Source organism: Uloborus diversus, chromosome 4, assembly GCF_026930045.1.
Source record: "Uloborus diversus isolate 005 chromosome 4, Udiv.v.3.1, whole genome shotgun sequence".
Lineage (NCBI taxonomy): Eukaryota > Metazoa > Arthropoda > Arachnida > Araneae > Uloboridae > Uloborus > Uloborus diversus.
This window is the reverse complement of record NC_072734.1, coordinates 38,390,818-38,534,996: the sequence shown is the minus strand read 5'-3', so window position 1 is coordinate 38,534,996 and position 144,179 is coordinate 38,390,818. Positions and strand designations below refer to the sequence as shown.

Sequence of the window (144,179 nt, the reverse complement as noted above, 5' to 3'; positions counted from 1 at the left end):
AAGCAAAACTTAATGAAAAATGCTGATTGCTTTGCTCTCTACGGATATAACTACTAAATGATTTGCAGGCTACAGTCTGAACTATCACAGATATCTTCTGTGGAAATTGCAAACGTGAGCCGTTTAATTCTCTGCATCTACATTACAGACTTCTCTTTAAATTCTCTATAAGCACTGTTCGCACAGAATCCAATATTTTCGGTTTAAAATTTGCCCAAGGAAAAAAAATACAAGGAGATCACGAGTTCGAATGTCGCCGGCGACTCCAAAAGATATTTCTTCCGTTCTACTTCTTTCAAATTTTGAAATAAATGTAGGGGAAAGTGGGGCAAAGTGAAATAGCGAGCCAAAGTGAAATTGCAAAATATTTACTCTGCTTTCGGTGCCACCTATCTGGTAATATTTTAACTATATAGCAGCACGTGCAATCTATTCCAGTTAGTAAAAAAATATCACTGATGATTAAAGCAAATGATAATACAGGCAATTTTCAAAAATTGATACTCATTTTGTAATATTTTATTGCAAGTCAAAAATTATTTTTGTTATTATAAAATTATAAAGTTCTGGTTATTAACATTTTAAATATTAATTGAGAACTTCTAATAAGCAATGAAATATTTATTTGATAAGATATTAAGCTTGTTTGTGTTTTTAATATTTTCTGCAATCAATCAAGTACATGCGGGGTAAAGTGGAATACATGAAATACACCGCCAGCTCAGTCAATTCCACCCGAGGACTGCAGTTTCGTGCTTATTAGCACTCATCATCCCGGCATAGGAGTGACTGAGCTGGAGGTGGAAAACCTCTAAAGGAAGCCTAGAGTGCCAAACAAACTGGTAGCTAATTCAGAATTAGCAATGTCCAGACGAGTGACCGAAACAATGGTTCGGTTCAACTCGAATATTGCAGGCAAGGCAAGGTATATTCAGTAAGTTACCGCCCTATAGCCAGCGCTAAGGCAGAAATACATGAAATACACCGCCAGCTCAGTCAATTCCAGCCGAGGACTGCAGTTTCGTGCTTATTAGTACTCACCAGCGCGGCATAGGAGTGACTGAGTTGGAGGTGAAAAACTTCTTAATGCATCCTAGAGTTCCTTCTACCTTAGCCCTGGCTATAGGGCGGTAACTTACTGAATATACCTTGCCTTGCCTGCAATATTCGAGTTGAACCGAACCATTGTTTCGGTCACTCGTTTGGACATTGCTAATTCTGAATTAGCTACCAGTTTGTTTGACACTCTAGGCTTCCTTAAGAGGTTTTCCACCTCCAGCTCAGTCACTCCTATGCCGGGCTGATGAGTGCTAATAAGCACGAAACTGCAGTCCTCGCCTGGAATTGACTGAGCTGGAGGTGTATTTCATGTATTTCTGCCTTAGCCCTGGCTATAGGGCGGTAACTTACTGAATAAAGTGGAATAGTTTATTCTGTTGGATCGTCTATTCATTTACTAAATCACTAACACATTTATTTATTAATTCGTTCATTTACATTCCTCCATTTAGTAATTCATTCATTTATTCATTTTCATTTACTTATTTTCTTATTCATTCACTCTTTCACTTGTTCATTTATTTTTCTTCATATATTAGCTAACTAATTTAATTTTCAGTTTATTGTTTCAGTATCTTTTCTTTTATTCATTAAACCTTATATTTACTGATTCATTAGATCGGAAATATTTTCTATAATTGAATAGAAAATGTTTCATTTTTTCATTTTGCCCCATAGAAAAAAGTGAAAACAATTCACTTTTTATTTTTTATTATTTATTTTTTTATATTTTTTTATTTTATTTTTTATATATTTTTTTATTTTATTTTTTATATATTTTTTTATTTTATTTTATTTTATTTATTTATTTATTTTTTTTTTTTTTTTTTTTTGAAGGAACAAATTTACTGCCAAAAATAAAAAATACTGTTTCAATGTAAGTTTTACTATGAAATATAATGTTCTTCCTTTATGAACTGTAATTTACAAAATAGATTTCCAATTTGTTCATTTTGAAAACGCTCAGTCATTTTAACCATTTCACTTTACCCCACAGTCCCCTACTTCAGCTCTCCAGTAAATAAAATCAGACTCCCCCCGTTTTATATTGTATGTTTAAAAAAAAAATTAATTACATATTTGCGTAAAATACCGAATAATATTCTTAGCCAGAAAAAAACCCTTCACATCCCATCAAAACATTTCAACTTTTCTAATTTCTTTTATCGTTGCCGTTTCAATGAAACAATAAATAGCGCAGACGATGATTAAATTAAATAATGAAAATAAATAGAAAACGTAGCAGACGATTATAAACTGATAAATAATAAATGTAAAGCGCAGCAGACGATAAATTTAAATAGTAACGCTGGTATTCTTACAGATGGAGAGAGAGGGGCATGATAAAATCAAGCTTCTAAAACGTAACAAATATTAATTCCTGCCGAGTAAACTCAACAATGGCAACTGTGAGTTTTATCTTTTTTAATGAAAACATGATTTTTCAATGTTTGGAAAATGTTCAACTTTTTTTATGTCTTATGGCATGGCACACAGTTAAAATCCATCAAAACTTTCAGCACATCAGCGAAAATTAGAATTCACCTTAAACCTCCCTTTAAAAAATGCAATGGAGAAAAAATTTTAATAGACAAAATTACTGGAGTACGATGTTAAAGTTGCAAAAATCTGATTTTGGTTTCACTTGTGTCAGCCCTATTTTTAGGTGTTAATTATTTTATCTTTGCATGTTCTTAATGAAATATAGTATATAACTAAATTATACACGACATAAAATTTACTCAGAATAAGTTACAGTTTATTCTTCCCTAACTTACTATTCAAATTCAACACATTCCATGTTTTTGGCAGTTTGAAGACTGATAATTTTTATCACTAAAAGTATCAGAAACTGTTTCCATTTAAAACTTTTAAATGTTATTTCATTAGCGCTCCCAGAATCTAGTTTCTGTTTCTGTCTTTAAAGATTTTTAGCTTTAGCACTAAATCTAAATAAAATCAGAAATTTTGTAAATTTGAGCTTTGAGGTTTGAAGGTACAGGTGACGTCATTTCAAGTCACGCTTCTTTTTCAGATCGCTCAATATTTAAAGCATGTTTTAGAAATATTCTTCAATTTTTCTTGCAAACTTTTGCTGGAATTTTGATTTTTAGTTGCATAACAAATATTCCCAATTATGAAGCTTCCAAAATTTAATTGACGGAAACTTCAAAAAGATTATTGATAGTTGTTGCACTGAGCTGTGTTGGTGATTTCTGGTGATGTAGTTCTGGACTCGGAATAGTGAAATAAGAGTCGGCCTATCTTTGAGGTAAAAGAGTCGGATGCCTTAAAATTCTAGGAGTCGTAGTCGGTCATTTTCCCAACGACTCCACCAGTGGTGTCTCTGTCAGTGAAATTATTTCCTTCAAAGTTTTTATTAAACCATCGTTGTTTTCGTACTGTTGCTCATCGATGTATATAGAAAGGGGAGGGGGGGGGACTCTCCAAGGGGGAAAAAAGATTTGATTCTCATGACCTCATGTAATGTAATTGCTGAAAATTACTATGCTTTGACAGTACTTTTAACATTTCAGCTGAATAGTTCATCCTCATCCATCATGCGCAAGTTTTGACTTACGCGCTTTAAAATAAGATAAGGATTTTTTAAAATATATCAATTTTAAGAAGGATTCAGATTTGAAAAGTAAAATTAGTCTATTGTTAAGAAAATTGGAATTTTTAAATAAAATAAAAGTGAGTATTAACTTGAAATAATATTTCGAACGGCATTCCGCCTTGCGGAAGAACATCGAAACCGAACGTCGTACTGCAGCGTTCCTGCCCCATTAACCTGTGGGTGCTCTCCAATGGTTTCCTACTTAGAATTGGATCCAAACTCCGTAAATTTTGCGTGGTAACTTTGTTTCTCTGTGTCCTGTAGGAAAGTTGGAAGAACTAAAAAAAATATAAATACCAGGGCGAGGTGATATTTTTAGAAAAACATTAAAACAACTGTTGAATATTTGAACTTGGAAAAAACCATACGTGTTCTAGACATCACTTGAATGCTGTGACATTTTACGTACTTTTTTCCAGGTATGCACAACATTTTCATAACTTCGTGTCGAAAATGCATTTTTTTTTTGGCTTGATAATCAAAATATACTTAAGAGGCATGTTTGAAATGTCTGCTTCGGACCTCATGTTAGCATTATTTGCTCTAAATGGTTGATAATAAAGCAATTTTAAATGCAAAAATAGAAAGAAAAGAAGATTGGAATAATTTGCCTCCTTAAAAAAAAGAAGAGATTGTGAGGGAGAAAGTGCAAATTTAACTTTTTCTGGGAATGCACTAATTCTTCACAGAAATTTTCATGTTCCGCCACACATCCGGTAGAGAACAAGGACGACCGATTTCATTCTACCGCAAAAAGTTACGACTTGAACGATTTATCTCCTCCCCAAATATATAAATGGACACCGCGAACCTCACGGACCATTACCGAACATGGTCAAAAATACCTCCTCACCCCGGCTTCTGCCCCGTCACAACACTAATCCCTAAATTTAGGGTCTCTCCTCCGCCCGAGTTGCAGTTACAAAACCCCGCACGAAACGCATGAAAAGCGAAGAAAAATGGCCGATTCGGCTGATGAAAGATGCGGAGCCACGCGCTCGGACCAGATGTAGAAACCCACTAGCGAGAGTTATTTTTGCGCTCGCGAGCATTCCATTGGATGATCTCCGGTTGCTTTTCCCCGCCCCCATACCCGCTCGCACGTGGACGTACGTTGGCTGGAGGCCTAAAGAAAGCTCCCGATCCTCTCGGTGGATATTTGCATCCTTCATCGTTTCTCGGGATGATCGTTCCCTTCCACCACCCTCGCTTGCTGACATCACACTTCTTCCTGTTGTGGTGGCACTTTCACCTCTTTCGTGGTCCCCCCCCCCCTTTTTTTTTCTTTCTAAACTCCTGTAAGTTTCTAAACATCCTGGCTTTGGCAAAATGACAGGACACTTGAAATTGTATTTCATATTTCTTCTTGCAGCTGTCATAATCGGAGGAGGAAAATTTTAGCTAAATGTGCTACCACTTCTTTTAAGGTTTAAAAAAAACAATTCTAACCCCAACTTATGAAGTCTTGGTCTTTGCCATCATGATCATATCCTCCGTGGCAGAAATAGTTTACATTCCGGCGTTATCTTTTCAAAAAGAGTAGAAGGAGGGACGTTTTGATGACAGAATGGGGTCGTTTCCAAAATTTTAAAAGTATTTTTTCTGAAAGAGAATGTTTAAAAACATAGGATCTGACCATTTTTTAAATCATTTGTTTATGTTTAATATTTTTAAAAAATTACTTAAATCGGCGCGCTTTCACTGTTTACGTTTCGGTCGTGTGACATCACAAATGATGAAATGCCATTCAGTGTTGCCATTCACGGAGAACGTTTGTGACGTCATCAAGACCACGCCTTGTTTCAAAAATCGGACATTTTAAAAAATTAATTAAAAAATAATTGTTGGGAAAATAAAAGTATTTTCTGGGTCCATGTTTTTTTTTTTTTTTTTTTTTTTTTGCTTATTCTATCAATTTCAGTGACAAAAAATACTACTTTTGACTGAAGGAAACAACCCCATTGAGATTAGAGTTCAACTAGACTGGGGAATCTCTGCGGAAAAATTTCACCAATCCTTCAAAATTTTAATTTTTTCGTGCAAAGAAAAAAAAATCGACATTAAAAAAATAATAACAAACGCATGTTATACGATATTTTATAAGTGAATATGTATTGTAATTACTTTACTTTATTTATGTGTTTTTCTCAAAGATTATTTCTTACGTAGAATCAGCACAATAATTCTACATAAAATCTCTACATTTGAATATTATTGTTGGTGATACAAAAATTATACCAACTATATTTTAATATATAATAAAATCTAGCAATTAACTAATGTAACAGTTTTTTAACTCCACAAACAGGGTTTTGATTATTTATTTTGTAAAAAAGAAAAAGAAAGAAACCTCTCCGATCCGTGGATTTTTTTCAAATTTTTACCTGTTCAAGGATCAAAAAAGAAGGAAAAAGTTGAGAAACTCTGAACTAGGTGACTAAAGTTCAAAACTAGTGGATGTACGCCTAAGAATTTTTAATGTTTGACAAAGGAACATTCTTACCTTCATGTATTACATCTTTCTTTTGATGAAAATAGGAAATTCTTCGTTGCAAATCGGAGAAGCTGGGAAAAGAAAACGAAACAAATTTATACAATAGGGGAGAATGTTGTACCTTGGGACACTTTTCATATTTTAATTTTTAACGGCAATTATTTGAAGCAAATTTAAAACGTAAAAGTCACATTAAAATACTCCAACCTATTTCTATGCCATACATATTTTTTTAATTCAGACATTTTGAAAATAAAATAGTGCGAGCCATTTAAAGTAAAAGTTCCAAGTTGTCCCAAGGTACAACATCCTATTGTACCTTGGGTCACATCCTGCGATACTAAGGGAAAGTCTGTATGATTCAGGAAACAGCCATATAATTAAACCAATTTTGCACTACAAAAGAAAACATTTTTTATGGCAATAAATAAAATCATAAATAATGAATTATGAATAATGAATTATGAATTATATCTAACATTAAATGTGTTTAGAAAACAGCATAAAACTAGAACATGTCGTAAATGTTCATAAACATGTCGAAATAATTAAGAACCATGCATATGTTGTACCTTGGAATGTGCCCTAAGGTACAATATGTTAGGCTGTCCCAAGGTACAATCACCAAATAGTTTAAGAAAAACCAATAATGCATTATCATTATTTTCTCATAACCAAAATATTTAAAGTACTTCTCTTTTATAACAAAATAAAATTCAGTTGATTGGTTTTACAAATACGAAGACAGAAAATGAAATAAAAACCAAGAAAATACTTACTTTGGGGTCATGACATTTTCTTTCTCTCACAAAATCGTCAATTTTACTCATTTGATGCTGATTTTTACTATGGCACCATTTATTGGTGAATGTTACTATTAGAGATTACAAAAACATGGCTGCTAAAAATAGATTTATAGAAATTAGCAGTGTCCCAAGGTACAAACGTTCCAAGATGCAACACTCTCGTCCCCTCATACAGTGAAACAAACCTATGTAAGTTGACCACTTGCGGTGCACTGCTTTAGTGGTCAACTTAGACAAGTGGTCAACTTACAAAGAGTTTGTTATATGATTCACAGCCAAATTTGGTGCATATTGGTGGTCAAGATGGACAGGTGATCAACTTACAAGGGTGGTCAACTTTACAGGTTTTACTGTATAGATGAGGCAGTGAGAAGCAAAGAGATGTAAGCGGACATTTTCAATTTTTGAGTAAAACGCGTTTAAAGATAAGGTCTAGGTAGGCTCTCATTGAACATTTTTTCTAAATCATGCTGTCACAACTACCAGAGCTACTAGTACCATCTCTTGCCCTAAGACTGAGGAGAAGTTCGCCTATCATTTGTACTGGTTATCTCCAAATTTTTATTGGCACTTGCATCCCTTTGCTTTTCATTGCCTCATATGTCATATTATAGTATAATTTGGAACAGTTCAATAAAACATTGGTGCCTGCAGTAAAAGTCGTATTTACTTTGGACAAATTTGATTCGAAAGAGTTTTCGACGTAGAATGCGTTCATTAAAGAATATTTTGATTGTACATTATAAATGGTATTTTATTAAAAAGTGCGAAAAATTTTAAGAATAACACTTACAGGAGAAATTCAAGCTGATTAGCTGATTTGAAAGCTGATTTTTGAAAATAACGTTTAAGCTGTCTTTGGTAATGTAAAGGTAAGAAAAGGGGGGAGGGGGCTTTCTAGAAAAAAAAATTAAACTGGAGTTTTAAATTTGCAATTTTAGACCGTCATTAGTAAATTATAAGGGTAAGAGGTTCCATGAATAATCCCCTCCGAAAACGACTCAGAGGTGAAGAATTAAGAACATCTTTAGGGTACTTAAAGGGATATCCAACTTCAATGTTTTAAATTTTAATTTTAAAAGTACAGTTTTGAGCTGTATTTGAAGAATCTCGCCGTAAATTTCAACAAAAAAAAATGATATCTTAAAAACATTTTAGCTATATTTGATGATAAAAGGGAAGGGAAAATGGGCGGGGGGGGGGGATCGGGTTTCATTCAAGAAAAATATTATTCAAGTGACCAAGAGAATTTAGTGTAAATAAAGGTGACATATATTATTTGTGTTCAACTAATGAAGTTTATAAATGTATAAAATAGCTTTTATAAATTAAATTTTTAAGGAATTTTGCAATAGAATCGACTTGCATGTAAAAACGAGGATTCTGCAATACAATTGTCCAGCAATGTGATGTAAATTTTAAAATCTATATATGTGTCGAATAAATTAATTTAAAAAATATTGAGTTTAATGACTGTTTAGTAGTAAAGCTGTAAACGATTTCTGCAGATGCGTTTCAAGATTTCCTTTTATTGGAAAGAAATAAACATGCTTCTGTTCAAGTTCGAGTTATCTAAGACTGTTTTTCCTGATGACGTTTGTATTTAAATTTCCAGACATTTGAAACCGAAATTCATTTTTTTCGTATTTTGAAAAGGCTTTAAACAATGAACTCTTCACACTAAATTAAATTAGACGTTCGACCGAAACAAAATAAGTCTAAGTTGACCAACAGTCAATTCATTAAACTTTTGCCCAAAGATGATGAAGATTCCACAGTGCTACTTCCTGAAATGTGATGTAAATTTTAAAATGTGTATTTATGTCAAACAGGTTAATTTAAAAAATATTTTACTTTACGACAAGATGTGTTTAATAAACTGCAAAATAGGAGTTCAGAGGTTCTAAGTGCGACAGTTTAAAATGTAAATTAAATACGTGTTTTAATTTTTAGCTGCATTAGGGAACTTATTTCTTCTTTGAGACAATTTAACTTTTTAAAAAGCCCTCTGTATTTCAAAGTATAATTAAATCAGTTTGACCAGGAATTTCTGTGAACTCGTGTTTTTATTTTTAAAAAATCGCATTATTAAAAAAATTCAAGTACAACTGAAAATTTTTAAATTGAAGTGGCACATTCAACTCAAACAGAATTCGATTGAATCGAATACGATTGTATCTACCAACCCAAACAGAATTCGATCGAATCGAATACAATTGTATCTACCAATAGCTCAGCCAAAAATTTGCATTGTCTCATGCAGTTGAAATTTCTCACTACGCTACTGGTAGATAGAATTCCATCGAATTGAACACAATCGAGTTGAATATGCCACTAAAAGAAAGCAAGTTACGTTGAATAGCTTTTAATAGACCTCATAATCAGATTTTCACAAAATTTTATTCCAGAAGTAATTTTTCCGAAAAGTCATATTGAAATAATAAATTAGAAAGAGTTCCTAGTGAAATATTTGTCGCTCAATTTGTCATTAGATGGTCGTCCATTCATAGCATCATTTCAAGGGCATATTCAACTCTAACATAAGTGATAATTCGATTCGGACGAATTCTATCAACCAAAAGTGCAACCAGAAATTTCCTTTACTCCACCCAGAAGAAAATTTCTCGCTACGTGACTGATAGATAGAATTCTATTGAATCGAACATTATTGAGAAAAATATGCTTTTTTGTCGTCATTGAAAAGTACACCGATTTGGCTCAAAAAAAAGAAAAAGAAAAAGTGTAAACACTTCTTTTGAAATCGCTATTCACAACCAAAAAGGGAGGTGCACAGCCAGACTCCACTCAGTCTACATGCAAAATTTTAACTTATTACGGCGTACAGTTTTTCAGTTATGCGAGATACATTAAAACCAGGGGTGAATTGGTGCTTAAATTTACCGAAACGCCGTTACTTTTCAAGAAAATTAAATTCCGCTTTCATACAAAACTGGCTAGGAATCATCATTTAATTATTTCTCATTGGGGCAATTCCACGTGAATCACGTAACCGTTTAACGAAGTTTTACAAAAGTAAATGCTATATATATTAAAGGGATACCATACCTGACTTAAATAAAGTTATTTACGGTCACCTGGGATACAGTAAAAAGCTAGGGATATCATTATTTTAAATTTCAATACAAACGGATGGTATTTAAACCTGAAATTAGTACCGTGACTCACGTTACAAAAAAAAAAGGAATTAAAGTTTTGCGGATTACTAAAACTTTAAAATTTCTGCTCTTCCAAAATAATAATATCTGAAAAAACTAATTCATGGAATAAAATACATTTCTAAGTTATGATGTACTTAAAAATTTCATTCATTCTACAGTTGTTGATTATGTTAATCAATATTTTGCGCGTGACTCACGGTACGCTGTTTTGTGACTTACGTTACATTTCCAACTTTAGTCTTCGACGTAAAAATATTACTGATTTCAAAACATCTTTTTTTTTTTTTTTTTTGCATTTTCACTTGATTTTGGTGTAACTAATGGTTAATTGCCTATTTTAATGAGTTAATAACTTTAAAAATATTGAATTTGAATTAAAAATTTATAAATATTAAAGTATAGGTTAAAGCTAATAAAAATAACTTTTGAAAAATTAAAATTTACAGTTATGCTGTAGAAAGAACAGTGGTACAAGTGTTTAATATCATCTTGAATTAATAAAAGTTGATTCAATGAGTTTTTAGTGTATTAATCAACTTAGAGGATAAAATATTCTTTCCTTGTTTTCATGCCCCTTCCAGGATATTCGTCGTATTTGCGTCGTAGTGATTTCAAATTCTATCTTGATCTTGATACAACCGAGAACTTTTACAGGATACAATACACTATCATATTCCAGCTAATGCCAATTAAATTTAATACTGCGTAATGGTTGTAATAATAGTTGGCTGTTAAAAGTAGTCTCATCAAAGAAATTACTTTTATCTACAACGACTGATGAATAGTGGATTTTAAACAGTTCAAATAAGAATAAACGAGATGTTGAGCTTGCTTTTCAAAGTTTTCCACATAGTAACTAAATCTTATCTACCTCAAGCTAATATGGTTGATCTATTCCTTTCATAAAACTCTTACATTTAGCTTCGATTTTCTTGGGATAAAGAATTTTGGATGAGTTTTCTGGACACTGAAATTTTCTTCTCAAATCTATATTGCATTAACTGATGGATAACTTTCTCGCGATTACAGCTTTGAAGCGATGAGAGTTGAACAAATTTTTACTTGTTTTGGACTGTGCCTCTCCTTGTGTACTTGTTAAGGCAATTTTAAAGAAGTCTAAATTTAGCCACTTTTTCACTTGAAGTTTTCTTTCTTTATATTTGAGTTTATCTTGAATTGCTTGAGGGCAACTTCTTTCGTTTGCAACTTTCGTCTTTCTGTACTCCTTCCTCTCGAGACAATGTTTCTGTTTATATGCATTACAGTTTTTCGGCACTATTGCTGGCATTCTGCTGCTCATGCCTTTGTTTAAAAACTTCTCTTTTATTGGTAGGAAAAGACTTTTAGAAGTACAGAAGACAAAATCTTCATGTAGAACACATAATGTAAAGAGATTAGCAATTCGAGGGCCAAAATATTGACCCTTGCAATAATTAAAACATTATGAAACAATAAACCGAATAAAATTATGCTATTTAAGTAATGTTAGTAGTATTATTAATCATATATATAGGCGTGTACGTAAAGGCTAACCTCCCATTAACCCCTAAAATAATATTTTAGGGCACATAATATACCATTAGGAAGTTAATGTTATCTTGCATTGGCTGTGACGCACATTACGCGTGACTCACGTTACAAGATAAATATGCTTATTTCCAAAATATAATATTAAAAAAATTAAAATTGGTCTACAATTTCTTTTTAGTTACATAAATGAGTAGAAGCAACAGCAAGATTGTTTTAATTTACAAGCTATAAAATGTAGAAATATTCGAAAATTCAATATTTCGTGACTCACGTTACACATAATTCAATAATTTTACAATCAACTCCTTCCAAATATTTTTAGGAGAATCTTTATAACCAACTACAATAACTGGCTCCTTATGGAATGAATCTCTCCGGAAAAGGTAAATAGTTGGCAGAAACAGAATAAAACAATAAAAACATGCCCGTTTAAAATTGCTTGTAGCGGAGAGAGAATTCACTTAAATGTAAGCTCATAAAACAAGCCCTTTTACGGAACAAAAATAGTTCATCTGGAGTTACCCGATTCTAACTTGTAAACTTCAGTTAATACAGAAAACATACAAAAAAATTTGGGGAATTTTTTTCAAGTTTTTTTTTTATTTTTTAAACACCAAGTTCCCATGTTTTGTGGAATTGCCCATTGGCGTTTCTGGTACTGAAACATTTACGAATTTACCTCTGATACATACGTACATACTGACGTCACGAGAAAACCTGTGATAATGAATTCAGTAATTATCAACAGCGATAAAATTAAAGTTTTAAGAAACCCCGACTGAGTCGCAACTGTAGAATCAAGAGGGAAAATTGAAAATCATTTTAAAAGCCTTAAATTATTAACAAGAAGTTCTGTCTAGAACTAAATGAGCCTACTTTCCCGTATACCCATACTACTTTCTAGTACCTGATCAATATTCTCAAAAATAGCTAAAATCGCAAATTTTTTCAAACATATTTTTTAAATATTTTATGCTGATTTCTAGGAATAAAATATTCCTTACTTTTCTATAAAAAAAAAACCGAACAAATAAAACAGCAGCACCTTTAAAACAAAGCAGCTAATATACTTTTTTCCATTAAAAAAAATCTTTAACAGCTTTCAAAACGAAAAAATAATAATTAAAATAAATACATCATATCAAAAAAAAAAAAATCGTTTCTTTTTCCCCTGTTGCCAAAAATAATGTTTTAAATGAATTAATGCACTTACCAAAATAAATAAAAACAATAAAATGTCAACTTAAAGAAATAATTTTCATTTTCAAAAAAAAAAAAAAAAAAACGTCTGCGCATATCTTTATGTAGAAACATACATGACTTCGAGTTTATTCGCTGAAAACTGAATACCTAAATTAAAACTTTAGCGTGAAAATAAAAACAAATCATATCAACAATAATTATTTCACAGTTAAAACCATAGCAGTGGAGTCGGAGTCAATCTCATTTTGAGATAAAAGAGTCGGAGTCGAATATCCAAGAATCGGAGTCAGTCGTTTGTCCTCCGTTTGCCAAAGCTACGAAGTCAGAGTCGAAGTCGGGGAGCCAGAGTCCGATTAATTGTCGGGCACAGGAGTCGGAGTCGGAGTCAGGTGCCCCTAAATTCTCGGAGTCGGAGTCTGGAGTTTGGCGTCAAGAGCTATTTCCAACAAAATTTGTTTGAAGTAAATCCGTCTTCAAGTACGGAATCTACATTGTCTTTCAGTTTCCCCGTAGGCGCTAATGTTAAGGGATTTGAACTGTTCAAAATTGAACGGAAAATTGTTCAAATCAAAAAAATAATTTATATACAAATTTTTCATCAAAAGCTTTTACCTAAAAAGTTTGTTTGAAGCAAATTCGCCTCATAGTTCGGAATTGCCTTGAATTTCCCCGTAGGCGCTAATGTTAAGTTTTTTTTAACTGTTCAAAATTGAACAAAAAATAGTTCAAATGAAAAAGTAAAATATGGGAATGAGGTATCCTCGCCGAGATCTTTCGAACAAAAAAAGTTTGTTCGAATCGGACTATTCATCAAAAGTTATTAGGGAAGGACAGACAGACAGACCGACAGACATTTTTTCCCATCTCAATGCCCTACTTTCCAATTTTTAATTTTTCGATATTTATTTAATTATTTTATTTATTTTTGACCCTTTTTTGTTTTTCGCGATATTTTTATGATGTATTAAGCCTTCTTTCATGCTTTTTTCTTCTTTTTCTGACTTTTACTCGGAAAGTAGGCTAAAAATCAATGTCAGGTATTTTATTTGCTATTAAATAGAAACTGGCAACAGATGAAATTTTTCAATCATAGCATTTTATTTCCTTGTCGGCCTACAATGAATTTGGTTATTGTTGTTGTCTTATCCCTCCTGATCTAGCCGCTAGGCTAGATCAGGTCCACGAGTCCAAAAACCTTCAAAAAGTCAAACACCAGAAGAGGACTAGAATATATGTCCTCCCTGCTAAAGCCCGCGCAGTTCAACAGATGTTCTGGAGAGGCCTGTTGTAAGTTGCATTTGGGACACATCAAATATAATTTTTGCCCCTTATCAAAAGAAAGGCTCTTAATATGACCAATTGCAAATCTATTAATAGCAGACTGGGTAGTTCTATCCACCTTGATGTTAAAAGCACCACCCGGAGCCTGACTAGTATACCATGAGTGAGTCGGAGGGGTCTTCCACAGGTGCCGATTTCAGTTTTTTGTTTTGGAGCAGATCTCTGTGAAGGTCAAAGTACTACTTGTCACTGGCACTTCAGACACCTTCTTCGACAAAGTATCTGCAATTTCATTCCCTATATATCAGTGTGAGATCGGATTCATTGAAAGAATATCTCCTGCCGTTGGGTAAGCTCTTTAAGAGAAGAAAGGATTGAGACAGAGGTCTTATCATCAACTCCTGACCAGGTACTTAAATGTTGGATGGCACTGGGGCTATCTGATAAGATCCATACGTCTGCAGAAGAAGCATACATGTTCAATCGGTGACATATCCGGGGAATATGCAGGCCAAGGAAGAAGCTGTATCTGCTGCGAATCAAGGCAGGATTTGACAGTCTTGGCGACATGTGGACGGGCCTTATCCTGCTGGAATACAGCCCCTGGCAATCCTTGCAGGAAAGGAACGGTTTGGGGCTGTAAAACTTCGTTTATATATCGGGTACTGTTCAAATTGCCCACAATTCGCAGCAATTGTGGTCGTTCATGATATGCTATGGCACCCCAGACCATAACTCCATGTGTTCGTCTACTGTGGCGTTCAATAATGCACTCCGGAATGTACCGTTCACCGGCATAGCGCCTGACACGAATTCGGCCATCGTGGTGCTACACATTGAAGCGAGATTCGTGGAAAAAAAACGACCTGCTGCCAATCAGCACGCCAGCTCCTTTGCACATTGGCCCACTGCAGCCGCAGGCGGCGATGGTTTTGCGTGAGAGGAATCCTGTATAAAGGAATCCTTACGCGCAGCCCACGCTGCAGCAGACGTCTCCGAATTGATGAAGCTGTTGACCACTGTACTGCCAATTGTCTAGAAGAAGCTGTGCGGTCCGTCAGCGCCATACGCACCAGGTGTCTGTCATCGCGAGCTGACATCACATTTCGGTGTCTACTCCCGGATTTCCGAGCTGTCTGACCCTCGTCCGTCCACTGCTTCCAAACACGCATGATTGTGCTGCTTTACGCTGCGCACGAGCGGCTACTGCACGATAATACAATCCAGCATCACGAAGGCCGGCGATTCTGCCCCCTTCAAACTCCGAAATTTGCTCAAATTTCGCTTTCTTTCGTCGAAGAGGCATAGTAAAGATTCAGTTAACGTTTACTCTAGCATATAACCACCGATAATCATACTCGCCTCGCTACAGCCGTCTATTTATATTCGGTTCAACTGGCCGTTCAGAGGGCGCTGCTCAGTATACGCATGCGCTACCGGTCTGCAATTCTAATCATTTGCATATCATGCCCTACTTTATATTTCTTGCAATTTTCAGCTCACTCGCGTAAGTCCTTCGTGGTGTTGCAATTTTCACAAGCTGGAGTGTATATTTGACTCTGAGGGGCGTCGTAATTTTCCACTTTCCCTCCACGCATTCACGATTGTGGAATACAGAGTTTGTTGTTTGAAATGCTTGCGAGGGTATCTAATCAGTATAACTTTTTTTATAAATAAAATGTGCTTTCATTGTTTAGGTCTATAAAAGCTTGAGAGTAAACATTAGTGGCCGCCCTCGGTGCTCCTTTTAGAAGGCACCCTTTCATGCTTCAGGAGGGAGGAGGGGGCATTTCCCTCATTTCCCCTCCCCTGTATCCATGCCTGATTACCGGTTCTGCCACAAATTTTGCAACCAAATGAAGCATGTGTGTTAAGAGTAGATATTAATGGACAACAAACTAACACAATGTTCCCTAACATTATATTTTCCTTAAACTATGCTATGCTGTCGAGAAATCGACACATACTTTGATAATTGAACATTTAAAATTCAGCATATTTATTCGACTTATTATAAGTTATCTTGTGCGAAATTCTTGAGGAATTTTGCTTGATTATAAGAACTATATAATGCGGCCTGCGGCTGCCCTTTGCTTTAGCCACCCATGTGCGGCGCACACGCTGCACACCTGCTAGGATCGACCCTGCGAATACTGTAGTGGCTCTGTTACTAGGGTGGTTATTTTGATCACGCATTATACTAGAAAATTTTTTTTCAACTCAAATGAAAAAGTTATGAAATGTCTTCAGGGTTGGCAGATTTTAGAACAGTAAATACGGGACAGGCTTCTAGATGTGAAAAAGGGGAGGGGGATATTTTTGAAACGTCGTTGTAAATTCAATCCAACAGAGCATTAAACTTCACAAAATGTCGTCTATCAAAGTATAAAAAATCGTTTTCATTGAGAATGACGACGCATGCGCAGAGATATATTTCCAATATTAGTCAATGAGCAAAGAAGTAGAACCATTCGACTCCTCTGGGGTGCCCCCCCCCCCGCCAAGAGCAAGGGCGCACCTCCTCAATATCGTGGAACCCCCCCCCCAAAAAAAAGAAAGAGCCTCTCCCCAAAAAGAGAAAAATACCCCTCAAAACACCCCCCCCCCCCCGTAAAAGTTTCAATGGCGCAGTCTGAGCTATGACCTCCCCCCCCCCCCCCCAGGTGGGCACCCTTTCGGTTCCTAATGGTCTATTGCAAAACAAAAACATACAAACCAATTCAAAACGGAAACAATTTTTGCGTTTGCTGCCACATGATTTTCTTATTGCTCATTATTTCACATTTTTTGTTTTACTTTATTTTTAATCCCCGACACACAAAGGAAGGGGGTTATAAGTTTGACATATATGTGCGTCTGTCTGTGGCACTCTAGCGCCTAAACGGATGAACCGATTTTGAAGAAAAAAAACATTTGTTTGAAAGGAGAGTTGATCGAGAGTGTTCTTTGCATCTTTGGATGGCATTAATTAACGAAGATATTAATTTAAAACCTCAAAAAGGTTTTTAGCGAATTTTGCAGTGAAAACATAGTTAAAAATTTTAAAATTTAACACCAAAATAAAGAGATTTTTTTTCCGTGTCTGACAGAATGTGTTTGGAACATCCATGTTTCATAGAATTTGAATTATAACGTTTTTTAAAGCAGATTTTAATAACGGTTAAGCCTTTATTCACGCGATTGATCACCGAATTCATTGTTGGCCCACATGGAAATAAAACGTAATGATTTAAAATTGTTTATTTGTTGCCAGTTTCTCTTTAATAGCAAATAAAATACTTGACATTGATTTTGGATAATATAAGGCTTTTAAAATTATTTTCAATTTTCCCTCTTGATTCTACATTTGCGACTCAATCGGGGGGGGGGTTAAAAATTTTAATTTTACCGTTGATTGTTTCCCTTAAAATAGTGTTTCGTTGTGTAAAATATTGTTATCAGCTAGAATATGGGACTTTAGCCGTCCCGTATGGAAATTCCCTGGGACGCGGGACAATTTTTCAAAATACGTGAATTGTCCCTTGAAATCCGGAACGTCTGGCAACCCTGGCTTGACATACAGTGGCTCCAAAAAGTGTTCGTACACTTTGAAATTTTTTAGTAAAACCAAAATAACGTGAAACTGAATTCAAATATGAAATCCAATTATTTTTCACATCATTGCTATGTCATTCTTAATAAAACCCTGTATTCTTTTTAAAATATTGACGTATCTTCTTTTTGAATGGGTCAAAAAACGAAGAGACAGAGAAATCATATGCCACAAAAGTCATCGTACACTCAAATATTTTCGAATAAATTCATGATTAAAAATATCATATATCGTTTTTTATTGTTTTTGCATTATGTTGACCCTTAAAAGTCATTTGATTTTAATTTTTTGTTTATTGATTCCTTAATACTGTGCTTATTACTTTAAAATGGCTGGTAATCGTAAAAAACCACAAACACCATTCGAAATTTGAATTTTTTCCTCACAGTACCGGTAAATTGGTTTGAAATGTCTCTAAACTAGTTAATTTATTTCATTCTATATTCAAGTGCTTGATAAAATGCTTTAAAGAAAAGAATCGGACCGAAAACAAGGTAAGAAAAGGTCAACCGGCAAAATTGACAAAGTATGATCGGAGATTTACAGTTAAAAAAATTACGAAAAAGACACATTTGAGTGCTGTAAAAGTTTCTGCAGAGTTAAATGAAAATTTTTACATTTAATTTTCACCTAAAATTGTTCGCCAAGTTCTCTGATTAGCTGGATTAAATGGGACCTCTTCCAGCAGAAATTTTCTTGGCCGTGCAAAAAACAGAAAGCTTACGCTTTTCGTCACAAAATCAGTGATAAATAAGCTCAAAACGCTTTGAAATTACGTCTTACTTACAGATAAAAATGAATTCAACATTTTCGGTTAAATTTTTACTTCCTTTTACAAAAAAGGAAGTATTGTATTCGCGAAAAAATTTTCACTCAAAAATCGCCCTTAATTTCCATTTTGCTCACCCCCAAATGAATGTTGAGTTTTTTTTTCGATTCGACCACATGCGGAAAAGTGCCTAAGAATGTATAGACACGCGAAATATCCATTTTGACCATCACCGAGGTAATTACAACGACTTTTCTCGTGACGTCTGTATGTATGTGCGTATGTGTGTATGTGCGTATGTGCGTATGTATCTCGCATAACTCAAAAATGGTATGTCCTAGAAAGTTGAAATTTGGTACATAGACTCGTAGTGGGGTCTAGTTGTGCACCTCCCCTTTTGGTTGCTTTCGGATGTTCCTAAGGGGGTCTTTTGCACCTTTTTGGGGGGAAATCATTGTTAATATCAATGCAAACTTAAGTGGTGTTACAATTTGGCGGACACTTGGCGATATATCGCCAGTCTTTTGGTCGCCAAGTTTTGTCGCCAACTTGGTGGAAAATTTGGCGATTTTTTTTATCTGGTTTTAATTTGGCCATCGTTTTTAATATTTAGAGATTAAACTATTGAATCACATTAAAATTGCCAATAATGGGAAAATGACATTAAAATGGAGTAAAAGGAAGTCATGTGAGGCACACATCAGCTCGTTATATGATTGTGAATAGAAGGACAAAATTAAGAACTTAATCTTAAGAACTTAGTTGAACCAGTTAATCAGGACTGTGAAGGCGTTCTTGTGTAAGGATGCATATCAGCACCAGGACTTGGTAGTTTGGATTTTTTTGCTGAAATAATGAATCATGCTGTTCATTTAAATATTTTAAAAACCAATTTTAAACTATTAGCCAAAAGTTTGGTTATCGGAAACAACTTTGTTTTTTTTTTAAGACAACGATAAGAAGCACACGGTTTTCAACGTTTGCGTCTAGTGCCTCAAAAATTGTCCTAAAGTTTAGAAAATACCCCTTCAATCTCCAGATTTGTACTTAATGTGGCATATTTAGAGATATCTGGAGGCTAGATTACGAAAATACGGCTTTGAAACGAAAATAGAGCTAGTAACAATAAGACTCGAAGTGTGGTTGAACACTTACTCAGAAATTACGCAAAAAAAGAAAGAAAAAAGAATGAGATATATTCCCAGACGTTTAAAAGATGTTATTGATACTGCATGATATTCTACTAAATAATAACTTAATAAAAAGTTAGATTGTTCAATAATATATAGACATTTTTTAAAGTGTGCGAAGACTTTTGTAAGATAAAATTTCAGGCACTTTTCGGTTTTTGATTTTTAAAAAATTAAGTTTTAATATTTTTTTTTTAAATTTATGTCGTTTTGTTGAAAATTGATCATAGATCTTATAATTAAATACCTATTCCGAAATATTAATCCTAACTAATGGATAGGGTCCTATTTCATTGAAAGTCGTAGGTGTACGAACACTTTTGGGAGCCACTGTATGTCTTTCGATTTTTGCAAAAACTACTTTCATTGCTTAAACGTTGTGTAAACTATATTTTACATTATTATCGTTATTCCGAAGAATATACACTAGGGCGTATAAGTCCAATGACACATCACTTGTCCGCGCAAAATTGAAACGTCTTACCTCTTCGGCTAATTTCTGAAATCGCAGCAACATGGCGTATTCCAGCCCTAGAACTGAAAATTGGGTAAAAAGTTATCGTAATAAGTGAAAAAAAAAATTCCTACCCAACCCATGTCAAGGGGGGAGGGAGAAAAGCTCCAAGAGCCTAAACCACCGAATATTTATTGCTTCATAATTCATGATTTCATTCATGTAATTACTGATTCGAGAGAATTTGTCTTTTTTTCTTTCAAAATTTATTTAATCGACTGTTGCCACTGGAGCATTTTTCGTTCACAGAAAAAGAAAAACTTTTTGTCGTTAACTGATTTCTCAAATTGCCGAAGATCTTTTTTTTTTTTTTTTTTTTAGAAATTATTTGAAGTTTTTACTTTATGCTGAAAATGGCAACACAATGATTTATTTGTGGAATGAGAGATACTGAGAATTTAGAAAGTAGTTGATCGTCTTTTGCAGTAAATATTGTCCAGTAAATATTCCATGAAGAACTGCAAAGAATTTGGAAATTCTCCTGTTTTTTCTAAAGATGTTTGCTGAAATATTTGAATTGCCGCACAGTGCCCAGCACTACTCCATTAAAGACTCTCATGAAGTAATGAAGAAATAATTTTACGCAGTAAAAGATTTGATGAAAAATATTTAGTTTATGCGTGCTTACACAGATGAAAAATTAACTACTAACGCCTTGAAAAGTGAGTATTTTGCAGTAAAATTAACTTGTTACTATTTGCATCAACTGTTGCAGCTGCTTCTGACCATCAAAGCGTTATCAAAGTTTGGATGCGATGCAACGAGCGAGCTATCAAAAACAGATGGAAGATAAGACGGCAAAAAAAAAATCACCACTTGTTGAGACATGCGACACCAAAATAAAAAATAAAAACTAAGACCACAACAACTGCGTGGAGCATAGGTTGCCTCTGTAATAAAAGATCTCCGAGTAAAAATTAATGTTCGAAAAGAAAGAAAAAAAAAAAAAAAGAATATGGACGAGTAAGACAGGAAGAACCAAGGAAGAAAAGGGGAGTCCCATCTTCTTTTAACCGGAAGCAGACCCCCCTCAAACTTTACCCACGTGGCGCAACAACCCCGTGAATACCCCCCACCCCTCCTACGCTTGCCCATCCTCCTGCTCTTGGCATCTTCAGTGAGTTTTAAAAGTACAGTCACTGTCTCTCCATCAGCCAAGTGGCACAGAAGGAAACACCGAAGACTTAAGCCGGCACCGTTTGAATGCATGCTGTGAGAACAGTTGCAGTGTTGGACTTCAGCACTTTTTTTTTATTGATGTGAAAGAAGTTTTTTTGTGGACTAATTTTCTGTGATATGCGAAAATGCCTCGAGCATTCCTGATCACCAATAAGAGGTACAATTCTGCGGTGGATTATGAAGAAAATCGAATATCCAGAGGTAAGAAATAGAACATTTCGTTAACTTTGTAATTACTTCAAGAGCTTCTAATAGTTATTTGCGAGCTAGTTATTACATTAAACTTTATGTTACAATCACCAAAAGCATCACGAGGATTATGAACCAAAACATCCTATGATTTTTTTTTTCTTCTGCTTCAAAGTAATTGTCTACTGATACCGATTTCAGATTCATTTCAGTACAAGAATAAGGCAGAAAATTTCCTTAATAATCATTAAAAAATTATTTACATTGAAGTATGTAAAAATAATTGTACTTTATAAGAGTTATTTTAAGAAATTTCATTTCGACCAATTTTAAAATTTTAAATTTTTACCTTCTCTTTGTAAGCAAGATACCTGCTTCTATACTACTTGATGTTTCAAAAGATCTGGAAAAGTAATGGACAAAAATCAACACATTTTTTGAATTACGGTGTTTTCTGATCTTTTTTTCCACGTAAACAACCTACTTGCATGGGCGGAGACAAGAAAAAAATGAATCCAAAAATTCATAATTCCTTTTAAATTATCTTTGAAAAGATTTCTCCCGCGGAACATCAGTCACAGGTTTATTCAGACTCCTCTTTGCAGTAATAAATACCACATCATAGGGTTTTCTTTCTTTCATTCATTCATTATTTATTTATTTATTTATTTATTTATTAAGAAATTAAATACTAATGTGTAAAATACTGTTTACAAAGAGTAGAGCATCTCATTCGTTTTTATGAAGCATATCGAGAAAGGGGAAATTTTAGAACTCAAATCTTAAACAACCTTAAACAAGTTAAAGATCCCACCATCAGAACAATACAGCTTTACATTTTGTCCAAAAATTGTCCAATTGTAAGTCCAATATTTTGTTAAGTCTTAGGTGATTAAATGTCCTCAAAAATTTACATTCAATCGATTTTCAATAATTAAAATATAATCAAAACTTTACTTAGAAATTCAGATCTTCCTAATACGATTAATGAATTTATTGCTAAACCTCTTTTTATTTAATCTTATATATTTTTCAATTACTGAAAAATGCTGCTCCTTCAAAAAGATGGTCAAATAATACCAATTTTTGTAAATTTCACAACTGAAATGAATGTTAATCATATTAATAAAAGTGCTAGCAGTTTTTACAGCAGTACTACTTACTCTTTATTTACGTATTATTTATTTATTTACTTATTATTTCATTTATTTATTTTTGTTTCTACTTCTTTTTTAATTTCAATTTCATTGATTACCTCAATCCGCGTGAAATAATTTCGCGGAAAAAAAAATTTTTTGAAAAATTGTTTCCTTTGGTTATGTCTCGAACCATTATTTTTCATTAAATATTTTGTGGCAGAACATTTTTTCCTGTACACAGACTGATTTTCGAAGTCGTTTCTAAGAGCTTTCTCCTTCTCCCCTCGTACTGAATGTATACATTTTGTGGCATTATATTAATTTTAAAATAAGTTTAATTTTGAACACTGGATTAATTCAGCTTGTTTTCTTAAAAAGTAAGAAGTTTTCATCAAGACCGACGCTCATTGACAACTTCTTTTAACGTAGGTATTGTTTTGTAGCAACATTTGTTTTTCTGGATAAATTATTTCCATCAACTTTACGCAGACAGGTTGTTTTGAGCAATCAAGAAGATTACTTATTGATCTCACTACGACATCAGCTTGGTGTAAGGAGTAAAGTATTGTTTGTGACAGATCAGACCAATCAAATGACCATTTCTGTTGAATATCACATTCAAAAAAAATCATACAACCTTGACAAAATTCATCAGAAATGCAGCCTTATTTTTTTTTTTTTTTGGACCAAAAATAATAATAAAAAAATTCTGTCAAGAACTTCAATGATTTTAAAGAATTAACTATCTTTCAAAATTTAACACATGAAACTATGCTATTTCTATTTCGCCATTTAAGCAAAAATTAAAACTCGGCTGTAATATCCGTTGAACTAAAAACCATCTAAGAATATATGATAACTCAAACAATTTGCAAAATTTCTACCTTTCAATACATTCAAGTTCCAAAAAAAAAATGTCTCAAAGTGTTCTGCGGCATTCTTTTTTAAAATGAAATCACACATTTGTAATTAAAATACCAATTTATTTATAACTGATTCATTGTCGTCTCTTATTTTTTCCAAAAATACAGTTCACGCGAGCAAAAGCCCATATTCACGTAATAAACTGCTGCGAAAAAAGTAAAAGGTTATTGAATCAGGAAATTATAACAGTGTTTAATCAGAAGATGGATAAAAAATTTGAAAAGATTAACAAAAACTTTTGCAAAAATTATGACATTAGGAGATGAAGGTTAATAACTTGGCTGTAATTCTCACTCGCGAAAAACTAATTTTCAGAAACAAATTCAAATTTCTTTTTTTTTTTTATGATTATTATTTTTGATGCGCTGCCTTATCACTATCTGAGGGAGAAAGATGCTACCCTAATGAGTAACGAAGACAATCTTGAGTGATAAATCAGGAAGGCACTTTTCGCAGACAGTGAAATGGGGAAAATAAATTAGAAATCCGAACGCGGACAGCTTGGAGTTTTGACGGGCGATAGACGTATGACTCTTTAAAAATCCACAAAATGTATTTCACCGATTAATTAGTTCACTTACAACTGTTAGTATAGGAAAGATGTTGCCCACTTTTCGGTTTTCTCAAATGCATCACAGGATTTCCAGCACATCAAAAAACTCAGTGGAATATTGCGACATCGATGCTCTTGTAAAAATATCGATATTATGCTTTTGGTGTTTTTTCAATGTCAATGTTTTATAATTGAACCAAAAACACTATGAAAAAAAAATTTTTTTATTTGTTCAATGCTGGGGTTGGGGTCGCCATTCCCTGAAGTAATTGACTTATTAGTGTGTAAATTTCATGTAAATTGTTTCGAACCTGCTTCTTAAAATAAAATAATAAATAAATAAGTGTCAGGTTTTCAAATTAAAGTTGGATAATAGTAATCTAAACTGACTTTTTTTTTTTTTTTGGCTTACCAAAAATTAGTCAATCATGACATTTGTCCCCTTAAAAGCCGAGTGCCCCAAAATATTTTTTTTCCAACTATACGGCCCTGTTTCCATTCATTAACAGTAAAAATACAATTGTGACGAAAGTTGAATCATTATGCAGTGCTCGTGACATCCATAACATTGGAAAGAGTGATTTTTTTTTAAATGTTAGTTATCGAAAGTAGATTTATATAGGAGGAAAGTTAACAATCCTTATTTTCAGCTCACTGTTAACTAGAACAGAGTGTCTCAACTTTTCCAAACTTATAAACCGGTAAAAATACGTTAAAAAAAATCACTAACCGGTGAAAGTTTCTTTTTATTTTTTGCAAAAAAAAAAGATTGGGGATAAAGAATTTGAACATAAGTTAACTGAAATGCTTTTATTCTGAACTAATTACGAAAATATTTAAATGTAGAGGTAGATTATTGTACTTGTAATACAAGAGTAAATCAACCTGTGAGAAAAATAAGAGAAAATTGTGAAAATTAAAAACAAAATTAACTTCGTATAAATGTAATTATTATTTCTTGAAGAAGGAACATTTTTCAACCAGAACAAGATAAAATCACGGTCAATTGTTTTGTCAATCACGGATCGACGACGGTCCGCGGGACCAACGGGAGAGAATCCCTGAACTAGAATATATTGAGCATCACTCAAGACAAGTTTTCCCCATATCTTTAAATGTATTTTGTGCAGTGGCGGCGATTCGGGGAGCAACCGTCTCCCCCCCCTCTTTTAACGGCTCATTTATTTATTTAATTTTCCAATTAAAGAGCCAAAAACTTGAAATTATTAAAAAAAAAGCAGAAATGTCGAAATTTTTAGAACATATTTATTCGTCTTACTTTGTATATGTGTTTACGAAACATTATTTAGCACAAGCAGTAATTTTTAGTTTATGTATTCATTGTTAAATAAATTTAAATTATTTTACTTAAACAAGCCATACCTTAATGAAAATATTACTAAGTGTTTGTAACAGCTCAAAATACTTCGGGGTAAATAATGGGGTCAGTCTAATTCATGTCTAAGTGTTTCTTCAGGGAAAGTTATTATATACATAATTCATCAAAATCTTAAGAAAAACGAAACTTAGAACGTTAAATTTGTGTCAATTACCACTCATATATGCTCTCAAAACCAACCTTAGCAAAATTTTGTACTATTTTTCTTTTTCTTTCTTTTAAATTCTTTCACTTTTTGCTGCTGCTATAAAAATCCTATGGTTTTTAGTTACCGTTTATTTATTTATTTTTTGACCCCCTCCCACCCCTTTTTCAGTCCCAATCGCCGCCTCTTATTTTGCGTTTTCAATAAAAATATTTGCACAAGTCTACTTTGTAGTACCGTTGGAAATAAGTGTACCAGAACAACAATTTATTTTTACAATTATTTTTTCGCTTTCATTGCAGTACCTAGTTATTTATATATAACAAATTTCTAAAATCATTAAATAACTCATTTTTAGTTTTCTATTACTCAGGTAGTAAATTTAAAGGCATTAAAAATTATTCCCATTACTTTGTGCTGAAATTTCTACGTTTTGCCTTTTAAATATATGCCTGAGTTATCCCTTTGTATTACTTTATATTTCAACGGTAAAAATTCATTTTTATCATCATCATCATCAACTTTATGAATATAAAAATTCTTAGGTTTCAATAAATATCTAAAGTTTAAGTGAGAATTCAATTCTCACTTAAAATCATTTTTTAAATTATGTTCTGGGGGGGGACATGTCGCAGGGGACTGTGCCATTGAATTTTTTTTGGGGGGGGATGTTTTTAGGGGTATGTTTTCTTTTGTGGGGAGGGGTTCTCGCTGGTAAGGGAGTCTTTAGGGTATTGGGGGGCACCTCTGACGTTTCAGAACAATGTTTTAAAGCATCGACATTTTTTGATCGATGTATTAATATCATCAGTGCTTTTTTTTTTTAACCGATGCCGCATTTCCACTCAGGGGGTCTTGAAATACGACAGAGCTGGTAGCTGTACTTTTTCTCTCTAAAATGAAATTTATAAAGTCGAAAGCTATATTCACCCAATCAGAGGCGTTTATATTGATGAGCAGACTAAATACATCTCTTAGTTTACTTTTCATTCACAGCCCTTTTAAAGGGTTGCGAATTTTAAAAGGCTATAATGAAGTACGTGTCAAAGTCGGTGGTTTGTTAGTACGTATTAAATTTGACGAGTATACAATGCATAAATCATTTTATATCCAACTGATACAACATTACACAGCAATTAAATTTACTAAACATTTAAAAAATGCTTTTTCCTCTGTTACCTACTTATGGGTACGCGTTGAATTGCTATTCTTTAAACTTATACGAACTCTTTTATTGCTGCAGAATTTTAATGAGGCCTCCGGTCGTAAAAATGTTCACCTCCGCTGGTCTATAACACAAATGCTCACATTGACTAAAGTTTTTGCAAAAATATTAAGCAATCAAGTACTATATGTAAAAATAATTGTAATTAAAAGATTAGAATTAAACGTTAAGGTAATAAAGGACCATTAATTAATTTACACAGCATTAAAGTTTTGCTTCACAAACATTTTTATGGCATTTGTCTTTACATAAAAAAGTAGAATTAAAGTACTTAAATTGCAAAATAAATAAAATATTTATTCAGTTCAATTAAAGACGAATCCGCAATTCTAATCGTTCAAATAACAGCAACCAATTTGTGTATGAATTACCAAATCTAAATGTAGCTGAGCGCATTTTTTTTTCTTTCTTTTTTTTTGCAATTTACTTAGTTGTGTTTCTAAGTTTAAATGGAAGAAACGATCAATATTTTTCAAGATTACACAAAGTTTCTAATAGTCGTGGATGAGGTACTTACGTCAAAGCAACAAGTCTGGACGTACGCCATCTTTCACAAGCTGGAAACTTCCTGAAGGTGCGTTGTTAAAAAACATTTACAGAACGCAATGGTTTCTTTCACGGTAAAGGTCTGAAGTCCAAATCTTCAATGAAATCAGGAGAGAGGGCGAGGCTTGATAGACACTGAACACTGCCATTCCAATAACTTAACCAATTTGCTAGATTACCTTTAAAAATGCCATTCCGATAGCCCCAATTTCAGACGTAATACTAATCGACACTTCCATTTCACGTTGAAATTTCACTCGCATCGCGTAACTTCAGCTTTCTTTGAAGTATATCTTTAAAAGTTAAGACTATTATCCCAATAAACAAAAGATTACTCCAATATACTATCTTTGTTCTGTTACCTTTAAACAAGCAATCTGAGTATAAGGTTTAAAAGTTATTCCCTTATATTCTGAAACATATTATTTCTGCATGAATATTACAATCAAAACTTTTTACTTCTTTTACTGTTAAAAATACTGATAATTAAGCATACAAGTGCTATTTTCTAGCTAATGTGGGGGGAAGGCAATTATTTTTGGTTTATGTATTGCTTCAGAAAAAAAAATGTATTTATTCTACTAAGATATGGATAATCAGCCAGTAATTAGTAAGTCAAGAGCAATAAACATTTGAAACCTAAAATTGTAATATACATCGCGCATCAAGTAATTTTAATCTCTTTGACAGAGGATTATTGAAACCTTAACTTGCTTATTAGATTTAGGATTTTATAACTTATAATACACTATGAATTTTGTTTTAATTCGTGTTTGAAATGATTAAAATCTCTACAGTTAATTAAACATGTTCGTCGAAATCATGAGAAACATCATTCTCTCGATAAGGGATGGAATACTCAGCATTTTAAGCTGCATTTAGTAAAGTAGGGGAATGTAAGGCACGGTAAGTGCTACAGTTAAAATAAATTATATTTTTCCAAATGAATCAATTATAAATTTACTTTGCAAATTATGTACATAACGAAAGAACAATATATCGCCCCTCGGCGAGGAAAGTGACACAACTCAAAAAAAAAAAAAAAAAAAAAAAAAAAAAAAAAAAAAAAACAGCATCCGCTAAAATCATGGTTTTACGCAGTTGTATTTTAAAGAGATTTATTAGCCTCAAATATTACAATATGCGCAAAAACATTTCGATGGGAAGTTAAAAATTGCTAGTTTCTGTTGTTTAAGTGTATTGCGTGTAGTTTAAGTTTGAAAAATTGTCTTTTTAATTGTGAAATTTTCATGATGTGACTGGAATCAACAACATGTTTAATAACGTAGTTAAAATACAGCTAGATAGGTGGCTCGTATCCAGAATAAAATATTTCACCATTTCACTTTGCCCCGCTTTTGCACTTTACCCCCCATTCCTCTGCTGTAAATATGTCCTACTGTTTTTTAACTGTCATTTTAGTGTGAGATATGATTTATATTTTGAACAGCAAAAACTGTTAGCTAAGAAAAATAGGCATCAAATTTTAATTTTAAAAACCGAAGGCAGTTAAGTAATAAGCATTAGAAAAAGTTCGAATGACATGGCATTTAAACATTGATGCGGCTTTTATAAAAGTAAAAGAACAAGCAGCGAATACTGAAAGGTTTTGAAAAAGACAATAAAATGCCCTTTTGTTTAAGTTTGCTGTTCTCCCATTTAAAAAAAACCTGATGACAAAAAAAAAAATCTTTGGCAATTTAACTTTGAAACTTTGTAGCGTTGATAAATTTTGTGTACTACTCGGTAACAATGAAAATGAAATGTATGTGAGAGAATGATGATATCACACACACCCAAGGATTCCCTTTCACAATTACTCATGAGTGAAAACTTGAATCTGACTTTCTTGTCACTGCATAATTATGTAAAGACTGGAAAGGTGTAACCCCTTGCTCACTATTGCTCATCAACTCCCTTATGGGGTCGTTTCCAAAATTTTAAAAGTATTTTTTTCTGAAAGAGCATGCCCAAAAACAAAGAATCTGACCATTTTTTAAATAATTTGTTTAAGTTTAATATTTTTTAAAAAATACTGAAATCTGTGCGCTTTCATTGCTTACGCTTCGGTCGTGTGACATCACAAATGATGAAATGCCATTAGTGTTGCCAATCACAGAGAAAAATATTTAATTCACATCTTTACTTACGTGTATTGGTAACGATATAGTTGATAGCAAGCGTAGAGCGCAATATTTAATTCGCTTCTTGATTATCATAACGTGGAAACGTGGTAGAAAGATGCGCCAAATTGCATCGTTTGTGACGTCATAAAGAAAACGCCTTGTTTCCAAAATCGGACATTTTAAAAAATTTATTTAAAAAATAACTGTTGAGAAAATGAAAGTATTTTCTGGGTCCATGTTATTTTTTTTTTTATTCATTCTATCAATTTCAGTGACTAAAAGTAGTACTTTTGACTGAAGGAAACCACCTCATTGCTACATAATTCTCTTTTTATAATTTATTGGCAGTTTACCTTTGGAGATTTGCAGAACAGATATTTTATAAAGAATTATGTTGATGATTTTGTGCACTCGGTAACAATGAAAATGAAATTTATGCGAGAAAATGATGATAACAAGGATTTCCTTTCACAATTACCCATGAGTGAAAACTTGAATCTGACTCTCTTGTCACTGTATAATTATGTAAAGACTGGAAGGGTTGAATCCCTTGCTCACCAACTCCCTTGAATTGCTACATAATTCTCTTTTTATAATTTATTGGCAGTTTACCTTTGGAGCTTTGTAGCACAGATATTTTATAAAGAATTATGTTGATATTTTTGTGCACTCGGTAACAATGAAAATTAAATTTATACGAGAGAATGATAATAACAAGGATTCCCTTTCACAATTACCCATGAGTGAAAACTTGAATCTGAATCTCTTGTCACTACATAATTATGTAAAAACTGGAAAGGTGGAACCCCTTGCTCACTATTGCTCACCAACTCCCTTGAATTGCTACATAATTCTTTTTATAATTTATTGGCAGTTTACCTTTGGAGCTTTGCAGTACAGATTTTTTATAAAGAATTATGTTGATGATTTTGTGTACTCGGTAACAATGAAAATGAAATTTATGCGAGAGAATGATGATAACAAGGATTCCCTTTCACAATTACCCATGAGTGAAAACTTGAATCTGACTCTCGTGTCACTGCATAATTATGTAAAGACTGGAAGGGTTGAAACCTTTGCTCACTATTGCTTACTAGTGATGTGCCGGATCCTTAAAAAAGTATATCCGGCAGAAAAGTAGATCCGGAAGAAAAAAGTGATACTGATCCGGATGATTAGTGTCAAAATCCGCAGATATGGATACAGACCTCTTTTTTTTTTACCCAATTCAACTATCCAAGTGTAAAATTTGTTACGGAAGGTATTCCGTCAATGTATTGGCACTGTTTCTTCAAAAAATGTCATCTACGGCGCAAATATAATAAAGTCTATGATTTACTCTTTAAAGAAATCTCCGTTAAAATTGAGGGAGAGTTGGAAGGAATGGGTCAGCGCTGCATTAATGCTTAAATAGAATATGAAAAATTATTTTTAGCTTGCTCGGTAGATCTAGGATACAAGAGCAAGATTGTAAAGCTGCTATTGGACCGGCAAAAAATCATTTTTCGCATTTTATTTCAGCATAAATGCAGCGCTGACCCATTCTACCCAGCTTACTCCAACCAAAGAAATAACAGAGACGGGAACATCTTTACAAACAGTTAATAGAGAATATAGTCTCCTTTTTCGAAGGATGTCGAGAAAAACCAAAATGAAGATTAACACAAACCTTAAATAAATAACAAAAACTAAAATTAGATTAAAAATTATGTAAAAAAAAATATGTCCCAGAGGGACATATTTTCGACCTCATATTAAGATGAATTTCGCGGGTCAAAACAAACATTGTTAACAAATATGAACTAACAGCAGATAGAAATTTTAAATCATTGAGCTTTTTCTCCTTATTTTCTGACTATGAAATCGCTACCAATCACGCGTATAAAGGCTTAGAATTGCATTAAAAATTTACTTAATATGATCATAGCTCCTACTGTATATAACTTGGAAGTGCCAAATAAATATCAAACGCAGAAAACTTCGTTCTTTCAATTACGACCAATATTTTTAATGTACGGGAAAGTATTAACTACCATAATTGTGAAAAACGTTAGGTCGGTTTTTAATTAATATCTCCGGTGATTAAAGTTCTACAAATCTATAAAAACGAGGCCAAGCTAAGAACACTTTCGATCAAGTCACCCTTTGAACGAAAAGAAAAATATCAAAATCGGTTCATCTGTTTAGAAGCCACGATGCCAGAAATAGACACACACATACACACTGTAAAAACTTATTACCCCTTCCTTTTTGCGACGGGGGGGGGGGGGGACATCCGAAATGATTCCTTATTATTTGAACAGGGAGTAAAATGTAATTTAAACGGAATTTAAGAGTCTTTTATTCAAATATTTAAATTTTTTTATAATAAAAAAGATCCGTTTAAGATCCGCCAAAAAAGGAACGGATACGGATACGGATACAGATCTTTATTTTCCCTCGGATATCCGCGGATACGGATACGGATACAGATCTTTACTTTCCCTCGGATATCCACGGATACGGATATCTGGAACATCACTATTGCTTACCAACTCCTGTGAATTGCTACGTAATTCTCTTTTTATACCTTATCTTTGTCACAATCACAGAGAGAATTGATATTCGGCCAAATAATAAGCACATCTTTATCTGTTTCCTTTGCTCACACACACACACTCAGAAAAAAAAACACTTTTGATTTGATTACTAGAATGACACCTGTTATTTGAAAAGTTTCATAAGTCAAAAATTCACAATTTTTGGCTTATTGACTACAGTAGCGTCATTACCGGGGGGAGGGCAAAGGGGGTGGTTCGCCTCGGGTGACATACTTCTGTAGGTGACACCAAAAAAGGATTTATGATTTTATACAAAATTTACAGAGTTAAATTGTGAAATTTATCCCTGAATAAAATCGTAGATTATATTTTAAGTCATTATATTTCTTCGAAAAGGGAGCACAATTTTGCGCGGAAGGGGTGGTTAGATATTCGTTTATTATAAACTTTACATGCAGTTTATTCTTCAAAGCTTTGAAGTTCTATGTTCCATAGCCACAACAGAACTTGTAACTCATGAAGAACTACAATAAGAACTCACTATTGAGGCAGAAGAAGCAAAGGGATGTCAAGCGCCAAAATTAAAAATTTGGAGATAACTAGTACAAATGAGACGAACCTCTCCACTGCCTAGGAACAAGAGATAGTACTAACTAGTAACCGTAGTAGGTGCTGTTGTACAATATGATTTGGAAAAACTTTTCAATAAAAGCCTACCTAGGACCGGAACTTTAAACGCGTTTTACGCAAAACTTGAAAATAACCACTTACATCCCCTTGCTTCTCACTGCCTCGATTGTTGATGGTGTCCATAAAAGCGATGTCCAATCTCTCCTTATAAAGGAGCTCTAACCCGGAGTTCGAAAGTGCATGGGATCATAACAGAGTACGGGAGAACATGATGAGATCCTGACCGAATAGTTGAATAGTATTGTGAGAAGTTTTTTCTTGACTGCTAGTACGAGAGAAACTGTCAAGGGTAATTTGACAGTGCTGTTTTGATCATGTTAAGTGCGTAGAATAAAAAATTTGTTTCCTTTTTGTAAGAGATATTTGAAATTGTCTGCTGTCCATAACCTTTGAAATATGAAAAGGAGTGAAATTCTTTACTTTAACTTCAGTGTAAAACTTAACTGAAAGTAGTAATACACGGAAGAAGGATAAAAACTACTTTCAATGTATAAAACGCGTGTACTTCAGTGTAGGTTTTTCTTTAAACATTGATTCTTGTATTTTGGAAACAGCTAGCAGTTTTCCTCACAAATTTTGGTTAGAAAATGAAGCTCCTGAAGTCTTAACAGAATCGTTACCAGTATGAATCAACTACACTCCCCTGCCTGTTGTTCCATCCGAATAAAATAAAAGATTCCACTCAAACGTCTTCAGAATATCTAACTATATCATAAGCATCTGCCGATAAGACTCTCAAGTACCATGCTTCCCAACAGATATGCGAACACCCAACAGCTTCTGCATTTCGCGTATCCCACCCACAAACAAAACACTTGCGAACCGACTGCTTGATCGTCTGCGACCATCATTGCGGTCGCATGTTTCCATTAGGCCTTTTAAGCACCATAGAAGATAGGCAAGTGGCATGGTCTCTATTTTATACGGCAGCTCTTGAGCTGGATGGCTCCATTTCCTCGGATATGGAAATTCTTGTCGCTTTTATCTCTCGCTATTGTAGACCACTGAGTGGCACCAAGGATTGCTGATTATCACGGCTCCGCCACGTCGAAGTGGTGCCGCCGCCGCCACTGTTTGAAGTAGCTCTCCTGAAGTTCAGCGTGAGAAAAGTCTTCGGATTCGGGTTTTTAAAAGAAATACTGACAAGAAGTCTGGAATAAGAATCAAACTCAGAAAATCTGGAATCGCAGATTTTTTTTTAAATTTATTTATTTATTTATTTATTTATTTATTTATTTATTTTTTTTTTGATGAATTTCGACAGACGTATCGTCTTTGTTTTTCAAAAGATACATCTTATTAGGGCTGAGGAGTCGGAGCGAAAATGCCCGACTCTGACTCCGACTCGAACAAGTTTACCCCAAAATCCGTCTGATTCCGTTTCTGCTAGTACTGGCAGAACGACGGACTTTGGAGAAATGACAGACTCCGACCCCTACTCTTGGATTTTTACGTCTTCGACTCCTTTACTCCTTAATCAATCCGTCTCCGACTCCACAGCCCTACTCCTAATTGGAAACACGCGACTGGAGTACAGCGTTCGATGTAGCTGTTTCACAGCGATTTTCTCAGACATTTAAAAATTGTCTTTTAAGCTTAGTTGATTTTACTAATACATCTTCCTCATGATGATTTTGTAGGAGTGAAATAATAACTCCTTTACGATAGATTGACTTATTAGCAAGTTACTATTTTAAAGAAACATTTCGAGGCTGCATCGACTTTTCGTCCATTGGTTGATCCATATCCCAGCTCATAACATGATCGGTTAGTTTGGAATGTGTTCCAAGCGTGCATTTCCAGCAAACGAGCATATTGTTGAAGAGTGTGCTAGTTGTGTCAGTGGCGAATTTACCATGTTGCAGTTGCGAGGGCCCACCACGACGTACGGGATCCAAAGGCTTCTCAAACTCTTTTTATTAAACATTAAAGTGATGGACTGAGGAGCCTTTAAAAAATACAATGATTCATCTGTCCTGCATTTTTTTTTTTTTAGTATTTCTTTGAAAATAGTCAATTTACACAAATATTTCAGTAAATTAAAAGTTAACGTGACATAATTTATAGTTTTAATGAAGTAGAAATCCGTCATTGTTGATACATGGGCATTAAACGGCTATGGAATGCTCTTAATAGCAGAACTTTACGCTGGAAGATGCCAAATTTTGTCATTAGTAAGACTGAAAGCTTAATAAACTTGAACATAAACAAAATCACCCTTTATTCGAAAACTGTTATTATAGAGCTGTTTTTCGAAGCGACTCTATGCAAAACAGTTACTTTATTTATTGCTAGGAATGGTTGCGAACCATCTTTATGATCTTTTTACGTGATATTCTTTCTTATTTTTGTTGTTACATGAGTTGGGTAATTAATGATATCAGGGCTATCCCTCTCGAATTTTAGTAACGTAAAAAAATAAGAAGTGGGACAAGGTTTGTTTCAGGACTTGGGAACAATTCCAGCTATTGCGTAAACGGGTTTTACGCTTGCCTTTATATCACACGTGGCGAAATACGAACTCGGCATCTAGAGGATTAACTGATCAACAAATACCATTAATTACCACGCCAGTCTGCAGAACTTGAAGAAGAATTCACTCTTGCTTTTCAAACAGATAACCAATGATGTTCCCTTCAATTTTTATAGGGGTATACTCGCAGTAATCCACTACGCACAATATGTGTATGCGATCATATACATAATCTATCGTGATATGAAATTTTTTGAAGTTTGAGAGTATACGCTATGTGACTAAAAATTGTTTGAGAGTATAAGGCGTATATGGAGTGTACCCTATGGGAATACCACTGCATATAACAAATCTTGTTTGAACGGTGTTGCATGTTGTTTTCATCAATTAATGTTGACCCAGTGGAAGTCATGAAAGACTAAAAGCGGTTGATAAAGTACAATAATTGAAACAATAAAATCCGTCGAACTTCGTTGACGTGAATACATTTTAATGCAAACTTTGGTTTGCAAGAAGTAATTAAAATACAAAAAGAAAAAAAAACTTTCCATTTCAGAAGGTTTTCCAATTTTTATCAGTATACTTTGAATCTTAAATTTTTATAGAAAAAGTAAAATATAATCGAACTTTGTTGATATGATTGAATATTTTCAACTGGATATTCTACTAACTTTAACATGGCTTTAACTGCACACATCAGCACATTCCAGGATAATTTTCCACTTGTTATTATAGAAAACTTCATAAAATGCAGTAAACCAATGATTACACTTGTGCAAGATTCAAGAGATTAAGAGTATAATTATGTGGAGGAAAAATTTGTAGAAGATTACGATTATGCTTAGTTTAAAATGAAGTCGGTTGAAATTAGAGTTCTATCGATTGCTCACTATGTTAAGAAATTCCATGCGAAACGCAAAATAATTTGACTGCACTTTCTTCAAGTCATCAAACATTTTTAAATCATTAACATTCACCGCTAATTGTCGAAAGCTCATTGACGAAGTTGCTGGGAGGAAAATACTTTCTTCTTTCTATCCATTATTACAAAAAATGGTATGACATTAATTTAGCTCACGGAATTAACTTAACTCCTTAACTCATTTTGGAGCATTTGTGTCCCCTAAGTTCAAACTTGTTTTTTAATAATAAAATACAAATAATGTATAGATTTTTTTTTCATGTTATCGAGACATCCGATTTCATTTTATTTATTGATTTATATTTCATTTATTTTATGAAACCGCCATAAAATTCAATCTTCTACCGCTAAGCTTATAATCTTTAGATGGTTAGTATTTCTTTTATTTTTAGAAAGCATTTGGAGATATGAATTCATTGAATAGATGGTTAATAATAATATCAGTCGTTCTGTGTTGAACAATTCCAATAGTAAACAGACGTTTGAAAGGAAAAACACGTTACTGTTTGATCCAAAATAACTTCCCCCTCATCAAAAACACGCAATTCAGTAAAATCTGTCAAAAACAAGAAAAACTTCTCAAAAAAAAAAACTAAAAAGAACATATTAACGGACATTTCCTTTTTAACAGATACTACAGACAATGATTGTGTGTTTCCCAGGAAGAAAAATATTCTCAGGAAAAGATTGTGGGAACGAAAAAAAAATGTAGTTTCATAGAATTTTTGGCAAGTGTCTGTTTCTCACTTTGCTTAGTTGTTCGATAAAGTAAAAGAAAAAAAAAAGGAAAAGAAAAAAAAACATAAAAACTCGGTTTTAGTGAAAAGCGAAAAAGTCGTAAAAAAACAACAACTTGTGTCTTCTCTTTCCCCGCGTCCTGCCTGACAGTCTGGTTGATGCATGGGCAGTATGTTTGACCCCTGGTATGCTGAACCCCAAACTGCCAGGGAAGACATGTGTGGCATGATCCCTTAAAAGTGAGAGTTTCTGGGTTGATAGATTGATTGTGGGTCGCCCGTTGCGATTTCCCTTTTATTATTTCTTACTCCGTTTGTATGAAGTTGTTACGATTCTTTTTTTACCCTCAACCACGAAAAGAGAGGCTTGAATGCTTGCGATAAGGGCGGGATAGTTCGCCGTTTGAAAGCTATAAAGTGTCTAGATTGCGAATTTCGTGCTTTGCTGATAATGGCCATCTCCGAATTCGCCTTCCCTACATTTGTCAGAAACTATAAGATTTTTGTGAGTTCTGACATAAAGAGATAAGTCGGCTTATATATTATATCACACGTTCGTTCAAGTTTTTATAAGCCATCTGCAAGAGATATCTGTATTTCGTCTTCCTAACTCATAAAGGGACTTCTTTTTAGATGAATGTCTGTTCTCTACAATATGTTCATAATTTTTGTTTTCGTTCCAAACTTAGAAAACTTGCAAGACCAGTGTTCCAATGATTCCCTTTTTGCTACGAATTTTTGACGTACTACTTCAAAACTGCGAAGAGTTTTATGTCTGATCCTGCTCTGTCTCTCATACACACGTATATACAGGGTGTCTCTAAATTTTTGCGCAAATCTTTGCAAATCTTTAAGGGATGTCAGAGGTAGGATAAGAAGCAAGAATCATGGGAACACAAGGTCGCAAACGCAATGCTGACTCGCTACATGCACACACAGCCAGAAATTGATGGTTGCAAAACAGGTCACAAATTTATTTAACAAAGACAATTTTACACAACATTTTAGTTTTAAAGAAAGGTTTAAACCGGTTGTTGAAATTTGCGACCTGCAGCTGTAATACATGCGTCACAATGACAAAGCGCTCACTGTCGCAATAAGGAGCCACTTTGACAAAGTTTAATCGATCGTTGCACCTATTATATATAGTTGGCAGTAAAATATTGCGTCCTTTTAGGAGCTCACATCTTTTCAACCATCACTGAACTCATTCATTTCTTATCCTTCTAAATATAGTCTGATATTATATTCCCTAAAATGTTTGTTCCAGCTGAGTGTTGTAACGTTGTAACAAGGCTTCATTCCCGTAGATGTGTTAAGTCCAACGTAGATTAAATAACGCTAACAAGGTAGACAATTAACCTGTTAGTCGACAACTGTGACTTACTTTCACTCAGTGTGCAGAAATGTATTCTGCTGTGGGAAGGTAAAGCCTAGTATCTGTGCAATTTTATTTTATTTATTTATTTTTTTATTTTATTTTATTTATTTATTTTTTTTTTTTTATTTTTGTCATCGATTGTACTTAAGCTTTATTGTTTAAGCTTTGTTTGGTTTCTGCTGAAAATAAAGCTCAAAAAAAAAAAACGTCAAATTAAAACATTTCCCTATCATTAGTATGGAATCCAAAACGCGATTTTTCCAATATCTCAGAAACACATTTCTAGATATTGCGCTTTTTTTTTTTTCTTTCTTTCTTTCTTTCTTTTTTTTTTTTTTTTTTTTTTTTTTTCGCCTTCGCAACAAGAAAAATCCTTCGTCCAGCAGAAGAATATTTTTAAAAACCACCCATTAAAATATATCTGAACCTCAGAGCCAGAAGGACATAAGCCACATTATGGAAATTTTACACTAGAGGAGAAAAACTTTTTCTCTGGCATAGGCAAAGAATACGACGCGTGCTCTTTTAACTCTGGTTGAAAAGGATTTCTTTTTAAATTAAGAATTACATTCACATTTCTCAAAGCGGCATAGGCTTCTACATACAATGCTCTAATAAACGGAAAATCGCAGTTTTTGAACTTCGTCAGTTTGACTCTGAGGTACAGATATAACTTTTGCAGCTCACAATAACATTTTAAGAATGCTTTGAAATTGTATCTTTGTAATTTGCATTTTTCGCAAATGCTGTAACATAGGCAAGTCTGAGCAGTAATTAAACACTTAAACGCAATTTCTTTTTCAGAATTTCACAATACCGTTAAAAACTGCGTGATTTAGATCTTGACACAAAAATATTTTTATTGATATGCGTTATTTTTAACTGAAAACTGGGAGAACTCCCAAAGCGAACTGGGATAGAACTTACTGGGAGAACTTTTACGACTCAGGTAATTTTGGGAGTGAAAAATGATGCAGCATCTCGAGTAAATGAACAAGTCTAACCAGTGGTCAAACGCAGAATTTTCTGCTCGTTTGCGTTTTGATATTGCATAGAAGTAAGGTTTCGTTGTCAATTCACAAAAGAAAAAAAAACTTCGTTATTTCCAGCTGTTTGTTCTCTGGAATGTTGTCATTCACTAAGACATATTACTCTATTTCGTGTAAATGAGTTCTTGTACCTCAATTAATTGCAAAACTTGCTCATAAGTAATTCATTTTTTCTTGTGTTGCAGAGGCGAGCCCGGAACGCGTTGTATCGACAGCGGAAGGAGGACCCTTGTTCCGGTCGACATCCTTCGATAGCGAGGGGGACTCGATAGGATTCGAGTCCCTCAAGCCAACCAGTCCCCATTCTCCAGCGCATGAGTCCCGGTCCCTCCAGCAGAGTCCTTCAGTGGAAGAACCCACAACACTAGGACTCACGGTAAGTCCTAACATAACTGAGCAGCCACACAAACTGATTCTTTCGCTACATTTCAAAATTCTACATAGGCTTTTCGTTAAGGAACTGCGCTATGCGTACGAATGAAGCCACGAATCAATCTGTTGAAATGATTAAATCAATTGAGTAGAAAACAATTAGAATTTTAATTATGTTGGTTATACTGTGAAACCTGTGTAAGTTGACCACTTGCAATGCAGTACTTTAAAAGACAACTTAGCCAGGTGATCAACTTATATTAGAGGTTAATATTGTGATATAGCACTAATTCTGAACCTCATAAAAATAAATGGTCAGCTTACAAGGGGGATCAACTTCACAAGTTTCACTGTATCAGGTTTTTCTCCTGCTGTGGAACTGCAATGAAAGGAGCTTTTTACCATGATGTTCCAGCCACTCTAGCATTCGTAAGACAGGTGATAAAGAACATTACAAAACAAAATTTAAAAATTCTTTCAAAACGTTGTGTTGAGTTAAATGGATCCTATTTTGAATAAATATTAGCTTTAAAACATATCACCACGCTCATTTTATTCTACCACTAAAAAGTTCGGGTATTTTAAGATCAAAAAGTGTACGTATGAACCAGATAGGCTTGAATTTTTCGGCACTAGCTTGTTCGTTTATTTTCGATGCTGCAGATATTTGAATGTTTTGATTTCAGTGACTGAATGTGTTCCAATTTTTACGCAGGTATTCCGTCCTTTGGACCATGACTCTCGATTGAACGCTACATACAGCAACATCAGTTTCAGTGCACCAGCGCAATGTGGCTTCTTCCGTCCATGTCAGTCCAACACCTCAGCTTTGGTCACCGTTATCCGGCAGCTCATGCAACAACCATCGTCCAGTCCGAACCGATCTTCGCCGGATATTAGTAATCGCAGTTCTCCGACCTCCGGACAGTCGGACACTCACGTGTGCGGCGAGTGCGGCAAGCGATACAGCACCTCCAGCAACCTCGCGCGGCACAGACAGACGCACCGATCAGTGACAGACAAGAAGGCGCGCAAGTGCCCCCACTGTGAAAAGGTGTACGTGTCTATGCCAGCGTACAGCATGCACGTACGCACGCACAGCCAGGGCTGTCAGTGCCCGTACTGCGGAAAGTGCTTTTCCAGGCCGTGGCTTTTGCAAGGCCACATCCGCACTCACACCGGTGAAAAGCCGTTCACCTGTCCCGTGTGCAGAAAGGCCTTCGCAGACAAGTCGAACCTGCGTGCTCACATCCAGACTCACTCCAGCAGCAAACCTTACGTGTGCGGCCGGTGCGGCAAAGCCTTTGCTCTCAAGAGTTACCTCTACAAGCACGAAGAGTCATCGTGCATGCGCGTACACAGGCAGCAACATGCGAAAGAAACAGCATTGGATCTCGCCCCCAAAGCCATTGACCAAAAAGAATACTCTTCGATGATCCTTGAGAGAAATACGGCAATCCTTGTTGGGTAGACCATGAACTTCATCAATGTCGGTTTTAAAAAGAAACAGTTAAACTAGACATCCTCACGAAAAACTGTCATTGATACTTTTCAGTCAAAACATAGGTACTGTCATTGAATTGTGTGTCTTGGTTGATTCTGGAGAAAGCTACAAGTAATCCCGTAGGGCGAACTTTGCCGTGGGAAAATCAAAATCACTACTAGTATCATCACGAATATTCTCTTGGTAATTTCTAGAGCAGTACAGTCAAGCTCATTGGACGAGCTACGTCTTAAAGGATTCAAAACAGCGATCAAGCCTGACATATTGCATCCTATATGCATCACCCATGCAACCAAACCAATTTCTTTCCCCGATGATTCTTCTCAGATCAATGTTGCCATTATCATCCAAAAGACTTCATCTCTTACTCTTGAACTTGTGAGTGATTAAAACAATTCCATTGATCATCTGTAATCGATTCGGAAAACTGAAACGTTTTTTTGTTTCTCTGAATCGTTTATAAAGTGAATATCTTTTTAACTCAATTTAAAAAGAAGTTTTTAAGCAATATTTCCATCATCTGAAAACTATTTACTCATTCACGCATATCATTCATTGACGCTTCAAACAAACGGAATATCACGGAGTGCCAACTTTTGTATTGACAGTTTTCTTTTTTTTTTATATATAACAGTCTGAAGTACATTTATTCATCTAGTCCTATTTTTATAATAATAAAATACGATACTTGTGGATCGAGTAATTCATCTTTTAAAAAAGGAATTTAGAACATACATTTTTTAATAATTATTTTACACAAGTCTAGGGTTCATTAAATGTTCCGAATATATTCAAAATTTACTGGTTCAATATTGCTTGCTAAAGCAGTAGCATCTATTAAAATGCGATTTTGTTGGAGTAGTTGTTAAAAATTATTAATTTGTTTCTTCACATAAGAAATGAAAAAAAAAGGATAAGCTTAGTGCTCATCAAGAATCAAATCTTCAAATTTTATATTGATGAATACAAACAAAACGACAAAAATATTTTTTACGTACAAGCTCTTATTGATGTGTAAACAAATGTTAAGTTTTGTAAGAAACGTAACATTTAAGAACTACCTACTGGCATGTAAAATACTGGCATGCAGTTGTTTCAAAAGCATAAAAAACTCCTTGTTCTCTATTAGTGAAAGAACTTTGGGAACTAACTCACTGTTCTTTATAACTAGTGAAAAAACTTCGGGAACTAGAAGTTCCTCACTTGCAGGGGTGTCCTGATTGGAGGTCACTGTGACCTCCAAAATTTTTCTTATTTGACTAATTTTGTCAGACAATTCAGCAAAATTATCATAATTCGGTAAATTTTTTCTCTGACGATTCGGCAAAATTATCATAATTTGGCAAATTTTGTCTGACGAATGGGCAAAATTATTATTATTCAATAAATTGAAAATTTCCTCCTCTTCCAAAACTTTAAGTTGGAGGCGCGCCTGCCTACTTGTTAAAAAACTTAAGGGAACTCTTCGTCCTCTAATAGGGAATGAAAATGCCTAGAGCAGGTTACTTCCCTACCTCCCCCTCTTTCGCTTAAAAGTACCTTGAAACAACTGCGTGTCATTAATTTACATAAATATGCCTTCAATTAGTTGCCTTCTTCGAAAGTTAAAATCGAAAGAAAATGAATGTTTCACCGTACAGAATTGTGAACATGAGTTCACCGTTTGACACCTGACGATTGATCAACCAAATGTTGATTGATAAATATTGTTTTTTCTTGAGAGCATTTAATTGTGATCAAACTAAGGGTCATTGCAATATTCTTTTTTTCTTCTTTTTTATCCAACCAACACAGTTTGCCAAAGAAAAACTATAAAATAAAGTGTTCCTTACTAATGTCTCGGGTTTATTGTAAGATCAAAACAATCAAAACATTCTTTGTTGAGTGCAATAATTGAACATTTGCAGAGAAAAAAAAGCTATTAATTAAATGCATTTACCAAAGAAGCTGATGCTTTAAAGAAGAACATTTGATAAAACTGGATTGTGTATCAACTTCATATCCAAAGACGAAACTCCCTTTATTAAATTGCATAGATTTATATATAATGTGTATAAAAAGTATGAAGTGAAAGTGCGGTATGTAAAATAAACACCCAATCTGGTCAACGGGAAAATATTTAGCTTGACAAAAACTTTGAGTTCAAATAACTTGTTGGTACTTTTTGTTTTTTGAACTAACTTTAACAAGAACAAATATCATCTGTCTGTGTTAGGATAAATACATCACAGTTAAAGCAAAATCAGTTGTACATAATATTCCTCTTCATTATCGTAAATTTTATAAAATACTTTATATGGCAAATGATGCATTACAGCGGCTAAAATTTTTAATTTGGTGAAGTTATTAACTTTGGCCACTGTACAATGTACATGTATAGTTATACATGCTTTAAATACTAATGTCTTTCTAAAGTTGTCTCTTGGTTTGTGACTGTATTTTTCTGTTTGGATGGGTATAACTGGGGTTTTACGAACAAAATTAGTTATGAGCATGTGTTTTTGCAATTTGTTGGAACCAAAAAAAAAAAATTTTCCCCTTTCGTTTATTTTATTTTTGTCTATCTTTAATAAGAGAGTGTCCAAAAAGGATATCACTTTTTTTTTTCAACATTTTTAACCCTCCCTCTCTTTTTATCATAAATTTACACTTCACCTTACCCACCCCCTCCCATTAAAACATGTCACGGTATTTCTATGCACAGAAATTGCTATAATAAAGGCATGATGTCACACTTCTTTAACCTTCTCCCTTGTTACAAACTGTCGCACTTTCTCGAAGCCCCCTCCCTCCTCCTCAAAGCGAGACATCTTTTGTGGACAACCCCAAAGAGAATTTTCCAGACTCCAGTTAAATAAAATAAATAAAGAAATAAGCGTAAATTTGGACTTCTTTTTTTTTTAACTTTACAGAGGATTTAACGCAATACACGTTATTTTTTACAATCAACAAAGGGCAAATTTAAAAACATATTTTTGACGGAATATAACCATTTTGAAAAGAACCAAATGCTATTAGTTGTGAACTGAAATATAATTTTTGACGTAGTGATTTGAAATATTTTTTTTAAATTTTTATATTAATTTATAAGATATATTGAAATGAATATTGTTGATTATGTTCGAATTAGTTATAATTTATTCATATTAGTGTATTATAATATTTTGTATTGTATACTGCTTATTTATTTATTTTTGCACTTCGTTTTATATAGTTAGTGCTTTCTTTTGCTTTATTTTGTTGAGTCTAGTCAATGAGATTTTATTTTAATATTATGCTAGTAAACCAAAAACACTTTTTTGAACCAAAGTTATGTTTTGTTTTAACCAAAAAACACCCTTTCATTCTATTATAAACACGAAACTCACACCCATTCACACAAATTTCTTTTCTTTTCTTTCGCTTTTAGTAATTTTTTGCATGCATATTTCAAAATTTTGGAGGAATTTAGACACTTAAGTCAGGCTATAAATGCATAAAAGTTTCATTAAAAAATGTTTGTTATTACCTTAAAAATGCATCCATTATTACATTTATGTAAAACAGAGAGTTTTGTTCAAGTCCTTGATTTTTTTTTTTTTTTTTTTGAAATAAGAGCTTGAAATTAATCTATTTCTAGCAGATGATGTATACATATTAATAGGGAAGTTGCAACCTATTAAATGTTCATATTTTGGCTATTGGATATTGTTAATTGACCCTCAAAACTAAAAAATTGACCATCGCCGAATTTTAAAACACCGTGGTTGATTTTTAATGAATTTTTAAAAATCCACGCGCAAAAGTGCGCGCTTCTGAAACGTCACGAGCCTACGTCACAGGGCGCGAATGGGCAGCCTTCCGCCGAAGATCCCTTGTTTTCGCTAGGAACATTTTGAGCACGCTGATATTTTTATTTTTTAGAAATTCAATAATCCTTTTGAACACACTATGGAGGCCGGATTCGGTAAAACACAATCTAAATAATCTTCCTCAAGTAACACCAATGAGATATTCGAATATTTTCGAGAGGATGAGAGGTTTAATGTTCCAAAAACGCGAGGAGTTAAATGCGAGGAGAAAGCCTTTTACGTTTCGTCTTCGAAGTCGAATGCGTGACCTTCGCTTCTCCCCTATTGGAAGAGGGGATGACGTCACTTCCTATGCCATTTGACGTCACAAGAGCTTGAACTTTAAAAATTAATTTAAAAAAAACTACTTATCGTATCGCAAAATTTTTTTCACCTATGATGTTCATACATGTTACTCTATCATATAAAAATAAAATTGAAAAATCGAAAACTTCCCTATTGTTTGTCTGATAACAATCCCTGCTTTCATTGTTAACAAGCTAGTTAAAGCTTTATTTTTAAAAGAAAACAATGAGGATGTAACAAATGAGAGAAAGAAAAGTATTTTCTTATGCAAGGCTCATTGCAAATTATTCTATGCAATCCATCCAACAAGGAACATAATATTTTCTTAAACCATTTATAAATGTTAAAAATGTCTTTAGAATACTGTAATTATATTTTCAATAATGTGTTTGTTGAACTATATGTATTTGGAAAGTGTGCAATTTTTACGAATTTTTGTACTCGAAAGATTTTGAAGTGATAAGCGACATTTGCTTGTTTTTATACTAATGTGTAATGTTTTACTGGCATTATTAAATTATTGATTTTAATTGATTTTGGACAGTTTCTTTCCGTTGCACTCTGAACAGCAATAAACTCACATTACGATAAACTGTAGGAGTAAAAAAACGGTGTTTACAGAACAAATTTCTCTGTCTAGACCTGTGAATACCAACGTTTTACCTGATCGGTAAAACGTTGGACTCGTAACTGTAGAGTCGCGGATTCAAAGACTCTCCCTGTAAACTAATGGTGACCACAGGTGCCCCAGCTTAAGGGGTTACAGTTCCTCAAAAATGATCATAAAGACAATCTATATATATAAAAATGGAGTTTGGTAAATTTGTTCCCTAAGATCTCAGAAACTACCCAGCAGATTTGGCTGAAACTTTCACCGCTTGTATATATATATATATATATATATATATATATATATATATATATATATATATATATATATATATATATATATATATATATATATATATATATATATATATATATATATATTGCTTATTTTAAAACTGAAAATTATTATAAACACTGGGGAAAAGTTTCATCGCTTTAGCTCAAACATGTGGTTTTAGGTCATGCTCGCTATATGATCTTATGCAAAAGAAAAACTGCTTTTTCTCAATGATCGTTTTGTGTGTGTGCTTTCATGTCATTAGAATCCCTAACGACTTTTTTTTCTATTAACTTTAAAGATACTGCTTTAAAGTAATACTTTTTGCAGTCAGGATAATGTATTTAACAAAACTGTTTACTGGATAAGCATTTCATAAATTCCTCAAACGTTTAGAGTATGTTATACCTTTAACAACAAAATTTTTAAAAAAAATAACAATGTTTAACATAATTAATCACAGAAAATTTTCTAATAAATATGTAAACAAATGAATGCACAGATTTTTAGAGATGATTATTGTGATCGCTTAGCAATTTTTTTTAATAAGTGCAAAAACAAAAAAGCTTTAGTTATTTTAAAAAATTGAAATTTTCCTAATTTTTTTAAATATTTAAATAAAGGCGAAAATATTTTAAAGGTTTGAAAATAAGATATTGATTGCGAAATATATATACGTATGCATGTGTATGGTTTCAAAGAAAAACAAAATTTACTTAAATTAAAAAAAAATGTTTTGAGGGTAATGTGACCCCTTAAATTTGAGTGAACTAAAATTCTCAATTTCACCGGATGGTGGTAATTTTGCCGAATGAAACTCCAAACTTCTCTTAATAGTGATGCTTTTGCCGAATAGAACTACAGTGCGACGCAAAAGTTTAGACAATGAGCAAATTCACACAGATTTCGAAATCTATTTATTCATTTTTCCTAAGACTACTTCAGTCTAAGGTGCTATGCATACTAAATAATATTTATAGCAATGAAAAGTTCACTTGTGCATTTTACAAGTTTTTACATTGTAACAAAAAATTAACATTGTCTCAAAAGTTTAGACACAAACGAAATAAAAATTAAATAAAACAGTTTTAAAACCTGCTTGTGCATCCATTCTTCTTTATTAGTTCATAAATACGAGTTTCCATCGAAGAAACTAAATCTTGCATGGTTTAGGGCTCAATTTCGTACCATACTTCCTCAATAGATCACTTAAGTTCCGATACAGAAGTGTATTGTCTACCATTGCTGTAAACTTTGCGACACATGATGCCCCCAAGATTCTCTATAGGGTTGAGGGATTGGGCTAAACGCTGGCCAATTGAGAACTTTTATATTATTTGAATTTAACCAAGATTTTGTGTTTCCTGCAGAGTGAATCGAAGCATTGTCTTGCTGAAATTCCTACTGAGGGCCCCCTATAAGCTCAGCAAATGGTAGGAGATTATCCTCTAGTGTCTTAGGGTAATGCTGTGATGTTTGGCGACCACTGGTAAAGGTCAAAGACGCTTGTCCATTGTAGTAAAACGCTGCCTAAACCATCACAGAGCCACCACCTTGTCGGCGACTAAAAAAACATCTGGGTTTCTTCCGTAAGTCATGCCAGTACGATGTCCAGTCATCTGGACTATCCAAATTCCACTTTTTTTCGTCGCTAAATATTACTGATATCCATTTCGATCCATATGACATATGATTTCGAGCAAACAACATTCGTTGTGATTTATGATGTGGCTTTAGAGCTGGTTTCTTTTTCATTTTGCAGTGAACCATTGTCCCTGTTTCCAAAATTCGTCTACGAATCGTATCCTTTGATACGGAAAGCCCCAAGGAGCTTTGAACTTCACGAACAGTCATTTGTTGGGTACTTGCTAGTCTTTGGATCTGACGATCATCCCGTTTATTCGTCACACGCGGCCTCCCATATTTGCGTTTTGCTTTATAATTGCAGTGACTTGATAAAACTCCATAAATAGATTTCTTTGATCAATTAATAATAGCCGAAATTTCAGGAACAAGCTTGCCTTCAGCTTTCAACTGCTAAATCTTAGTTACCTCATCCGCTTTAATCTGCTCAGCTCGCGGCATCTTGACTACCAAGTGTTATCGTCGGCTGACCTTAAGTACAAGAGGTCTGTGGTCTCTTTTAACTTCGCATATACGAAAAAAGAAATCACAGAAACTCGTAATAGTGTCTAAACTTTTGCAACAAGCAAATTTCTATTTTTATCCAAAACAATATTGTTAAAGCATATCAAACATTATTGTAGTTTGGTTATAGTATTTCAAAAGAGTTTTTGAATATGTTTGCAGATTTTTGTATTTCTACTATCGCAACTCTAAATTCTACAGCTGAAGAACGTCATTGTCTAAACTTTTGCATCGCAGTGTACAAATTTTGCCAATTCGTCGGACAACATTTGCCAAATAAGGATTTTTTTTGGGTGGTCACAGTGACCGCCCATCGAGGGTCCCCTGATGGTGATTGATGCCCGTTAAATGTGTGTCGTGATGACAAAGTCTTCTTTCCATCCCAAATCAATAGCTCCGGGTGATGCTGGATCAGGAGCTACTTGACTCCTGCTCTGGATCAAAAAAACAGAACTGTCTTCGGGGCATTTTCTGCAGTGCCGGATCTAGAAAGTTTCTGAGGTGGAGCAAGACTTCAAAATGCCGCCCCCCCCCCATGCACACATCCATCTTGCTTTAAGTTTTTCTATCAAGTTGTATTTTAGTTTTTTTAATAAACTGTAAAGTGCGAATGGATTTGATTAAAAATTTACTTTACAATAATCATGTCTGTATGATTTTTTTAACGGAGGTATACCATAAAAAAATTGCAATTCAAAACCCTCTCCCCCTTACCCCCTTTTTTTTCGAAAACGAGTTCAGTATTTAGATACGGGTGCTTATTTACTTTTAATCTTCTAGTTTTCGCCTCTTGGTTCCGGATCTGACAGCACACGTGTAGGGAGGGTATTTTTTTTTATTTTTAATGTTTATAATTAGTGTAATAGAAAGTATTTTGGACTTGGTTGGACATCCTCCACCTGGTACATTTTCCTGCTATGGCGTTATCAAAGATGGCGACCGGTAGATCTCATAAACGCTCAACACTTCTGTAGAAAGTTTGAGCAGGGAGAATGTTTTATCAAAAAAGTTTAGTAGGTGTCCTAGAAAGTATTTTGAGCTTTGGGTGGACATCTGCCATCTGGTACATTTTCTAGACCAGGGCTCTCCAACTGGCGGCCCGCATGCAGCCCGCCAACACTTATTGTGCTGCCCGCATTGATGTTGACATGAATCGATGTTGACATTCCTGCCCTCGTAAAGAAAGCGGATCGGCCTCAGTTTTCCCATTAAAATGTAAGCAAATTGTTCTATAATCCTTCTGTTCCATTGTTTTATAATTAATAATTCTTCAACTATTAATTGTTATTGTATAAGAGGTAAGAGGTTATTGTTCAACTCTTTCAAACTGCGGCCCGCCAGATGATCAGTGACCGGAATTCCGGTCCGTGGACTCTTTGCAGTTAGACAGCCCTGTTCTAGACGAATGTCATCAAAGATGGCGGCAGTTCGCTCCCATAAATGCTCGTTTTTAATACTTAACCGATTTGATCGAAAATTTAGCCAGTATGTTGCAATTAATGTTTTTAAGGTGAATTGCAATGCGTTTTAACCATTTCTATAAATCATTTATTATTTGTTTATTTTTTGTATAACACTAATTCCTTTACAAATACTAAAAAAAGCATGCAGATGTTAAACGCGCTGAAACATGTTCAAATTTAAGTTAAAAAGTATGGTAAGTAAAAATTTAATATCTAATATAATCTAAAAAGGATATTTTAAAAGTTTTGTTACAAGAGAGCAACAGGTTTTTTCATTTGCTCAACAAGTTAAGGAGGATTTGGCACATTTGAAGTAATTACATATTGCAGTAAAATCAGTTGTAAATGTCTGTAAGTTCTTTTCGGCCCAAATCACTTTTACTGTTGAAAAAACAAATTCACCTGGCAGTGACGCAACTAGAAAATAATTTTAGGGGCACATTTAAAATTTTCCTCATCTTGATAGGAGGGGTCCGGGGATACTTCCCCGGAGAAACTGTTGAAATTGTAGTCCTAAAAACACAAGTTTAGAGTGCAGTGTTTCAATAATACAGCTTTTTTAAAAAAAATACGGTAAAAAATCAGTTCCTTATGTAAGAAACGGAAATATATAGTTGAAAAATGGTCTAAAACAGTTTAAAAGGTGTTTAAAAATGTCTAAAATTATTGGATATGTTAATAAAAAAGTAATATTCACAACACTTTTCCACAACGCGAAATTTCGACTTACGCGAGGAGTCTTGGAACGCATCTCTCGCGTAAGTCGGGATCCGAATGTATAATACATGTATATATGTGTGTGTGCTTGGGCAATGTGCGAAATCGGGACCCTCCCGAAAAAAATTTCTGGATATGGGGCCTTGAGCCCGTTTCTAAGAAAAGGGTAAGTTAGAATATTTGTAAGGGAAAAACTATTGTTGTATGGGTTTTATCACAAGAAGAAAAAGTTGATTCATTCATTTAATCGTAAAATGTGCCGCCCCCTGAAATGAACCGCTATTAGTAATCGCACGGCGCCTACCCCAAGAGCCAGTAGTTTATCAACGAGGAAGCAATCAATATCCAATAAATTATTATTTAATTTACTATAGGAACGAAACTATTTAAGTGGCTAGTACACGTGTGCCACTTCAAATCCTACTAAGAGTGCTTACTTATCCCACTCTTTAACACCGAAAGTGCCTGTGTAAAGAGCCTCGTTTAATCGACTTCTTTTGAAAAATATGTCTCTATTTTTAGAAGTAAATGACTCTATTAATCATTTTCAAATGTCAGTCAAATACAGGAGAAAGCATAAAATCCCACCTATACGATTTTTATCCTATCTGTTAAGTTTTTTTAGCGAGTATACTTTTTTTAGTTTAATTAACTTATGCATTATCCTCTTTTTTTTTTCTAGTTCCATTTTTTAAGTGTTTAATATTTCGTATGTTTTCTGAGATGTTTAAGAATAAGCCTATTTTGGTCCCCCAAGAGGGCGTCAACCTGGAGTCCCAAAGCCCTTTGGAAATCTAGGTTTGTGCAAAAAGCCGAAGATGCACAGGTTCGAGGGCGTAAGAAAAAAAAGGCGGCAATCGCGCATGTTTGGGGGCCGAAAAAAAGAAAAACAAAAGCAAACAGGTGGAGTGGGAAAAAAACGAAGCCGCAAGGGCGCCGAGAAGGGGGGGGGGGGGCGCTCCGGCCTGCCCCTCCCCTCCAATAGATCCAGCTCTGACCTTCTAAGCCAGAGTTTGCCAAACTGTGGTCCGCGATGCCAGGGGGTCCTCGGTGCTTGTGTACATGGCAAAGTTCATATTGTTTCAAAACTGCCATGGTAGAACCATCTTAATATATAAAAATCTTCTGTGCGGACGTTTGTCACCATAAGGCTTTTAAACGGCTGGACCGATTTTGATCAAACTTTTTGAGTGTAATTTAGTTGTGACAAGCATGGTTTCGAAGCGCGATGGATCGAATTGGAAACGTTTTTGTTAATTAATTAATTAATTTAAACATTGGGTGGTTGTATCTCCCAAATGATTAATATTTATTTTAACTTATTGTTGAGCGAAAACTGAAATAAATATTTAACCCGTTGCCAAAGGATAATAAGAAACCCAGCTCTGCTTTTTGTAATGACATTTCCTACTCTGATATGTCAATTGAAAATAGATAAAACGTAGAGAGAGAGAGTAAAGCTTTCATTTCTTGCAGTGTTACCAGATGGTCAAATCCAGATTTCTCCAATTCCCTTCCAACTTTTCCCCAAAAAGCGATGTTTTCTATCAAAATTCCCCAAATTCCAAAATTATTTTTCCACTAATATTTTCATAAAATGAGTCGCTTCCTCTGATATTTTTGTCTCTTGAAAAAAAATTTTTTTTCCCCAAATAGCCAAATTTTCTCATAAAATTCCCCAACTTTTTTTTTCTACCAATTTTTGCTTTTTTTGTCTTCTTTATCTTTATCTTTTTTTATTTTTACTAATACTAAATCTGAAAGTCTCTCTGTCAGGATCTCTGTGACGCGCATAGCACCTAGACCGTTCGACCGATTTTCATGAAATTTGGCAAAGAATTAGTCTGTAACATGGGGGTGTGCACCTTTAAGCGATTTTTCGAAAATTCGATTTTGTTCTTTTACTATTCCAATTTTACGAACATTTTTCCGAGCAAAATTTTCATAACATGGACGACTAAATTACCAAATTATCATAATGCGGAACCGTGACGTGGGCAAACCAATTAGCGAGAAATTCATCATGCATTATTTGTAAATATACAGGGGAACCAAAATATCTTTTAATTTCCTACTACGAGCAAAGCCGTGCGGGTGCCACAAGTCATAAATACAAGCACCTGACCGAAAGATGAGAAATAACCAAATATTTTCTTTCTACTCGCATTTACTTACCCTGCTTCTATATGTACATTTAAACTATGATTTTTGTATATATTTATCTAAGAACATTTTTCATCACACTTATTTTTGCCTGTTTCACGTATCAACTAGTTACTCACGCAGAACTATTAATGCGAATTCCGTAGCATAATATTCCACATAATGCGAAATGCGAATTCCATCAAGTTGAGCAAAGCTAAGCCAACGCTATTTGATATAAACAATATAACTACCAGATGTCAAGACGCGAATTTAAATACGAAAAAAATATTTTTTCCCCAAGGAAAAAAATTTTCCCCAAAGAATTCCCCTTAAAACCCATTTCCCCAAAAAGCACCAGATTTCCCCAAAACGGGGAAATTTCCCCCAATCTGGCAACACTGATTTCTTGAAAGCAACGATTTTAGGTCCCGTGATATATTTTAAAGTATCTAAAGTACTGGAAGGTTCACGCAAAACGTGTGTGTTTATTGAATTTTTTTAACTTTTCAATTTACGAAGTTTGAACAGAACAACGTCTGTCGGGTCTGCTATTAGTTAATAATTAAAATCCTAATAAGCCATAAAAATGCTACTCATATGAAAAATTAACTCATTTAAACTAGGCTAACAATGTTTTGTTCTAACTTCAAAAGATCATTTTCATTCATAAACTTGTTGTAGAAATTTGGTGATAGCATTTTTATTCCTAATTGCACTTCAAATAGAATTTTACTTCCATAACTCAAAATAATAATGTAAAAAGTGAAAACCAGACAAGAACTCTGAAAAATATACAGAACAATAAATACGTAAAACTAAAAAGGCAAAAAAAGCGTAAAAATATATTAGAAAAATAGATTTAACTGCGTCAAATCATTTTTTTTTTCTTTTTGCACGCCGGGGAAGGGAGGGGGAGGCGGTTCGCAATTTTTTCGGATGGGGTTCGCGGAGGTTTGAAGTTTGGGAACCTCTGTTCTAAGCGGTTAACCATTTGTTGTGATAGGTACGGAGGGCCCCAAAGTGTAGAGCTTGTAAGTTTGCTGACTGATAAGAAAGGTTAAACGCGCCTTTAAAATTCAATTTATTGTGATCTGAAAAAAAAGATCGGTTGTTCGAAATTATGTCTTTTGTAACTCCGAAACGTGCATGGAATTATCTTTACAAATTGTAACCTTTTTATGTTGAAGTATGAAACTAGAATGCGTGAAATTCATCACTTACTTCAACTTCCATTTTAATCTAATCCAAATTTCAATATGACGTACGAATAAACTGATTTCAAAAAATAATGACTTTTCTTATTTAAATCCGTTTTTATCAAATTATGTATCGGTATTTATTAAAAAAGAAAACAGTTGATTTTTTCTGGATAACATAGGAAAACACGCAAAAGGAAAGAAAATTACAAACCAAGAATTGTTGTATGCAAGTAATTATTTCATGCTTCTTTTATTAATACGAAGTTTCATTCTTTTTTAGAAACCTTTTTTTAACTAGTTAGTTCCAAATTTACAACCAAATACCTAATGAAGAAAACTGGTTATTTTGGAAGATTCCAGAACATACATAAAACATTGAACATAACAAAGGAACACATTTATTAGCTTCCGTGGCCCCGTATGGCTTTCGGGCCGTAGATTAGGGACCACTGGTGCAAAGAGAAATCACCGAACTGTTATAATCCATGTTATATAAATCTAATCTGAACTATTTTTGTCGAATATGTTTCATCCTTTTTAGTCTACTTTCCCAGTAAAAAGTCAGAAAAAAAAGAAAAAAGCATGAAAGAAGACTCAATGCATCTTAAAAAATATCGCGAAAAACAAAAAAAAAGTCAAAAATAAATGAAATAATTAAATAAATATCGAAAAATTAAAAAGTAGGGTATTGAGATGGGGGAAAATGTCTGTCGGTCTCTCGTCCCCCCCCCAATAACTTTTGAATGAATAGTCCGATTCGAACAAACCTTCTTTTGTTCGAAAGATCTCGGCGAGGACACCTCATTCCCAGATTTCACTTTTTGATTTGAACTATTTTTTGATCAATTTTGAACAGTTCAAAAAAACTTAACATTAGCGCCTTTTTTTTTTTTTTTTGCGCCCTTTGGGAGTTAAGGTGTACGCCCTCTGGCGGGACACTGTCCGCCTCTGGTTAGAAATGTACAGATATGTACTACAATTTCCAACGTACCAGTATGGGAATATGCATTTCTTTACCTAATTCCCCGTTTCAATTTGATTGGCAAACTCGTTAGGTGAGGAGTACGCATTAGAGAGTTTCGGTTTGACGATGTTTTACTATCTGCAACTCTGCAAGTACAAAATAAAATTAATATGAGATTGTATTTATTGAATTCCTTTTCTAATTATAAAGAACATAATTTCATATACGAAAAAGTAAAAAGTACACTTAATACTCCAATGCAGAACATTTCTCTGTCAATTTGCAAAGACACCCTGAAGATCCACGCAACACCCCGGATCCTGAAAGATGATATTAATATGAAACAGGTGTTTTTCGGGATATCAGCGGATGTAGGGAAGATATTCATCACCCACTTGTATGGCGGAAGTGCACCCATTTCCGGTCCGGACAGTCCCCTTTCCAAAAAGGATTTGCGCTGTGACAATTTTGCTCCCCACTTTTAATTAATGAGGGTTGTTATCGCCCCTTTTTTCGATTGCGAAATGAGTTTGGAGCACAGACCCCGAAGTGGTTTTTTGGAGGGAAAAAGTAGGAAATAAGGAATCAAAAATTAAAAAAGTAGGAAAAAAATCACTTAAAAAAGTAGGAAAAAATAGGAAGAGATAGGACTACACACACGTCAAGAGGAAACAAACTTAGCGTAAATTTTATTTCTAATGTAAAATAAACTAATAGTATTCTTGATTTAAAACTGTCCCAAAAATAAACCAACAATACTTTTGAAGTATTAAAGAAATTAATACAAGACCGAGCCGCAAAAACAAAACCAAAGAAACAAGCTGACAATCACCAGTAGGAAAAATAAACTGGTGGAAACAAAGATATTAATTACAAAAATATGGAAAAAAAATCCAAACAAAGAAACACCTTTCAACGTTACAGTAATAAAATTTTTAATAGGTAAAGAATAAAATGCAATATAGCTACCGGAAAAATAATAATAAAATTTATATTTTGGTGCAATAAAACCATTTTTGTTAAAGATTTGTTTTTTCAAAAACGAAAACATTCCTTTGAGAACATCCATCTATCATTTGAAAATACTGACACTTTCAGCTCCTGTTGTCATAAACTATGATACAAAAAGCAAAGCAAATATTAAATTAGTTTTAGTTAAAAATAATCAGCAGCTGGCATGCATTTTTGCATAAGCAAGCGCAGATGTTTGAATTTGAAAAAAAAAAAAAAAAAAGGAAATAGACTGAAAGTGCAGAAGTAAAATAAATTTGTTCCTAAATATGGGCAGTGGCGTAGCTAAGGGGGGGTGGAGGGGGCGGTCCGCCCTGGGCGGCACTTTTCTAGGGGCGGCAAATTGACCCTTTTGATGTGGAAAAAAAATGTATTTTTCAAATAAGAAAATTATGGTTTCAATCCGTTTCTACAGGCAAAAAGAAAACCTCTTCTTGAAGCACTCAAAAGGGCAAAATAACTTTTCTGGAGCATTATGGACAAGTTAATTATTCCTGAAGTTTTCAACTATTCCAAGAAAGTGACACCACAAACGAAGAAAAGTGCGGCTCAAGTCATTTCAAAATAAAATTTCCTAGAAAAATAGGAGTGTTTCAACACTCAAATTTATGATTGAAAGCTTGATAATAATAAAAAATTCTCTACCTGACTTGAGCCGCACTTTTCTTTGTTTGTGGTGTCATTTTATTGGAAGAACTGAAAACTGAAGGAATACTGACCCAGAAAAGTTATTTTGTCCTTTTGAGTGCATTATGAAACATGTATAGTACTTTTTTAAAAATTTGTTATTTGGACTGTAGAGGTTACTTCAGAAAGACGAAAACAATGAACTTTTCCAATTTTTGTGATAAGAAAAATCTAATGAAGGGTTTTGTGGGAGTTTCTTGAAAACCTGCTCGTGAAACAAAAACTTTTCCCTTTTTTTACTTCAGAAAAATGGTGACAAGAGTAAGAAAAAGAGGAAGAGGTATAAAATGTTACACGAAACATTTTATTGCTCATCACACTTTATATGTGTCAGAGTTTGCTTTGATTTCCCACTCTTTACAAGAGTTCTCTTCTTCAAACGAAGTATAAGTGATAAAGATAATTCAGAAATACGTTTTTAGACCTCAATGTTGAAAAATTTCTGGGCAGAGCCCATAACCCTGCTGTTTCCTCTAAAGTAGCAAACACCAGCCAAAAAATAAAAAAACAATATCTTTAACTCTGAAAATTTTCCTGAAGAAAACTCTTGTAAAAACAGCATTTGAACGCTGACTGTCCTTGATTTTCTAACGTGATCAAATGTGACCTAAAATACGTTTTTAGGACTTCAATTTTTGGAATTTTTCTGACAGAGATATCTTAATCACCCTCCCTCTCTCACCTAACGTCTCCAAAGATTAAAACTGCGTTTGGAAAACTTCAATTTTGAAAAATTTCCGAGGGAAGAACTCTTCACCCCTCTTCCTAACGTCCGCAAAGATAAACCAAAATTTTCTTTCTTAAAAATTTGCGTGAGTAGGAGAGCTCACTAACCCTTCCTTCTGACAGATAGTCTAAAATAAACTTCAGCTTTAAGAATGATTTTTAGAGGGAAACATCCCTGTGTCCCCCTCTTCGTTCTAATATTATGAAACGAAACCAAACTCTGACTTCAACTACGGAATTTTTTCAGGAGAAAAACGCATGGCTTCACAACATTTTTTATGCCATTAGAGAACCTCTCAACGTCACCAAAGACAGCCTAGAATTGAGTTTTTGCGACTTCGGTGCCAAAAAATTTCCGAAGAAAAAATCGGAACCTTCCCCTTTCAACCAAACCACCAAAGATTCCCTTAAAATTAATTTCGATTTTAAAAACATTTCAGTAAGAAACCCCAGCGCCCCTCTCTCTCCTAACGCCTATACAACTGCGTTAAAATAAGTATGAAATTGCGTTGCCAAAGATAGCCTTAAATTGCTATTTCAGAGCTTAAAATTTTCGCATTAAGTATCCGACCATTCCCGATTTCCATGACTTCTCTTAAGTAGCCTAAGATACATTTTAAAATTTCGTAAAATTTTCTTTCGTTGCCCATCGATCCCCTAACGTCAACATAAAAACACTAAAAAAGACTAATTTTGGAAAAAAATTGGGGGCAAGCCCGACGAGCCCTTTCTAATAACCTTACTAAAATTGCGGTTTTTGACTTAAATTAAGCAATTTTCTTAAATTAAGCCCTTATCCCCCTCTTCCCCTTTCTTTTGAAAGTGTATAGAAAGTAATTAAGTGTTATTTTTCTTCAATTAAATTTCTAGTTTTAATTAAAAACCCTTGACAGTTTTATGTTTTTGCTATTTCACAAAGAAAGGGCGGCAAATTGAGGTACCGCCCCGGGCGGCAAACACAGTAGCTACGCCACTGAATATGGGACATATTTATAACAAAATAATAAAACTAGATAAATAACGGAATAAGTAAAAGGGTTTGTATTATGTTATGTATTTTTAGCATTCAACATAAATTTTTGTTTCAGACACGTCATTTATGGGGGTCAGTGGGGTCAATTTCTCCCCTCATTGCCTTTGGAAAATTAATGCTTAACCAGACACGAGTTTGTGCGGTTTTTGTTGTTTTCAGATAAAACTTGCATTCAGTATACATCCTTCGCTAGCAACCCACGGGAAAAAATCAAAATAATTGGCCATTTTTAATTTTAATCAAGCAATAAAAACAAATATTGTTTTATTGGTTTGAAGATTTTTACCCCCCTTCTTGTTCCAAAATTTTTGTCATGGAAAAAAAAGAAAAAAAAAACATGGTAAACATAACATTTTTATCAAAGATAAAGATCAGTAACTAATGTTTCTCTGTGCATAAAAGGGAAGGCATGTAGTTTCTCTCAATCCTCACCATACAACAAAAATATTCAATCGGAAATTAATTACGAAATTGAGAGTGAGGGGGAGCACCTGGCATCAAATGCCTGCATATGTCTCTTTCTCCCCCCCCCCTTTAATAAGGCGCCATGAGTACAATAACTTACAGCAGATACGCCGCATCGGAATAATAGCAACACTTCGATATTGATGATATATCAGAGTAGAAAATACCCATACAAAAAAAAAATCGGTAAATATTTGCTTGTGGCTCTTTCCCCCAACTTTTAAAAAAGTAAAAACGGAATCTCGCATTTAAATTGACTTCCAATTTTTCCGATTTTTCGCCAAAAATCGGGAACGTTTGGCCCATCTAGGTTTTGCAGTGGCTTTTTCTCTCTTTTTTTTTTGCAAATACTTTTTGCAAGGGAAAAAATTAAATTTGATAATCATGTTTGCGATTTAGAATGAAAAATAATCATGTTCTTGTATGAAAAAATTTCTCTCTGTCATTTTTGAAGAGGTCCGTTTTTGCAAATTTCTGTTATCTGTAGCTTTTATTTTGTACTAACCTCAATAAAATATGTACAGTGTACAGGTTTTTCATTTCTTGCTTCCTTACGTTCCTTTTAAGGTTTTACATTGCCTTTTTGTTTAAATACAGCTCCATTTCACTTGTAATCAACTATACAAAAAATTGGCGAATATGAAATTTTCGGCTTTTCTCGCACTTTTTGAAGTAGGCCGTTTACTTTAATTAAAGCTTCTAATTGACAGGTAAATAATATATATTTGCATCAGAATGTGCCAGTATCTATTTCTTTGTTTCGTTAAAACAGTAGGACTGAAGTCGGGGAGATAAAAAGAAAAGTCGATCATAAATGCTGCAACGGTAAAAAAAGTCATTTACGAAAACTTAACTTTAAACACGCAAACGCCGCAACACGGCGTTCCTTCCAGAAATCAGGGGTAGAAGTGGTCAACATTTAATACATAGGACATTTTCCACGAAAATTATAGGACAAGTTTTATGAATGATACTGATATGAAAAAATAAACAGTACATAGTATATATAACCTAGATATTCTTGCATAAATTATCATCAATGATTTCAATTAATCATTCTGCACACAGTTAAAAAAAACCAAATAAAAGTTATAACTTTTACTTAGAATGAGTCTGCAGATCTTAAAGAATAGCTTCAGAAGAAAAAAAGTTGATACATACATACATACGTATTTACGTTTAAGGTCATTTTCTATGCCTTGACTGCCTACATTCATCAGACTGTGCAAATTCAATTTTTTCTCTAAGTTTCAATATTTTTTTTTTTTTTTTTGAGAAGATACATGAAGCTTTTCTTTTGCCTCTGATTGTTATGCATCTCTACAAGAATTTCCCATTTCTTTATGAATTTTGTACTATAATAAATCATGATAAAACAGAACTCTTTCCTTGGTAATGCATGCATAATTTATTGTTTTTCCAACTGCAGTACCTTAACCTTAAAACTCTTATTATAGAGTCAATGCTTTAAGATGATCTTTCTTACGTCAGTATCGTTATGTTTGCGAGAAAAACCTCTTTTAACTGATGCTACATCTTATGAAAGGTGCTAAAGACTTTCACTACTAAAAACCTATACTAACTTGCATCTAGAAAGCTGATCAATTTTTATCATTACGAAGCATTTTTTCAAAATGAATTAATTTGCATCCAATCCCCATTCCTCAAAATTTTTAGCAAGATGGTGACATATCAATGGAAGGATCCTGTAAAAATTTTATTCCTTTTTTTAAATTTCTGAAGATTTTTTTTTACAATATCAAATTCTGCTAAAAATGTAGTGTTCAAATGTAAAATTCTGATTTTAGTAAGAAGTTAAAATTTTGAATCCAGGCAGGGTTAACTTATTTTTATTTTTTGCATAATTACCTGAATTTAAATATTTCAAATAGAACTTTTTTTTAACATTAATAATCTCCCCGCATTTTGTTGTTAGTGAAAATTCATTAGCAAAGTGCTTCATCAATAGTTTGGAGAGCTTGTCATAAAATATAGATCATTGAAGCTTTCTCTAAAAACAAATTGAAAATTTTGTCAAAAATACCCTACAAAATGTAGAGACGGGTGCTGGCCAAAGATTCCAAATAAAGATATTTTTTTTATAAACAAGCATCTTGTTTTTAAGCAGTCTTTAATTGTCACGCCGTGAAAGAAAGTGCGAATCAAGTGACAAGAAGGCTTTTCAATGATAATTTTCTACAATTTTTCCATAACCAACTATAAGAATATAGGAAATACAGGACAATTTCAAAAATATAGGCTTACACAGGATGTATCAAGGAGCTGAATCTGGCACCAACCTAATCGGAAAGGAGTTTTTTTTTTTTTTTGGTTTGGGGGGGGGGGGGGTTTCCAAACTAACAAGGGGCTTGCCTTGGCCCTGAATTGAATTAGAAAAGAAAGCACAGTCTTAATAAGTGTCTAAATGTATACTTTGAGGCTAATGGGAACTAGAATTGCTTTTTCTGTATTTCTTCAAGTTTTTTTTTTAATTTACTCCCACCAACGTCCTCTCGGACATAAGGCGCCTTACAGTCCAATACAACAGATGCAGTAGCAGAGCGGGGAAGCTCCCTGAAAACGACATCCTTCAGCACGTCGAGAAGAAAGTGGCAATCAAAAAGATGCTCCCTTGTCATTTGTTTAGTCCCTTCACATAGTGAGCACAGCGAGGGAACTGGCCAGTCCGAATTTAAAAAGATGGGCTTGTAAGTAGTCGTGACCAGTAAGGATACAAAAACCCCGTAACTCTAGGGAGAAGGGAAAGTTGCAGTCTTGTTTTGCCTTATTTTTTGTAGGAAAAGAAAAGAAAAAACCTGTTTAAGAGCACAATGTGCAGAAAAAAAAACACAAAAATCGCATCCTAACCAAACAACCGAAAGATGACTTGAAAAAATGGAGACACGGGTGTTTTGAGCATGCAACACCTCACAATCATGGAGTTGGACACAAAAGTAAAAAAAGACTGCTTAACTTGGAATAAAATAGATTTAATTTTTGAAGTACATATTTAACATGAATTAAAACATGTGTTGCAAAGTGTCTTGCACTGAAATATAAGAACGAAAATATACAAATTGTCATATAAACTGCATAGTAAATATTACAATCTTAAACTCATTTCTTAGAGGAATATTTAATAGTACTGAATTTACTCTTCACCAGAGGATAGACATGGCACAATGATAACCTAAGTAAAAAAAAAGGTTTTAAAATGCTCTATGTTTTACATAAATTGGTCACGTTTGTTTCAGACCAGTTAAGAGCTTTAAATGTCCATCAAAAGTTTAGATTTTTATTTCCAGGATTTATGCCAATAACACAATTTGCAAATTTAGAAGTATATTACATATATACAATGAAGCTCTACAGTTTTAAGCAGAGCTAAATTAAAAGCAAACAAGCAAGGTCAATTTGTAAATTCAGAATGAAGCAATAGTCGCAAATTTTTATTAATCTGATAGAAAAATACCGGAACATTAACATGAAGTTGCCCATTTTATCACAGATCTTAACTTGAAAACTACGGTTGAGTTTAACAGCACATATTCAATCATCAAATGAAATATGAGAGCGAAATGTATGAAACGAAATAGTGATGCCCTGATGAACAATTTCATTCACTGTACAAACTCTTGAAAATTTACAAATAAGTATAAATATGAACTGGCTGAAAAGATTACAAGTCATCGTCATCTTCGTCAGGCAATGATGTGTTTTGAGCTTCCTGGAATAAAAAAGAAAACCACATAAGGAAATGCACAGTTGAATTCAAAGCAATATTTTTCCATCTATGAGTAATATTTCTGCCCATTGTCCTAAATTCAATTTTAGGACAAAAAGCAACCTTGAAATTTTACTATGGAAAAATTTCAAATTTGGCACAATTTAATTAGTATGATGATATAGCTGAATATTCAATGAGCTGCTACTTTTATTTGTTGCAATTATCTCTTAAGCATCAAGGTTTCTCATGTGATGAGCAGAAATAAAAAATTTCTTTTTGATTGTAGTTTGAATAGGAATGACTGAAAGCAGGCTCTTAGTAAATTGAATTCACATGCAACATTCGGAAAATGCACTCATTTAATTTAAATATATTTCAAAAACTGATTCACTAGAGTAATATCAGAGGTTCTTTTAGTAATGATAACGAATGAACATTTCCCGTGAATCACTTGCCCTATGAAATAAGTTGACAGAGTTCATACATATACCCAGAGTCGGATAAAAATATAAAGTATCAGTGCACACAACTCAAAAGTATCTGCAAGCTTCAGTTTGGCCACTGTAGGTGATATTTAAGAGTTAACTATTGAATCACATTAAAATTACCAACAATGGGAAAATGACATTAAGTAAGGATAAAAGGAAGTCATGTGAGGCACACATAGCTCGTTATTAAAGTGATGGCTATAGTGCATTAACCTCAAAATATCAGAGGTTCCTTAGAATCCAATCACAAATTTTCATGATCTAGGTTTATACATCACACATGATGAGGTCAATGCACTTAGCCAAGAAAATAGCATTTAACGCTTGATGTAACAAGCCTTTAATCTTTAATAATGATGTAACAAATAGCATTTTTTTTTCAAATATGATTATACATACAAATTAATAACAAACTATACGTGAATGTTGCAAAATAGGACTTGACACTTGAGATGAATGATTAACTATAGCAATTTATCTCATTATATTCTAAAATAATTTACTTCTCAACATTAGGTTCTGAGTAGCAATTTTCTTTAGTCGGAGATAAAAACGGCCCAAAGTCAAAAAAGAGGAAAAATTGCCCAGCTTAAAATTTGGATTTTTAAAAAATATTACTTGAAACTACATATATATTGATACTACGCTGTCTTTTAAAGATTAATATAAAAAATTGTTTTATTCTTTTTTACTTGTAGAAATATGCTAGCATATAAAAAAGCTTGCATTTATTTAATTCTTTTTATCATTTTCAATTTCCCACAGCCCACAAATTAGATGCTGTCAAATGCTATAATAATTAAACACTCAATACAAGCTGAATCATTAGACACCATAAATACAAAATGACATTATCAGTGTTGCCAACATTGGAGAAACAATTTGAGTAGCACCTGTGGTGATTTTGAGAAGCATTTTGAAGTTTTGTAGAGCAGAAAAACTAAAACCAATCTAAAACTGTTTCTGAGCTTTGATGGTCATTTTAAGCATTAGCATAAAAATAATCACTTTAAAATTAACAAAACAGCTTTTACACCAAGCATGATAAACACTATCATGCTTGGAGAGTATATGTATTTTAATTTCCTATATTTACATGCATATCATAATAAAATAGCACAACATAATTAAAATAAATTAGAATTCATTAAAATCTTCAAGAGCTACATCTCTGGCATAGCTGCCAACATGCCAGCTTAAAAAATCTTACAATGTGTAAGGTGGCTATATTTCTACCCTTTTTTGACCATCGCACCATACAGCAAAGTATTGAAATTTAAAGTATTATAACATTTTCAAATCCTTACCTTGACTTGATCTGTGCTTTTTTAAGCAAAAGAAAAAAAAAACAAATTTAAACATAAGATTTTATTTAATTGAACTTTGAAAATTTGCTGACTTTGAAGCTTTTAAAAATTATCAAAAACTTGTTCACCATTACTCTCCAGCACTTCCCCACCAACAGCAAGTTACTTCCTTCTTTCTACCCAAGAAAAAAAAGAGTGCATGAGCAAAAATCCTGATGGGAAGGCCGGGGAACGGAGGTGAGGGGGTATTTGCACAATAGTTTGAAAGTTACTGTGAAATGGGCATGGCAAACAATAAGCGTACAAGTCTTCCGCAAAAAATAAAATACAAGAGTTGAAAACAAGTTTACAAAAGTTGGAAAGGTTTGAGTGGTAGGATGGCATAGTAGACAGAAATGAGAGAGTGTTATGGAAGTGGATGAAATCAGATTTCAAAAATGCGTAAACACCAACGATTACTATGTCATTTTCAAGCCTTTTCCTCTCTCCACTCAGGAAACACTAGTTCCTTTCACCTCTCTTTTCTAGATGGATCGCTTGAAAACCCTCGGCCAGTAAATAGAAAAAATACAAAAAAAAAAAAGGGAAATTGCGAATCCGCTGAAGAATTTCATCCCTGGTACGATGACGTAAACAATACTGTGCCATTATTGTTTAACACATATTTTCCTACATCGATTTCGCTGCATTGTGACGATATCGTATGTACGCGACATGATGATTCCCGCTTTTTGTATTCTAAACGACATCATCCCTATATCGTTTCATGTCGTCTCACCGATGACATGACCAATATATGCAGTCTTTGAAAATTGGTTTTTAAAACCTAAAAATCAAAAATAAAAAAATTAGAAAAAGCGGAAAATCTCTGTTCCACGTAAGATTTTCATCCCTGTTTAATAATGATCATATGCATATACAAGAGATTATTAATCCAATAATTTCCAAACAAATACTTTGTATTCTATTAATTTTACAAAATATTTTTGATCAAATGAAACAGTAAATAAAAGGTCGATTGAATAAATAAAATTATCGAGTATTAGAAGTTTTGAATTAATATTTCAAACGTAATTCCAAGAACTTTATCATTTAATATTACCAAAAATAATTTTCAACGTGATGTCTTAGAAATCAGTGTTGTATTAAGTATATGAATTAAAACTTATTTTGAAAAAAAAAAGAGATAAAATCAGAACCAACTTTGAAAAAGATTTTTCTTTTTCAAAAATCAAGAGATTGGGAGAAATGCTCCAAGTGGAAGGATCTCAGCATAACCAATAGTGCTGGCAAATATACATCCTGTCTACACATATATAGAAGAGACATTTATTTATGTGAATGGAGAATAAAACTCACTCTCATATCATTTTCCAGTTTGGCTTGCCATTCTGGGTCCATCTGAACTTCAGGTGGTGCTAGAGCTGGCATTGCTACAAACTCCAAGTTTGGATCACCAATTAACTTCCTTGCTAACCATAGGAATGGTTTTTCAAAATTATAATTACTCTTAGCACTGATGTCATAGTACTAAGAGGAAAAAAAGGAAATATTAAGAAACAATACAACCTTCATTGTTCAAATTGTGATGGAAAGAAACTTAATTACCTGTAAATTCTTTTTTCTGTGGAAAACAATTGATTTTGCTTTTACTTTCCTGTCTTTGATGTCAACTTTGTTGCCACAAAGAACAATGGGAATATTCTCACAAACACGGACCAAGTCTCTATGCCAATTTGGCACGTTTTTGTATGTGACTCTCGATGTTACATCAAACATGATTATAGCACACTGACCTAGGATGTAACAAATAAATTGCAATACTGAACATCGAAGTAAAATTTGAAAGTACAAACTTAATCATAATAGTAAAAGAAAAATATGCAAAAAAATTTTTTTAAAGGAAGATCCCTTTTTAAAAAAACATTTGTTAACTTAATCTATATACAGTGGATATATTTGTCAGAACAAAGCCAACTTTCCAAGAAAAATACACCTTTGGAATTAAATTAAGAAATTTTCATTATAAAAAAACCTCAGTTTGAAATAACAATATAATCATGATATTTAGTAAGAAAAAATCATCAAAATATTTACAAAGGTGTCCTAAGGACAGTCATCATAATCATGATTATATTTCACTTTGGTCCTGTATGATACAAATACTGCACCTATTCTTCAGCACTGCTCAACCTGAGCTATGGCAACTGGCTCAACTGAATAGTGCTGGGATGTTCAGGTTAACCAAAGATTGCGTCCCTTCAGAGTGTTACCTTTAAGGTGGCGCATTCGGTGTCTCAAAAGTTTGAAAACAAGGCTAGCAACTAAAAATCTTATTTTTATCAGTAGAGATAAAGATTTAAAGCTTTAAGTTTGAGTTTATATACATATCTTCAATTTGTGATCAGTAATGCATAATATTTACATTGCTAATTCAAAGACTCTAGTCTGATTAAAGCATTTCATCATAATCACAATTATCATTAATTCTGCAAAATAAATTAAGAGTTTTTGTCATTCAGATGCAAAGTAATGCTGCTCTTTCAGTAATGAAAACACATCACTATTGTCAGAGGTGTCCTAAGGATAGTCATCATAACAGCAGCCAAATGCTTTAGCAGGAAAGAAAAAGATAACTTAGAAAAAGGCAAACTAGCTGCATGGGTGATTCTGCACTAAATAAAACTCGACGCATTTACAACAGTTATTTCCAAAACACCTTTTAAATCACTCAGGCAGGTTCAAGAACAAAACTGATTGCAACACACCTGAATAAAAAATGTTTTTTCCCCACACTAATGCATAACTGCAATTTGTGCTGAGAAAAAAGTAATTTATCCACCATTTGCACACCACTCGATCATATGTGCAACGAGTGGCCGGTTTATTAGTGGAAATTCATAATTTGTAAAAGTTACAACTTGCTTGAATTATTTTACTCTAAAAGGATTAAAAGTTGCTATCACTTGAACATCTCAGTGAACTAGTTTTATTCCAGTTAATTTAACTAATACCTTAGTTTTAATAATCATACCATTATAAATTACAATAAAACAGCCATATTTTCCACACTAAGAATTAGGAGAAAAACACCTTAATAAAACACTTGGACATTCCTCATTTTATCTTTAAGGACGGGTTAAGCAAGATGCACTATTTGCAATATTGATTTTTCAGCTGAAGGTGGTGGTCCTGATCATTGCCGGGATTGAACCATTTTACTTCAAAAAAGGCATGACGAACGGGTGGAAAGCACAGCTAATAATCAAGAACCGAGTTTTAAAATCAATATTTTATAATCTTATTCTGTATATTTGAAAAGTATCATTTTGTTCTTTATAATGTTGACAATTCATCAGTTTAAATATGCTATAGCCTGAAATAAGGTGCTAAGACAAACATTTTATAACTCAAGTTGAAAAAGCTACTTTTTATACGTACTATAACAGATGAATAAATTCGTAAACTATTTTGTTGTTTACTTAGCTTATTTCTTAAAATTTTTACAAATATCATCAGTTATTTCTTAATGTTGGCAACTTAGAAAGGTAAAGAAAATTTCCACTTTATCAAATATTTCTTGGAACCAACGATATTTGTTTAAGCAGGGTTGACATATATGTATTTCAATATTTCATATGTTTCATGTTATCTAAAAAATCTAATAAATTACTTAGTGAAAAAATTTCCATGCTACTTAAAATTATGGGCGCCTAGACCAAATATTACATTGTAACATACGCGTAACAATCGCTTGTTAGTAATAGCTTTGAATGATAATAGGGATTTTACACTCAATGGGGAAAAACAGCTTATAACAAATTACTCTGGCAGATTCACAGAACATAGTCATAAATTTGAATTAAAACAAATGTATTTTTCCAACACTAGCACAGAGCTGCAATTGGTGCTGGGAAAAAAAAATCAATTTATCCACCTTTTGCACACCACTCAGATATATGTATCATTGAGTGGCCGGTTTATAAGTGGAAATTAAGTCCTAGCAGAATTAATGTTACAAAATATAAATTATTAGTAAATGAAACAATGCTCACATGCATGCACTAAATGAGGATACATTAGGTGTCCTCTAAGACAAATAACACAGTACTATACTGTCTTCAAATAGGAAGACTAAATTTTTTTTTATGGGATCAGTGGCTTATCAAGATATCCCTTCTTAACTGAGTGTTTTGTATGCTGATTCAGAGGGTTCAAGATGAAAAAAAATGCTAACTTTTAATTAAAATAAAGATTCACTTTAACAGTTACAGTTAATTACAATTTAAAGAGTTAGAGTTATGTATTATCAGTAATGCATAATATTTACATGGTTTATTCAAAGACTCTAGTCTGATTAAAGCATTTCATCATAAACACGATATGAAAAGCAAAATGAAACTAATTCAGTTTTACTAAAGAGGTTCACTTTGATAGTATGATGAAACCAAATAAAATTTAGTCAATTAGTAAATAGGAATGCCAGTACATGGAAAATACAACTAACAAAGTTTAAATTTATATTATATAATGGAGAAAGTAGATGCATGCAAAATTTGGGTGCAATGCTGTTTCTCAGAGATATTTAACACATCACTAATCTCAGAGGTGTCCTAAGGATAATCATCATAACAGCAGCTGTGTTACATTGATATGAACCATATATACTTTGCCTACTTTCTGGAAAAAAAAAAAACTGGTGAAGATTTGCTGTAACTTTTGAGTATAAATGTCTTCACAAATAGCAATTAGTATGCTTATTTTTATAAATACATATTTTTTATACAAATTAACAAAAAGTATCCTTTTTTAACATCATAATCATTTTTATTCTTGTTTTGAAAGACGACTGTGTTGTAGCCATATGATATCATCCAGTTTGGTATTCAACATTTTGATGAATCGTCTTTACTGTGATTATTCAGTCTAGCTTCTACAGTCAGATCATGTAAAATTATAACAGAATATGCGACTGTAATTTAACGTTAGTCCTCCAAGTAATGGCTTAAATTGGGAGAGTTCATACGTTTCTTGACGCAGTTGCAAGCATAAACAGCATTTTGCTGATGCTTTTACGGCGCTCATCCAGTTTCTGAATATGTTCTGGAGCAAAATTTCAATTTGAGTATCTTTTCTTATTTTCCATGAAATTTTTCAGAACCCATTTAAAGTGTGACTGAACATGCTAATGAATAAAAAAATATAATGGGTATATAATTTTCCTATAAAAATTTTCCTACAAGGAAGAGAGAGAAGCATTTTACTTAAATTTTCTTTCCTTAAGGTTATGTTTACCTTAGTACTTATTGAAGGTTGTGAGAATGAGGCTCATTATAAAGCTTTGTATTTTACACAGGAAGGATTTGGTGTCATCAGTAATGCATAATATTTACATGGTTGATTCAAAGACTCTAGTCTGATTAAAGCATTTCATCATATACACCAGCTTATTCAGTGGGTTAAATTTTTCAAAGAGCACTAAAAGAACCACTACCAGTGCTTTTATTATGTATACACAAACTTTCTGTGAAATCCGAGACTAAAAAACCAATCAATATCATCAGTAATGCTTAATATTTACAGAATTTTTTCAATACTAGTCTGACCAAATCATTTTTCAGATTTAAAATCTAGACTGCTTAAACATGAAATATATCAACAAACATTCGTCTCATTATCATGGGAGAAGTAGCTCAAAAAGAAACTTTCAGACAAATGCCTCAATTCATCAAAATAAAAGAATTTAACACTAAAGAAATTGACCATGAAAACAAAAAACTTGCCTTTGATGGCCCCTTTCTTTATTGAAGAATTCTAGTCAGGCTCGTCATCTTGTCATCACCAAGATTACTTCTTTTAGTGTGATTTTGTAAATACAATAAAACCCATTATAACAGCCCTCTTACGCAGAAAATTTTTAATTCCCCATTGAAAGGCAAATAACATTATTAAATTCTTGTTTTGCAGAAATCCCTCTATTGCAGGTAAAAAAATTTGTACAGATAGCGTCCGCATTAGAGAGGTTTGTTATTTCCATGGCTGAATTCTCCATGAATAATTTTTCAGTATAGGAATTATATCCTAGTGAAATCATGCATTTTAATCATTGTAAGATTTACAACCAGTTATGGGCATGATATAACTATGCACAAAAATAAAAACCTACTGTAAAATATTCTCTATATTAATATCTTAAATTTTTGAATACATAATTGCATACAAAAAATTTACTTAGGTGGATTTTTTTGGGAGGGGGGGGGGGGAGTGCCTCATTCCTATCTCTAGTTATCAGTAATGCATAATATTTACATGGTTGATTTATCATTAACAGGTATAGCTCAATTGCTTAAATGAGGAAGCCATCCAAATATTAGCTTCACTATCTAATAACAAGTATTAACTCAAAATGCTATAGAAAAATTTCAGACAAATGCCTCAATTCATCAAATAAAAAGAATTCAACGCTAAAGAAATTGACCATAAAAACAAAAAACTTGTTTTTGATGGCTTTTTTCACTATTGAAGAATTCTTGTCAGGCTCGTCATCTTGTCATCACCAAGAACTATCTTAATATTGACATCTTTTCTCGTCTCTTCCATCTCTTAATTTTGAATCCCTTAAAAAATACGATTCCAGCATAGAAATAAAGTCAAGAGATTATTGTTCGGGACAATCATACTTTGGTATGAGTGTCGCGCTCATCATTATTATTCTTGCTGTGCAATAATAGTGCACTTACACTATAATAAGTTTTTTGTTAGAATTTCATTTATGAAAAACTGATGCATAACTGCTGTAAAAAAAAATATTTCTCTCAGACAAATGCCTCAATTCATCAAAGTGCAAGCATACAATACTGAAGAAAAACACCAATAAAACAAAAAACTTGTTTTTCATGGCATGTTCAACAGCAATGAATGCTTGTCAGACTCGTCATCTTGTCATCACAGAATGTTTTTTAAAATAGTTTTTTGAATTCTTTGCTAACTCATTGGGTAAATGCTTGCAACGGATTTTTAAACCTTAAATATATTTAAGTTGCTAAAAATTGCTTAAAATTTTTTATTTTTTCATCAACACCATTGATATTCAGATGTTGGGATTCCTAGATTGAGATTTATTACCATCACTGGTAAGTTCACCTTCAATGTTATTCATTCCAGACTAGAAACTTCTAGGTCTAGTTTACTCAAATTGCATCATTATAAATGAATAATTGATTTCATATTCCAGCTACAACCAGAAAAAAAAAAGTAAGGAACCAACATTTAGGACTGTAAAAAATCATTTAAAAGGTTCAATGTTTTAATTTTAGTTTAAAAGCATACCTCATCTATAATGCTGATCGTGTGGATAACAAAGTTAAGGCAGCAAAATATACCAATTACAAAAGATCGATTTAATTTTTAAAATATTTTTTCTCAGACAAATGCCTCAATTCATCAAAGTACAAGCACACAACCAATGAAGAAATAAACCACTAAAACAAAAAACTTGTCTTTCATGGCAAGTTCAACAATGATGAGTGCTTATCAGGCTCGTCATCTTGTCATCACTGAACCTATTCTTATAGCTCCTCCCAGACAACAAACCTTTATTATAAATCACAGGAAATTAAACATAAGACTACTTTTATTTCCCAACAAGCACTTTCCTTCTGATCAAAATTAAATATATTTTAGAAAGAAAAATCATACATGGCATTAAAATTGTTCATTCCAACATTTCTAGATAACTTAAAAATACAAAATGTCAGGACGGCTTATTTTATCCACAGCTTGCACACTACACAAAAAATAATGTTCCGCATAGCCGCTTTATAAGTGGAAATGCAAAAAAAAATTTAGACCAGCAAGAATGTTCACTGCACTTCAGAAAATTTTTTCAGCAAATATTTTATGATCTGTATAACTTCATCATAGTACAGTATATAAAAATTTGATCATGCCTCTTCATGTATTAACAGACAACAGACTACGCGGTCTGCAGTTGGAAATAACAGAGCAACCTAAAAAAAGTCAAACGGCGAGTCTAAAAGCCATTCCTCCAAAGGCACGCAAACAAAACAAGCCCATAGCGGAAATTAGAGAGAACAGGGGTCTGTCCAGGATTTTTCACAAAGTCCGTTTTTTGTGAAAAATCAAATAATTTTGCAAAAAAAATATTTTTTTTTTTTGCAAAAATGAAAGTTTAGACTCTTGAGATGGTGGAAACTGCATCATTGACACTTAAAGTTGAGTGTTTTCTCTCTTTTCTGTTGAGAATATCATTCTTTAGTGCTTTTCTAGTATGGGGGGGGGGGGGGGGGGAGGCATCGCTCACTGGGGAGATGGGCACCCCTCAAGTATCAATATTTATCTACCATTCTACATCATGTTAAATTATACTAGAAATGTTATTTGTATAGTATTTAAAACAACTGTAAGAAAAAAAAATCAGTCAGGGGTTCAGCATTTAAATTTTTAACCCAAGACAGTTTAAGAGCAAAGAATTTCGTTTAAAAATTATAAATTCCGTGATTTTTACAAAAATAAAAAAAAAAAAATATTTTGTTTGTTTACTTCTTAACTAAGCGTACTAAACATGGAAAATGCGAAAAATCAGATTCCCATAGCGGATGCAAAGAGATAGCAATCCTCAAAGTGAAGGCATCAAAAGTATAAAAACAGCTTGTAAAATAAATAGTTTGGATAAAATTATTTTAGAATTGCGTTTTAGAGCCCTATGATAAACATATCATTAATATCTGGACACAGTTGAAGCAAAAATAGTAAATAAATAAATAAAAAATAAACGATCGATTCAGCATTTTAATTATTGACTCATAAAAGAAAATGGAACTCCGCTTTAAAAAACTGAAATAAGCTTTGTTACAAAAATAAAGAACCCTTTTCAATTATTTGCATCCTAATAAAGCGAAGTTAGCTTGAAAAAAGAATGAAATATGATTCTCATATCGGATGTAAAAAGATTTTGTTTTTCAAAATGTAGGCATCTATAGAAAAAAGGTAAATAAAAGTTTATTTTAAGTTAATTATTCTAATCCCACCGCCAGACGCTAAGTGGCGATAAACAGTTAAACTAGACGCTGACGCTAAGTGGTGATTAGTTTGAATTTGGTAACCCTATCTGAAGCGATCATATCCCCCCCCCCTACTACCCTTTGCAGTTCCAAGTTCATTTCGCTGTATATTATTGATTATTAAATCATGAGTGGGGAGAAAAGCACTTAGAACAACACCGCTGCATAAAACAAACAAGCAAAATTATAAACCAAACTGACTTTCAGCTGTTAATTTCTTTCAAAGAAACCAACAGGCATTATATTAATTTGGCCATAGTAATTATTTATGGCTTGCAGGAACATCACAAGAGTGGCGATTTTTCTTTTTTTGCGAAATTAGCTGATTTTGTATAGGTCGATTCCTGTAATTTAACTTTACCTCTGGAGAATATCTATGTAAATTCGTGGTTATGGAATGGTCCAGTATTTAAAGCATATTTTTCAAACACTCAATTTTTCTTTTTGAAGTAAAAACTGACAGAACATCATCGAATTTCATTCCGTCTCGACCTGTCTCTGAAATTTTGTCCAGGACGGAAATCTGTCCTAAGACGGAAGGTCTTGCACCCATGTTGAACATATATTGCTGTCTTTCAGAGCAATAAAAACATCATAAATTTCAGAGGTGTCCTAAGGATAGTCATCATAACAGCTGCAAGTCACCTAAAATGTTAAGTGATTCACAGGTATGAACAGCATTTTACTAATGCTTTTCTGGCCCTCATGTAATTTCAGATATCTTAGGAAGCAAAAACCAATCCTGTACTATATCTTTTTCTGTTACAGTAAGGTACTGGTGCCATCAGGTAATGCATAATATTTACATGGTTGATTCAAAGACTCTAGTCTGATTAAAGCATTTCATCATGTACACCAGTCCATTTACTGGGTTTTTGTTTTCAAAGAGCATAAGAATAAAAGAACCATTTTCTTTATCGTAATGTATACTTTGTGAAATTAAAGCCTAAAAGACACAGCAAAGTCTTCAGTAATGCATAATATTTACACTGAATATTCAAAGACTCTAGTCTGATTAAAGCATTTCATCATTGACTTAAAATCAATGTATAGCTAGACTACTTAAAATATACATTTTAGTTTCTTTAAAATAAATAGCTCAAAATGTTATAAAACTTTCAGACAAATGCCTCAATACATCAAAATAAAAGAATTCAACACTAAAGAAATTGACCATAAAACAAAAAACTTGCTTTAGATTGTCTTTTTCAATACTGAAGAATTCTTATCAGGCTCGTCATCTTGTCATCATCAAGATTTTCTCTTAAATCTGATTATAATTTCTATGCTTTTACAAATAAAGAAAAAGAGCCAGTGTTTAAAAAACAAATGTACAAATCAGCAGGTTATTACGATATATGTGAGAGAAAGACAAAATAAACAAAGGAGAAACATGCATTAGTAACAAATTAAAAGTTGCACAATTGAGAACTGTCAGAAAGTTATAATTCTGTATAAGTTATTTTTCTCAAAAAAAAAACAGCTCATGAAAGTCAGTTTAACAAAATAACTTACGCAAGGAGAAGCAATCAAGTTGTTTTTTTTTCCAAAATATATAGTGCTCTTTATTTGAGCAGCTTAAGAAAGTGCTCATAAACATGATAATAGTAAGGTCGGTTGGTTAGGTTGTTTTGTGGCACAAACAGGGGCAATTCTGGAGGTGGGGGGGATATGGCTTTTTGTGATTGTAGGAATTTTTTTAAGAAGGAAAAAAGAAAGAAATATTATGAAAAGATTTTAATGAGTGGCTGACTTCAAAAACAAATTTAGGTTTTAATTAGGAGAGAAATTATGTTCCTCTCTTTGAAACAAAACTATCATTCCCATAATTTTGTTCTATTCTTTACATCATTTTTTGACTTCAATATTAGACATGACTGTCTCTAAGAGCTATTTTTGAGTACACCCATTACACACGAGACCAAGTCTAAATTTGTTTTTATAGCTTTGATTCCGTAACTTTTCTGAAAGAGCTCCTTTCCTGTGCTCTTCCAAATGCCCTGAAAGGTAACCAAATGTTCCCTTTTAGGACTTGAATTTGGAAATTCTTTCAAAGATTAACTTACTTAGATCTTATCCCTTAACTTACCTATAAGTGGCTTAAATGGCCTTTTTAGGAGCTTCAATTACAAACTATTTCTGACAGAACCCTCCCATTTACTACTGTAAAGATAGTTAAAATTAGGTTTTTGGAGTACAGCTTACAAATCATTTAGCTAATGCGTCCAAAAAAAAGCTTAAAATTGGATTTATAAAGCCTCAATAGCAAACTATTTCTAGGAAGAGGAGATTCCAAACACTCTCTTCCTTACATGTCAGCAAACATTGCCGAAAGGTGCATTTTTACGCTGAACAGGAGTACCCACACCCCTTTCTAAATTCTTAACATAAAACAGCAAATGTTTCAGTTTCTAAGCTTCATTTTCAAAAAGTTTAAGGTCAACACCTGAACCGACCTTTCTTCCCACATCATAAAAAAAATTGCCCAAAATGGTTTCAGGAAACTAATTTCCTAATTTGAATGAGATTCCTCAGTTGAGCACCCTCACTTAGTCTCTGAAGACAGCCTGGAATAGAGGTTTCAAAACTATATTTTGATAAAATTTATTGGGGAATGCGTAAATTTCGGATGGCCCCTCCTAAAATGGTCGGTGAGACACGCCACTGGGCACATAAGTCTGAGTACCAGGCCCAATACAGGCTGATTTTGCTATTGTTTTTGGTACCTTCACAAAAATCTTATCAAGTAATAAAATCAGTAATTTCACAAAAACATCGAAAATTTCAAGAATTCGCATTTTAAAATATAAAATTTGTTTTTCTGTTTAAAACAAAATATACTCACAAAATAAAATTATAAGCAGGTTTATATGAACAATCCCTTAAATAAAAACCTTTTTGTAGTATTTTGACTAATTTTTGGCTGTTTCACACCAAAGTATTTATGCAATATTATCGCAATCTTTAAACATCTGTTTTAAGGAAGTCTTTCTCATGATTTCCTATATTGTACACTGACCATTAAGCTGAAATTACAATGGTATTTTTCGTACTTCTTAGGTTTTCAGCTCCCCCCCCCCCCCCAAAAAAAAAACCTGTTAAAAATACTAGATGACATTTACACTTTTTGAACTAAAATTTCACTTGTTCCACTTCTTTTACAGAAATTAGGATGCGTCTAAAATTTCACAAAAAGTGCTGATAAAAAATAATCTTTCACAAAAATAAATTGATGCAATACTTTCACAAAAATAGGTAGCGAGAAAAAAGTCCTGGATTGGCCCCTGGAGTAGGCTATACTGCCCCAGACGATTGTTGAAATTTGAAGGAGCCAAAGAAGAGAGGTTTAGGGAGTAAAAAACATAAAACTTTCAGAATTTGGGAGAAAAAAATGCAGATAAAAGCATAAACAATGTTTTAAATTAAATTTAAGACAAGAAAAACAATTTTGAGCAACATGAAAACCATTTATGAGATAATAGTAAGGACCCCTTTTCGTTAATGCTACAAAACTCACAGCAGGAAAAAAAGTTTAATTGAATCATGCACACATCAAAATATTTTCTGTATAACACAAGTGATGTTTTCTCAAGGCACTATACATGACTAATTTTACCAGCAATTAAGATAGTTTCAAAGAAGATCAATACCTTGTATGTAATACCCATCTCGTAGGCCACCAAACTTTTCTTGACCAGCTGTGTCCCAGACGTTGAACCTTATAGGCCCTCTATTTGTATGAAAGACAAGAGGATGTACTTCAACACCAAGGGTTGCTACAAAAAAACATCACATCATCAAAAAGCAGAATCATAGAATGCAATCTATAATTAGTTTCAAGAGCCTCCTGAAGAAATTGGGAGAGTTAGTAACTGTGTTCAACAAAAACGAATCTCAAATTTGAGTAATTTGCAAACATTTAAAGAACTTGTAAGAATAAACAAAAATTGCAAAATTGTGATTTGCAAAATTTATTGAGTTTTGGAAACTTTTACCATGGAAGCAGATCAAACTGCACTTTAAAAATGTCATTAAATTAAATTCCTATTATAAATTAATACTCACCAACATACTTCTTTTCAAACTCTCCAGTTAGATGCCTTTTTACGAATGTAGTTTTTCCTGTACCACCATCACCGACAAGAACGCACTACAAAATAAAAGCATTATTTTAACGACAAATATTCAAATTTAAGCATACTAAAGCAGCAGCTAAGAGAAACACTTACTTTAAAAGTTGGCACATTATCTCCTTGATCGGACTGCATTCTACAAACAAGTGAAAAAAAGCTTTACATGTTTAACAAAACATTAAAACATTTTTTTAGTTAATTTAGTTATCATTCGATAAATGTTGTAATCAAACAGAAAAAAATTTCACAAGCATTTCCATTGTTACTGAACATGCTACATGCCGGTATTAAAGGAGGCATGATAAACTGGGCAAATTTCATACGAAAACATTACAATGGAAAATAAATAAGGAGTATAAATTGGGAATGAAAGCTTGAGGAATTCATAAAAAAGATGATATTTCGATTTAATTAAGAAACAACAAAGATTAAAACAGCTGCAATACCTACATTGATAAGCGACTTCACAAGTTTCAAACACCAAACACGCGCCCTCGCCCTACAGTGAATCATTCGCAAAATTGTCAATGGCTGGAAGATTGTTGCCATGCATTTCTATTGAATAGATATTCCCAAGAAAAAAAATTTGATGCTAAAGACAAGATCTTAAAACTACTCTAATATTGAGTCAAAAATTTTAAATTTAAACCTGCTGCATGCAATTTTTTTTATTCCTAAAAAACATGTAATCTACTTGATGCATTTAAAATACTTAATTAACTGTACCTTTGTAGTTGTTTTTCTTTGCGACTCTTCTTTCGCTTCACCTGTTGCAGTTTGCGGTGCTTGTTGAATGTGGGGCGGTGGTGATAAAAGCTGTCTTAATTTTAATTTTTTCAAGGCTTCTTATTAGTATTTAATTAAGGGGAAAATCAGTATCTCGTTTCACAAAATATATCTACATTCGACTTCAGTTTATCGGCATTTCACCTGTCACATCGACAAGTAAACATCTGCAATCAATCATGATTAATGACAGATTAGGAGCCTTGAAAGCTGTAAGTTCGGAAACCAAGTTGCTGCGGTATTCGCGTAATCATTATAATGTTCTTTTAAATAATTTAAATTACTTTCAAGTATTTTGCTCTCGCTACTATAGTTAAAATTGTACTGATGTCTAAAAAATCTTGTCTACGAGGGTTTTTCTTGTCATATCCTTTGACACTTCATTTGTTAATTTTCCTGTTTTTTTTTAAAAGTTAATTGCCGTTCTCTTGAAAAAAAATTTTGATCAATTTTTTAAACCATTTTCGTAAATCAAATTCGAAACAATTTCGGAAATGCTACTTAGATTCTTATTACTACTATATTTCGACACAGATACAATGAGCATTGACTACATACCCTTTGCCTCCGCCTGGAGGGTAAAGGAAACGGCAGGCCTGAACTTAAGAATTCAAGTGAATGACTAACAAAGGAGAAATTATAAATCTCATTAAATATATTACAAGGAGGGGGGGGGGGGAGGTCCAACATAAGCTCACATAAAAACGTATTTGGGTAAATCTTTTGTAACGCTCAAGATTCTTGTCAATATTGTGCTGGAAAAGGATTGTCAACTTTTTTCCAGCATAACTCGATTTCTCCCTTTATTAATGTGATAGGTGTCATGAGCGCTAAATAATTAATGATAAATCATTCATCAAAACTATTTATATTCACAGTATTTTTTATTTTTATTTTATTTTGATGATAAAGTTTCCATGATCAAACGATCCTACTTTAAAGTTATCTAGTGGTGAAACTATTGCTCAGAAATTAACAAAATTTTGTGAAGAACACAATGAAACTATGGGAATTCGTTTTGCGTGAATAAAAAAATTGCTCAAAATTTCACCCACCGAGGGCGTTTCTTATAAATTTCACATTTGCTATACTTTTATGACATTTCCTATACATTTAAAACAAATCTTTCATCAGAACATGTTCAATGTGATGGCTATCATATAAATTTACATCATTCATTAATTTCTGAACAATATTTTTGTTGCTAGAAAATTTCAAAGTAGGATTGTTTAATTATGGGCACCCTGTTCAGATATAAAACATTGACATAGAACATGAATATCAATGTTCGATAAACATTGATCCTGATACATTGTTTTTTTAACAAAAACAGCTACATTAATGTTACTCTCATACTGCCTGGTATGTTGTATATCTCAGTTTGGTTCTTTAGAACAGTTGTTGGATCCTATTTGGCAGTGGTGCTCATCCCCCAACAGCAGGGGTGCCCACTCTCTTAATAGAATGGGTGCACACCCTTTAATGCCATGAAGATTCGCCAAATCGAAAGCCATCCCCCTTAAAATTTCAATGGTTCAGTGTGCGCTATGACCCCCCCCCCCCCGACCGGGAGGGTACCTCTGCCCAATATCAAAGGCACCTACCTCCTTCCAAACACAATGAAGACTGCTCAAAAAAGAGAACAATACTTCTAAAACTACTCCTCCGCCCAGGGATCAAGGACATAGCCAAGGGGTGGGTCCATGGGGTCCGGATCCCCCCCTTCCCGAAAGACCCCTCTCCTTTTTTCTCGGTTGTTGCATCTCGCATCAACAAAAATTTTCCGAAAGATAATGATTTTATAAAACGCAGCATTCTCTCCCCTTAAATATTCCCAGTAATCGGCAATTTTCCCAGGGCCTGAGTAAATTCAGAACATGAGAACCTCGTGCAACAAATGCAGGTTCCCAATTTTCGTCTGCTTTTTGCTGTGTCACCTACTCCGTCCGAAACGGGGGAAGTGTCCCTTTCGACTTTCAAACCAGTTGGGTCCTATGTCCTTGAAATTCAGCCCCCTCCTTGGTCCATCAAATTGTCATTGGCAAAGTAAAAACAAGCATTTATTGCCACTTCCGCCGTATCCCACAGTCTCATTGGCGTGGTTTTCTTTATTTCTTTCTCTTTTCTTAATAACTTAACATAAACTTTTTGTTAACTAATTTTGACTAATGACTCTATTAATTTCAATTATTTAATTAATTTTAGTTAATTATCATATTTTAATGATCAGTTTTAATTGGATTTTTCTTAGTCTTGTTTAATTATCAGCTACTAATTCTGCTTTAGCATGCCTCCTCTTTTGAAGTTCGTGCAACCTTGGACCCCCCCCCCCTTAACAAAGTTCTAGCTACGTGCCTACAGGGATGTGTACGGGGGAGGGGGGGGAGAAAGGACTCCTGTTGGTTTTAAAAATTGGCATGAAATATAGTTGTAAACAATATGGAGGGAGGGCCTGGAAAAGTCATTTGTGACGTGCCCCAAAATTTCTGTGCACGTTCCTGCCTTTGACCAAAATTTTTTAATGGGATGATCCTTATACAGTATACTAAAAACTGGCATATTCCTTTATATTGGAAGTTGTTATTGGAGGGCCGTGGTGGCCTAATCGGTAAGGCATCGGACTTGTGACCGGAGGGTCCCTGGTTCGTTCCTAGCCGGTCGAAGATCCACCGTCTTCACTAAGGGTGACTGGGGGACATTAAATATGCTCGTGGTCACAATGTCCTCCAAGTAAAATAATACCTCTGAAGGTGCTAGGCCAGAAAGTTATTCGGCTTCTCGTCTGGTTCTAAATTATCGGACTGTCCATAGATGGTGCTGCCATCTGTCATAATGTCTGTGCCAAATCAGACTTCCACCTTGAAATAGGCACTCGATTAAAACCAGAAGCCGTACCCCTCTGCCTTAAAATCAAGTAGCATTACTACTCGGGCTCCCGAGTGGCATAAATAACAACAGTGCAACATCAAATGAGCTAGCTGGCCTTTGCAGGAGACAGCAGATTCACCCTAGTTCTTTGTTTTTTTTACTTTGGAACTTGATGTGAAACTGAAAGGAACATAAGTGAGAGCTGCAGTGTCCAATTTTGTCCCGGCTGCGAAAAAGCGAAAATCTGGCACTGCTTCTTGCAAAATGGTTGCCAGAATGGGCCTGATCTAGCGTAACAAATATAAGAAAAAGCAATAAAATGATTTACCTGAAAGTTTTCATTGTAGCTATCTTGTAAAAGTTTAATTATTGTTGAAATTTATGCAGCATCATTAATTATAAAGTGTTATTTTAAAACTTAAGTTGTGTGTGATATAATAAGTATAAAATGATACCAATATATTAATTGAAAATGTATTTCAGGCTGTAAATGATAATTATGAAACTAATAATGAAATTTCAATCAATATGGAGGTTCCGGAATCATTTCTTACGGAATTCTTCACTGAAGTAAGTTTAGAAATTCATATGTTTGTTCCTCTTGAAACACATTTGTACTCAGGGGGCATGCATTTGTGGGGGGGGGACACTGACACTTGTTGGCCCGAACCTGAAGGGAACCCAAGATTTTTAAAATGAGGGGTGAAATATATGTAAAGACGTAGAAAAAACAGTATGAAGAAAAGCCCCTGAAAGTCATTTGACAGGCCCCAAAATTAATGTGCATGCCCCTGTTTGCACTACATATTGTTGTAAAAGAATTGACATTTGTATTAAGAGATATGTGTATTAGGGTGGTTCAGCAATTCACATATGCAATTAGGCGCCCTGCTTCATGATCAGAATTTTTCTTTTCAATCTAAGGCATTGGTGACATGAGGTGTAAAAAGCAGTTTCTTAACTTAGTAATGTAACATAGATTAACCATTTTTCAACTTGAATTTTGAAACTTATTTGAAAGTAAAAACTCCTGCAGCAAAATATATCCAACGTCTTGCTGTAGGTTAGGAACAGGCATTTGCATATTTGGCAAATTATTGACTAAGGTCTATCAAAGAGATGCTTGTTGCCAGACATAGAATTTGAAAATGTGTGATACAACTTTTTAAAATAAATATTATCATGCAAAATTAAATGCTTTCCTTCAAAATTATTTTTAGTTGGTGGCAAGACAATAGCAGAGTGAAAATTCTTTTTTCAATTTAGGTATTCATATTGCCATTCTTTATGTAAATATTTGTCAGCTGAAATGTTATATATTATAAAATACTTTAGTGATATGCATGTATATATAATAATAAATTTTGAAAAAATACTAATGAGAAAATTCGAAATGTTTCTGAAATCTAAATTGCTTGTGGAATTTCCTATACTACAACTAATGTTAAATTCCGGAAGTCATTGAGCACGCTCTTAAAATTGGAGTAAGAAGCTAAAATTTTTACAGCATTATGTTACACTGAAAAACAAATTTTAACGAATTTTCTGTTCTTCAATGTATTTCTAATAGATTTCAAGGTACACTGAAAAAGAATATGCTTGCAAAACTTTCCTGTCACCCTCCAATTTTAAGAAATTTCATTTATACGTTTTGGATTACAAAGGCTATCTTATAGCAGTTATAAGTTTACTGGATTTTTCTTTCGGCTGGATTTGATCCATAGACATATTTTTTTACTCATTATAGCTATAATGTAACAAAAGAAACCGAACTCTATTTGATAAGTTTTCAGTTTGCGACCTTGAGCAAATGGCGCTAGGCATTCCATATCATTTTTCGGTTTCACACAAGATCATGGCAGTTGAAGTTGTATTTTGGCACGTAGAAATGCCCTGCCATCGGTTTCCATACCTTATTTTTATGGACATTGAAAGAATCTTACGAAAGATATTGTTTCATGAAATTGACTACTCACATCATAATTGGAGCATATGTACACTTTTTTAAAAGTAATTGCCATTATCATTGGTCTGCTACTCTATTACACAAAATATTGCTATTTTCTGTGCAAGTGGGACAGCAGGGAAAAACATGAACATTTCATCAAAAAGAAGTGGCCAGAGCGCAAACAATATATTGCACGTGAAAACAATAATCCAAAACGTTCCTTTAATTGATAAAAAAATAAATAGCCTCCCACCTTCACACGCAAAGCTGGGATTTATGTAGAATTTCGTTAAAGCAATGGATTAAAAAATAGTGTAGATTTCAGTGTTTGCAGGAACAGTTCCTATCCCTCACGAGGACGGTATTTTCATTGACCCACAAATTAGAAAGCTTATGAAGGACCAAAAATTTAAGCTAGTTTTAAAATATTTAGGAAAAACAGTATGGTTTGATTTTTAAAAGACTGTGACAATTCTTAGAAAATAAAAGAAGTCCTAAATATAAAATAATTCAAGACTTGTTAAAAAGTTACAGAAAATTAGACTGTTCAATCATTGATTTTTTTTTTTTTTTTTTTTTTTGGCATCTCACTTAAATATTTCTCCTGAAAGTATGGTAGCTATGAGCGACGAGCATGGGAAGCGCTTCCACCAGGATATTTCTGCAATTGAAGCACAATATCAAGGACAGTTCAAATATGCTTGGTATTACTATTGAAATCTTATTAGAGAAGTTTGTGATCGGCCCTATAAGAGAGTATAAGTTAAGGCATTTACAGTATGAAATTTAGGATTCTTTTTACAAATATCATTATTTTTTCTTAAAAAATCTTTTATTCTTCTACAACTTTTTAAACAATATATATTTTTGTGTTTTATATTAGTTTTAAGCTTTGTAAATGTTCATATAAGGTGGTTAAAGGCACAAATATTGTACATGTGTTGAATAAATTTCATCAAATAGAGATTTTAAAGATTTTGGATTTTTCAAAAATCTGTGGGTGATGGAATATTTTTATTGTCATATTCTTTTTCAACGCCCCCTAAGATATAAAAGTCACCACTTAGTTTTTGAGGAACAGAAACCTTGCTTAGCAATGTTATTAGCAAGTCTTGGAAAAAAAAAAAAAAAATAATAATAATGGAGTGACCCGAACTATAGCACAAAACAAAAAAAGTTTTTTTGTACCACCCTAATGTGTATAACATTGTATTTTATCTGTATTGTATTCACTCTTTTGTTTTAATAGACAGTCTCTCTCCTATTTAGATTGCTTAGTGATATTATGTTTGGAAAAATTAAAATATTTGCAGCAGCTGAATTAATAAATGCGGACAAAGCTTTTTTAACCATAAAAACTTTATTTACCAGTCTAATGACATGCTAGGAATAAAAGCAAATCTCTTAACAATCCAAAATAATGAATCCCAAATCATTTTTTAAAGAATGTTCATTAACCAGGGTTCGTACGGGTCATGGAAAAAAAATAAGCAAATTTCAGACTTGGAAAATCATGAAAAATTGAAATTTTCAGTCTAAGTCATGGAAATTTATTTTCAGTCATGGAAAAATGTTCTTCTAAAAAGTAACAGTAGCTAAAAAGAACATTAGAAATCTTGAGTAATTTAGTATTGTGTGCACCATGAAAGCTATTTAAACTGGAAAATTGAACGATTTCAAAAAACATTGCATCCACGTTCGTTTCCATCACTCCTAAATCTTTATTTTAAAATTTATCAGATTTATCTGAATTTGTTGAAGGTTTTGGACAATCTTTAGTCATGCGATAGAATACAGAAATAGGGAATTCTAATGCTCAAAAACAGTAGTGCCCAATATACGGCCCGCAAAACTAATTCATGCGACCCACTGGTACGTTCAGTGTCATTATTCAAACATGTTATGGAATTTCTGAACCTATTAATGTGCATTTGAAAATGTACAAATAAGTAAACAAGTACATTTAAATCAAAAGATTTATTTATTATGAAATGTTTTTATTTTTATATTTTTAAATAAATATCTGGTTTAGAAACATGAATTTACTAAAGAATATGGCTTTATTTAAAGAACCAAAAAATTGTCAAGTTGACACTAAAAGCAACTTTTGAAGCAAATTTATGGAAACTTAGTAATGATTCATTCAACCTTTTCCCCACTCATTATCATTCTGCCTGTTTATAAAAAAAAAGTCGACATTTAAGCATCATTCACTGTAGTTTTTTCGATATTAAATGATATTATTCTTTTCATGTAACAAGGTAATGAAAATTTTCATGAAGTCATGAAAAAGTCCTGGAAAAATCATGGAATTTTTTCATCCAAATAGAGTATGAACCCTGATAACACACCGGAAATGAAATGTGCTATTTGTCTATTCTTATTTGTGGAAAGCGCTCTTGTCATTCATTCTTTAAGTTGATTTTAATTAAAAAAGCATTCTTATTATTTATTTTTATATAACAATGCTCATTTGAATAAGAAAAAAAATCATGGTGATAAGAAATTATATCTAAAATGATGAAAAATCCCTGGTCGTTCCAGTTCTCTTAAAAACTTCAAATTTTTAAACTTGCAAAGAATTTCTGCAGAAAACAAATATCACTTAAAATTTGAAATTTACATGAAAATTTTTTTTTAATTTGTTTGCAAAATTTCATTTAAAAGACACCATGATATAGAAAATTAGATAATTTATGAATGTGAATTTTTGTAGGTGGAAGAAATATCTCAAAGTTTGGATAAAATTATTGCTACACTGGAAGAAGTCAGGAAAAAACACAGTGCTATACTCTCGGCCCCATCCACTGATGAAAGTAATCACTCATTGCTGTAAATTTAAGATGTTTAACAATTTTTTTCATCTGAATGTGTAATTAGATATAGGTATATGAACATTTGCATATAAATCCATAAATGGAAATATTGGCACAGAATTCAACATAAGGGGCATTGTTTCATTGTGTTCAAGGGCAGAGATATTGCTTGGTTTTTTTTCTAGGCGTGAAAATACTCCTTGTCTTTTCGATGTGTGAAATTTATTTTAGAGAAATGAAATATGCAAAAAAAAAAAAATTATAAATTAATTTGAATTTTGACATCTGGAATTTAAATAATGTTTTTTGCAATCACGAGTGTGTGTATGTAGGCGTGTGTGTTTGTATCTGTGTGCAGGATTGAATGTGTGTATGTGTAAGGTGTGTGTGAGTGTGTAGGTGTGTATAGGTATGCGTGTGTGTGTATGTAGGAGTGTGTGTGTAGGTGAGTGTTTGTATGTATGTAGGAGTGTGTGTGTATGTGTGTGTGTAGGTGTGTATTTATGCATGTGTGTGTAGGATATGGATGCAACCTGGAGACTGTTTTCGCTAGAGGAGCAGCATCGTGAGGCCGGTCGACGGTGGTGCTGCAGAGGGAGGCGGGGGAAAAATAAAATCATAGGAATTCAAAACAGTCAAATGGGAACAATAAGCAATGTGATTCCTTAAAAAAAAAACGGCACAATAACTATCATTGCCATACCTCCCCCCTCCCCAACTTTCTAAGAATAAAATGGAATATGACAGGGAAAGAAGAAATTACTCTACTATTCAGGGGTGCCCATCCCCCCCCCCAAGCTCAATGGCGCAAATTCCCCCCCCCCCCCAAAATTTTCTCGCTTTCGAATCGGGTTAAACATAATAGTTTTTAGAGTGCTAAATTTCTAGTCAAATTCACGGGAAGGGGGAGGGGGGGGGGAGCGCTAACAAATACCATTTGAACTGAAATATTGTTGGATTGTTGATCCGCCTTGTCTTCCCAAATTTTACAGCGTGGACCTTGAGTAAACAAGTTTTGAGTCCCCCTGTATTTTGCTACACCTTTTTTTTTCCTTCGAACGTATGAATAATTACAGGGAAAGTGGATTCAACTTTCTGGCTTAGAAGGAGTCATTACTAGATGTATGCAATATGAATCTTGAAAAGGAAATTTATCGTCATTTAGATAGGGGGTCCGGGGGTTTCTTCCCTGGAAAATTTTCGAAATTGTAGTTTTAAAACCAGTTTTATACAATCTCTGATGTTAGGGGGATAAAAGTTTTGGTGGCCCCTTCCCGGTAATTTTTCAATATTGAAACTTTAAAAGCGCAATTGTAGATACTCTAACATTGTGTTAAGGAGGGCTCTCCTTTATTTTCAAAACTGTAGTTCTAAAAACGCAGTCTTAGACTATCTGCGGTAATGTTAGAGAAAGAAGAGACCCTAGGGCTCGCACCAGGAAAATTTTCTTAAAAGAATTAAAAAGAAGTTAAATTCTTAACTTCGGAATTGAAGTCTTTTAAACGCTATCTTTGGATGGGGGAAAAGCAGTTTTCTGAAATTGAAGCTCTAAAAACGCAACTGTAGCCGACCTTTGTGACTTTAAGAAAAAGAGTTTTCGGCAGCTCTCCTGAAATTTTCTCGAAATTGAAGCCCTGAAAATCAAATGTAAGACGATTTTTTAATAATGTTGACAAGAGGGGGGTGGAAAGACGTTAGGGCTCCACTTAAATTTTTCAAATTTTAGCTTTAAAACGCAGTTTTGATAGATCTTTATACTGTTAGTGGAAGGTGAATTTCGGTGCCTTTAACCAGGCAGTTTTTTGAAATTGATACTCCAAAAATGCAATTCTAGGCTTGTCTTCGATCATGTGAAGGAAAGAAGGGGGAATCAGGTGCTTTCTCCTATAAATTTTTCAAAATTGCAGTACTACAAACGCAGTTTTAGATGACTCTCATCACTGCCACACATATTCATGCAGAATTGTGCTACTTCCAGAAAATGCATAAAAAACTGAAAAGAAGTCAAACCGTCTGTTCCAGCTTTGAAACGGACACCAACTCCATGCCATCTGTGATGTGTTCCCTTCATTGAAAAAGAGACACGGTCATTAAATTTTGGAAAGAGTACCAGGGTCGTCGCTAGGTCAAACAACTTCTGGGTGGGGGTACGCTTTGGCACGCCCTTAATTGTTTCAAACGCATATTTTAATGTGCAGAGAGAGAGAAGATTTGGCTTCTGGTTTAGCAGGGATAGTCATATTACTAGACCTTAGTACTAGCAATATTAGTTAAATCGTAAGGATAATATTCAGTCAGAATTAGGGGCTATGGGAGGGCTACCTTCCTGCATTATTTCGAAATTGATTTTAAGTTTGGGAGGAAAGGGAGATGAGGTCCAGCATAGCATCTCCCGATATTTTTTCCAAATTTAAGTTTACAACATAATCGTACGTTATATTTAATTATGTTCAGAAGAGGGGATCTGGGGCATCTTCCCCCGAATATTTTCAAGATTGTTATCTGAAAAACACAGTTTTACACGATCTGTGGTGATGTTAAGGGAGAAAGAGACTCGGGGGTCATCGTTCTACAATTTTTCAAAATGCCAAAGCACGCATTCCCAATTGTGAATTATTTCTTATTGTGACATGTGTAGGGGGGGGGGGTTCGAGGGTTCTCCCCCGGGAAAAATTTGAAAATTGTAGTTCGAAAAATGCAGTTTTAGATGATCTATGGTGATATTAAGAAAAAGAGATGCGCCCTCACCCCCCCCAAATATTTTGAAATTTTGAAGCCTTAAAAACGCAATTGTAGACTTTTTTGTTGAAAATTTAGTGCACCGGCAGTTTCTTGAAATTAAAGCTCCGAAAACGTAATTTAATCCAACCTCCGATGAAAAGGGGAAGGGGGGGAGTTTTGAAGGTGCTCACGACCAGAAATGTTTCATAACTGAAGCACTAAAAGCGAGATTTTAGGACATTTTTCGATGATGTTGGCGAGAGAGAAAGGAAAGGGGGGGGGGGGCGCATTCTCTCGAAAAAATTTCGATCTGTTGAAACTGCAGTTTTAGAAGAGTTTTGGTAGTGAGATTGGGAGTCCTCCCCTGGCAAATTTTTAAAATTGAAATTCAGTTAACGCAAACATAGACGATTTTAAGTAATGTTAGAGGGGTAGAAGGTTTTGGATATCTCCCCGAAACATTTTATGAATTGAAGCCTTTTACAATGAAATTTTGGAAGATCTTCGTAATATTTGGAGAACGACAGTTTCGGGAAACGTCAGCGAGTTTGTTTTTTTTTTAAATTAAAGTAGAAACGACGAAATTTATTTGACCTTGAATGATGATGAATGATTAATTTAGAATGCGTTTCTCGGAGGTTACGTTTGGAGCACTCTCACAGTTTTTCGAAATTGCAGTCCTAAGTTCTCAGGTGTAGACCATCTTTAATGACGTTAGAGTAAGGGATGGAGTTTGAGAACGTTTTCCCGGGAGTTTTACAAAACCTAAGTTTTAAAAAGTCACTCACAGGCCAGCTTTGGGGACGTAAAAAGAAGGGTTTAGAGTTCCCCGCTCTTCTTTTCAGTTTGGCTACATCTCTCCTATCTTCATTGTAAATTTTAATTATTGGTAAACATATTGTGTTAATATTTTCTTCCAATTTTCCTTTGCCAAACACAATTATCTGGTAGGATTTTTCATAATAAAGTTTTCAATTTCTCGCTTAATATTTTTGTTTTCTTGCAATACAAGCGTTTGTGGCCTTAGGAAAAGGACTTTTAACATTTTGAACAGATGTGGTAATTTTCTGAAATACCTTAGGTCTCTATTCCACTTCATTTTATTTTAAATATGCCACCTGCATCTCTTGATCAAGCTTTGATTTACTTACGATTTTTACATTCAAACATTTAGAACTTTTGTTGTAAATATTCACAACAATACTTTGAATCTCTCTTTGCATTGGACTGTTTCTCTCTCTCTCTCTCTCTATTTCAAACTTATTTCGGCGACCCATACATTTTTCTCCACTTAGTAATGATTTTCAGGACAACATTTTTCATCAAAAAAAAAAAAAAGAAATGTTTCGGCTACCTCTATTCTATGGGATATCCTAATGAAGCTGTTCTATTTATTTATGTATTTTTTTTTTAAACTGAAGAACCATGAAGCATGGTTTTGTATAACCAGGGCCTCCGAGAGACAAGGCGTGCACCGTGTTAGTTTTGTCGCCGGTCCTCCCTCCCATTATGCTAATTTTACTCTATGCACAATACTTTAATTTGAGCCGAGCCCATAGTTTTCGACTAGACAGACATACCCACTCTGCGGCCTAGTGAAAGAGTGCATTGTACTGAATACTTCTTTTTTCGTTGATAAAAATGTTTGAAGCGTACATTTCTGCGGCCCTTACTTAGATATCTATATATATAAAAATGGACTTTGGTAAATTTGTTCCCTAAGATCTCAGAAACTACCCGGCAGATTTGGCTGAAACTTTCACCGTTTGTTCTTTTTGGTACTGGGGAGGTTTGTAGACCAGTTCGATAAAAATCCGATTGATAGTTCCTTTTTTATTCTAATTTGTCCAAATTTTCGCATAAATGCCCCAATATGACGGTTAAAAAATACGTGCACATATTAAAATTATGTGTCCATCGAAAGCGCTTATTTTTCTGCTGAAGATGACATCTGTTAGAAAGTTCTAAATTGTATGAAAAACGAGTTATGGACTTTTTTTGTTCCATTTTCGAAGGCTTTCATCAACCCAAGTCATTATTTAGTGTGTCATCTCAACTCCCAAGAATTGTTGTATTGTTGAATAATTTTGCGTTTCTTCTGACTTTTTGAGGCTTTTCTCAAGTCAAATCTTAAAGTAACGTTTTTCCACAAGATTGGCTAAAAATAAATGGATTTGGCTGATCATTTTACTTTTAAACGGAACTTATGTAATTAATGGTTTATTATTATTATTTCTGCTGATTGGACACTTGCTCACTATATCCAACCAACCAGCAGAAATATCGCCAGAATTTTTTCAAAAAGATTTCAGTAGCTGGTGCATTTGGCAGTTTTTTCCACTGTCGCTGTTTTTGAGCCCAAAGACTACGTAATAATGTTTCTTCCATTAATTTTTCTTTTTGCACGATTTCAAACAATCGCCAAATTTTACTACTTATTTTGGAAACATTTCGGATGAAACCGTTTAGCGCCATTTTATTTTGACCAAAAGTATCTCAGCATCTGGCAACAATATTTCTATAATAAAAATTAGTAAGGAGAAGGAGTATTTTCGAAAGTGTCCCAAAATAATTCCCGCAAATTTGGTAAGATTTTAAACCGCACCAAGTGCCCACAAAAATTGAAATTTCCCAAAATAACTAAAAGTGTAAGGGGAACACGGGCGGCTACATTTTTTAAAACAGTTCGTACATCAATAGCCATACAGAGAAGGTTTTGGATTAAAAAAAAAAGTACTAACAGATAAATCTTTTTAAACATGTCAAGTTTAATTTCATATTTCGGAAATTCTTTAAATTTGTATACGCTTACATTTCGTGTTTTCGTTTCTAAATGAATACTATTTTGCTCTTTTTACTTACTGCTACTTTAGTTTTATGAGTAAGGAAGAAGCTAGATTTTAAATCACGTCAAAAAGGTGTGTTTTAAGTTCTTTCACTTAAAACAGAAAACAAATGCAAGTAACGATTGTTTCTCATAATTATTGCTGACCCAGGCAACGCCGGGTATTTTTGCTAGTTCTTAATAAAAGAGAATCATGGATGTTCCTAAATTGTATTTTAAAATTACATTTTCTATTCAAATTTCACAAAAAAAAAAAAAAACATATTTTGGCACTATTATTTTAATTGTTCATTTATAGTTACTGGTTATTTTAGTTAACGGGATAACAACATGGATCCCATCACCCATGACATTAAATTCAAAGAAATCAAAATACTTTCAAGGACTTCCCACTATTACGCCAGATTTAACAGAAAAGTGATTGAAATTTTCAAGTATCCCAACAATTTCAACAAAAAGGAAGAAGGAATTAAGAACAACAAACTCTTGCATGCTGCATTTAGACGGATTATCCCGAGAGATACTTTTAGCCAACCAGAATCAGCAACGGACGTTCGGCAGCCAATCCCCAACCAGAATGAAGAGAGCTCAAGTTTCAGCCAACCAGAAACAAGGACGAAAAGTCATCAGCCAATCCTGGCCCAAAATAAAGGGGGGCTAGCTCTTCCCATATAAATATCAACAACATTTCGAAATGTGCATCAGTTGCTAGGAAGTCACTTTCCTGGTAGCTTCGACCATGTAAACACTGAAGATGACCTCCACAGATGGGGTTGAAACATCTGGGGTAACAACACTCAGACCATGGCACAACAGCCTGAAATCTCACATCATTGACACCGGTTACGAAAGCCTTCATTTTTACAATGTCAAAGAAGTTAGCATATTATCTTGCATTGATATTATTCTACTTTTTTCAGGGTGATATGCTTTAAGTGCACCTTTTACTAATTTTAATGATTGTGTCGATAGCAAGTTTATGCATACTTTTAATGATAAAAATTATCTTTTAATGATTTTTATTCAAAAATGTTGAGACTTTTATTTTTCCTTAATCGAAGTAATTTAAACATTTGAAGGACATAAACTTAGAGAATGCAAAAAATAATTGATATCAATGGAGTTCAAAGTAAACCTCAGGAAGCATTTTTCCCAGTTCAACAATTCCCCCTTCCCCTTAGTTTCTAAGTGGATGAAATTGTTTTAAAACAAGATCCTTGTACAAATAGTTTTCGCAGAACTACAAGTCTAACAATACTTGGAGGATCATATGACTATTAAAATTAGGAAAAATGCCTTCTCTGTTTCCAAGTCCCCCAGTTGGTAGAGATCGCTGAGGATAGAATTCATAAAAGGCTGTGCAGTTGAATTCGAGATATAGAGGTTTTCGAAAAATTTCATTGCAGATAATAATGGGGGGAAAATATTGAGTTAATGCTATAAATGTAGAGGAAAACAAAAATTTATACATACAGAGGTTTTTGAGATAGACAGGTTTGAGATTGTAACATAATTTAGCCTTAAGTATTTAACTATTGTATCAAGAGTTATTTGTGTATAATTGTAAAAGAACGTGATGTGCAGCTTTTTCAAAAAATTGCCAGAACTACTCAAGATGCTTTAGATGTTGTTAGGTTATGCTTGCTCCCAAATTCATCTTCAATAAAATATTTATGAAATTCTAAACTGTTTCTTGTACTATTTTTATGAAATATATCTTATTTATATTTTTAAATTCATCTCTTGTATCTCTGCTACCATTATCCTATAGACCTTTTGGATCTCAAGTTCCAATGCAATCATCGATCCTTGTTTTTATGTGTTCTACTTTCTCTAAACTTTGTATCTTTCTTAATGAGACACCCCGTATGTATGAACACACAGTACAAATTTGTTTTTGTGATATGTATACAGTGATACAAAAATACTTTTTCTAATCTTTCATAGTATGACCGTCTAATTTTACATGCAGTGTCCAATAATTTGCTTAATTATTGTCATTATAACTTTGTAATAACTAAATTTCATTTTAGAAGTCAAAGAAGAGTTAGAAAATTTAATGGTTGAAATCAAGAGATTGTCTAATAAAGTGCGGCAGAAACTGAAATGTAAGTTTTGTACTATGGCTGAAAAAATATTAACATTTATTTATTTTCATCAGTTTTTGTATTCAGTAGAACTCCAATCATGCAAACTCTGACTATCTGAATTGCTGATTATTCAAATCACTTTTAAAAGTTCATTATTATTTTAATGTAAACATACTGTGATTTACAAAATAATGTTTTTGATTGTCCATGCTATTGTTTTTCAGTCCCCAAAGCTAATGTAGGCACTGCGCAAATATTATTGAGATGAGTCACTGTCTCATGGGATAATTCTATTATCGACTTCTGGTGCACAGCACTTGTAATCACGTTTAAAATGTTAATTAATTTAAAAAATTTCTTTGAAAATATGTTCCCCCCATTTCAAGCATACCTGTAGTTATTAAATAAAAAGACCCTTTTAAGAGAAAATTCAACTATCCCAATTTTAGTTTATCTGAATGGGGTATGCTTTTAATTGATTTGGATGGTTGGAGCTCTACTGTATTTGTCTTTGAAAAGTATGTTGCATCCAAACTTTTTTTAGTCTGTAATTAACTTTTTTAAAAGCATTAAAATATTTAATTCCTTTTATTTAGTAAAAAAAGTACAGTTGAACTAGCTTATAATGAGCATAAAAGGACCGCAATATTTGCTTGCTATAACCAAGTACTAATAAAGAGTTGGAGCAAAAAATCATAAAATGCATACATACAGCTCTCTTGTTTTTATTTTTAGACTGCAATATTTGCTTGTTATAACCAAGTACTAAAAAAAGAGTTGGAGCAAAAAATCATAAAATGCATACATACAGCTCTCTTGTTTTTATTTTTAGACCGCAATATTTGCTTGTTATAACCAAGTACTAAAAAAAGAGTTGGAGCCAAAAATCATAAAATGCATACATACAGCTCTCTTGTTTTTATTTTTCAACTTCTCTTCAGTATTAAAGAAGTTAGTTGATTGGCTTTTATCTGTTCATTATCTCCTTCTTGTGTTATGAGAATCTGAGGACAAATCATGCCCAAAAAACATTGTCAGTAGCACTTCTGAATTCGAAAAAAAGGTTAAAAGTTTTTCTGCAAGCAGAAACCATTGAGTATGTTGAGGGCTATTTAGCTTTAAATTCTTCACCCTTGTCGTTGCTTTCATTACTTTTTTAAAATTCATTAGCTAGAGTTCTAACAACAATAGCCTCGGAAGTGATAACATTGGCATCACAAAATTGAAATTTTCAAATGCTTCTCTATTCCATAAAATAAAAAAAAGGCTGTTATTACTTCTTCTTGTGGTTCATAACCCATTACTAACTTTCGTTTGACCTCACAATGCTAAAAGATTTTTTTCAAGACAGGATAAGCTCAGCTGGAAGTCAATAGAAATTTTACAAACCATAAAAATGTTGTTTTAACCGTGTTTTACTTGTTAAAAGCAAGTTATGCTTCCATAGGTTTGACATTATACCAACCAAATCTTTCTGACTTCCTTGTTAAGGCCTGGTTCTCGTTAAATCAGGGCTCATTATAAGCAAGTACGACTGTATTGTAATCGTGAAAAAAAAAATTTCTCAAATACTGACATAAATTTCTATTTTGCTCAACCTTGAATGAATCTTGAGTGGTTTTCTCTTTTATTGAGTGGAAAGAGTGGCAGCTGTTTCAGAAGGATACTGCTTAGCTGATGCCTACTTTTTCTAACATAACTAAACTTTACAGAAATTACTGCTTGTTTAGATGGATTGAGCCCAGTTTCATAACATAAAAAATATAAATATGTGCATCATCTTTCTGGAATTATTGGTTTTCATTATCTTCTACAGTAATGGGACAAAACATTGAACAGCAAGAGCAAGTAAATTGTACTTCTGCTGAGCTTCGAATAAAGAGAACACAAGTGAGTAAATTTTTACAAGAAAAATGATTTTAGCTTTTATATTTTGGGAATGCATGAAGTCACTTCATGTTCAGGTATTTATTGGAAAGTAATGCAAATTAATTTACAAATACAAATACAAAAGTGACGACCAGCAACAGGCTCTGGGCCCAGCTAGACTGGTCCTAGTCAATTTACAATCCCCAGTGAAGATCAATGGCCCTCTTAAAACTATCTACTCCCTTGCTCATTAGATTTGTTTGAAATAGATCTATTGATAAACCCAAGCATCTTATTGGTCTTGTTACTAGCAATGCTGCACTGTTGGCTAAACTTTAAATCCTGACTTATTAAGACCCCCAGATCAGTAACTTTGTCTGCCTGACTAATGACTGAACCTTGCAAATAATAACTTGTACACTTATTTCCATGCCCTAAATGTAGCACTTGACATTTCCCAACATTAACAGCCATACCCCATTTATCAGCTCACTCCGTAATATGATCTAGATCCTCTTGCAGCTGTTTTACTTGTTCTTCATTATCTACAGTCCCCATAACTTTGACATCATCAGCAAAACAATTCATGTTCCCAGTAATATTTTTGTGAATATCGTTCATAAAAACAATGAACAAAACAGGCCCTAACACTGATCCTTGAGGAACCCCGCTTAAAACCTCACTCCAATTAGAATAATTTCCCCTTACAACTACCCTTTTTTTCTCCTTCCAGTCAGCCAGTTTTTTACCCAAATGAAAGTTTTCCCTCCTATTCCTATATCAGCTAATTTGCTAAGTAGAGCAACATGCGGTACCTTATCGAAAGCTTTTTGAAAATCAATATAAACAATATCTACAGGCTTCTTATTGTCCAAAGCCATGGTAACTTTGCCATAGAAATGTAATAAATTAGTTGCACAAGATTTGCCTTTCCTGAAACCGTACTGAAGACTAGTCAATAGATTATTAGTCTCTAGAAAATTTACTATCTTAATTTTTATCAATGTTTCAAAAATTTTGCAAACCACCGAAGTTAGACTCACAGGTCTATAATTTCCCGCACTCCCTTTAGACCCTTTCTTGAAGAGCGGTGTAATGTTAGCCAGCTTCCAGTTCTCTGGCACTGTCCCCGAGTTATAAGAAGCATTGAAAATATTTACGATTACATCTGCTAATTCCTCCGCACATTCAACTAAAATTTTTGGATAAATATTATCAGGTCCCGGAGCCTTAGTTTCTTTAATTTTTTTCAAATGAAGTAAAACGTCATCCCTGGAAAATACAAAGTCCTCAAGCTGTACTACAGCTTGTGTCTTGTTGGTGTCAACTGTTGAGATACAATTATCGTTAAAAACACTGGAAAAAAAGTTATTAAGAACATTAGCAATATCACTATCGTCCTGAATTAAAATTCCGTGCTCATCAACCAGTGACCCAATATGACTATTTCGAACTTTCCCCGAATTAGCGTATGCAAAAAACCTCTTGGGATTCCTGTTTATGTTATCTGCCAGTCTTTGCTCCAACTCTCTTTTCTGAATCCGTACCAAATACTTAAATTTACGCCTTGCCTTACAATATTGGAGCCTATCTGCACTGTGACCAGTTTCTCTAAACCTATGAAAAGCAGCTTGCTTGTAATTTAGAGCGTCTTTAGTTTCCCTGGAGAACCACATTGGCCAAATTTTAGTGTTGACACCCAGACGTGGCTCCAAGGGAGGGGCGTCGGAAACGTCTTGCCCCCCCCCCCCCCCCCCCCCCCCCCCCCCCCCCCCCCCCCGTCGGGGGAAAATTTTGTATTTCGTCGGGGAATCTGTTTGCTTTGGCGTTTATCGTAAATGAAAAATTTTTTTCTCGGATATGAACTCGAAAAACATTAGTAGAAAAAAGTAGAAGTATCTTAAATATTAAAAAAAAGGAAAAAAAATCAATTCCCTTCGGGGCCACCCACCTTGACACCCGCAATTTATCCCGAGTCGGTAAGTCCCCTTGTCGCCCAGATGGTGATAAAATAAGGGATAGCTATTGCTACGGGGGGAAATGGTGTGTTTTTCATCCTTGAAATTTCTATTTATCGATGAGCTGGTTTCGACACCTCAGGGTATCGATGACTAATAAAAGAGTACAATCTCCCCTTGACTATCCACGTCCCTGCCGAATGTAGTGGTGATTTCCGGTCAGACCTAAGGCGTCGTCATCTGGTTCTGGTTATCGGGTTACGAGACAAATACGTACCGAATGACAACAGCCAGGACGAGACGGGGGGGGGGGGGGGGGTCGGAGAAAAAACATGCTTCGGAGATTTTTCCTTTTCTATTACATTTGCTAACAGCCCTTCAGCATGTCAAGTGTGCAGACACACTATTGATGCGTTTTAAAATACTTCTCTGGGTAAATAACTACAATATTATCTTTCATTTTCACTCTGTAGTTACAAGTAAGTTATTACTATAGTTATTTACAATTTATCTGATTATTGTTGAATTATTCAACAACAAAACATATCGATGAGTAAACGATCCTTTTACCTCATACAAGAAAGTGCACTAAAGTAGATTTAATTTTTTAGTGTAATGATGTCTTGTCGGCAAATGCTAAACGCAAGAAAAAAATTCTTATGACTAATGTAATAAAAGCAAATACATGTTTAACATTTTAAATACATGTTTCTCAAAAACTTATATTGATCTTGTTTGTAGGCTGCATACTGAGGGACAAGGGGATCATACTAGGGGGCTGCATACTAGGGGGCATAATAGTTTTGCTGGGAATGAAGAAGAAATGAGAATGATTTACTAAACATCGGGTTTGACACAACTAAACTATCATTGGATTATTAAGCGTCGGGTTGGTGGTATTGCATCGGGTTTGGGTTCTTTTTGAGAAAAATGTCTGGAGGAGGGGGAGGGGCGAACCTTTTGGAAAAGGCCAAATTAAATAAATAAATAAATCATGTGATAAAGGCAATTGAAAATATACATTTTGCTTCCAAATTTCATTTTTTCAGATGTTATCATGTAGTCGAAACTCATGTTTCTAACTTAAAGTAAAGCCTGCAATAAGCTGCGCTTAGTCCATACAGCTGTAATTATTTGACTGGACCAGGTCTAATTCAAAAGTCAACATTGCTCCTTCGAAATCAAACAAACCAACTTACAAACTAGTACCAGACTCGGTCTTGTTTAAGTTTTTTTGTTTTTTTTTTTTTTTGCAAGTTATGTTCTATTTTTTTTTAATACGCTTTTTTTCAAGTGCTAAAATAGTGTAAAAAAAGCAGTGCTGCGAAGTCGGAGTCGGACTGATTTTGGAGAGAAGGAGTCTGAATCGGAATTTGTTGGTTAATAATGACAAGAGTTGGAGTCATTTTCCCTCAATGCCCGTAACACTGCCAGTGATTGCTGGGTCGGAGTGAGAGTTGGAATCAAACTGACGTTAGGGTAAAGGAGTCGGAGTTGAATGCTCTAAAATTTTTGAAGTTGGAGTCGACCATTTTCCCTCCAACTCCGTAGATCTGCAAAAAAGCTCCATGTTTGGAAATTTTGGGGTAAGACTTAGAATTTACACTTTTTCGTCTTATTCTGGAAAGTGAGTGCAAACTTAAAATTTGAAAGTATGACAGATTTCAACTGACATGATCAATAAAAAGTTTGAAACTAATGGTTATGCATTTTCGAATTATGAAAAGTACTTCAAAAATTTTTTTAAACAAAATAAGGTAGATATATAGTAAATTAAAAAAAAAAAAAAAAGAAAAAAAACCTTACACAAGATAAAATTGGTGCAATTAATGTTAATCACTTTGATACTTAATAAATTTGTTGATTGCGTAATATCGTCGGCACCATGCTGAACTAACGAATCTGAAAATTGGCTCTTTTCAGGAGAGCCAAAACAAAATTTTGTCCATTAGACGCGTTTAGTTATTTTCAATGTATTAATTTTTATAGTTACCTTTAAGTGTAAAATTTATTGTTCGAAGTAGTAATAGCCTTTTTTCAGTACTGCGGCAAACCATTGAATTTAAAAAACGAGATTCGCGATTTTTCACCTTCGTTTGTTTATTAAGTTTAGCATGGTGCTGACCATACTATTAAGTTTCGTTTCTTTTTTTTTTTTAATTATTATTATTATTATTATTATTATTGTTTGATTGCACAACACACACACATTACTTTCGTTTTGTGCATTCAAAACTTAGAACCAAGGCTGAGAAGTTGGAGTCGGACTGATTTTGAGGTAAAGAAGTCGGAGTCAGGAGTCGAAAGTTTAAAACTTCAAGAGTCGGGGTCGATCATTTTCAATTAAAATCTGCAACCCTGCCAGTTCTTGTGGAATCGGAGTCGAAGGCTTTAAAGTTCCCGAAGTTGGAGTCGGTCATTTTTCTTCCGACTCCTCAGTCCTGCTTAGAACTATGGTGTGACTATTCATTTGTATAATTTGAATCTCGCTCACTACATTTTAACTTTTATTTTCTATTTCAAACATGCTTCGGCGGCCCACACATTTTCTTCCAAATAATCTGTGATTTGCAGGATGATATTTTTAAAAATCTAAGAATGAAATATGTTGGCGGCCCCTATGAAACTATCATGAATATTCATATGATCAAAAGAAAGAAAGGAAGGAAAAATCATGGATTTATTTTTATACTATTTCATTGCAAAATCCAATGCAGTCCGCCGGTTCCATCCACCACCAGCTAGGCCTAATCGATGTAGACCTTTTATTACCATAGAAAATAATTAAAATCCGTAAAAATTTGCATCTTTTCTAATTTTTTTACCGCAAAATTTTTATCCGTTTCCAGTTTCTATTTGTTATCAAATAAAATACTTGTAATTGGTTTTAGCAAGCAAGGCTCTTCAAAAGATATTCATTTTTTTTCTCTTGATTCTGCTTTTGCAATAGCAAAACTTAGTAGTTGTGATTGTATTCCCTTTTTCGTGCTTTCCCAAGTTATCTCGGAAAAATAAAATAATGAAAGAAAATATAAATAAATTTAATTTTATACATGTTCTGACTCGCGAGGTTTATCTTAATATAAAGCTAGGCATCGGGCTCAAGTTTCTTTTGAATTTTTTAACTTAATATTAGTTACTGTTCTTCTGCTTACTTAAGATGTGGATATCTCTGCTCCCCAATAAATATGTTGATGAGCTAGTGGATGAGCACCACTATACTCTTGAGCCCTAGAGTTTCCATCCCGTAAATTTGTGTGTTTATAAGGTTTGATTACGGAAGAAGGAGGGGGAGGAACACTGAATATCTTAATTGGTCATTAACCCCATCACCCTAACGTTACAAAACATGACCTACAATTTTGTTTCTTTAATTTTGGAACTTTTTCGGTTGTGCACCTCGACTTTCACTCCCTACAAAATACCATTACAGATCGACTAAAATCTCGTTTATTGGACTTCAATTTCTTAAAATTATTTGGAGGTGAGCATCCAACCCTTGTCTGCATGAAATCACTGAAGATCATCTAAAATTGCGTTTTCAGAGCTACAATTTCGAAATTTTTCCGGGGGAGGACCCCCCCCCCTCCGGACCCCCCTTATTTCTGTAAGAGCAACATTACATTCACAACTACATTAATGTTGTTAAGTTTCTTTCTCTGCATAAACTATGTAGAGCACACATTTTTAATGATTTTACATCATATTCAGATTTTTCGTCAAATTCTGCTTCTTACAGTGTTCTAGTTTATTGATCTTGCGATATGAACCTGCTCACAAAAGCCTAGTTTCATGTTTTTAATTTTAAATTTAATTTTATTTTTCTAATTGTTTTATTTTATCTTTATTAAAATTTTTATTGTTTGCTTTTAATTTTTATGGGGAATTCGTGTTGTTAGACGCCAAGAATGATTAGTTTCTTTATCGCCTAAATTGTAGGGGGTGGGGGAATCTTGCAAACTAAAATTTGGCTATGCCCCCCTGTCGAGAAAGCTTGCCCCTCCGTCGGGGATTTCCTAGCGCCACCACTGTTGACACCCTTTCTCCTGAAAGAAACATAATCCCCGACCGTTTTTGCTAGCTTTTCCTTAAACTCTGCCCACTGAAGATTCACATCGCTATTGTCCAATCCAGAAGAAAAAACTGCTTTCAAACTCTGCCTAAGTGCCACAAAATCAGTATTTCTGAAATTGGGCACAAACCTAAAATTCTCTACTTTGTGCGTATCAAATTTAATCCCAAACCTAATACTGTTGTGGTCACTGTCTCCAATGTGTTCCCCTACACATAACCCCTGAACAGAACCTTCCATATCACAGAAAACTAGATCCAAAATCACGTCCTGTCGAGTACCCTGAGTTACAATTTGATCTAAAAAACAGTCACCATTTACTTTCAAAAATTCCTCTTCTCTGCTATTACTATGGTAAAAATTATTCCAATCAATTCCTGGAAAATTAAAATCTCCCATTGTAATGACTGACCCCTTGCTTGAAATGTCACTAATAATACATTTCTAAAAGAAATTTTAAATTTGACTTAAACTTTTTTTCTTCAAAAAGCTGTGAAAAAAAAAAAAAAAAAAAAAAGAATTCAGCATATATTTCAATATGGCTCACATTTTGGAAAGCAATGCATAATGCTTTTGCATTATCTTTCAAATAATTATGATATTAATAAATAAATAACCTGTGACACAATATCTTTCACCATTCTGGAGATAGAGCACTTCAAAAAATTTGTTGAAAATCAGAAGTGAGAAATGACGTCCAGGTCATCTGTGGTGGTTGTAAAGGGTGTCCCAAAATTAACGCAAGATTTGAATTTGCCGCCATTTTTGCAATAAATGGTTGGCAACCCTGAAAAAGGAACAATTTGAGGGTAATCAAAAATGGAGCGTTATACGATACAATAACGCGCTTTCATTATTGAACAATTGTTTCAAAAATAATGAAAGTTGAGGCTGGTCAAGCAGTTACTGTTATTGGCGCTGGGTATCGCAACACGGTAATGCACGGATGGTTGTGGGCTTGTTGACATAGACCTTTGAATTCAAATAACCCCATAAGAAGAAATTTAAAAATGTTAAATCACACGATCTGGGGTGCCAATTCTGTTCACCGAAATGAGAGAGTACGCGACTAGGAAATGCCTTATGCAGGAATTGAAATGTTTCACTCTCTCTAGCTGTATGGTACATTAACACCCCATTTTTACTAACCCTAAACTCTCAACTGTCAAATTGTTCTTTTTTCATGGCTGCCAACAATTTATGGAAAAAATGGTGGCAAATTCAAATCTTGCATTAATTTTGGGACACCCTTTATCTAGTGATGTGGTGCCAGATCTCTGTATCCTCGTGGATATCCGAGGGAAAATAAAGATCTGTATCCGTATTTGTTTTACAGTTGGAGATCTTAAACCAATCTATTAGTCTTATATTATATTGCACATTTGAAATTCTACATATAGGCAACTATAAAATACTACTAAATTCAATTTATTTCTTATAAAAAAGATATCTTTTCAATAATTAAATCGTCAGTTTTTGTTGATTTAGGCTTCGTATTATTCCTCATTTTGGCTTTTCTAGGCATTCTTTGAAGAAAAAAAGAGACTAAATTCTATGTTTACCATTTGAAAAGATGTTCCCAACTGTGTAATTTCGTCAGTAGGAATGGATCAGTGCTGCATTTATGCTAAAATAAAATGAGAAAAAATATTTCTAGTTTTCTCAGTAGATGTAGCAGCTTTAGACTCTCATTTGATTCTAATTTGCTACATCTAGGTACTGGACAAGTAAAAATAATTTTTCACCTTTTATTTTGGTATAAATGCACCGCTGTCCCGCTCTTTTTGCTGTCAACTCTCCCCTACTCTTCTTATAACTTCTTTTACGAATAAATCATATTCTTCATGATGTTTTCACTTTATATGGATTTTTTAAAAATAAACTATGCTTTTAACCTTGTGGGATTATCTTTGGTGACAAATTTTACACTTATACTGGGATTAAATTGGGTAAAAAAGTTGAGGTCCAAAACCGTATTCTTGGATCTAAACACGAACTCGTATTCTCGGATTTACTTTATTAACAATCCAGCACATCACTGGTTGTATCTCAGGTCAGGAATATTTTTGGACAAAACAAAAATATATCTGTATCTTATTTTTCTTTGAATTTTAATGTATTGTAACGGATTCGGACTTCCACTTTCTTGAAATGAAGACACAGTTCTTGATAAAAACACAGGAGCTTTATTTACACTATGTACAGGAGAAATCGTTAACAACTGCTAAATTAATCATCAGCAATTAAGCAAATATCACTCAACACCGTAAACTTAACGGTTACACACATATTTACTTCCAAATACGAAAACAACACAGCGAAATGCCTCGCTATAAACAGAGCAAATACGCTCTCCGTTCGAAATCTCAATCGAAACTCACTCTTTATCAAGCAGGATGCTTTTATAAACATCGAAGAAGTTTCCACAACATTCTTGCTGCTTCTTGAAATGTGTAGACCGTTATCAAATTTTATCATTGAAAAGAAAAGGAAATAGGGGTCGTATACTTTAGCCGAATGGAAAGGGGTTGTATATTCATTACGGGAAACTATTTACAGGTTACGTTACTACAACAATTACTATTTACAGGATTTGTAACATTGTCCCCCTCCTAAGGACTGCACGTCCTGGGCAGTACAATCCCCAGCAAGGGTGCCAAACTTCTATCACATGTTCACAAATACACACATTAAATAATAACCAATAATGCATAGGAAACACAATAATAACAAGAAATATTACTAAACATTAAAAGCAAAAAAAATATCTACAACTTTTATGTTATCAACCATGGTTGTTTACATAATACTCATGAACTATGGCCATAGTATGGGGCTAACCGATCATAATGTACAACCCTAGGTTTTGCATTAGGTGATTTTTGGATCCTCACTACGACGTCATTTAGTCGGTTAAGGACTTTGTAGGGTCCATCTCAATGCTACTGCAATTTGAGTGACAGACTTTTCCGTCGGATGGGATTCCATAACCAAACCTTGTCGCCTTCGTTGAATTCATGTCCAGTAGACCTTGTGTCCTATCGGGTCTTCATCTTCTCCGCCGCGATGTTGATTCGCTCTCGTGCGAAGTTATGCACGTCTTCCAACCGGGCCTGGAGATCCTGGATATACTCCTCAGGTGATGAAAGCGCATCCGGAGGACAACCGAAGATGAGATCACAAGGTAGCCGAAGCTCTTGTCCGAAGAGCATCTGAGATGGGGCATATCCGGTACTCTCGTGGACAGCACTGCGGTAGGCCAGCAGGAACAAAGGTAGCTTCTTGTCCCAATCCTGTTGATTTCTGGAGACCATAAGTGAGAGATTATTCAGGATTGTGCGGTTAAGTCTCTCCACCACGCCGTCCGATTGTGGGTGTAGTGGTGTTGTCCTAGTTTTCTCAATTCCGAGAATTTGACATAGGCCCTTAAACACAGCAGAGATGAAATTCCTCCCTTGATCGGAATGAATTTGCAAAGGTGTTCCGTATCTCGAGATCTAATGTTGGACTAGAGTCTCTGCTACGGTGGTAGCCTCTTGATCGGGAATGGGATATGGTTCCGGCCATTTGGTGAAGTAGTCGATGGAAACAAGAATGTATTTGTTCCCATCAGCAGTTCTTGGTAGAGGACCCAGGATGTTGATCCCAATTCGTTCGAAAGGAGCTCCAACGTTGTACAGATGTAGCTTTCCTCTGCTTCTCTTCTTCGGTCCTTTACGAGCAGAACAGGCGTCACAAGAATGGCACCACTTCTCCACGTCATCCTTCGCCTTGCTCCAGAAGAAGCGCTCCCGAACTTTATTGAGGGTTTTCAACTCACCAAAATGTCCTCCAGTCGCACTACTATGTATTTCTTTCGGAACATCTGAAATCCTTGATCGGGGAAGTAGTAACTGCCACCTAGACGTTTTGCCGTCATCAGATTCCCATTTTCGGTACAGTACGCCGTTCAGTAAATGGAGTGAGTTCCATAAAGCCCAGTATCTTTTTGTTGCAGGGCTGAAGATGGAAACGTCCTGCCAGCTAGGGCGCCGACTGTCCCTTTCCATGAACTCCAAAATTGGTTTTATGTCGGGGGTCTTCAAGTTGATCTTTTTGAACTTGGTCGTCACTCCATGGATCAGGTTCTGATGATATTGGAGTCACTGTCATCTGATAGGCGGTAGGGCTAGTCGTTCCATACTGTTTCTCGATTCGGGAACAATAGTGGCAGTTCTCAGGACAGGGTCTCCTTGATAAAGCGTCAGCATTACCGTGAGATAACCCTTTTCGATGCTTGACCTCCATGTCATATTCCTGGAGCCGCTGTATCCATCTGGCTATCTGACCTTCCGGATTTTTGAAGTTCAAAAGCCAAGTTAATGAGGCATGATCTGTCGGAAGCAGAAATTTTCGGCTGTAGAGGTAATAATGGAAGTGTTCTACAGCTTTCACTATGGCCAGTAACTCCTTTCTGGTGACGCAGTAATTTCGCTCCGACTTTGATAAGCATTTGCTCCAGTAAGCGATGACATGTTCATTTCCGTCAATTTCTTGGGATAAAACAGCTCCGAAGCCCTCGTTGCTCGCATCAGTGTCCAGGATGAAGGATTTTTCAGGCTGAGGATAGGCGTTGATGTTAAAGCCTCCTTCAGTCGTAGAAATGCATCTTCGCATTCTTTGGACCATTCAAACTTTTGCTTGCTCTCTGTCAGCTTATGCAAAGGTCGTGCAATGTTGGAAAAACCCTTTACAAACTTCCTGTAGTATGTGCAGAGCCCAAGGAAACTTCGCAGCTGATGGATGTTTTCGGGACGACTCCAACTCTTGACTGCAGATACCTTTTCTGGATCGGTTTGTACACCTTCAGAAGAGATGATGTGACCAAGGTAGTTCACTTCCCGGCAGAACAAATTACATTTGGACGGGCTTAACTTCAGTTTGGCTTCCTTAAGCTTCTGCAGCACCTTCCTAAGATTTGCCAGATGTTCTTCGAAACTGCGTCCCACGATGATGATATCGTCTAAGTAGACCAGACAGGATTCGTAGGAAAGTCCTCTTAACACTGTCTCCATAAGACGCTCGAACGTAGCTGGTGCATTGCAGAGGCCGAAGGGCATCACTTTGAACTGCCATAAGCCTTGTCCAGTTGTAAACGCTGTCTTCTCTCGGTCATCAGGGTGTATCTCAACCTGCCAGTAGCCGCTCTTCAAGTCCAGGGTCGAAAACCACTTGTGTCCGGAAAAAGTGTCCAAGGTGTCGTCTATCCGTGGAAGAGGGTAACTGTCTTTCTTGGTGATTTCATTCAGCCGTCGGTAATCGACACAAAATCTGGTGGAGCCATCTTTCTTTTGGACCAAGACGATGGGAGAGGCCCAAGAACTGGAAGAGGGTTCGATGACATCATTCTCCTGCATCTCTTTCAGGAGGGTCTCGACCTCTTCCTTCTTGGTGAACGGTAGTCGTCTTGGATGCTGTTTAATAGAGAGGTGTTCTCCAGTGTAGATCCTATGCTGCGTTAAATTCGTCCGGCCCACATCCTCCGATGTAGATGAAAACAGATGCTTGAAGTCGTCCACCAATTGTTCCGCAGCAGTTCTTTGATCTTTCGATAATGGCGCACTCCCAATTAACTTTGATGTCAAGGACTCAGAAGACACAGTTTCGGGGGAATTGATTCTTCTAATGATGCAGTTTACTGGAGTACAATTTGCTAACACTTCACCTTTCCGAATATTCCTTGGCCTTTCACTCACTTTGGCGACTCTTACAGGAATTACATCCTTAGAAAGATCCACAAGCGTAGATGCTACCAGCACTCCTTTTAGGTTATTGCTTAGGTTAGGGTATTCAATGAGTCCAAATCGAAAACTATTGCTTTCTTCAAGGGAGCCAGGTATTAATGATTCTGACCTTGAGGGAATCGATAAATCTGTTTGGGCTATTATTTGATGAGCGGATTTTACATCACTTTCTGCAGGGAAAACGGCTATGTCTTCTCTCATCGAGTGCAGCTCATTAGTCTTGAAGTCGAGAGTGAAGTCATATTTCTTCAAAAAGTCCAATCCAAGAATGAAGGGGTCCATGATATTAGCGACGAATGCCGTATGATGGTAGGTGGCATTCCCAAACACTATTTCCAAGTCCACTTTACCGTCAATCTCGATCTTGTCACCTGTCACAGTCTGGAGACTTACGCGTGGCGATGTCCACAGCAGTTTCAATCCAAATTCACGAGCCACTTCTGTCCTAATGATTGTCACATTGGCTCCAGTGTCGACAATCAGTCTGCAGGGGTTTCCATTTACATGGGCGTAAATGAAAAGTCCATCAGTGCCACTACTAGAAGAGGAAATCTGCAGAGCTCTGGTGGAGGTGATTTCCTTCCCTCGCGTAGCTTGGCGAGCCGGACAACTCCTTCGCAGGTGTCCTTCACTACTGCATTTCCAGCACTTCTGCTCTTGTTTCTTTTGGGCTGTTATGCTGCTCAGATGTCTTGTCAAGTCACCGAGTTGTCTCTCAAGTTCAGCGAGGTGGGACGACCTGGAATCAGACTCATCAGCTTCCTGAGTCCGGATTAGATGGCGATCCACACGGGTTGCTTTTTGGGCGGCCTCCAACTTCATCGCATACATAACAGCAGAACTCAGGTCTTTGACATCCGCCATCCGTAGAGCTTTCTGGATTTCCGGATCTCGAACCCCGTCGATGTAGTAGTTGAGTGCCAGGTTGTCTCGAACATCCGCAGGATAGTCGCAAAAAGCAAGATGAGACAGTCTCTCGACGTCCGCCGCTAGCTCTTGCAGGGTTTCCCCAGTTTTCTGGAAACAGGACTTCAACTGGAGTCGGCTGAAATCTTTCTGGCACTTCTCACCAAAGCAAAGCTCCAACGCAGATGTGAGGGCGGCGAAATCCAGGCGCTGGCTGTCCGGAAGGGTCTGGAGAATGTCCGCTGCGTCACCTCTCAGGGATGCTGCAAGATGACAGGCCTTGGTAGCAGAGTCCCATCCGTTCGCTTCCGCCACTATCATGAATTGAGTTTTGTAAACCTGCCACGAAGTTTTCCCATCAAATGTGGCAAGTTTAATGGACGGTCGAGCAACCAATGTGGGAGCGCCAAACTGTACAGAGCTGCTTTCCGCGGTCGCCAATCTCCTTTCCACGGCTTTAAAGATCTCTTCTTTAAGTAGATGAAATCTTCTATCTTCTTCTTCAAATTTATTTTCTACAGCATTGAATCGGCTTTCAACGGTATCAAATTTTTCTTCAATAGCATCAACTCGATGCTCTATGTCATTAAATTTATTTTCCATCAGTCTTTACCGAAATAAGGTCGTTTTTAATTTCTTCTTGGTTAGACGTTAAGTCCTTTTTCAGCACCGTTAAATCGCTTTTTAACTGGTCTTGATTTGCCAACATACTTGCAGTCAGATCACTTTTTAATTGTTCTTGATTAGCCGCCAAACTTTCGGTCAAGTCACTTTTCACAGCATTAATTGCTGCCAGAAGTTGTTTTAATTGGTCATCCACTGCGCGAGTAATCACCATAAAAACAAAGTCTATAAATTCAAACAGTCTTTATGAAAAAAATGTCCAAACTCACACTTACTCCAAGAAAGTCCAGAAGAAGCCCCACGTTGGGCGCAAATTGTAACAGATTCGGTGCGACTTCCACTTTCTTGAAATGAAGACACAGTTCTTGATAAAAACACAGGAGCTTTATTTACACTATGTACAGGAGAAATCGTTAACAACTGCTAAATTAATCATCAGCAATTAAGCAAATATCACTCAACACCGTAAACTTAACGGTTACACACGTATTTACTTCCAAATACGAAAACAACACAGCGAAATGCCTTGCTATGAACAGAGCAAATACGCTCTCCGTTCGAAATCTCAATCGAAACTCACTCTTTATCACGCAGGACGCTTTTATAAATATCGAAGAAGTTTCCACAACATTCTTGCTGCTTCTCGAAATGCGTAGACCATTATCTAATTTTATCAATGAAAAGAAAAGGAAATAGGGGTCGTATACTTTAGCCGAATGAAAAGGGGTTGTATATTCATTACGAGAAACTATTTACAGGTTACGTTACTACAACAATTACTATTTACAGGATTTGTAACAGTATGTTCAACTCAACAACTTCCAAAAGTGTGAAGATTGTTTCTTTGTTTGCCTAAATTGACACAAGCTATGCAGTGGCGTAGCTATGCTTTCTGCCGCCTGGGGCGGTTCCTCAATTTGCCGCCCTTTTGATAGGAAATAGTTAATACATTAAAGAGTCAAAAGTGTTTTAATGAGATTTTAATAAAGAAAATAATTTTTTTTTCTTTCATATTTTTCGTGCAGAAGAAAAAAAAGAATTCAGAGCCCCATCGAAAAATTCCAAAACTTAAGTCAAAATTCGGAATGAAAAGCAATTTTTGGAAACATTATAGAAAAAAGGCTTTGAACCACCGATAGATTTTTTTTTTTCAAAATTAAAATCAGTTTTATGCTTTTTTTTGTGACGTTAGGGGGTTGGAACTTTTCAAGGAAATTTGCCGAAATTGAAATCTTAAAAAAGCAATTTTATGATATCTTTGGATATGTAAAGATATTGGGGAAGGTTCAGCAGCGCTGTCTGGAAAGCTTTTCAACTAAACTGAAAAACACGTAGACGTAGCTGTATCTAGTGGAGTTAGGGCTACCCCTAACCCCAACAAAGATTTTTTCCTCCGGAAATATTTTCAAACTTGAAATCAATTATAGTCTGTCTTTGATGACGTTAAAATGAGTAGAGAACATTCGTCAGCTTTCTAGAAATTTTTCGATGCCAAAGTTTCAAAAACGCAATTGTAGGCTATCTTTGACCGGAATAAGTTTCCAACTATTTCCAAAAATGTTAGGAAGTCAGCTGGTTTTCCCGTCTCTCTATGAAACTCTTTGAAAATGATGTCGTAAACACGCGACTTAAGCCATTGTTTGACGGACAACGTCATGAGAGAGAATTCGAAGAGGGGTTTCCCACCCGAAATCTTTTTCGAAATTGTTGCTCATTCTTCATCACTGAGAAAATAATCTTTTCGGTCTTCTCTCAAAAATTACTAGAAACGAAATTTTGAGCCAACTGTGATGACATTAGGTGATTTCGTGCACATTTTGGGTCACTTCCTTAGAGTTTTTCTGAAATTTAAGTTTCAAAAAACCCAACTTTTAAGCTATTTATGGAGACATTGGATGCTATGGGAGTTTTAAAGTTCGAAGTTGATGTCCTTAATAAACATATTAGACTATCCAGGGGTCTGGCCAGAGGATATTTGGGTCCGTTAACGGACCCTTCACAAAAATCCGATCAACCAAAACGGGCCTTTCACAAAATCCCGATCAAACAAAACGGACCTTTCACAAAATCCCGATCAAACAAAACAGACCTTTCACAAAATTCTGATAAACAAGATCGGATGTCAAATTGTTTATTGAAAGAGCAAATCTGAAAGCAAAATAACGCATAATTCTGTGTATAAACCGATAATTTTTGGAACCTTTTTTAAAGACAAATTAGAGGGATCAGCTTATACAAAATCGGCTAATTTTGAAAAAAAAAAAAAAAAAAATCGGCACTCTTGGGATGCTCCTCCAAGTGATAAATAATTGCTACTGCCAAATAAATATAATGGTTGTTTGTTTTATCACAGCTAATTAGCAGCGGTGTTTTTGTTAACTTTTCTGAAAAGGCATTGATAAGCACTTTTCTCTGCTCATGATTTAATAAACAATAATAATATATATCTGCGAAATGAACTTAGAACTGCAAAGGGATAGTAAAGGTGAGGAAAAAATATGATCGCTTTAGATAGTGTTACCAACTTCAAAATTATCACCACTTAGTGTCTGGCGTTGAACCTTTATAATGACTTGATTAGAAAATATTCTCATAATTTTGCCAGCTTGTCAATATTTGCGTTTTTACTGTGCGGTGCGATGTTTAATTGTTATTTTGGGAGAAAATTATATGGGTTTTGATTTTTCGATGCTAACACAAGGCTGATTAACTTTAAGTAAACTCTTTTAATTACCTTTTTTTTTTTTCTTTAGATGTCTACATTTTGAAAAATGCAATCTTTTAACATCCGATATGAGAATCATATTTTGTTCTTTTTTCAAGCTAACTTAGCTTTATTAGGATTCAAATAAATGAAAAGTCTCTTTATTTCTGTTAGAACTCTCATTTCAAGTTTTTAAAGCAAAATTCCATTTTCTGTTATGAGTCAAAAATTAAAATGCTAAGTAGATGGTTTATTTAATTTTATTTTTTGGGTCAACTGTGTTCACAGATATAAATGATATGTTTATCATAGGACTCTAAAATGCAATTTTAAAATAATTTTATCAAAAATATTTCTTTTACAAGCCGTTTTTATACTTTTGATGCCTTCACTTTGAGAATTGCGATCTCTTTGCATCCGCTATGGGAATCCGATTTTTCGAATTTTTAATGATTATTACGCTTTGTTAAGAGGTAAACAATTAAAATATCTTTTTATTTTTGTTTAAATCACGGAATTTATAAGTTTTAAACGAAATTCTGTGCTTTTTAAGAGTGTCTTGTGTCAAAAAGTTGAATGCTGAACCCTATTCTGAATTTTATTTTATTTATTTATATTTTTGTTACAATTATTTTAAGTACTGTACAGAAATATATCTAGTATAATTTAACATAATGTAGAATGGTAGATAAATATTGATACTTGAAAGAGCGATGCCCCCCCCCCCCCGCCAAATATTAGTAAAAAAAATCCAGAATGATTTTCTCGACGTAGAAGAGGAAAACACTCAACTTTAAGTTTAATTGATGCAGTTTGTGCCATCTCTAAATTCTAAAATTTCGTTTTAACAAAAAGAAGAAATTTTTTTTTTTTTTTTTTTTGCGAAATTTTTGATTTTTCACAAAATTAATTCACTTTTCACAAAATTACTTGATTTTTCACAAAAAACGGACCCTGTGAAAAATCCTGGACAGACCCCTGCTGTCTTTAATCACGTTACAGGAAGGGTCTAGACTTGACCGCCCTCAGGAATTTGTTGGTATTGAAATTTTAAAAACTTAATATTAGGCTAAAAGATGATATGTAAAGGGGGGGGGGCATGGAAATGTTTCGAGACTCAAGGCCTAAAACTGCATTTTTGGGCTGTTTGGTGACGTAAAGGATTAGGAAGGTGCAGTTGCTCTTTCTGAAAAATGTGACACCGCCCTCAGTCTGTAGCTTCAGACGAAGGAAGAGAAAAAACAAATAATATAATGTTGAGATGTTGTCAAGAACAACACATGATTTGTATTTGAGTAATTTTATTATCCTAGTCGTACCACAACCTTAGAATTCTAAAACCTTTTCTTTTACTCCAGAAAAAGATCAAAAGCATGGTTTACTTATTCGGATAACGCGTTAATTTTTTTTCACATCAAATGTGTGAAATTGCCGCCCCCCAAAAAGTGCCGCCCGGGGCGGACCGCCCCCTCCGCCCCTCCCTAGCTACGCCACTGAAGCTATGCCATATTTATGTATGTGAGAGATCTCTTATATGTATTTTTCTTTTCAAATGTCCTCAGATGTGTATAAATCAGGTATTGCATAATTATTCATAAGATTTCTTTTACCATACAAAAATTCCTAAGAAACTATATTTTTGTTTCTAAACTGAGGTTACAAACTTTGCCTTCAATTTCCAAGATGAACTGCAAGTGTAAAATCTCGCTGGTGAGCAGGGCCCAACAAAAGTTTTTGAAGACACTGGGCATGAAATTTATTTGTTGCCCCCCCCCCCCTCCCCTGAGCTTATTTTATATGGAGAAGCAGTAAAATATCTTGATACTTGCGTATTGACATGTCTGTACTAAATTTGGTGGTACCTTATATTACAAAATATATGCATTATAAAAAATTGAAGTGATATAGTATTGATGATAATATATAATGTTGTCGAACTTTGCCTGTTCCAGTAAGCCATTAATATCAAAACTATCTATGGTATAATTTTCAATAGTGCTGTAAATATAGAACAAACTTGGAATGGTTTCGGGATTTGTGCAGGAGATTAAATTTTTACATGGATTTTTTTTCCTAGATTTATTTATATCTTACTATAGTGCGACATAGAGTGAATCCAAAATAAAAATTTCACCTTCAGATTTGGTGCCCTCTAAATGTTTTTGCCTTGGGCCTGTACCCATGCCTCAATCTGGCCCTGCTGGTGAGGTAAACTTTCTTTATCTACAAGTTTGTTGGCACCCTCGGCTTCTAAGAGATAACATCTGCCTCCAGCTTGGTTTTCCCCTATTCCAGACTGATGAGTCCTCAAACAAGACAAAACTGCAGTCTCTGGATAAAATAACCAGGCTGTTGGTGTATTGCGTCATATAAGTATTTATATTCCTACTACATGCATAAACTTTTCTGGCTACATTCTTTTCTTGTGTTGTTTTCAGCATTCAACATTATCACGCAGATTTGTTGATGTAATGTCTGACTACAACAACATACAAACTGAATACAGGCAACGTTGCAAAGACAGAATCAAAAGGCAACTTGAAATAAGTAAGCAGTCAGATATTTTAAAACTATGTCCAGATATTTTAATTAACAAATATTGTTTCAGTAATTAATAGTAAATTTGTTTAATAAATGTTACATGAATTGGAAAATGCTATATAAATTTAGTTAGATATATGTACTGAATGTTAAGGACAGAAAATGAGTAGGTGTGGGAGGAAAAATTAGTTTTTAGTGAAGAAAGAAGATAGAAAAAGAGACGATATGACAACACGAGGGACAAGTGAACGAGAAAAAATAAAACATGAATGAGTAAATAGACTGAAAGTGGTTGGAACCGGAAACGTTACTTCAGCAGAGGTTACAAGGCTCATAGTATCATATGGTTCATGTTCATATGCTTTTAAAAAAACTTGAAATTTTCTTAAAATGGAAAGTTTTATTTTCAGTTGCTCGAAAACCTTTAAAAACATCAAAAATGCATCTTTAGTCCTTGAATTTCGTGATTTATTTTAAAAGTTTCAGTAAAAAAAAACCTCCTGAAACATAGAATTTTGTCAGCCATTTTTCACGGAGTTTTCATGGTTTTATTTCTATACTAGTGTTACCCACGTGGCTTTGCTCGTAATAGAAAAATTAAAGGATCTTTTGGTTCGCTGGTATTTTAAAAATAATGTGTGGTGAATTTTCTCGCCAATTGGTTTGTACCCATGTTACGATTCCACGTTATGATAATTTTGTATCTCGCCAATTGGCTTGTGCCCATGTTACGGTTCCACGTTATGATAATTTCGTAATTTTCTCGCCCATCTTATGATAATTTTGTTCTTAAAATTGGAATAAATAAAGAACCACATCGAATTTTCAAAAAATCGCTTCAAGGTGCACACTCCCATGCTACAAACTAACTTTGCCAAATTTCATCAAAATCAGCCGAATGGTCTAGGCGTTATGCGAGTCACAGAGATCCTGACAGCCAGAGAGACTTTCAGCTTTATAATTAGTAAAAATAAAGACTACAAAAATTCAAACTTTTTTTTAAAAAAAATTCAATTATTATTATTATTTGTGAAAAGCTGGGTGTCAAATTTAGATTACTGAAAAATGTGACTTATTTAAGACTTCCACTTAGTTAAATTTTCAATTGATAACTCATTTAATTAAGTCTTTTTTTTTTTTTTTGGAAACTTGCCAATCGTCGAGCTTGTGCTTTATCAAAAATTGTATGTAATGTTTGAGATTTCAATCATTTTGCATCTTGTAAGTTGTTCAATTATTTTTAAAGTGGGAAGCTTTTTAACACATGCTACCGTAAATTAGCTTATTTTATTTCTTTTATTTTAAGCGTTAAATTATTAATTGATCACAGCAATCAGCCTCTTTATTTGCTGAATCTTCGGGTTCGAATATTGGCATCCTTGAATCACATGTAACTATTTATAATGTATTAGATTCCAAACTTAAATGCGCGCCTCGTATAAAGTGAACAAGCATTGGGAAAACATCTCCATGTTCCCTGATTTTAGGCACAATAAAATTTTTAAATGAATTTTGAAAATTTTTAAAGTACTGATTGTTATGCATTAGCTTTTAATTTGAAATCTACCTTTTTTTTTATTGCTCTTTTAGGTCAGTGTTGGTCAATCTAGTCCTAACAGATTGCCCTACAATCCCTACACTTAAAGATTTATTTTGAAACTTTAATAGTCTGATGTTAAACATTTTGTCTAATGCTGAAAGTTTTATGTGAACTGCAACCAAAAATCATCACTTATTTTATTATTGAAGCTTCATTTATGCTTTCAAATAATTCTAACTAGTCATTGAAGAAGCTCATTTTATCCTTGAAAAGTCCCACAAAAATATTTCTAATTTTGTATGAACCACAAGTATGCAAATGAAAATATGTTTTTTTATTATCTGATTAAAAATGATTTAACTGTAATGAGTTCACAGATTTGACTTCTTAACTAACACATAAAAAAAGCTCATTTATTACTTTGTGCCATTTTTATGTGGTCATGAAAATTGAAATATGTAGCTTTGTAAAGTGTATATCATTTGTGAATGTTCTTACAAATTTTTTGGTTCACAGATATTGCTGTGCAAGCATAATGCTTTGAAATTTCGCATTTTCTATCTTATCATTCTGATTTTTGGTTGGTCTTTCAGCTGGTAACGTCCGAACAGATGCTGAAATTGAAGAAATGTTAGAAAGTGGTAATCCAGCTGTTTTTACTCAAGGGGTAAAGATATAGATTTAAAAATTTTAAGCTCTGTAAATTAAAAGGCTTTAACATTTTTAGACAAAACTGTCTCTTAATTTGTTGTAAACTGGTATTGTTAATAAATATTTTGATTTGTTCATTCTACATAATATATTGATAATGTGCATGAGATAAATAAATGAAGCATATTAATTATTTTCACAAGTCATGTTGCCCTTACACATAAGTGTTTGAAATGTGTGTTATTTTACTTTCTGATGTATTTTATTCATTATCTTTAAAAATATGACATTAGCTGAGATAAAATGTGAGTACATGTAATTTATGTAAAAAAAATTATCTTTACCCAGACTATTTCAGGGGACAGATCTATTTTTTTTTTAAACTCCTAAATTCCTAATAGTTTGAGCAGTTCTGAAAACCCTAAAATTTTCAGTATTTTGTTCTTTATTTTTTCAGAAAAGAAAGAAAGTTCAACTAAATTCAATCCTTTTCTACTAGTCTTGTTCACTAATTTACATCTTAAAATTTCTATTGAACAAAGGAGGAGGAAAAGGAGGTGCAGTGTGCAGACTTTGACAAAAACAAAGGAAATGTTCAAAACAGTGCCTTTGTTTTGTTAATACAGTAAAACTTTGATTTAATGATACCCTATTTCCTCAATTTATAGATGCATTTCACTGGTCACGATTTGACTGCATTGAATGGCTATGCTCCATGGTTTAACAATATCCTGGATTTAATGATAAATTTTTCCAGTCCTTTGTCAAAATTCTGGTACATTTTTAGCTATGGGATCATGTGTCCCTAGAGATCAAGTATCCCCAGTCTGCCCTAAGTAATTTTTTTTTTTTTTTTAATTCTCATTCCAGCCCCTAATATTTTCAGACTTGATAAAAACATTTTGCTTGAAATTGTTCATCCGCAGCATTTTTCAAAAAGTTTATAAATTACTCTCCCCCCCCTTATTATAGAACATGGTTCAAACTTTCAAACAAAAAAAATTACAATTGAGTCATTAATTACACTCCAACTTCATCATAGCTATTGTACTATATGTACAATAAATAATTGTTAAGAAATGCACTTAATTACAAAAAGTAATGCATTTTATTTAACATACAATTTATATCTAACTAACCATTTTCATAATTCCAATCTTCATCTATATCTGCTGCCTCTCATAAAATATTATTTAATTAGCACGTTATAGTTATTATTATGACACTTTCCTCCTTAAGTTTTAAAGTTCAACCCAGAAGTTGAAATTTATAGCTGAAAAGTCACGAATAATTTGAGTCTATTTGGCGGCTTAGTCTTTCTTTTTGGTCTCAGTGGTTTTACAGTTGCTGATTTTGGCGAAGACGTTTTTGTACCAACATCTATCTTTTCTGTTTTAACTTCTGTGGATTTAGGTGCAATTGCTTTGTCTTCTGCAACTGGGTCTGATTTTGGAGTTGTAGATATAGCGTTCCCGATAACAGCAGGTTTTAAATTAGCTGGCTCAGTAGGGAACGTAATAAAGGGTAATGGAGACTCTCTTGGCGCTTCTTTGGCTTCGGAATCCTCAGTAACATTTTTTTCATAGATGATCAACGTGAACAAATCCTATTTGCTTATTCACATCTGCTAAATATGTATTTGCACTAATATTTTTTATTATCTTTCCAGGAAACCATTTAATTTCATTATTTCTAACAGATTTTACTCAAACTTTGTCATGAATATTGAAATGTCGTACAGCGGAATGCAAATTTGTACGTGATTGCTGATATTCTTCGTAGTCTCTTTCGCGAGTCAAATGCTCAAACCGTAGTTTTGTGATTTTTGTTTGAGGAGTAAATTTTAATAATAGTTCAGCAGGAGACTTTAAAGTAACAGAGCATGGCGTTTTTCTGTAAGAAAATAAAGCAATGAATCCTATGTTGAAAGATGTCATATCTTCAGATCAAAAATTTTCCCTTTTTTAGCATGTTTTTTACAATATTTACATTCTCTGCTGCTCCATTTGAATTAGGATGGTAAAGCGGAGAATTTTGAAATTTTATTTCATTCAATTTAAAAAAATTACGGAATTCTTCCGACTTAAATTGACCTGCGTTATCTGAAACTATTTCACTTTGCAAACCAAAACATGAAAATACTGATCTTAACTTCGTGATAGTAGACTTTGAGTCCATACTTTTCACTATCTCCACTTCTATCCATTTAGAATATGAATCCTTTACTGTTAGAAGATTATGGTTTTCAAATTCTGCGTGGTCAATGTGTATACAGTCAAAAGATTTGCCAGTCAAAGGTCAATTGCTTGATGGAACTTTAACAGTATTTGGTCTTGTCATTTGGCAAGGAACGCATTTGTTGATGTAATTTTCAACTTCTTTATCCATATGAGGAAACTAAAAATATCCTCGAGCGACATATTTCATTCGAACTATACCAGGATGTTCTACATGTAAAAGTTCAAGTACTTTGCTTTGTAAGCTTTTGGGAATGACTAATCTTTTGGCTCTCAAAAGGCACTTATTTTCAATACTCAATTCATTCCTGATTTTATAAAATTGCTGTAAGTCTTCAGAAACGTTTTGAGGCCAACCAAATTTTGAATAGTTAATAACTTAGCTAATTTGACAGTGACACTAGCCTTTTCAATGACCTTACTTGTAAAATTTTTGAAGTCTGAGAAATAACAAACAAAATTTTCTGCAAATTTTTTCATTGGTTCATCTTTAGCAGAAGGAATTTTAGAAAGTGTGTCGGCTAAAAGAAGATCAGAACCTTTCTTGTGTTTCATAGTATAGTCATAATTTGATAAAATTATTACATTTGCATTCTTCAATGCATTCTACTTTTGCATTTTGCATCTACTCTTTGCCATTTCAAGAACTGGTTTATTATGACCCAGTAATGTAAGTAAAAGTTTGGAATCTGTCTTTATAACAAATTTCTGACCTTGAAGGTATTTATTGAAGTGGTTGATGCCAAAAATTATCGCCAAAGGTTCTTTATGTACTTCACCGTAGTTTTGTTCAGCTTTTGACGATGTTTTTGATACAAAAAATATTAGTCTCAGCAAATCTGGAGAAAGTTCATGGCATAGAACAGCACCAAGTTCGTAGTCAGAAGCATCACATTGTATAACAATAAGTTTCGAGATGTCAAAGTGAACTAACGCATTGTAATGGTTCAAAAATGTCTTGCTTTTCTCAAAAGCCTTTTTACATTTCGAATTTAAATTCCATTTGACATTCTTTTCTAATAAGCTGTAAAAATGTTTCAGCTTTTCTGATAGATTTGGAAAGAAATGTTGATAATATCCTAATAAACCTAAATAACTTTTTAACTCAGTTACATTTGTAGGAATTGGTGTGTTAGAAATGTCATGACACTTGTCTTTGATCCGATGTAAACCTTCTTCATCTTTTACGTGACCTAGTACCTTAATTGATTTCTTGAAAAATTCGCACTGATTGATGTTTTGATGTTAATCTTCATCTATATCTATTGCCACTCATAAAATATTTTTTAATTGGCACATTATAATTATTATGACAGCTATCACTTGATAAAACCATTTGGTGCATTTTTTTCGACACATACTATTTGAAAATACTTTTTTTAAAAATAAAATATAGGATTTCCTGTTAATACTGAATTTTCTGAAACATTCTATTTGAGTGCTACAGTCACTAAATATTGGGAAAAAAACTTGATTATTTTTGAATATATATCACTGCAAAACATACCAAAATATTTTCTAGGAATGCAATTCCGCTTTACATTATAATACAAATAAAGATTGAATCAAACAATTGTATTTGATAAGATTTTGAAAGTGTTTTAAGACTATAAAAGTTTTCTGTTAGATTGTAACTGAAACTCAGAAAGCAAAGCAAACATTGGCTGACATTGAAGCACGGCATGCTGATATTATGAAACTGGAGAAGAGCATTAGAGAATTACATGATATGTTTTTGGACATGGCTGTTTTGGTTGAAAGTCAAGTGAGTACTGATTTTAAAATAACTATACTGTGTTTTTGAATAAACAAACTTATAAAAAATGCACAATGGTTCTCCACAAAATTTTGCTTGAGGTTTTATAATGACATTATAAGATTATCATTTTCATTTTCAGCAAAATTTCTAGGAGTACTGTAAAACTGTTGATTTTTAAATGAAATTATTATATGTGCTGAAATGCACGAATGCTTATTTTAAATCAAAAATGCTAATTATTTTATAATGTTTATATATTCTTTTATCATGAAATGATACTACTTTTAGTAAGCATGAGGTAGGTAGGTGTTTTTTCCTTGCAGTTTTCAGAAGGTATTGAGAATTGGAATTTAATGGCTTATTGTAAGAATTTTGGGCTTTTTGGTTTTTTGTTTTTGATCATTCATAATGACAATAGAATAAGATGAACTATCCTTTCTCCTTTCAACAACACATTTCACAAGCAAATTTCATTTAAAAGCATTAGTACAAACAGATTTTTGCAAGAAATTGTTCTAGATATTTTCCCTCTTTCTGCCGTTAAGGTAATAGGGAACCAAATATTCTTTTCCTGCCATTAGGAATTGCAATACCGGTATACCAAATGCCGGTATTTCGAGAAATTTTGCAATTTTGTAATACAGTGAAACCTCATTAACGGACACTCCCGAATAACGGACACCTCTAATTAACAAACAGTTTTGCAAGTCCCAGTCCCTCAATATTGGCCATTCCATGTAATTCACTCTGAATAACGGACACTCCGTATAACGGACAGTTATTTCACAAAAAATTTCCCTTGCGATCGTAGCACTTCCGTTTTTTTTTCTTTTTTTCACAGAATATCTTAGTAACTGCTTGCCTTACAAAACTTTTCATCCTCCACAACTGATATTCCATCCCCCCCCCCCCATTTCCTTATCACTCTTTCTTGGAATTAAAAGGGACGGTAATTGGCAGAGGCAGTAATTGGGGCTTAAAAGTTGGGGGCAGAAAAAAAACAAACTAAAAGGCATGGTACTTTTTGCGGGCAGCAAAAAAGAAAAAGAAAAAAAAAGTCATAATTTTGTAACGGCTAGTTTTGAGAGTATTGACGCAGATAAGTGAAAACTGATGTCAGTCTAACAATTAACGTTAGTTTTTCTTAAGATTTTAATGAATTTTGTACACAATAACTATTCAAAAGTTAAGATAAAAAAGAGGAAACTGGGCGGTTTTTCTAACTGGGGCTCTCGGGAGATGCAATTGAGCCGACCGGCGCCGGTAGTAGTCGGCTTTATGGCGGCGTGGTTTCGTTGGGTTGTTTAATTTTTAGATATGAAAAAGATTTGCACATATTCAAGGTCATATTGCCAACTGTCAATCATGCAATAGTGATATTTGGGATAAAATAAATAAATTAACCATAAAAAGTGTGTGGGGGGGAGGGGGGGAGGGGGTTGCTCCGCCGAATTGCCGCTGTTGGTAATGCAAAAAAGAGATGTCAAACTGTTTTAACTGATTACTTTAATTGATTAAATGCTTTTTAAGACAAGTGTGTGCTATCAGTATACCTTTATTAAGAAAAAACAGATTAATTACACTTGACGTAAAATGTAGTAAACCTTTCGCAATTGTTTCGATTGTGTTCTACAAAGGGAACAACAGCCCATTTTGAAAAAGGTAAATTAAGTAGTTCCTCGTAATAGCGGACACCTCCCAAGAATGGACAAAATTTCTAATCCCTTGACTGTCCGCTATTCGGAGGTTTCACTACCTATATCTTTGGTATTAGCTAAAAATAATAAATAGATTAAATTAAAGAATTTTCAATTTAACTTATCAAAAATCTACTTACATTTTAAATGTACATTTCTTTTTCATGATACAGAACTATCATATTAATTGATTGATGTAAAAATGTGGCTTCAAAAGCACGAGCTAATAGAATATCATTAAACAAAAGTAGCGGAAGGATTGCAAAATGATATTTTCTTTACTAGATAGTCAGATGAATCGCATTTTTGTGCGTTTTTGTACACCATGTTTTATTTTTCTATTTGCCTGATCACTCACTTTCCCTTTAGGGAAAGTTAATTTCGAGTGCAATTTAGAATGCATTTGTTCTATGAATAACTTATTCCAACCATCAATTGCAGTAATACTTCATGATATTTTCTTTAAATATTTGTTTTAACTGAACTAAATATCGGCAAAAAACATTTCTTGTTAGTAAAACAAATGGTAATTTGTTTGTCCCATTATTGTTTTGTTGTCATGTCTTGCTTTATACTTGGCAAGATAAAATTTAGATGTTATATAGTGCCTTAAAAATTTGCATGGAGGTTAAGCAAAATCATTTGAAACACATTTTCAGATATTTACATCATTATAATTGTAAAGAATTTTAAAACGAACGCAAAAACAAATATGACAAACTAACGCCATTAAATTTAGCCAAGTTTATCGTAAATTTCAAACCAAAAGGCTAATAATAACAATTCAAATCTCTCCTGCTTAAGAGAAAATGATGTTAATATTGGAAAAGTATTGTCTCTTGGAAATAAATTACAAGTAGCTATAAATCTTTAAAAACTTATAATAATAGTACACACAATACAAAAAATACACACACAAAAGGATTTTTTAAAAAATAACATGCAAGAGACCGAATCAGTTGAAGATGAAGGATTTCTATACAATTAGAAGCAGTGTATTGCACATTGTTAACAGTACCACTGAGATTTGAATTCAGAAAGACGATTTTCAACTGTGGGAAAGTTGAACACTAAATGAGTTCAAGGCTTACAGACAATTCAATAGATTCATTATGTTTTTTACTATTATTTTTTTTTATTCTGACATTTTTTTCCTTCATTCTATATTTGTGCAAAATAAGTTTTCATAAATAATACAATTTTTGTACAAAAATATGAAATGTGGCAGCAAAATGATATGCTTTCAAGAGTTTTTTGAGAAATTTCAAATACCGGTATTCCGGTATCACGTTTTAACAATACCGAATACCGATATTGAATTTTTGGTCCAGTATTGCAATCCCTACTTGCCATTATGCAAGAAAGATAAACCATTAGCACTAGTCGCTTCGAACTAACTTTTTATGACGTATCTTAAAATTGTTTATTCCATTTGCAATTTTTGTGTCTCTTCTGCTGTTGATTAGTGCACAAAAATCTCTCAAGCTACAATGAATAATAATTAATACTTATGTAAATTCATTGACCACAAATGCCCTTGCTATATCATCTGATTTCTCTGTCCCTTAAGAATCTCAAGCTCTTCTGCATGGTTTGTACACTTTTAAGAAACCTTTAAAAAAATCATTCTCAAGTGCTTGAAAAAGTTACAATATACCTTTAGCCCTTGAATTTTGTAATTTATTTTTAAAAGGTAGGTAAAAAATACTGTACAAAAATTTTGGCCACTGTCTTTCTTCAAAGTAACACCAATTTTATACAGAAAAATCAAATTTTTGTGGGAAGCGTTTTTTTCTTGAAAAACCATTGTCAAATTTAGTGCATTGAAGGAGTTGACTTATTTAAGACTTCCAAACTGTCTTTTCACAATTAATAATTCATTTGATACAAAATTATTTTTAGAAACTTGTCAATATCAAGTTTATACTTCACCAAAAATTGCATGAAGTATTTGAGATCTCAATCCTTTTCCGTCTTTTAAATTTTTCAATAACACTAGTCTACAAAAAAAAATACTTTTTTTTATCACATGTTGAAAAATACCTGATCTTACTGTAAAATGATGCGCTGAATTCAAATAAGTTAACAGTTTTTCTCTATAATACAGAGATGTTTTGCAACATACCATTTAATTTGGAAAGAAATGTGTTCATATACATGAATGATAATACTATAAAATGTAGCTAATGCTTAGCAATTGTTCTTTCCATTCTGTATTTGGCATCTCTCTTAAATGTCCAGCAATTATCGGCAAGCATTTGTTCACTTGGATATTACATTACACTCTAGGTTCCCCTGTACATACCACTATACATGATTTGACCAGTCGGGTGTGGCAGCTGTTTTTTGTCCAGAACTGGAACCAAGTAATCCCTTATGTAGCACCCCCAGAGGCTCCTTATCTAGCACCATTGATTTAGAATAGAAACTTGGAGGACTACCTAACCACGACATATTTAAACTATCACAGTCACCATTAAGGAGCACAAAATGAAGATCATTGATCGGCTGTCATTGAACCTGGGACCCTCCAGTTACGAGTCCGTTGTCTTACTGATCAGACCATCATGGCCTCGTTCACCTGGACAGTGAGATGCCCTTCAAAGATGCTTTTTTAAGTTATGCATCAAATAATAGCAATTGCTGACATGCTTAAACTTTTGATTTAGAAGCTTTTACAGTGGGGTGTAAAAGGTTTTGTCCTTTTTATGAATTGGAACTGAATCAGCACTTATTATTTGAAAATTGAAAAACAGTTCACACTAGCAAACAGTCCTAATTAGTCATCGAAAACAATTTCCAATTTTGTGTACAAACAACGTTTATGCATGTGGAGCAACTATCAGTTTTTAAAAAATGCTTTTCAAGATTGCAGTTATAAGCAAACAATACTCATGATAACTTGTGAGCAAACTAATGAGCAAACACTGCTCATGCATGAGCTTAAAACATTTCTAAATTTCATGTCTTTTATATATTTTTTAATAACTAATTGATTTGATATTTGAAACAGCCAAAAAACCTGTTCTATTCAACGTTTTTAGTGCGTTATTTTCCCTTGTGTTTATTATATATTTTTTGCATCTGCAGGGTGAACTAATTGATCGTATTGAATACAATGTTCAAAATGCTGTTGATTATGTGGACACAGCAAAGATTGATATAAATCGAGCAGTTCGGTTTCAAAATAAAGCACGTAAAGTAAGTATATTTTAAACTTTTTTTTTGAATACTTGTTGTATGGTATGTTACTTCTTTTACTTGAAACATATTTCAATCAGTGAAACATTCTTCATTTCTCACCTATTTTAGAAGAAATTTAGGAAAAATTAGGAAAAATAATAAATAGTAAAAAGTAAAATTTAGAAAAAAAATGATTTTAAGAAAATACTGGGTTACAATCATATTGTAAGTTTTTGCAAAATTTATAGACTGCACAAAAAATCTTTTATGAGTAAATGTTTTGTAAACAAAGTTTTGGTAACTTTTAAGGTGACTTAAAATATCCTCTCATTAAACCTTATTTTATATGTTACAAACAAGCAGAAACAGTGCAGCTTACCTTTTTGTTCCTACAATTTCATTGTGAGTTATTTCTATTTTTTCTTATTCCGTAGTGCTTATTTCTTGCATGCATTTTCTACACATTGTTTTTGATTGCATGTGAAACACTTGTTTTACTACTGTTTTATATTTTGGTTATTTTATTTTGAATTTTAAACTTATTTCATTTTTTTCTTTTATTAGAAAATCATCATACTCAGCATAATTGCAATAATTGTGCTGATAATTATTGGAATTATTATAGCTTATTCAGTAAGCTAAGAACATTGAAATTGTGTTCATGGACTTTGCATTGGAGGCACATCATTTAGGGTCTGTTGCATTACATCCCAGAGTTCTTTCATTGGGTGTTTTAAATCTCATCCAGATTTGTACAAACATGTTCTCAGAAACAGCTCAAAGCATATGTGTGCTAGTCTGAACAGTTTTCGCCGCTGGTGCCACAAATTTTTCAAACTGTTCCATAGGCCAATAAGCGATCATGCATATTTAAGATTTAAATGTTTGCACCACCTGTTTGTGCAAATGTGGAGGCAGTTTTGGAAATGATCATTTTTTAAGAAATATAAATATATATATTTTTATATATAATTTTCTTTTCATGGTATTAATTGTATATAAAACTTTTTGATTTTCATAAAAATTGAAATTATTTTTTATTTACTGCATATATCTACTAATATCTAGAGTACATTGGTATATATCTACTAATATGTTCCAGAAAATATTTTACTTTAAAATGTGATACATGATCTAAACTAATGAGCATTTCCATTTTTAGAGTATTTTATAACTTTTTTTTTAAAATAGTGAACATTATATTATGTACTAAGAATTTTGTACCAGTCCATTAATTATGCAATTGTACTTCTATGGTCATCAAAAGTTTTTTAATGGAAACAAGATCTTAAATATGCACAAGGACAGCAATTCTTTAAGATAATGTAAGGAAAAGTAACAAAGTGTAAAATGAAATACATTCAAAATGAAACTACACTCATCACAATCAAAATTACTACTTCCATCACTAATAACTTCAGTCTCATTTTAAATCTGTTTTATTATTATTATTTTTTTAAATATTTTTTAGATTTCATTATATATGCATTTTGGAGTAGATAAAATACAACATGATGCTTTAAAATTATTTCAATTTTACATAAATTAGACTCAAGTTTTCTATCCCTACACAAACCCCTGATAGTTGGTACATCTGCATCTAATAAAATAGAACACAATGATGAGGTTGAAACAGGGTTCACGCTAGGATGCATGATTCCTGAAACTTTTTTTAAAATTTCACTCAGTAAAAATCCTTTTTCGGGCTGTTCCCATTGATCACCATCAACGGACATGGGTAAAAAAGGTAGCAAAATTTCTTGTCTCGGATTTTTCAATTTTTCATACATCTTTTAAGAAGATAGCCAGTATAAATGAAACGACATGATAATTTTCAATTGACATCTTATTATCAATGAACAGAATAATCTAGGAGTTTTGACACAAAGAAACAAGAATAGAAGACTGGGAATAGCTTTATTCTTTGGGGGTTTACTGGATGCTCAAACCTCTTTTGGAACTTTGCTGCTTCTAGTTGCACAAAAGAAAACTTTTTTTAACCCATTTTGTATGGAAGCTGTACCAAAATGTTTTCGTCAGCAAAATCTCTTATTTTCAAACTTTATTTTTTCTTTTGTTGGCATTGATACATTTTTATCCCAATTGAGAGTATTTTATTAGCATACCATTCAGTAAATAATCGATTTAAAAAAGAGAATCTCATTTATGTAGCAGAAAGTTAAAGGTTAGTTTTACTTTCAAAAAAATAGCTATCTTTAAAATAATAAGATACCCATTTATTCAAGTAAACAAATGGAATTCTCTTTTGATGTTATGCTCGTTAAATAATTTTTGTGCTGCATGATATGAAAAACCCTGTTCAAATAAATATTTATCTAAAATACTCAAGCAATAAAAGAAGGATTCAAAAAAAACATAATCTACTGCAATTTCAATTCTAAAAATCCCACTTGAAATTTTGATGTCAAAGTGAGAAATCACCCCTTAGTTTTTTTCCCAGTGTGAACCCTGCGTTGAAAGAAAATTTATTCCGTTTTACACTGATCTCCTCACCATGACAGAAATGTGCATACTTTGTTTATGATTCCAGGTATCTTATTTAAAAAAAATCTTATCTTCATGATTAGATTTCCATATAATATACAAGTACATAAAATCTTTATTTAATTTTTACATGTAATTTCTCTACCATTCTCCTGTCTGTTTTTGTTGTTTTTAATAATATTGAACTTTTAATGTCCTTTAAAAAAAGGAAAACAAAGGCTCATAAGTTGTAATTATGAATTTAAATGTTTTTCAAACATTGTTGATGGCCAAAAAATTAGCAATTGTTGTTTTTTGCTGCATGTGCAACTGCTAATTTTCAAATTTATATAATTATTTATTGACCTTTTTAAAATTAATTCAAAAGATAAAGTTATTTTTATATTTTTTCTAAAAAATAACATTGTGATAATGACAATGAAAAATGCACTGCTATATTGCCAGAAATGTTCACTACTGTGAACAATGACAATTAATATGGACAGAAACAGCCTTCTTATTCTTATTAATTTTCATATGCACATAGCATAGGTATTATTGAACAAATGGTATTTTAATAAATAGAATCATTAACTTATGCAATAACATGCAATTATGATGGTATATGCTGTGCTACGGTTATTAAATGTGTATATATTCATGCTTCTAATTATAATCTTTGGCTTCTTTAAATTAGAAATTGATCTTAGATGAAAATAGCTTTAAATATAAAATAAAAAAATGGAAAAAACCTGAAATGATAAAATCCGAATTATTTTCAAATGTATCATAAGGTGTCTATTTTTTCAAATCAAAAAATGTTTTTAAAACTATATTCTAGTCATTTTTTCTACTAGTAGTCTAGAAAATCCCTTTATGTTTTCTTTTGATGCATTTATTCATAGAACTATGTGTACATATTTTTATTTAATTAGGGAAGGAAGTATCTAAAATTAATGCACTTTAGCAGTGTCTGATTACTAAATAGGCCCTGGCCTAGGGCCCCCTCAAATAGTAAAAAAATGTTATAGTCAATGGCTAAAATTGTTTTATCTAATGGTTAAAATTGCAAAGTTTGAATACAGGGGGTCGCAAAAAAAAATATTTGGCCTTGGGTCCCTTGATGTCTTAATGGGGCCCTGCACTTTAGTAATGAAGGAAAAAATTAAGACTGCCACTAGCAATGATGGGAAGCCTTGGGGGGAAATTAAATTGATAAAGTAATTCAAAATGGGTTATAAGTATAATAATTAAAACTTATGCAAGAACTTTGCATGTTGTGTTAAATCAAGAAGCACAAAAATTATTCGAAATAGGGGTTGTCCACAATGGTGCCACACTTAGGGAGAGGGTTTCATGAAATTGTAAAAGTTGTTTGATACAGCATTTTGCTGTTGTTTACAAAAGTATAAATTCAAAATTTTTGTTTTCATATTCATGGCCATAGCCAAAAAAAAAAAAAAAATCTTTCATTTTTCCCAAAAAAAAATTTCTGCAACTGTTTTATGATTTCACAAAATGGGTGAATTTCCAACTTTTCATGACGGGACCTCTATTTTACATTGAATGCAAAAAGACTGACATGGTTTTTCTTTAAATTTAAATTTTAAAAGCATTGGGGTTTAATTGTATGATTTCAATGAAAAACCATTTCAACTATTTTTGATCTTAGATACTTCTAATAAAATTAACCTCATTCAAAAGTGTAAAATTATTTTTTTAATAAAAAAACTTGTGTAAAATTATGCTGTGTTCAAGAATTTTTTCTAAAAGGAATTTGTTTCAGGACAAATTTTATGTTTTGAAAAGGCATTCCTCTTTGTACTTAAGAACTTCAAGTAATTATTATTATTATAAACTTGTTTGCTTTATTCAATTTTTGTTGCATTTTATCGCTTGATTATTTATTTTATGGTATTATCTCTTTTACAAATTTTAACTCAATAAAAATTATTGAAATTGTTTCGTTTTCTTTGTTTTCAGTTATTTTTGTTTTCTTTGTTTTCAGTTATTTTTATTTTCTCATATTTCATTTTTATAACAACCTCATTAAAAAAATAATTTGAACGAAAGAATGATGCAGTTAAATCTTGGTTCTTCGTCATCAGTGTATGATTTTTCATGCCCCCCAAATCGGTTTACCCGACAGCACTTAATAATAGAATATAGACATACTTGTTGAAATAATAGTTTCAACGATTTTTATAACTATAGTCAAAATTTATTTAAAAAAATAAATATTGCTGCCAGCTGGATTGATGTCAATTAAAGCAAAGTACACATAACTTTGAGCCAATGAGGAGAATAGGGCTGTCAGTAGCGGGACTTCCCTCCCCCATTTTTTAAAAAAGGGGCTGCAAATTGGATTTTAGTTATGTTTTAGAACGGGGGTACTTTCACAATAACAAAACTTTAAAAAGAAATAAGAAGTTTCGTCTTTCTTTTTTTTTTTTTTTTTCAAATAGGTCGAAATCAATTTTCTCCCATCTGCAAGTTCTCAAAATTGAAGTTTCAAAAACATAATTTCAAACAAACTTTCAAGATTTCATGAAAAGGAGGTTCTGGGAGCTCTTCCCTGAAAAATTTTTGAAAATTATGGTCCTAAAAACTTAAGCAACATTTTATATTCAGGAGCCATTCCACTTAAACTTTTTGTTAGTGTAGTTTAAAAAATCTAATTGCATATGATAAAAAAAAGAAAAAAGACGGTATGGGGGACCCTTGCCCGAATATTTTCTGAAATTCAAGCCTTAAAAATGCGATTATAAGGCCATATTTTGTAACATTAGGCTCAGTAATTTTTGAAATTAAAGCTCCAAAAACGCAATTTTAAGTGATTTTCGATGTTGTTGAGTATTTGGGGGCTTTCAGCTAGAAATATCGCGAAATTGAAGATCTGAATGCGAAATTTCAGGTGCTCCATAATGCTTTCGGTGGGGGGGGGGGGCAGTTCGGAGGAGCAGCATTTTGAATATTTTCTTATTCTTAGACGAACTGGGGAAAAAGAAAAGAAATAGGACGGGGATGGGATAGTAGAGCTAGCTGATTAATAAGCTGTAACTATTGAATACTTTCAATTATAATATTTATACAAAAGAAATTTCACTCATAAATTTCTTTCAAGAAATAAAAAAAAAAACGTGATGTAGAAACTTGAAGGAAGTGGAAGTCGGATAATTGCAATAGTTTTAAATCTTTGCGTGCGTTGGGAAAATCGACGATCAGGCACTGCTCAATTTTGTATAAGGCCCCGACAGAATTCTCCAATCGGGCCCCGCATTTGCTAAGGCTGGCTCAGTGCAGTCTCCCCTTCACGCACTATTTTGATTACTTTTGTGTCTCTTGTATTCAATAAGAGCTTCAATTGAAAATATAAAACTTTCATATAACTTCTGAGAAATTTGCAAGGCCCTATCTGTGCAAGATCGTTGGCAGTCGCTGACATCGCCGACGCCTAGCGCTGCCACTGAGGGGGGAGGGGTAATTGATTTTGATTTAAAAAAAAAATTGGAGGCGGCCCTGAGCTCCAACCCTTACCCTATCCTCAATAAATATGGCCTATAATCGCCTTTTTAAGGCATCAATTTCAACAACTTTCCACTGCGACCCTTACACCATTGGCCCCCAAACACTGCAAAGAAAGTCTAAAATTGTGTTTTTAAAACTAAATGTTTCAAACATTTCCCAGGGAAAAAACCCTCAACCCAAAAAAAGTCTCTCTGGTTGCGCCACTGAATTACGCACATTGGAAAACTGGATAATGCTGGAATTTTGCTAGATGCCAGAAATCAGGGTCGGATCTCTCTTCCTGCACTAACTAAATTACGAAAAAATAGAAAAAACAAGATTTTTCGCTATAAAGTTTTTTTTTTTTGTCGGAAATGCCGTTTTTCTCCTTTTAAATAAGGATGTAACCACCTTTCCCTCCCACCCCCAAGCTTGTTTATTCAAAAAATAAAAAAAAGTTATGCTTTTCTGCATTGTTAATATTAGTAAACTTTATTAACAATGTTGTTTTTTGTCATGTCAATAAGAGGGCCTCTGGATCAGGTTGTGCCTGGGGCTTCAAAATCGCATGATGCGCCACTGGTTAGATGACACACTACAGCGCGGGTTATGTTTTAGGATCGACTATTAAAGCAAATTTCTCACAGGGCTGCTAAAACTCTAAGCAGGCCCCTGACTGCAGAGAGCTTCTGCTTGTCCAGGAGATCTCGCTGTATATCATGCAGCTGAGGTATGTCTATTCATCAAAGTATATGTGTAGCATAATTTAATATTAATATTAATTGAAAAAGAATAGACTATTTTAGATGCTATATTTTCCTTTTTTGGCGACTATTTTGCAGACTATTTTTCATTTAAGAGGCTACTAAAACGACTATTTTTAAGACCATAATTCAGTGGCAGCCCTGCATATGATTGTGAGTCACCTTTGGGGGAAGGAGTCAGATACTCTTCCAAACATCACTCGACATTAAAGTTCCAAAAACGTAATTTTAGGCAATCTTCATTAATGTTAATGAAAAAAGGAGGGAAGAGAGCTCTCCCCCAGAAATTTTTTGAAACGGAACTCCTAAAAACGAAATTGTAGGCCACCTTTAATGACGTTACGACAAGGGATTGAATTGGGAACTCTGCCCCAGAGTTTTTGAAATTGAAGTTCTAAAACGCAAATTTTAGACTAATTTAGATGATATTTTAAAAAAAGTCAAGTTTTGGGGACCTTCTTTGTAAATTTTTCAAAATTGAAGTTTTAAAAATGCAATTGTAAGTCATCCATAAAATGCCTTTTTGCAATTTAGATTTCAAAAAAATCCGGAAAAAAGTTCCTAACCCTCTCATTCCTTCCCCTAACTTCATCTTGCTATCTTCATCCCAAGTGGTCCACAAATGCGTTTTTAGGATGTTATGTAAAAGAAAGTTGTTCAAAGATGTGACTTTTCCAGAAATTTTGTTTGATATTGAAGTTCCCAAAACGCAATTTCAGATGATCTTTGGTAATTTAAAAAGCGAGGATTCCGAGGCTTTCCCCCTGAAATTTTTCAAAACTAAACTTTTGAAACATAGTTGGTAGGCTGCCTTTGATGATCTGACGAGAAGGTATGGAGCCCCAGAACTGTCCCAGCTATTTTTGAAAATCAAAGTTTCGAAATCACAAATTAGGGAAGGTTTTGGAATTGTGCCCGAGGATTTTTTAAAATCAAAGTTCCAAAAAAGCAATTTTAAGACACATCTGGGAGGAGGAGGTTTTTTGGACTGTCTTCCAGAATGTTTTCAAAATTTAAGCTTAAAAACACAATAGTCTGTCTTTGGTGAAGTAAAAGGAAATAATTTAGTTTCAGGATCCCTTCTTTCCCACCTTCTTCGTTAAGTCCCTATCTTTTATTCGTTTTGAAAAAAAAGTAAGAAAACTTAGTAGTAATATATTAACAATTGCTTTCAAAAGAACTTTTAACCTAAAAATAAAGTAGCTACTGCATTTCTTTTCTTTAAATTGGGAGGTCAGGAGTTGGGGGCTATTTCCCACACAGTGTCAGGGCCTCTTTACTGAATAGGCCAACTAGGCCATGGCCTAGATCCTCGACCATTTGGGGGGTCCCCAAAAGATGAAAATTGTTTTAGCAAATGGAAAGAAATTGTAATGTTTGGCTACAAGAAGGCCCCAAAGAAGTGTTTTGCCAATGCACCCCCCCCCCCCCATCTAGATCCTACCTAGAAAACTTCTTATGGCAGTCTTTTACCGGTCTCGGGTACAGTCAGGATTTTTCCTTCCTTTCCTTTTTTTCAAGAATTTTCCCTTCTTTCTGTGGCAGATGATGGCCTAGGGAGGGCAAAATGGTACTTTTGCACCGAGCCAAGGTTTGGTTTTCGCAAATGGAAGTTGGGCCGTGATCCCACTTCTTTCCCCTAAGGTCTTGTTTACTGAATAGGTCCAAAATTGCAAAAATTGTAATGTTTAGCATCATGAGGGCCCCGAAAAAGCGTTTTGCCAAGGGCCTCAGATATCTTAATCGGGAGCTCTAGATTAAAAGGTTCTAGGATTCTAGGGGGGCCCCAGTGCGTTCATAAGTTTCATAGAATCATAAATTTCTAGGAATTGATTAGAATAAGTTTTACCACAGTAATAGCAGAGAACAGGAATTTTTGAAAGTAATTGGTGACTGTTTCTTAGATCAAATTGTAACTCAGGGTACTCGACAGGACGTGATTTTGGATCTAGTTTTCTGTGACATGGAAGGTTCTTTTCAAGGGTTATGTGTAGGGGAACACATTGGAGATAGTGACCACAACAGTATTAGGTTTGGCATTAAATTTGATAGTCACAAAGTAGAGAATTTTAGATTTGGACCCAATTTCAGAAATACTGATTTTGTGGCACTTAGGCAGAGTTGGAAAGCAGATTTTTCTTTCGAATTAGACAGTAGCGATGTGAATCTTCAGTGGGCAGAGTTTAAGGAAAATCTAGTGAAAACCGTTGGGGATCATGTTCCCTTTAGGAGAAAGGGTGTCAACACAAAAATTTGGCCGATGTGGTTCTCCAGGGAAAGTAAACACGCTCTAAATTACAAGCAAGCTGCTTTTCATAGGTTTAAAGAAACTGGTCACTGTGCAGATAGGCTCCAATATTGTAAGGCAAGGCATTAATTTAAGTATTTGGTACAGATTCAGAAAAGAGTTGGAGCAAAGACTGGCAGATAACATAGACAGGAATCCTAAGAGGGTTTTTTGGGTACTCTAATTCGGGGAAAGTTCGAAAAAGTCATATTGGGCCACTGGTTGGTGAGCAAGGAGTTTTAATTCAGGACGATAGTGATATTGCTAATGTTCTTAATAACTTTTTTTCGAGTGTTTTAACAACAACTGTATCTCAACAGTTGACACCAGCAAGACACAAGCTATAGTACAGCTTGAGGACTTTGTATTTTCCAGGGATGATGTTTTACTTCATTTGAAAAAAATTAAAGAGACTAAGGCTATGGGACCAGATAATATTTATCCAAAAATTTTACCTGAATGTGCAGAGGAATTAGCAGATGTAATTGTAAATATTTTCAATGCTTCTTATGACTAGGGAACATTGCCAGAGGATTGGAAGCTGGCTAACATTATATTGCTCTTCAAGAAAGGGTTTAAAAGGAGTGCGAGAAATTGTAGACCTGAGAGTCTTACTTCCGTGGTTTGCAAAATTTTTGAAACATTGATAAAAATTAAGATAGTAAATTTTTTAGAGACTAATAATCTATTGACTAGTTTTCAGTATGGTTTCAGGAAAGGTAAAAATCTTGTGCAACTAATTTATTACATTTCTATGACAAAGTTACCATGGCTTTAGACAATAAGAAGCCTGTAGATGTTGTTTACATTGATTTTCAAAAAGCTTTCGATAAAGTACCGCATGTTGCTCTACTTAGCAAATTAGCTAATATAGGAATAGGAGGAAAAATTTTCATTTGAGTAAAAAACTGGCTGACCGGAAGGAAACAAAGGGTAGTTGTAAGGGGAAATTATTCTGAATGGAGTGAGGTTTTAAGCGAGGTTCCTCAGGGATCAGTGTTAGGGCCTGTTTTGTTCATTGTTTTTATGAACGATATTCATAAAAATATTTCTGGGAACATGAATTGTTTTGCTGATGATGTCCAAGTTATGAGGATTGTAGAAAATGAAGAACAAGCAAATCAGCTGCAATAGGATCTAGATCATATTACAGAGTGGGCTGATAATTGTTGTATGGCTGTTAATGTTGGGAAATCTCAAGTGCTACATTTAGGGCATAGAAATAAGTGTACAAGTTATTATTTGGAAGGTTCAGTCATTAGTCAGGCAGAAAAAGTTACTGATCTGGGCTTCTTAATAAGTCAGGATTTAAAGTTTAGTCAACACTGCAGCATAGCTAGTAACAAAGCCAATAAGATACTTGGGTTTATCAATAGATCTATTTCAAACAAATCTAAAGAAGTTCTTCTGCCCTTATATAGAAGTTTGGTAAGACCTCATTTGGAGTATGCTGTTCAGTTTTGGTCTCCTTAAGAAAGATATCAATGTATTGGCAAGGGTTCAAAGGGGGGCTACAAGGCTAATAAATGGACTTTCTCATTTAGACTACGATTCCAGGCTTAGAATGATAAAAATGTAGTCTTGAGCGAAGAAGACACCGAGGGGACATGATTAAATGCAGTTGGTTAAATTTATTAAAATGTTACGGGGGTAAAGTTTAGCACTAAAAACAGGACAAGGGGTCATTGTTTGAAGCTATTTTAATCTCACGCTAACATGGATATTAGAAAAAATTATTATTTTAGCAGGGTAGTGAAACATTGGAACAGCTTACCGGAAGAGGTGGTAATGAGCAAGGGAGTAGATAGTTTTAAGAGGGCCATTGATCTTCACTGGGGATTGTAAATTGACTAGGACCAGTCTAGCTGGGCCCAGAGACTGTTGCTGGTCATCACTTTTGTATTTGTATAAAATTAATGAATTCTATGACTTTTTTTTAATGCTCTTATGTTTAAGGCTTTTACACCAAATCTGATTTATGGAAAAAATTTAATGAAATTGAATGAAAACAAAGCTCAATAATTTTTGAGCTCCTTCCCACTCCTAGGCACCCCGCATTGCGGCATCTTGCGGTACGTAGTTACGCCACTGATTAGATAATAAAAAATATCTTTTAAGCAGAAGAAAAAACTTTAATTTTATAGGAACTAATTGCTTAATTTTGAACTTCAAGCTATGGGTTCTGGCCTGAACACCATCCCTTTTCTTACACCATTAATAAAATGAAATAAAAACGTTTTTTCAATCCTACCAAATAGTCTCAAAAACTTCCAACTGGAATAAGCAAATAAATATGTAAAAAATATGAAAAGCAGCTATAGCAATAGTCTATAAATCTAAAAGTCCCCTAGCTTCCCAGTATCGGCTTGCAAAAGAACATTTGGAAAGGTCTGGGCAAGGGATGAGAAGTTCAACATCCATGATCCATCCCAAGTCACAAAGACTGCATAAAGGGCTTGAAAACGGTGCAGGTGTTTTGGGAGACAGTCATGGCATGTGACAAGTCTAAACTTGGGAAAAATTGTATTGAGATTTGAGTTATTGTTATTAACTCTTTTGACCATAAATGTTCTATTGGTAATATGAGTCACTGCAAATATATTGCCACATTTCTTCTTTCCAAAACTAAAGAGTGCAGTTACGTATATCGGAGCTCTACAAATATGAATTTAACGGAGAAAGATTAATTTCACGCAAAAGCATATACAGTCGACTCTCGATAACTCGAATATCCTTTATCTCGTTTCATTTTCTGGAAAAAAAATCTGCCAAAAAAAAGTTTTCCTTTCACGCATTGTTTTGCTTATCAGCTTGTCTGAGGAGGATAAATTCTTGACAGTAGTGTTCTTTAATGTGTGCAGTGTTGGAAGATTGTGACAAGTGGTTGACTGGGCAACTTTTTGCCGCAGCAGATGATCTTGCATTGAGTAGCAGCTGGCTAATCTTTGAGAGATTCAAAATTTTGACAAAAATGAAAAGTTATTAAAATTAAAGTAGCCTTTATTTTCTGGTGGATTTAAATAATCATCCTTTTAGGGAAAAAATAAGGTAAATAGCAATGCAAACTGAAGTCAAGAGAAATGAAATTGGGCCCACGACAAAAACAGCAGTAAAAAACTTCTTTATGAACTGGTTTCATAAACATCAATGATAATAAAGCTAAAGTGACCTACGAATAGGATCATTTTGAAATTTTAGTCGATGTAGCTTGGACGAAAATGAAACACACCTTGAAAATTGAGGAAAATGTTATTACATGTGTGAATTTTTTTCCTGCAAAGCGATTGGGTACGCAGCTCACAGAGAGTCTGCTCGTGCAGATTCTGATAAAGAATCTGTACCACCTCCAACTGGCAAATATTTTACTGCAGTATCTGGAAAATTCTATAAATGTGAATAAGTTGAGTTGCGTTTATAAACTTAATGGCTTCTTAAGATGTGATAAAATAATTTTTTAAAAATATAAGCAGTAAAAAAAAAAAAAAAACTTTCTTTTTCTAAGTGTCTTAATAAAATTTATTCTTTGTAAAGATATTTTTATGTAGTTCTAATATTTAATTTTTCCAAACAATAAGTCTTCTATTATGCACTATTTATGAATAAGAAAATGAAAATAGTTCTTAAGAAGTCTGGGAGGGGAACTTTTGGAAACTTGAACTACCGATTACTCAAAGGTTTTAGCCGATGCCTTGAAACTTCGAGGTATTGAGAGTTGATTGTATTTGTGAATCGAAAAATTCTATTGTTCAAACTATGAATGATTTACTACTCTTTATTTTTTTTAAACTTCAAATAAATATATCATCAAATTTATTCCCTCAGGTGGTTAAATTAGTAACCATCCCTTTAACTAATCTGTCTTTGCATGTGCAGCAGACAGTGGTGGATACAAGGGGAAAGTCATGGGTTTATGACCCCCCCTCCCCCAAACCATCAACACTAGTATCCGTACATATTGTGTTCAAACACGGTATGAATAAAATGTAAACGATTTCAGTTGTCTTTTCGATTCATTAACTATTTTTGTAAGTAAATTTTTGAAATACAGTTGGCTCTCTGTTTAACGGCGCTCTATTTAATGATTTTCTCTATTTAAAGACGACTTTTCATGGTTCTGGCTGCTCCACTATAGTTTTAGAACACTCTATTTAAGGACGCATTTCACTAAAGGATGATTCTTTGTGGTCTCTTGAAAGTTGTTAAATAGAGAGCCAACTGTACTACTTCTTTTCATTGCTTATGAAATTAATTTGCAAGATGTATGCCTGTTAGGAGTCTTATCCTGACCAATTTCGTGCTTTCTATTGACATCCAAGCATTTTATGAAATTTTTCATGCCCAAAACTGTAGGTTCATTTGGGGGGAGGAGGGTATTCTTTAGAGTGACTTCCTCTAAAATGATAGTCCAGCAGAATGTTCGTTTTCTACCCAGAGAAGTTTGAAAACTTACCTGCACACCACTATGACATGTTGAAATTGGCACGACAATTGAATCATTAAGAAGAAATAGACAGTATAATTGCTCTAACCAGGGAACCAGACGAATATTGTAATAACGAAAAAAGTTAAAATAGGTAGCAATCAAAGGAGCATATTCAAACATTTTTTGACCCAAAAAGGTCTAATATCTGCAAAAACTTTTTAAAAAGCACCAAATTCAAAGACTTGGCAAGAATTTGAAAATAGCACCAATTTTTCACCAATAATTTTACCGTCTACATCCAGGACATCCATCTACAAAGCATATGAAAGGTGTCTCCCATAAATCAGTGAAGCTCACTGAATTTGGCGACTTAAAAAATAACGTCAGACTTTAAGACCTTATATTTAGATAACAGGGACACAAGGGTAAATAATTTAAGTGCCACAAATTTAATATTTCTTTTATATTACACCATCATGTGGTTTCCTGTGGTAAGAATGTAGTCATTCATGTCCAAAACTTAAAATTAAACAATAAACTTAAACCTCGAAACTGTGGCAAATATTGTCATCGTGTGATCAGTTATTCGAAGAAATATATTTTTTTTTAATGTTAAAAAATATTAAACCTATTACTTAAGAATCGAAAACTTTCATTTTTTGAAGTGTCAGGAAAAATTTGTGACAGTTTATTTAGTTTTGTGCATTCATTCACTAATTTTTTCCATTTAGTTTAGCATTACTCAGAGAACAAACTGGACTTACGTTTGAAAAATTTATCAATTAAAAATAGATTTCATTTTCACGTTGATTTTCCTTGGCACTCATTTTACAACCAAGTATTTCTCTTTGTAAAAAGAACTATGGCCCATTTTCTTGAAGGTGAACTTTAAAATTTTACTCTTTGGGGGTCCCTCTCCCTCTTTACACTCCATAGAGCAGCCCCATTGACTTTAAAAACCCAGTGCCACTCTAAACATACAGCCAAACCTACACCTCCCCCTTTCCACAAAATTTTTTGACTTCGTGATGGCTTTGATTATACTAAAAGAATACATTAATACAATTTTTAGCAGGGAGCTCAAAATCATATTTTATGGGGGGGGGGGCAAAAATTTAAAGTTATGCTACTGATGAGAGAAAGTAACTTAAGGAATAGTCTTTAAAAATGCGAGAACTTCAAATCTTGTCACAGGTCTCTGTTTTGTAACCCAAGTTAAATATACGCCTTTTTTTTAACACGCTTTTATTAGCTTCACCTGTATGTATGTATGTATGTATGTATGTATGTATCTTGTAACAGAATCTTACAGCTCAAATTTCGCCCACTTCCTGCGATCCGATTCTTTTGAAATTTGGCATGCGACCTCAGACCCCATGACAATGCAATATTCTATAATCAAATTAATTAATTAACTCTTTTAATTGTTAGTTTTCTCCAATTTTAATCAATATTTTGGCATAAATCCAACAATGTAAAAAAGGAAAAATTTTCAAAAATACATTAAAAAATGCTCGCAAAAATTATTTGAAAATATCTACAAAAACCTTTTTCCTGCATCAGACAAAATTTGTTCCAATGTTCCAAGGTAATTAGAACATGAAATATAATTATTTTTAACTAATTTCACGCCAAAATTTAGGTGAGCCTTCAATTAGAAATTCATTGCTGATCAGACCATTGTTGAACAAAATTTTTATTCAAATGCATCTCAAATTTTCAAAGTAATATAAATCTGGTTTCTGCAAACATACATCGATGACTCACAGTAGCTTCCCATCGGGGTGCCCTTGTCTTAACTTTAAGACATTACCTCACACTCGTTTTATAAATAATTTTGTCGCCTGATAATTCTCCTACATAAGACTAAAAAACAGGAAAATAAAATAATAGTTTAAAAAACTAAAAAATCACGCTTTCCTAGCAAAATGAACTAAAAAGGGAAAAATAATCTTATCTCGGCAATTGACTTGTGCCCATGTTACGGTTCCACGTTATGATAATTTTGTAATTTACTCGTCCATCTTATGATATTTTTGTTCTTAAAATTGGGATATAAAAAGAACCACATTGAATTTTTGAAAAATCGCTTCGAGGTGCACACCCCCATGCTACAAACTAACTTTGTGCCAACTTTCATGAAAATCGGTCGAACGGTCTAGGCGCTATGCGCCTCACAGAGATCCAGACATCCTCCGGACAGACTTTCAGCTTTATTATTAGTAAAGAGTATAAAAAAAAGAGGGAATTATTTTATCATCATTTTCATTTTTTTACCTAGAAAGCACATAGGTGCCATTACCTGAATATTTTCTTTCTTTTGCATTAAACTTCTATTTTATTTTAGAAAAAAGTATTCATCATTGTCTGCGTGGCTCTCTTTCTCATCATTTTGAGCATTGTGATTGCAGTCCTTTTGGGGTTGTCCTAGATAGAAATGGAATGACTGTCTATGGTAAGTGCCTTATGCAAAACAACCAAGAATTTGATCATAATTAACAAAAATTTAAGTTTGGGGCATCCCTGTTTGTTTGTTTTATATTTTTGTCTTGTTGATTGCAGAAAATTTGTTTTTTTCCTTCTTTACAGGACATGTAATTTAAAACTGGAGAATTTGCAACTGAAAGCAAAAACTGATGTTTTTCTATGATTTTAAGCAACGTTTTATTAAGAGTGTAGAATAGGGGTACATTGGCACTTGTTTATTTTCTATCAGGCCTAAGCAGAAAAATATCATTCTTGGTAGTCCCCATGTTTGCTTCTCATGCTTGGAACTACATTATAATAAAACCAGGGTTGTCCCTTAATTCTGGGGGGGGGGGAGAGGAGAATTCCCTCAGTTTTCCACGTATGAATGTACAGCATTTACAAACAACAAGCAAACATTGGTAGTTGTGTAAAAATGTTAATTTCCTAATAGTTTCTTCAGTTTCAGGCTTGTTTTATACAACTGGACACTGTTTGGTTTTATTCTTTTCTAGTAAATAACATAAATTACTTATTTGGCAATTTTATATGCGTCCATTAAAATAAAAGGTGAAACTTAAGAATGAAACTGCCAAATAAGTAATTGATTATGAAACATAGTGCTGTTAAACTGATTCAAAAAAAGGTGTCCAAATGCTCCATTAAAGAAAAACTCTAAAAGCCCATTAAAAATATAAAGCAATGTATAGTGATGACCAAATTAGCAATTTGCATTTGCTTCATCCAAATAATGCAGCAAATATTGGGATTGCAATACAGATGCAATATACAGACACCCTGGGTAAGATAAATGTGGCTCGAGCATGGACATAAGATGGGATCCGCCTCTGGCTCACTTATTCCCTATCCCAGACTGATGAGTCCATAATAAGGACAAAACTGCAGTCTCTGGATGGGTATATTACATGAAATTCAGCCTTAGCCTTGGCTTAGTGGTGGTAACTTACTACTTGCAATACAGATGTTGCACAATCCATTTGCACAAATAAGACATTTTTACGCATTTACTTCAACATTGGTTTTTAATCACTATATGATTGAACACAAAAAAAACATTATGTATCATGACAAAAAAAAATGTCTTGCATTTAAAAAATAACCATTTGCATGTGTTGCTGGCTTGACCGTTACAAATACATCATTATTTTTCCATGCACAAAACATTTTTTTACAATAGTATTTAATGTTCTGATACATTGCCGCCTGCCTTGTCTAGAGGTCAGAGAAATCTGACTGCGACAAAAAGGTCCGGGTTCGAATCCCGGCTCGAGCATGGACATACTTTCTCTCTCCTATCCTTGACCTTTCTTTGTGTGAATGTGTTGTTATGCTGTGAATGGTTGCCTACCCTATAAACGGGTCCTTATGGCATATGTGTAGTGTAGAAGTCGGACTCCACACCAAATTACGGTACAGTTGGAAAAAATGAAGCAGCGCACCCCAAATTGCCAGCGTAGCTGGCACATGACAACAACAACAACAATTCTGATACATTATGTTTTCTTAAACTTAAATATCACAATTAAAAGCCAAAGTTTGCAATTTGAGGAATAAAGTGCAAATATAAGCGTAAAAATTTCACACTTTCAAACGGATTGGGCAATGTACAAGGTTGACAAAATTATGAAATTGCTGGTCATGAAATTACATCGCCAATGTACACTTTTTCTACACTGTAACCTATGTTTTATTTATTACGTTATTACAATATATTTTTCTGTGTTATAAATATAAATGCCAGAGTTATGTACATTTGAAAAAATGCACAGATTTCTGAACCATTCTGACATTGAAAGGTGTGTTTCTAGAGCAACCGGGGGAGGGGGGAGGGATTTTAAATATTGATAATGGTGTATAACAACAATATATTATGCTTATATGCTAGAAATGAGCCTAAGATATAACTGTAAAAATTGCTAAAAAGCAATGTGTTGGATTAGCTAAAAAAATTATACCTTGAGCTCTCATAAAAGGAATTGTCTCATGTGACACAAGTTTTTTATTTAAAAAATAAAATGTACAAACTAAACTAAATGAGTTTTCATTAACTTCTTACTGTAGAAAAAAAAAGGAAAGGTAAAAAAAAAAAAAAAACTAAACTCAGGTAAACTACATAAATATAAATTTCTTGTGGAATTCGCAAAGGAAGTGAGCTTTTGATATTATATTGCTGAGGGACATACTTCCACTTCTCTAAACAAATGAAAGTGAATGATTTTTTTAAAATAATGATCGACAAATGGATCAAAGCAGTGTCTTATCCAGAAAAGAAGTTCAGTGGGAAGGGATATGGTTAGCTTAGTCCATTAATGTGGTCAAAAAAAGAAAACTTCCCGAGTTCCAGGATAGGGGTGATGTATCCTTCTCCACCCCCCACCCCCGGGATATGCCATAAGATCAAAGAGAAACTGATGGATGATTTTTTAATATGAATTTCATCACATAACAAAGTAATATTATCTTCTAATATTTTGAACAATACATAACATAAATTCAATCTCAGAACATTTTGTGTCTGGTATGTAACAAAATGTTGGAGGGATAACAATCATTAATTTTTGACTAAAAAAGAAGAAATACTTCTCATTTTTATAAGGTTTTAGTACTTTTTTTGGAAGTTTTATGAAATGAGCGCAAAACACACCTCAAGAAAAATGAATCAATCAAATTACATGCACTCATTATACAGAAAAGAAATGCAATTAGTAATCTAGTTTTATAAAAATTATTTTTGTGAACCCATGTTTCTTAATAATTTGGGTTCTACACTTTTTTTATGGTTTGTTTTCTAAAAAAAAAAAATTTTGTTCAAAAGTTTTTCAATACAAATAAAATAATGGCTTCAAATCCGCATTGTTTGAGACCGTACAATCAGGGTTTTAGAACTTTGCAGATTTCAGGTCATTGACGCACTTTGCAATGTTATATTGCAAAATGTGAAAGGAGCAGTTCTGCTACACAAAAACACACACATATATGTG

The 144,179-nt window shown here is 33.8% G+C and overlaps 3 protein-coding genes across 3 annotated transcripts; 2 read left to right on the top strand and 1 right to left on the bottom strand.

Annotated features, from left to right (window-relative positions):
• Positions 1 to 21,541: 21,541 nt before the first annotated feature.
• On the top strand, positions 21,542 to 41,297 carry LOC129220052 (zinc finger protein SNAI2-like). Its single transcript, XM_054854392.1, has 3 exons — positions 21,542 to 21,617; positions 39,640 to 39,830; positions 40,542 to 41,297. The coding sequence occupies exons 1-3, from the start codon at positions 21,542 to 21,544 to the stop codon at positions 41,295 to 41,297; spliced, it is 1,023 nt and encodes a 340-aa protein (XP_054710367.1).
• Positions 41,298 to 61,879: 20,582 nt separating this feature from the next.
• On the bottom strand, positions 61,880 to 78,174 carry LOC129221542 (GTP-binding nuclear protein Ran). The gene is made up of 7 exons (XM_054856034.1): positions 78,099 to 78,174; positions 77,745 to 77,784; positions 77,581 to 77,665; positions 77,166 to 77,291; positions 66,041 to 66,228; positions 65,792 to 65,962; positions 61,880 to 62,637 (listed from the first exon to the last, which is right to left on the bottom strand). Exons 2-7 carry the CDS (start codon positions 77,781 to 77,783, stop codon positions 62,590 to 62,592), a joined length of 657 nt encoding a protein of 218 aa, XP_054712009.1. The 5' UTR covers position 77,784; positions 78,099 to 78,174; the 3' UTR covers positions 61,880 to 62,589.
• Positions 78,175 to 78,405: 231 nt separating this feature from the next.
• Positions 78,406 to 129,635, top strand: LOC129221594 (syntaxin-like). The gene is made up of 10 exons (XM_054856108.1): positions 78,406 to 78,646; positions 81,786 to 81,872; positions 85,967 to 86,066; positions 93,666 to 93,740; positions 95,539 to 95,612; positions 114,077 to 114,185; positions 116,313 to 116,386; positions 120,235 to 120,372; positions 125,154 to 125,264; positions 125,811 to 129,635. The coding sequence occupies exons 1-10, from the start codon at positions 78,614 to 78,616 to the stop codon at positions 125,886 to 125,888; spliced, it is 879 nt and encodes a 292-aa protein (XP_054712083.1). The 5' UTR covers positions 78,406 to 78,613; the 3' UTR covers positions 125,889 to 129,635.
• Positions 129,636 to 144,179: the final 14,544 nt, after the last annotated feature.

What these genes read in the sequence shown, in the direction of transcription:
- LOC129221542 (XM_054856034.1), bottom strand. Translation starts at nt 77,783, where the DNA reads ATGCAGTCCGATCAAGGAGATAATGTGCCAACTTTTAAA. An exon ending in GTTTGAAAAGAAGTATGTTG is followed by an intron (nt 77,292 to 77,580) that starts GTGAGTATTAAT and finishes GTTTTTTTGTAG; the next exon opens with CAACCCTTGGTGTTGAAGTA. An exon ending in AGATGGGTATTACATACAAG is followed by an intron (nt 66,229 to 77,165) that starts GTATTGATCTTC and finishes GTTACATCCTAG; the next exon opens with GTCAGTGTGCTATAATCATG.
- LOC129221594 (XM_054856108.1), top strand. Translation starts at nt 78,614, where the DNA reads ATGATTAATGACAGATTAGGAGCCTTGAAAGCT. An exon ending in TTACGGAATTCTTCACTGAA is followed by an intron (nt 81,873 to 85,966) that starts GTAAGTTTAGAA and finishes GAATTTTTGTAG; the next exon opens with GTGGAAGAAATATCTCAAAG. An exon ending in TTCGAATAAAGAGAACACAA is followed by an intron (nt 95,613 to 114,076) that starts GTGAGTAAATTT and finishes TGTTGTTTTCAG; the next exon opens with CATTCAACATTATCACGCAG.
- LOC129220052 (XM_054854392.1), top strand. Translation starts at nt 21,542, where the DNA reads ATGCCTCGAGCATTCCTGATCACCAATAAGAGGTACAATTCTGCGGTG. An exon ending in AGAAAATCGAATATCCAGAG is followed by an intron (nt 21,618 to 39,639) that starts GTAAGAAATAGA and finishes CTTGTGTTGCAG; the next exon opens with AGGCGAGCCCGGAACGCGTT. An exon ending in CCACAACACTAGGACTCACG is followed by an intron (nt 39,831 to 40,541) that starts GTAAGTCCTAAC and finishes ATTTTTACGCAG; the next exon opens with GTATTCCGTCCTTTGGACCA.